Source organism: Solanum verrucosum, unplaced genomic scaffold (assembly GCF_900185275.1).
Source record: "Solanum verrucosum unplaced genomic scaffold, falcon-dt-bn FXZP01000039.1, whole genome shotgun sequence".
NCBI lineage: Eukaryota > Viridiplantae > Streptophyta > Magnoliopsida > Solanales > Solanaceae > Solanum > Solanum verrucosum.
In genome coordinates, this window is record NW_026020242.1 from 1187621 (window position 1) to 1331799 (window position 144179).

The 144179-nt window shown below is 35.6% G+C and overlaps 4 protein-coding genes across 10 annotated transcripts in view; 1 reads left to right on the forward strand and 3 right to left on the reverse strand.

Annotated features, from left to right (window-relative positions):
* Nucleotides 1–47715: 47715 nt before the first annotated feature.
* LOC125832893 (uncharacterized) lies at nt 47716–49747 on the reverse strand. Its single transcript, XM_049512075.1, has 3 exons — nt 48437–49747; nt 48314–48360; nt 47716–48244 (listed from the first exon to the last, which is right to left on the reverse strand). Exons 1-3 carry the CDS (start codon nt 49745–49747, stop codon nt 47716–47718), a joined length of 1887 nt encoding a protein of 628 aa, XP_049368032.1.
* Nucleotides 49748–50704: 957 nt separating this feature from the next.
* On the forward strand, nt 50705–94402 carry LOC125832883 (uncharacterized). Its single transcript, XM_049512069.1, has 11 exons — nt 50705–51101; nt 68939–69222; nt 69319–69516; nt 69986–70332; nt 71100–71391; nt 85982–86140; nt 86815–87180; nt 87520–87585; nt 87717–87765; nt 89291–89414; nt 94114–94402. The coding sequence occupies exons 1-11, from the start codon at nt 50789–50791 to the stop codon at nt 94193–94195; spliced, it is 2280 nt and encodes a 759-aa protein (XP_049368026.1). The 5' UTR covers nt 50705–50788; the 3' UTR covers nt 94196–94402.
* Nucleotides 94403–110492: 16090 nt separating this feature from the next.
* LOC125832894 (protein BREAST CANCER SUSCEPTIBILITY 2 homolog B-like) lies at nt 110493–119669 on the reverse strand. Its single transcript, XM_049512076.1, has 19 exons — nt 119534–119669; nt 119317–119469; nt 117956–119047; nt 117753–117877; nt 117511–117665; nt 116656–116778; nt 116377–116574; nt 116219–116300; nt 116077–116127; nt 115904–115979; nt 115681–115792; nt 115545–115616; nt 112412–112610; nt 112163–112345; nt 111881–112023; nt 111753–111815; nt 111455–111659; nt 110888–111055; nt 110493–110811 (listed from the first exon to the last, which is right to left on the reverse strand). The coding sequence occupies exons 1-19, from the start codon at nt 119667–119669 to the stop codon at nt 110767–110769; spliced, it is 3381 nt and encodes a 1126-aa protein (XP_049368033.1). The 3' UTR covers nt 110493–110766.
* Nucleotides 119670–130138: 10469 nt separating this feature from the next.
* LOC125832879 (uncharacterized) overlaps nt 130139–144179 on the reverse strand; it is a 44330-nt gene continuing 30289 nt past the window's right edge. For all 7 annotated transcript variants that reach the window (XM_049512062.1, XM_049512063.1, XM_049512061.1 and 4 more), the window contains 5 exons: nt 137360–137534; nt 136693–137287; nt 135986–136098; nt 131374–131617; nt 130139–130457 (listed from right to left, as the gene is read on the reverse strand). In XM_049512062.1, coding sequence (XP_049368019.1) covers nt 130188–130457; nt 131374–131617; nt 135986–136098; nt 136693–137287; nt 137360–137534 — 1397 coding nt within the window. In that variant the 3' untranslated portion in view covers nt 130139–130187. The remainder of the gene's footprint in view (nt 130458–131373; nt 131618–135985; nt 136099–136692; nt 137288–137359; nt 137535–144179) is intronic.

The following is a 144179-nucleotide window of genomic DNA, read 5'->3' on the forward strand; positions in this document are numbered from 1 at the left end:
AAAAATTGACTTTGGTCAACCTTCTTGGAAGACGTGCTCAGATGAAAATTCTGACATCTAGGTTAGCTTCGGAATATCGATTTTGGTCTAGAACGACCGTTTGTTCACTTCCCGAGGCTTTAGATGGCAGTTGTGGAATCTGGCTCAAAACGATACTGGGTGTGGGACCCACTTTTCATCGAAGCGATCTCCAAATGGAAATTCCGCCTTCACCGTTGAGTCCGAAATATCATTTTCAATCAGATTTCATATATGGTTTGTGTTTTTCCGACTCCGAACGAGTCCGAAATATCAAAATTTAAGTTTGAAGGGTTGTAGAATTCTAACGCGGCGGTGACGTGGCAGAGCCACGCGACGTCAAGTGGCAGCGGATGGAAATCTGGAAATTTCCAGATTTTACGACGAATTTCGTCCTAAATTTCTTTCACATCTTCAACATAAGATTTCTCCTCCATTTTAAGCCCGAATTAAGTGATTCAAAAGTCTAACTTCAAGAGAATTTCGTGGGGAATCTAGAGGTGATCTCAGGAACGCGAGGGGAGGCTTCGTTTGAGGTAAGAAATCGAATTTAGCTACTGCTAGGGTGATTTTCGGAATGAATTGTTGTTGAATTTTGAAATGTGAGATCTTTATCATCTTAGGTCCGTTTTGAGTCATTCTTGAGGCTAACTTGTAGAGTTTTTCGCAAGGATCGTCGTGGTGGTGATCAAGGGGCTGCTAGTGTTAATTGTTGTGGCTGATTTGCGATGTTTTAGGCATCTGTTTGTGCTAAATTTTGGGGTATTAGTTTAGTAAGGTATTTGGGACGTTTTCACGGATTCATTTTCGGGATTCCAATTGTGGGTCCCACAATCCCGTTTTAGACCCGATTTTGGGTTCGTCTCCGAAAAATATAATTTTAGTGTCAATATATTCGTAATGGCGAGGTGATTAACCTTTTGTTAGTGGGGAAGCATTTGGAGATCGTTCGGAGGGGAAAAGTTCTGGTACCGTACGTTGGAGCACGCGTGGTCGGCTTTCAGGTAGGCTATGGCTTTCCCTCGTGAGATTGAGCATGTTTAGGCATTTGTTATTGATTCTCTTGAGTATGGAGGGGTTCGGGTGTCGAGCATGCTAAATTTCTATAATCCCTGCCTTAGACCTTATTTCGGGAAAGTGTTGGATTATGACAGCATGTCTCTTGATATTATTGAACATCCATACCTTGTGGTGTATATGATAATATTGATTTGAAGTATGTTTGGCCTTAGTCTAGGCTTAGACTAGTGTTGCCATAGACTTGCGAGATTTCGGATGTCGTTGGACAGTAGAACTTTTTCCGACGTCGTTTCGGACGGTCAGCTCCTTGTAGAATGATGTAGCAGACTTGAGTCTGATAGTCGGTAACTCAGCTTATGACCTTGTATCCATAATGCCCTGCTTTTCTATTAGCTACAGTACCCGGTTAGAGTCCGTGGTCCAGCTTACTTATGTCCAGGCTTAGCTACAGTACCCGGTTAGAGTCCGTGGTCCAGCTTACCTGTGATCTGGTTTTGGCTACAATACCCGGTTAGAGTCTGTGGTCCAGCCCACCCGTGCCCGACCTTTGGCTACAGCACCCGGTTCGAGTCCGTGGTCCAGCCTATATAGGTTGACTCATTAGCTATAGTACTCGGTTCGAGTCCGTGGTCCAGCTTGCACGTGGTGTATTCCCAATTCCTCACTAAAGCTTCAGTTTAGTCTTGATTACTCTCATCTGTAGGTTGAGGTTTTGGAGGTTGGAGAGATTCCGATTAAAGTCCGGGACGTAATGAGATCCTGGAATATGATTGGGAATGGTTCAGTTAAAAGTCCGGAAATTGGTAATATTGTGATAGACCTTCTAGCTCCATTATTTTACTTCAACTGCCGGTGCATCTGCCGGGCTTATGGGGGTCCGTGCAGGAGGTTTCTTTTATTGTGCACGAGCGTACCCGTCGGGTTTATGGGAGCCCGGCGGAGTTAGTTAGATTACTTGTCTTTGTTGCCTGTACGCTCGTGTACATACCCCCATTTACTTCTCTTTGCACTTGATGTGACCCTTTATTTGCATTTCAGTTCACTTTTTCTTATCTTGCGCAGTCGGCCTATGATGCCTACTGGGTACCTGTTGTTTTGGTACTCATGCTACGCTCTGCATCTATTTCGTGATGCAGGTCCGAGCACTAGTAGCCAGCGTTGATCGAGCTTGGAGTAAACTTATCCGGAGACGGGGGTGAGCACACGGCGTTTTGTACTATTTCAGTCTCCATCTGTATATATAGACTTGTCTTTTTCCTTTCGAGACAGTCCAGTCTCTGTTGTCCAGTTTTGGGACTGGTACTCATTTTGTAGTAGCTCTGTACTGGTGACTTCCAGGTTCTGGGAGGGATCTTTATTTGTATATATGTTTTGGGTTGCTTCCGCCTGTTTATGTTGTTATTTTCCTACTCTTGTTTAATTTCTACCATCAGACCCATTACTTGTTGTTCCGGGTTACGAGTTGGCTTACCTGCTGGTGGGTTATAGTAGGTGCCATCATGACTTGATAAATCGGGTCGTGACAACCAAGTTCCTAGCTACTGCCTCCAGACCACAAATGGGACCATGGCTCGTGGAGCCCATCGTGGTCCGTGGAAGCCCACTTAAAATGAGGGGCATTTTAGGGACTTCACTTTTTAAGTCCTATCAAAGTGGGGTCGTTTTGTATTATTTTTATACAACTATATAAGTCATTTTAAGTAAAAATACTAATCTAAGTTTGAATCGATATTTGGATCTTAATATTTGCCTACTATTAATCTATCTAATCATGTTCTTATTATTTCAATTGAATAAAATCAAATTATTAAAGTTAATTTTTTCAAATAAAAAAGATCAACATAAACTAATTAATTGAAAACTTTTAAAGGTTTCACATTAAAAGAAATGCAAAGAAAGTTGTAGATTTGATTTCTTTTTATTTTAATTCTTCTTTTAAAAAAAAATAATAAATGCAATTTTATTAAATATACAAAGTGGGAAAGTAACTTAACTTATTAGAACTATATTTCATCTAAATATTATTAACTACATAGCGTAGAATATTAATTTTCGTATTTTAATCAAGAACAATATAAAAATAAGACTTTACGGCATGCAAGAATAATTACATGTTATATAAATTTTACTATAAATTTAATGATATAAAATTCTTAGTAGGCGTTTGGTCATGCGATATCATATCACGATATGGTGTCGTGAGATGAAATCAGCGTTTGGACATGCGATTTTACGCTGATTTCATCTCATGATTCCATATCATGAGAGGTGATATCATATTCTCCAAAAACCATGATATGGAATCACCATGTGATTTCATATCATGATTTGAGATATTTTAATACAATAATTGAACCATGAGTTTATATTTTGTTAAAACAACCCCACATTTATATCTACTAACCATTTGTTTCATATGTAAATAAAATTTATAATCACATCATCACTTTTTAAAATTTATTATTCTCACCAATATAAAATTTATTATCACTTTAAATTTGGTGAATATAAATGATAAAGTAGAAATTCATTTGGTGAATATAAATGAGAACAAAGGGAGTAATACTTTTTTGATTTTTCATAATAAAAAAAAACGTCTTAATCTTATGACTAAGCATAATATTGATAAAAAACAATTTTCATTAGCGGTGCCGCACTTTATTAATCTTAGTATTTGCAAAATGTTCGTTCACATGACTGAAGGATATCAAGTCCAATTGATTGAGGACTTAGGAAAATTTGATCAATTAGTTATTAATATTTAGTCAAGTGGACTAGTTATAATTTTTTTGATTAAATTTTATTAGAAGTGTTTTTGACTCAAACTTGTGGTAACTTTTTAAAATTTCGTTATTCAATAATATTTAACTATTGATTTTTCTTGTAAATAGTTAGAAGTTAGTGATGTTTGTTAATTTTTATCTTAGTGCATTTAACTTCTAAGTTAATATTTACTCACTAATGTATGTTTTTTTTCTATTTTATAGGTTATTTGTAAGAGTAGTTGAGAGATATGAACATATCAAGTACAATTTATGTTCAATTTTTTAAATTAAATTAAAGTTGGATGAAACAATTATTTAACTGAAGAACAAATAACTTTGTAATAATTTATTATGCGATTTTATAATTTTTGTTTATTTGATAAGATTTAATAAACAATTGGGGCTATTTTAATAGTTTTACAACTTATGGGATTTTTATGTTTATGAGAAAATATACAACACAAAAATTCCATATCGCATGTCCAAACAAACCTTCAATTTCATCTCATGATTTCATATCATGATACCATATCGCATGGCCAAACGGGCCCTTAATCTATTTCATATCATAATGCAAAAAATAAACATATATAAATTTGAGCAATTTCATAACATTGGAATCACATCTTGCATAATTATGAAATCAAATAATATAATGAAGATCAAGTGTTACCTCTTGTGAAAATTAATTCACTAAGAAAAGACCACAACAGGAACCACGAAAGAAAACCTTGAACTCAACCTTTGCCGTGTTGTTTTCATCTTTTCGCGAATGTATTGTATGAATGAGTTTTGTATGTGGGGATGGGTTTAGTATTGCTTTTTCTTTTTTTTTTTCTTTCTCCTTTTTGGCAGATTGTTTTCTTCTTTTTTTTCTTTTTTTTCCTTTTTTCCGTGTGTTCTTCTTCCATTTTTTTTCTCTGTTGTTGTAGTTCTCCCTCTCTTTTTTTATGTGTTGTTGGTAGTATGTATAGGGTGTGTGCAAGTGAGGGAGTTGAGGTGGAGTGTGATGGGATCATGGGGTAAAGGTGGGGTGAGTGGGTGTAATGGGTGTGAGATTAGTATTTTATTTTTAATAATATAATATAATATAGTAATATTATTTAACATTTTTTTAAAAAAATTAAGTAGCTAATAATAAATCATAATTAATAAATACTAGATTATTTGTTAAATAAAAATTAAAAGAAACATATATTTTTATAAACTTTCTTTTCTTTAAAACAAAAATTACACAAATGAAGAAACTCTATTTTTTTTAGTTTTCAATATTTAAAATAAACTTATAAAAATAAGATAAAAATAAAAATTTCTAATTTAGATCCAAAATAAATATTTAAATATTAAAAGGTGTAAAATTTTAGATTTGATCAAAAATTAGGTGTTCAAAAGATGCCCCTGTTTGCTTGGTAACATGAAGAGTTTTCAAGCAAAGAAGTGAACAATCTGCCTGATTTTTTGCCAACCAGTTATTTAAAAATAGAAAATAAATAAAGAAAGTGAATGTGACAGAGCCCTAGCTTTGAGCAGCCTACATATCTCGGATTATAAGAGAATTAGGTCACGTGTAGTTTAAGAACTGTTTTAACAAACTTTTTTTTATCTTTATTTTTTTTATCAAGGAAATAATAATTATTTAAAAAAAAATTCTTCGCTTTTTTTTATTTGAATTTTATTTAATAAGAACCACCGAACCCTAGGAGAGTGACCTACGTATCTCAACGATGTGAGAATCAGGTGCACGTAGTTCATGAAGCTTGAAACATTGAGTAAGAATATTTTATTTTTTTTGAAGAATGATACAAACTTTTTTATTTGTGAACAAACTTTTCATTTTTTTCTTTTGAAGTTTGAAAGAGGATTAAAAACTTCTTTTTTAATCTATATCACCGAACCTGTGGAGGGATGCCTACGTATCTCAACGATGTGAGAATTAGGTGTGCGTAGTTCTCAAATTTTTTTAACAAACTTTTGTTTTGTTATTGAATATTAATGCAAACTTCATCTTCTTTTTTATCTTTTTTTTTCAAACAAGGAAGTAAGAATTTATTATTTTAAAAAAAATATTTTGTTTTTTTTTTCATTTTATTGAATAAGGATCACCAAACCCTAGGAGGGTTACCTATGTATCTCAACGATGTGAGAATCAGGTGTGCGTAGTTCGCAAAGCTTTTTGTAAATATGTTTTAACTTAATGAAAAATATTCTTTTATTTCAAATATCTTGTTGCAAATATGCAAGGACTAGACTATTTGAGATTGACCAAATAATAATAGATATTTAATGAAGATACTAAAATAAAGTCTTCTAAATAATGTAACAAGTAGAACAGAGTTAAGAATATGAGGGTGTCAAGAAAAGGTTTTTGTCCTAGATGGATTTGACCCATGTGTCGAGCTCCATTAATTCAAACAAAATGTGCATGATGCAGATAAAGCGGATCCTATAAGGATAATCAATGTTGAGGCTTGTCTTACTAAGTTTAATAATCTAGTGGAATATGTGTCTAGACTGACTATAAAACGAGCAGACCACTCGAGTCGGGAAGGGACATGTAACACCCCGTAATTTAGTGAGTTGAACTAGTGAGTTCTAGAGCCTTTCGTAGGAGTTTTGGAGTGTCGTATGAGGATAAAAATCAAATGAAATGGTTCACGTACTTTGAATGGGGGTTTTAGGGGTTAAACGTCCGGGTACGACCACCCAAGGTACACCCAAGGGGTCCTTGAGAGGGGACCCCAAAAACAATCCCCAAAACTATCAAATTTGTGACCTACGGATGGCCAACTACAGCCAGTAGATCAAACCACGCCCCGTAGGTCATGGGCGTAGGTCAAGGCCTATTGAGGCCTGCCAAGGGATGCCTCAGGTACAAACCACGAGGGTGCAGAACGGGCAGTAGACCCATCCACGGTCCGTGGATGGGTGGGCGTAGGTGCTGCCATATTTTTAGATTTTTAGTTTTAGTTAGGTGTTTAGGAATTAAGTTAGTTATTAATTAGGGGTTAAGGGAGGTCGGTTAGTTAGTTAAATTACCTCCTATATAAGCTTAATAGGCCCCTAAACTAACTCATTAATTCATTCATCTTAGAACTCTCTAGAATCAAAGAAGAAGAGTCAAAGAAGAAGAAGAAGAATCAAAAAAGAAGAATCAAAGAAGAAGAAGAAGACGAAGAAGAAGAAGAGGAAGAAGAAGAAGAAGAGGAAGAATAAGAAGAAGAGGAAGAAGAAGAAGAAGAAGAAGAAGAAAAAGAAAAAGAAGAGGAAGAGGAAGAGGAAGAGGAAGAGGAAGAGGGAGAGGAAGAGGAGAGGAAGAGGAAGAGGAGAGGAAGAGGAAGAGGAAGAGGAAGAGGAGAGGAAGACGAAGACGAAGACGAAGACGAAGACGAAGACGAAGACGAAGACGAAGACGAAGACGAAGACGAAGACGAAGACGAAGACGAAGACGAAGACGAAGACGAAGAGGAAGACGAAGAGGGGGAAGAAGAGGAGGAAGAAGAAGAGGAAGAGGAAGAGGAAGAAGAGGAAGAGGAAGACAAAGAGGAAGAAGAAGAAGAGGAAGAAGAAGGGGAGGAAGAAGGGGAGGAAGAAGAGGAAGAAGAAGAAGAAGAAGAAGAAGAAGAAGAGGAAGAAGAGGAAGAAGAAGAAGAATAAGAAGAAGAGGAAGAAGAGGAAGAAGAAGAAGAAGAAGAAGAAGAGGAAGAAGAAGAAGAAGAAGAAGAAGAAGAGGAAGACGAAGAAGAGGAAGACGAAGAAGAGGAAGAAGAGGAAGAAGAGGAAGAAGAAGAAGAAGAGGAGGAAGAGGAGGAAGAGGAGGAGGAGGAGGAATAAGAGGAAGAAGAGGAAGACGAAAAAGAAGAAGAAGAAGACGGGCAGCAGCTAGGTCGAATTCACCATTGATTCAACCTTTGTTTAAGGCTTTGGTTAAAAGTATGTGAATCTTAATCATCTATGGGTTCTTCCACCCATATAGCCCCCACAGTTTCCCCACTTGTGAAATCAAAATCCCAATTCTAGCTAGGGTTGTGCTTGCATTATGGGTAGGGTTTGGGTGTGATTCCAGTCTAGTGGACATCACCCAACTATGATTGATTTAGTTTTGTTTAATGATATTATGATATTTTCATGTGATTTCTATGGTAAACCCTAATCTAAATTGATGAATGTGAGCTTTGTGGGTTTATGCCATTAGAGGCAAAGTTGAAGGTTCATAGGTGATCTTCCTAATTCAATGTTATGTGTAGTAATTGATCAAAGTTAGGATCATATAATCATCAATTGAACTAGACTCTATTGTGTAGGATTGATCTTGACTTTTAAAGTTAGAATTGAACCTTAATGATCAATTAAGACTAGAATCACCTAGTAATGAAAGATGTGATCAAATTATCTTGAAATCTAGGTATAAAAAAGAGATCAAGAAAGAAACCCTGAGAGTATGGTTGTGATCATGATAGCTAGGGCTTTAGGGTGAAGCTAATATGATTACCTTTAGATCCTAAGGCTTTGGAGAGTAAAATCTACATATGAATCCAAGGCAAATGAGTAAGAATTGTGTTGAGAGACCTTTACCTACCTAGTTCACCTTATGGATCATAGATGGTAGGAAGTGATAGAATCACTTAGGTCATAAAGAGATCCTTGTCTAATGAAGAATTCTAGACATGATACTAAGTATGACTATGAACTTAACATGAAAGACTTCTCACATATTAATGGTTCTAGGGTTGAAGGACTTCTCCTAACTAATTTAACCTAAGGCTAGTGGATTGTGATAGTTAATCACAGATGATCTAAAAGAGGTATTAGCATGGATTGGTTGTCAAGAACATCTTTCCATAAAATTGAGTCAAAGTAGAGACTTAATGATTATCTTGTGGGATTTATGCCTAGCACCGAGTGGATATTGAAATGAGATGGAGGTTCCCACCTAGTTGAGTTTGGGATCTCATGGAGGTTCCCACCTAGTTTAGTTTGGGCTTCCCACATGGGATCTCTCACCTAGAAGAGTATGGATTTCCCCAAGTGTGTCTCATGAGATGGAAGCCTCACCTAGTAGAGTTTGGGTTTCTAGTAGCAATCTCTGTATCCCATAACTACATCCCCGTAGGAAAGTTAGATAGTGGATCCGACTAAGCTAACAAACCGATCCTACCTTAGGCAAGTGGACCAACCCTTGATGGCATGGGTAACACTATCAAAAGATCATGTGATAGCTCATATGTTCTCATGTCAGTTAAGGCTATATCCCAATTAAACAAGATTTGGTAATGAACTAAGATTGTGCTCAATGTAGCATCTCCTAGGGTTCAAACCTCATGGGCTAAGATTATGCATAAGGTAGCATCTCTTAGAGTCCAATGCAAGTAATGGTCTAAGATTATGCATGAATGAGCATCTCCTAGAGATCAAACTAAATGAACTAAGAGTATGCATTAAATAGTATCTCCTAGGGTTCAACCTTAATGAACTAAGATGTACTTAATATAGTATATCATAGGGTTCTAACTAATGAGGGACTAAGACACTAGTGAAGGACCTCATAATGTTCAAGAGTATAAATGGACTTAGATATGCTTGAGTAGTGCCTCCTAGAGTCCATGATGATAATGAACTTAGACATACTAAAAGACGTATCTCATAGGGTCCAACTTTATAATGAACTTAGGTTATGCTTTAAGTAGCTTATCCTAGAGTTCTAACATGATGAACTAAGATGTACTTAGTATAGTATCTCTTAGGGTTCAAAACAAGAAGGGACTAAGATAGACTTAGTAAAGTGTCTCCTAGAGTCCCCATACTTTAAAAAGAGGGCTAGTCCCTAATTAAGGAACATGAGTATGATGAGCTAAAGAAGTACTTAGTATGAGTAGTAGTAAGGGATGCTACTCATGCCTTGCACAAGTATGAATTAAGGTTACCTTATGAGTGTTGTCTTACATAAGTTATGCTTGATGGATTGTTGCCATAGATGCCTTCCAAGATATGTTTGACTAAAGGTGATAGTGCCCTTGTCTACATGAAGTAAGCTGCTAGTGATACCAAAGGAGGGTGAATATGACTAGGATGACTTCAAGGTTATGCTTAGTGTAAAGGGTAGTATAGGATGCATTTCATACATTGCAAAAGTGTGCCTAAAGGTATGGTATTCTTGTGGTAGAAAGGCTTAGAGACTTGACCATGTATATAGACTATGATTAAGATGACTAAAAAGGGACACTTGGCTTGGGTGGTATTATGGGATGCTATTCATGTTTTGCACTTGTATGCTTTTGAGGTTATTTGAGAATGGTTCTATTATGGTATTGATGACTAATAGTCAATTATGCTTATATGATTATTTCTTATCTCCTATGCTCATTAACTAGGTCTTATGTTGACTTATGTTTGTATGATGCTTATGTTGGAAATCATGCTATGACTATAATGATTATGCTATGACTATGATGATTATGTTATGACTATGTGATTATCTCTTATGCTTATGTCTTATGTTGACAAACCATTTTGAGATGCTCTTATGATGTTGTGCTAGCTTTCATACTTGGTACATTTTGTACTAACGCATATTGGCTACATTTTAATCAAATGTAGGGTCTTGGAGATTGAGTTCTTTTGGAGGCTATGTTTGTAAGGTGCAAGAAGAGTTGAAGATTTTGGTGAGTCATCATAGCTTCGAGGATAAAACCCACCTTACCTTTATGTCTTTTATTTTCTTGTTAAGACTATTGTATGGGCTGTGTCTCAAGAGTTTATTCTAAAAAGTTGTATTATATGGTTTGAGAGAAAGTGTAGACTTCCGCTTGCTTCATGAAAAATGACTTCGATTGGAAAAATTTTAAATTTTCTCGTATATTTTATTATCTTATGTTCAGGATATGCTAAGGGCTTGTATGCGACCCCTTCGAGGTCAAGTACGCCATGCTATGTCTAGGGGGTACCCCTGGGTCGTGACAAACTTGGTATCAGAGCATATAAGGTTTTGGGATAAATTTAGGATATCTCAAACCACATCTGGTAGATTCTTGTTCATAAATGTGAAGCGCGCCACGTTTTATGAATAGGAGGCTATTGGATGTTTAGGAAATCTCACTTCTTCATTCTTTAAGTCGTGCCATAGAGTTTTATTTTAGTAGGCCCTTTTTCTAATTCGTGCTCTATGGTTTTTCAGGGTATGGCTAATACAAGGGCTAATGCTAGGAGAAATGAGGAAAGTGATGAGGACCATGAAGTTCCTCTCCAAGTTCCACCACAAGCTCCTCCTCAAGTTCCTAATGATGAAGCAGCTATGACTAATGTGGAAATAAGGGCGGCTCTCCAAACATTGACTCAACTCATGACGGTTCAAACTCAAGTCGTGACCACTCAAGCCCAAGCTATAACGTCCCAAGTCAATCGAGATGTTGGGCCCCGGGCAAACCCTAATGAGAGCACCATGGCTTCTAGGTTGAGAGATCTCACAAGAATGAACCCTCATATGTTCTTTGGTTCCAAAGTGAATGAAGATCCTCAAGAATTTGTGGAAGAGATCTACAAGATAGTTGATGCTATGGGGGTGACTTCTAGTGAGAAAGTCGAACTAGTCGCCTATCAATTGAAGGATGTGACCCAAGTATGGTATACTCAATGGAAGGATAATAGGCCTATAAGAGCGGGTCCCATAGGTTGGGAAGTATTCAAGAATTCATTCCTTGATAGGTTCTTTCCACGAGAAAAGAGGGAAGCAAAGGTGGAGGAATTTATCAACCTTCGTCAAGGAGGTATGAGTTCTCAAGAATATTATTTGAAATTCACTAAGTTGTCCAAATATGCTCCATCTTTGGTGGCAAATTCGAGAGATGAGATGAGTCGATTAGTGACCGAAGTGTCAGAGTTGATTGAGGAAGAGTGTCGTGAAGCAATGCTACATGATAATATGGACATCTCACGTCTAATGGTTTATGCTCAACAAGTTGAGGAGACAAATCTTAGGAAGAAAAATAGGGAAGTTAAGAGACCTAGAACCGATGATGGGGATTTCTCCAATGCTAGCTCCGATGGATATAGTCAACCTAGGACCCAACAAAAACTCTCCAACCAAGAGAGGGTGTCTAAACCTAAGCCTCTAAGAGGGAGTAATAGTGAATCTGTGTTGCTTAAGCCTACTTGCTCCAAGTGTGGGAGAAAGCATTATGGTGAGGTCTAGCCAGAAAGGAAGGGTGCTATGGTTGTGGTAATGAGGGTCACAAGATGAGAGATTGTCCAATCCTTAGGGCTAAAGGGATGGAAGCCAAGTCCAATGCTCCTAAGTAATCATAGGTTTTATGCTCTCCAATCTAGAGAAGATCAAGAGTGATCTCCTCATGTCCCTTCCGGTATGTGTTTTATGGTTTAGTAAAAATTTCCGGATTTCTTGTCTTTGGTGACTTGTTATGTTGGACTTTGAAGTTGTTTTTAGTATGCATGATGTTTAGAAAAGGTTGTGTAGGCTTACTCCCAAGTGGGGGATGGTGTGCCTATCTAGTAGGGTTATTGTGTGCTTTATGTGTCGCCATGATTTCCTTATATGCATGTTCATGAAAATGCTTAGGTCTTGTTATAAATGACTTATATGCATTGTTTCTCTCATGGTGTAGTACTTTGTATAGATTGTCATATAGTCTTCATGAGTTGATAATGAGCATGCCCTAGTTGTGGAGTTGAAAGGTTCCTCCTTGGATGAATGTTTTATGAGGTGAACTTTGCATTTAGGCTCCATGTGTATGAGTTTAGCATGTTTTAGTTAGGAGATGTAAGCTCCTCCTTTAAAAAGAGTAGATATAGATTTTGATGCATTTTTGAGTTGGTAGAAATAGATCCCACTCCCTTGAGTTGCATTGAATGAGTTTGGCTTTGAATTGAAGTTCTCTTGGTTGGTTGTGTGCATTTAGATGTAGTGCATGCATAATGAGCTGCTAAGTTAGATTTTTTACTTTAAGAAGTGTTTAAAGATTCATTCAAGGACGAATGTTCCCAAGTGGGGGATAATGTAACACCCCGTAATTTAGTGAGTTGAACTAGTGAGTTATAGAGCCTTTCGTAGGAGTTTTGGAGTATCGTATGAGGATCAAAATCAAAAGAAATGGTTCACGTACTTCAAATAGGGGCTTTAGGGTTTAAACGTTCGGGTACGACCCCCCAAGGACCATCCAAGAGGTCCTTGAGGGGGGACCCCAAAAACAGTCCCCAAAACTGTCAAATTTGTGAGCTACGGTTGGCCATCTACGGCCAGTAGATCAAACCATGCCCCGTAGGTCATGGGATTAGGTCAAGGTCTGTTGAGGCCTGCCAAAGGAAGCCTCAGGTGCAAACCACGAGGGTGCAGCACGGGCAGTAGACCCATCCACGGTCCGTGGATGGGTGGGCGTAGGTGCTGCCATATTTTTAGATTTTTAGTTTTAGTTAGGTGTTTAGGAATTAAGTTAGTTACTAATTAGGGGTTAAGGGAGGTAGGTTAGTTAGTTAAATTACCTCCTATATAAGCTTAATAGGACCCTAAACTAACTCATTAATTCATTCATCTTAGAACTCCCAAATCACTCTCCAAATATTCTCTCTCTAGAAGCAAAGAAGAAAAAGAAGAAGAAGAAGAAGAGGGGCAGCATCTAGGTCGAATTCACCATTGATTCAACCTTTGTTTAAGGCTTTGGTTAAAAGTATGTGAATCTTAATCATCTATGGGTTCTTCCACCCATAGAGCCCCCATAGTTTCCCCACTTGTGAAATCAAAAACTCAATTCGAGCTAGGGTTGTGCTTGCATTGTAGGTAGGGTTTGAGTGTGATTCCAATCTAGTGGATATCACCCAATTATGATTGATTTAGCTTTTTTTAATGATATTATGATATTTTCATGTGATTTCTATGGTAAACCCTAATCTAAATTGATGAATGTGATCTTTGTGGGTTTATGCCACTAGAGGCAAAGCTGAAGGTTCATAGGTGATCTTCCTAATTCAATGTTATGTGTAGTAATTGATCAAAGTTAAGATCATATAATCATCAATTGAACTAGACTCTATTGTGTAGGATTGAACTAGACTCTATTGTGTAGGATTGATCTTGACTTGTAAAGTTAGAATTGAACCTTTATGATCAACTAAGACTAGAATCACCTAGTAATGAAAGATGTGATCAAATTATCTTTAAATCTAGGTATAAAGAAGAGATCAAGAAAGAAACCCTGAGAGTAAGGTTGTGATCATGATAGATAGGGCTTTAGGGTGAAGCTAATATGATTAACTTTAGATCCTAAGGCTTTGAGAGTAAAATCTACATATGAATCCAAGGCAAATGAGTAAGAATTATATTGAGAGACCTTTACCTACCTAGTTCACCATATGGATCATAGATGGTAGGAAGTGATAGAATCACTTAGGTCATAAAGAGATCCTTGTCTAATGAAGAATTCTAGACATGATACTAAGCATGAATATGAACTTAACATGAAAGACTTCTCCCATAGTAATGGTTCTAGGGTTGAGGGACTTGTCCTAACTAATTGAACCTAAGGCTAGAGGGTCTTTATACCCAGGTCATGGATGGTGATAGTTGATCACACATGATCTAAAAGAGGTATTAACATGGATTGGTTGTCAATAAAATCTTTCCATAAAATTGAGTCAAAGTAGAGACTTAATGATTATCTTGTGGGATTTATGCCTAGCACCGAGTGGATATTGAAATGAGATGAAGGTTCCCACCTAGTTGAGTTTGGGATTTCATGGAGGTTCCCACTTAGTTTAGTTTGGGCTTCCCACATGGGATCTCTCACCTAGAAGAGTATGGATTTCCCCAAGTGTGTCTCATGAGATTGAAACCTCACCTAGTGGAGTTTGGGTTTCTAGTAGCAATCTCCATATTCCATAACTACATCCCCCGTAGGAAAGTTAGATAGTGGATCCGACTAACCTAACAAACTGGTCCTACCTTAGGCAAGTGGACCAACCCTTGAGGGTGTGCTTCGGTTAAGCCTATATCCCAATTAAACAAGGTTTGGTAATGAACTAAGATTGTGCTCAATGTAGCATCTCCTAGGGTTCAAACCTCATGGGCTAAGATTATGCATAAGGTAGCATCTCCTAAAGTCCAATACAAGTAATGGTCTAAGATTATGCTTGAAGGAGCATCTCCTAGAGATCAAACTAAATGAACTAAGAGTATGCATTAAATAATATCTCATAGGGTTCAACCCTAATGAACTAAGATGTACTTAATATAGTATATCATAGGGTTCTAAGTAGTGAGGGACTAAGACAAGTTAGTGAAGGACCTCATAATGTTCAAGTGTATAAATGGACTTAGTTATGCTTGAGTAGTGCCTCCTAGAGTCCATAATGATCATGAACTTAGACATACTAAAAGACGTATCTCATAGGGTCCAAATTTTTAACTTAGGTTATGTTTTAAGTAGCATTTCCTAGAGTTCTAACATGATGAACTAAGATGTACCTAGTATAGTATCTCTTAGGGTTCAAAACAAGAAGGGACTAAGATAGACTTAGTAAAGTGTCTCCTAGAGTCCCCATACTTTAAAAAGAAGGCTAGTCCCTAATTAAGGAACATGAGTATGATGGCCTAAAGAAGTACTTAGTATGAGTAGTAGTAAGGGATGTTGCTCATGCCTTGTACAAGTATGACTTAAGGTTACCTTATGAGTGTTGTCTTGCATGAGTTATGCTTGATGGATTTTTTGCCATAGATGCCTTCCAAGATATGTTTGACTAAAGGTGATAGTGCTCTTTTCTACATGAAGTAAGCTACTAGTGATACCAAAGGAGGGTGAATATGACTAGGATGACTTCAAGGTTATGCTTAGTGTGAAGGGTAGTATGGGATGCCTTTCATGCATTGCACAAGTGTGCCTTGAGGTTACTTAGAAGTATGGTACTCTTGTGGTAGAAAAGCTTAGAGACTTGACCGTGTATATAGTCTATGATTAAGATGACTAAAAAGGGATACTTGGCTTGGGTGGTATTATGGGATGCTATTCATGCTTTGCACTTGTATGCTTTTGAGGTTATTTGAGAATAGTTCTATTATGGTATTGATGACCAAGAGTCAATTATGCTTATATGATTATGTCTTATCTCTTATGCTCATTAACTATGTCTTATGTTGACTTATGTTTGTATGATGCTTATGTTGGAGATCATGCTATGACTATAATGATTATACTATGACTATGATGATTATGTTATGACTATGTGACTATCTCTTATGCCTATGTCTTATGTTGACTAATCATTTTGAGATGCTCTTATGATGTTTTTTGCTAGCTTTCATAGTTGGTACATTTTGTACTAACGCATAATGCCTACATTCTAATCAAATGTAGGGTCTTGGAGATTGAGTTCTTTTGGAGGCTAGGTTTGTAAGGTGCAAGAAGAGTTGAAGATTTTGGTGAGTCCTCATAGCTTCGAGGATAAAACCCATCTTACCTTTATGTCTTTCATTTTCTTGTTAAGACTATTGTATGGGCTGTGTCTCAAGAGTTTATTCTAAAAAGTTGTATTAGATGTTTTGAGACAAAGTGAAGAAGGTCTTTCGCTTGCTTCATGAAAATGACTTCGATTGTAAAAGTTTTAAATTTTCCTATATTTTCTATTACCTTATGTTCAGGATATGTTAAGTGGTTGTATGCGACCCCTTCGAGGTCAAGTACATCATGTTACGTCTAGGGGGTACCCCTGGGTCGTGATAGGACAACTTACTGGTAGTAGGGCTTTCCGGCCTCACTGTTAGTCCTTCTCATCCTTAAACATGTACTACTACAGAATCCTTTCCAGGAGCAATGTCGCATCTCTGGTATCTCAATGCTCGGGAGCGTAATCGCATCTCCGAATAAAGTATCTCAGAAGACTCAGATTGGTGCATAGTAAAGACAATTTATATTGCAATTCAAACAATATCAAAGCGGTAAATAAGCGGATAAATACCACATTAAGATAACAAACACAATAAAAATTAATAACATCCATATACAAGTCAATATTTACAAGCTCGAATTCTGGTTATCCCCAGTGGAGTCGTCATCTATCACACCCATATATATATATATATATATATATATATATATATATATATATATATATATATATATATATTACCTTAAAAGCATGAACTCCTAACTTGAATGGTAAATTACTATAATATCCCTAACTTAGGTTGTGACTTTTTCGATGAGTTGTGACCTTTCCGATAAGTTGTGATTTTTCGATGAGTTTTGACTTTTCCAAAGAGTTGTGACTTTTTCAATAAGTTGTAACTTTTCCAAAGGGTTGTGACTTCTTGGAAATGACACTTTTTCGATGAGTTGTGACTTCTTTCAAAGGGTTGTGATTTTTCAGTGAGTTGTGACTTTTCCAAAGAGTTGTGACTTTTTCAATAGTTGTGATTTTTCCAAAGGGTTGTGACTTCTCGGAAAGGTCATAAATTTTCAGATAAGACACAAAAAAATACTTGTTTATACTACTCTTTGTTGACTATAAATTGAGGGGCTTCCTCTCCTTTCACAATTTTTTAATCTCCTACTCTATTTCTTGCATCTTAAAAAAATTCGTGTGATTTATTGTCATTGAGTGAGTTCGAAGTTCTATCCTAAGAGGGTACATTCCATAACCTCGAGTACTTGAGAAAAATAATTTTGATGATATAATAATTATTGTTTTGCTTAATATATATATTAGTATGTCATGTTCCAATATATGAAGATAACATGATGTAGTCTAAATTCATTTGTTTTTGTTAACGATTTCTCTTGTAATGTAAATATATGCTTTTGAGCATCTTTTTCTAAAATTATTAAACTTCTCAAGAGTGAAAAATATGTGAATATATATGAATCATTTAAAAATTTATCAATTACAAAATAAATTTTATATTCAGTAATATGGAATAAACATTTTCATTTTGTCCCTACACTAAATTAAAATCTAATAACTATAAGAAAAAAATAGCAACTTTAATTAAAAGTCCTATTTATTTATGCAAGTATAAAATTTATTAGAAATACATCCATTACACATTAATCCTTTAGTTATAACATTATAAATTCTCTTAGTTATTATTATTGCAAACGTTATTTACACTCTTTAACATTCTTTAGTTATAATATTATAAATTCTCATAGTTATTACATTAATTATTTATATCTTTCATCTTTTCTTGTATGAACTTTTGACCAATAATTTTTCATATTATTACACTGTCCCTATATATGTGATAACACGTTGTTGTTATTTCTCTTGGGATGAATCATGCTTGATTGAATAAATTGAAAATCGTTTACAAGTATATGAACTACATATTTGTTGGGTGTAAGATAAACATGTGATTATATATATGACGGATATAATATATTCTTTAATTTTAGTTTTTAGTTTTTTGGGTAAAAAAAGGAAACCTTTTTCAGTTAACTATGGACAGTCAAATAACTATCTTTGATTTATGTATACAGTCAATCGAGAAGTCAAATATGAGAGCTAACAACAAGAACGTCATTTATTATGCTATAACTTATAAAATAAAAATTAATACACAAAGATTATTTCTAAAAAAAATAAAATGTAGTTATTCTCTTCACATGTTCATATGGCATCTAAACAGTTTAACATGGAATACACGTGCAAAGTACATCTGGTTAGATGATAAAAAAAATACACAACAAATATCATTTATAAGGTAATATTACTGAGATACAACTAATTACATGATTGAACCTCATCAAATTGAAATAAATATATGCATTATTTCATTAACTAATAAAAATTTTCATTGACCATCGTCATAGATTCGCGTGAATAAGATATATATGTATGACGATCCACACTGAACATTCACAAAAGAATTTGTAATACTATTTTGTGCAAAGTTTATTATTCGAATCTTCACTTAAATAAGCAATATTATTTACTATAACATATATTTTTTGAGTTGGTAATCGCGTGCAACGCACGTGCCAAAAAGCTAGTATATATATATATATATATATATATGAAATTCTTTAGCTCGGTCGGCCTATGATGTATATTGAGTATCTCGTGTTTTGGTATTGATACGGCGTTTCTGCATCTCTTTCTGATGTTGCTCCTAGTATGAGCCACCCCAAGTGAGTGTTAGATCTCCAGTAGTCGTCGCAAACTCAGATTGTGGTGAACTCCTGGCATTCAGAGACTTGTTGCCTTTTCTTCTTTTGTATTTGTCTATGTATTTTGTATTTTGGTTGGACAAACTTTTCTATCTATCCCTCATGTACTTAGATGCTCTTATATCATTGATTCCAGGTAATTCTAAGATTGATTCTTGTGTATAGTTGATCTTTCTCAATCACTTTCGAGCCCATTTTGTATATTATGTATCGTATTTATATTTCTATAGTATGGTCCCTTTATGTATCTTCATTCCTACTTCCGTCTTTTAACTTATTTATTGTCTTCTATTATCTTCTTTTTCTTCTTTTTTTGGCTTGCCTATTGGTGGTGGGGGCTTATAGTAGGCGCCGTCATGGTTCAATTTCACATCGTAAAAATTAGTTTTGTATACGAGAACTAGTTCAAACAAAAATCTTCCAAGAAAGTTGCTACGTAAATTAGTTACTCTTCTAATATTTGTAAATTGTAACACAAATTCCTACAATTAAATTTTATTTGAATAAATTTAAAGACTTTATTCAAGTCTTTTTATATACAACCATTGTCTTACATTATATTTAATTATATATATATAGGGTCCATCCATTTGTTATGTAGCATGCATGTTTGTTAATTTGATCTAATCTGCACTACTGAATGCGGTTATTTAACCTTTTCTTTTTAGAATAAAAATAAAAATTTGTTTGACTACTATCTTTAACAACATTCATTCTCAAAAATGCAAGTGGATCCCAACAAGCATCCATCATTTTACAAATTTTTATTTAGGCAATGTTTTACGGATGAAATTGTAAGTTTTTTACTTTTATTCTTTACTTTTTCATTTTGTCGAATAAACTTGAGGGATTTGATTTGTTAACTATAATTTATAGCAAATGCCGCCTTTTTTCATCAAAGAAAACAAGAACATGTTGGCTAAGACTGAAATCCTGGGAAGCAAATATAGTGAGAAAAATGTCAAATTACTTCATATGTGAAGGAGAGTGGACACAATTTGTGGTGCATCACCAACTGGAGCTAGGTGACGTTTTGCTATTTTTTCTTATTGATAAATCGACATTTCAAGTCCTTGCATATAATCAAAAAAGTGATAGCAACATTCAATTTGAGGGACTCAACAGCAGTTCCTCTATTGGAAGAAAATCTAAGAGAGTTAAAACAAAACCAATAGGTAATGTCGTCGTCTTCTTTTTATGAATTTGATTTATTTAAGTACATGTTTTCAGCTTATGTATTGATGTATGATAATGGATACAAACCACAATGATTCATATAGATTTGATATGTTTTCATAATGAAATAATTATCTGTCTTCCATCCATTTGATCATTTCAATTTAACAAAACACAAAAAGAAGTTAATAGAAAAAAGCTTCGACAAATTAAAAAATAGTAATCGTGAATAATCTGTACAGAGGCATTATTACTACTTCGTTTTAAACATCCATTCAAATCTTTATAGAGGCAAAATTCGATAATAGAGTCTACTCGTTGTTTGGTATCCGGAAAATTTCACCGCATTTAATTTCATGTTAATAAGTTAAGCTGGGGTGAGGCCCTTATCACAATAGTAGAGAATGATATGATCATGCATATACCTAATGAAGGTTCATTTCCGAGATTTATAAGAACATTCTTGTGAGAGAAAAAAATAGATCCAACACGTGCTTCATTCACCCATAAATTAATCATCATGCAATAATCAAAATATTTAGCATCAGTTTTTGCCCAACTTAAAAAGATGAAGATTGTTTAAAATCTTCTTTGCTTTTCTTTAGTGGTTTTATCTCCCTAGGTTAGATATCATGTTCTAAAAGGGGGTACTCTCTGATGCCTCTTGTTTGTCCCTGTATAGCAATAAATACACAAAACAAACAAAGCAACATACATATAAAGAGTCAGCCAAGAGTTAATTATTATCCGAATATTGCTATAAAAATGGCATTAATAGTTTTGTCGATTTGAAATTATTTAATTGAAAGTTTGAAACGGTTGACAAAACGTGTCTATCCATTACTTTCAAATTCTACATAACTGTTTGGAAGTTCCAAAATATTATCTGAATGTGATGAAACCAAAAAATTGTTCTGCTTTTGTTATTTTTTATTTATCTTTTTATCTTGCAACTTTATCACTCTGTAACTCCAATTATAAAAAAATTTATTTACCTTTTAAAACGTTTAAAAACAGTTTTCAATTTTGAAAGGAAAAAAGAGAGTAAATAATGGTCATTTCTAATTATTTTTTTAAAAGAGTCCAAAACGTAAAAATATATAAACAATTATCTTTCTATTAGTTTTAATTTTCAATTTCAATTTTTATTTTCAAGATAAGTTAAATCATTAGTTTTTGAATAATGTATAAGCTAAATTATAAAAAGAAATACAAAATAGAAATGATAAATATAAAATGTTTAAGAAAATGAAGAACTGAATAAGTAATTCAAATTAATTTTAAATAAATATTTTTAATTAATTCTTTTAAATGTTTTTTTTTGTGCTGACACGTGTCACTTTTTCCTCTCCTATTATATTACTCTTATTTAGAAGTGACACTTCTAAAGGACGAACACAGCAACAAATACTTGTACAAAAGTAATATTTATTGTACCATAATTTGATGTCAAGTCATTGTCTTATTGGTAAATAGTACCACTTTTCCTGTAATGTTAACACATATTAAGCCTTTGTTGTTTTCCTTTCTAGGCTGACACATATTTACCTCTTTGTGCTTTGACTACTGTTTTCGAATTCTCCTTTTTCAATCTTCAGTTTTTATTTGTCTCTCTCCTCTCACTTCTATGGATCTTTGTTACTCCATCCGTCTCATTTTATACATCAATCCTTTCTAAAAATAGGTGGACCACAATATATGTCATTTTATAAAATTTATGCATAAATTATCACATTTTATCCATTATACCCTTGATAGATTAATTAATTAGTCTTGAAAATATATTTACTTTGACTAACCTAGGAAATCTACAAATAGTTAATTTCATTGGGAGAGTACTTCATTCATTAATTAACTAGTTTCTTTATTCACTACTTATTCTACAAAATTTGATTTTGAAAAAAAATATCAACAAACAAATTAAAAATAAAAGATGAAAAAAATTCAAAAATAATCTTGAAAGTTGAAGCTTCAACAAATTTTAACATTTCAAAAAGTTCAAAGGAATTTTGTGATGTTGTCATGTTTGCTTTAAGAATTTATATATAAAAAAAAAAAAACATTTTACACAAAATATATAGGAAAATTGAGGTGGGAAAAACTTGATTTTTAAAATTTTTGGATCAATTGGTGAAAAAATTTGGCTCAAAAAATAAACTCTAAAATTTAAATAGTCATCCAAATGCATTTATATTTTTGAAATCTAACATATTCATCATTTATTTTATAAAGTTGTCTTAAGAAAACATTAAATAAGGGCATAAGGGTAAAATTATCTCATTTCTTAATGCAAGTGTAATTAAAAAGGTGACATATAAAATGGGACGGAGGGAATAGTATTAATTTTCTCTCTCTCTATTTTGATTTTCTTCTCAGAAAATTTCAATTTGATATCTCACTATTTGCTTTTTAAAAAACAAATTTTCAGTTTTGGCTTGACTGGCTTCCAAATCTCCTACTCTGATTATTCACACATGCACTAATTTTATTTACTTTCAAACATCTGTATTTTAGTTTGTGAACTCAATTAAAAATAAGTTTTTGAGCTTAAAATATTTTTCCCCAAATTGAAGCTTCATGTTGGATTAAATATAATAGACTTACGTAAACTTTCGGAATTTGAAGTTTGCCGTTTTGGATATATCAAAAGAAAACTTTATTGAACTGAATTGTGATGGCTTGTTAATGATTTGGAGACCATTTGAGCTTTACAATGTGGCTTCTTTTGTCTGATCTTGACGAAGAAAGTCTTTAGCTTCAAAATTTGACTTTTAAATTGGGTTTCCCCAAATTGTGTATTATTTAGATTATGTGTTGTTGGATTTTATTAGAGATCTTTTAGTGAGATTAAATATCAAATTTGAGAATGTTTGGTGAAGTTAGTGTGCTTTTGACTAAGGTTTCACCAGCAACTTTGAAATAGAAAATTGAACATTGATGGTTTTGTCGGTTTTAAGTGGCAAAGAGAATATATGATGAAAAGCATATGGTGTTTACAGGGCACATATCACGGCTATTTTGACAGTTCTTTGGTGTTTGAAATATTGCTGCACAGAACCAAAGGAAAATTATGAGAATAAACAAGATCAGGATATGTACATTTGAAAAAATGACTAATGTGATGCTTTAGCAGAAAAATATTTCACTTCTTTTTCATTTGAAATGGTTGATTGCATAACATTTTTTACATGTTAATAGATTTAAGTATGTACTCAGTCTGAAAGTCACTGATTTGTTTGCTCTGATTTTGCTTTCTTGAAGACTTGGGAGTGTTTTTTCATGATTGAAGAACAAGAAGTTACCTTTTCGAAAGTTGATGGAGAATAGGGCTCCCTCAAATTTCTTCTTAAAAAATATTTTGCTTGAGAGGCTTATATCATTTTATCATATTTAGCACTTTATACCAAGATTATCTTCCCCACACAGCTTTTTTTTATTTGGCCAAAACGTCAAAGCTAGACAATGAATCAGATACCTTATACAGAACAAGACCTTGACAACAACTCTTATGGCCAACTATTTGTGGACAGTATATGCATCTTTGATGTATAAAAAGAAATGGAAAAGTTTGAGTTAAGAATGATAAAGAAGCAGCAAAGCAAAAAAAGGAAGCAAAAAGGGAAACCGGAACAATCACCATTTTCCTCCTTGGGAATCGTTAGTGGGAACTGGGAAGAGGGAAAAAAGACGTGTGATAATAATTGACAATTTAAATCCACACCTAGACATGTTAATAGCTCATATTAGAATCAAATGACGGAACTATCATTGATGGTAAGTCTATGACAAGCGTAACAACTAGAAATATGTAACACCCCAACTTTTCAAAACGTCTAAATTAACTCGTATCTTCGTGGAAAGACAAGGAGGGTGAGTAATAAATTAAGAATCATGTGGTATGTCCTATTTTAAGTGTTCAAGTGTTGCATCTCAAGTTTTGAATTTAGGTAAGTGGCAAAATAAAAGTTGGCGGAAGTTATCGTAAGTTCCTTTTTAAAGATTTCTCTGAAATTTGGGTCAAATGTCTTGGAGGTTTTCTCCCAATCTATAAAAATTTATGGGGCCCACAAACTATTGAATCGAAGGTCTACGAGTCTAGTTTCCAACGCATCAAACCGTTCATTCATACGACTTCAGAATAGAGAGATATTCGCATTTTCGTGGGACTGCGCAAGCAGGCACGTGAGGTGGGACCCTAGGTCGGTGGAAAGTTGTATATATCTTCTTCTTCGAGTTTTTTCTTCATTTTAAGCTAAATATACAGAGAAAACATAGAAACCCATTTTTAGGATCAAGTGAAATATAGATTTTCTTGACGTAAGTCCTTGACGAAAGTTGTTCTACGCGTTGGGCTCAACATCGTGGTATAATTTGTTTTATCGATTGCGTAGCATATCACATTTTAGTGTTGGGACAGCAGGGGTTTGAGTATATTTGAAGGTTTTGAGGTGAATTACGAACCTAAGATCGAGGTAAGACCCTTCTTTCATCGACTCTAGCTTTTATAAGCAGCAAATAGCAATTTGCGACGGAAATACATATCTTTTATTGTATTGTCATGGTATCTTTTATTTTGTGTGTTGATTATGGTCCTACCTTGTTGTAGTATCGAGGGAGTTATGAGTTAAAGTCTTTAGGCCACGTGAATTTAGCGAAAAAGGTATGTTAAAGCTATTCTCTTCCTATGGCATGTTTCCTTAAAGCTCAGGAGCAATGTAATTGAGTTGTTATCGTTGTTATACTTATAGCTATTATTGTTGATTGTTGGCTGCTCGAGTGCGTATAATCCTCTCTTATCGAGATTCTTATTCAGTAGTAACATTCGTATGTTGGACACGACTTAGAGGCTATTTGTATAGGTTGTCTATAACTAAATTGCTCACTTTTAGCTGTTGGATTGTTATTGTTACCTTTGGGCTATTGTTGTTAGCTGCAGGAATGTGATCTATGCCTAGCAGGGTTATGTTCTGCCTACAGGGCTATATGGATGCCTAAAAGGGCTATGAGTTGCCTACGGGGCTATATTGATGCCTAGAAGGGCTATGAGTTGCCTACGGGGCTATATTGATGCCTAAAAGGGCTATGAGTTGCCTACAGGGATATTTATTGATGCCTAAGAAAGTTATGTGCTTCCTACAGGGCCATGTTGTTGCCTAAGAGGGCTATGAGTTGTCTATAAGATATGTTGATGTCTAAGAGGGCTATGTGACTGCCTGCGGGGCTAGGGGTATACAGGTTGATTGGCACCTTCCGGGCTTATGGGGGCCTGAGTAGGTGGTTTTGTGTGCTGTTTGTACCTACCGAGCTTATGGGGGCTTGGTTAGGTTGTTGTTTTATTATTTTTGATAAATTTAGATTTAGAAGCAGGTCTTATCCTTAATTTATTTATCAGATTATTCCAGTATATCAGGATACCTCATCATAGTCTATTGCCTTTCATACTTTGTACATTATTTTGTACTGACGCCCCATTGCCTTGGGGGCACTGCATTCATGCATGCAGGTCCTGACAGATGACCGAGTAGACCTCCATATCAGCAGGATTGACTTTTATCCGATTGGTCAGCCTCTTTCCTCCGGAGCTGCCAGAGTTGGGAGGTTTGTTACCTTTTGTTGTATATATTCTCATGGGTAGGCTGGGGCCCTGTCCCACCAATCTTTACTACTCATAAAGGCTTGCAGACTAGTGTGTGGGGTTTATAGCTACGTTATGGCCATGCTGGCCTATGTTGTTGGTTTGCTGAAGCTTGTGAGCTGCTTGATGTATTGTACTGATATTTACCTGTTTTTTTTGTTTTGGTGTAGATATCATGGTGGCCTCGACGGCCCAATCAGGACTTCTGTGCTAGTTGGATATTTCTTTATATGAACTCTTGGGAGTAGCTGGTTCTTTTGTAGATCTGTTGACAGGGGCCTTGCCGGCCGAGGGCTTAGTTTTAAGCCGAGATATACTTGTTTGTTTTCTTAATTGCATGTGACTGCCATGCGCTAGTAGCAAATGGTTCAGTAGAGTCGGCTCGGGCCTGAGTTTTGGCTTTAGGAGTCAGTTGCGCCCCTTGAGTTTGGGGCGTGACAAAATATTTCAAAAATAAAATATTTTTTTGATTGAATCTCGAAATTTTATTAGTACCACATAAATTGAGAAAGAAGAAATAACCTCTATTATTTTAAAATTGCGTAAAAATATTACAAATCATATGATAATAATTGACAATTTAAAATTTTAAAAGACTTTAATGCTTTATACTTATTCTATTTCCACTTTGGACAAAAATATCCTCCCAATATGCATATTTTTTAAACAAAATGTGGGACCCATTATTGATGTATTGAAGGATGCTTTGGTAATTTTCCTATGATGAATTCGTTTTGTTTTTTTTTTAAAAGTTTTTTAAATAAAATTTATAAACTATTATAAATCACGATAATAATTTACTTAAATATTTAAAAGATATAAAAATATATAAAAGATTTGATTGGACACATAAATTGGGAGAAATTAAATAATACATATTATTTGAAAATTACTTAAAAAGTACTATAAATTACAGTAATTAACAACTAGAAATATTTCAAAAACAAAAAAATTGATTGAATCTTAAAATTTTATTAGTACCACATAAATTGAGAATGAACAAATAACATTTATTATTTGAAAATTGTGTAAAAGATATTACAAATCATACAATAATAATTAGCAATTTATAATGTTAAAAGACATAAAAAAAATTACCATAGTTAGCAATAATTAAAAATTTGAACTATTTAAAATTAATATTAATGTTTGATTAACTCTTTAGTTTTATCTGTGTCATATAAATTGAAACAAAAAATAATATTTATTGGGTCCGTGCTAGCACGGGCTCTGGTGTCTAGTATAGATAGATATGTAATTCAATTGTGGAGTGAACATTTTTAGAGAAATCAAAATATAAATAAACATAATAATTAGTCAAATAAATTCAATGTATAATATATTCATAAATAAAAATTATATTTATATAGTGTAATTTTTTAATGGAAAAATATATGATCAATGATAGGCGAAATGGCCTGATAGGCTCTTATACTTGGGTCGGATTGTAAACTGGACCCTTCAACTTATAATTTTGTCAACTAAAAACTTAAACTCAATAAACCACAATATTAAAACTCTTTTCTCATTTGATCAGGGTGCGTGTAATACAGCCAAATACACGTGAAATCCATGTCATTCTTAACGACACATAAGAAATTAATTATTAATAAATAAATAATATTTAAAACAATGCTTTTTTTCCTCTCTCGTTGTACCATCTTTCCCATTTCCATTCATTCTCTTCTGGTCACCCCCACCCTCCCCCAAATCCAAACCCACCACCGATGCCCACTCTTTTCTATCTTCCTTACCTCAGAAAATGAAACTTCCTTAAGCACGGAATGCACCAGCTGCCATAGTTTGAAAATTGGGTGTTTCCGTTTGGCAAATTTCTAAAAAAAAATGAAATTCCTCCTCTTGACCCAATGAGCATTCTAATAGTATGATTCAACGCTTGGAAAGCTATTCATGAATTTTCCCTCCCAAGAAAACTCCCAGATTCAAGAATCTTTAAAAGATTGTTGAAAATACACAAACCTTCAACGATCAATACATGCTTGCTTGAATCAACCGTAGAGATTTCAGCAATGATGGTGACAATTTTCTCCTTGATCTCTCACGAAGAGTTGGAATAGAGTAAACAGACTAGCGTCAGAACGATTCATTCAGCTACTACAATCAACACATTCTTGTCATCTTCTTAAAACAACTCAAGCAACAAGTCCAATACCGAATTCTTTAACTCAATCGTCCTGACCTGAAGTCGAGTTATCATAATTCCTTATTCAGCCGACATAGTCTTGTGATTTGAGCTTTCGATTTTAGAGAGAAGTTTTCAATTTGAATCTTCAAAGTAGAATCTCAAGTCATGTAATTCATTTTTTATTCGAACACAAATAAATCAGCCTAGAGAACCATTCAAACAAAAAGAAGGATTCGAACATCGATTTTTTTATTTCATATAACTCATTTCTAATTTGAGCTTTCAATGTGAGAAATTTTCTTCTTCTTCTTCTTTCTAATTTGTATGTTTGTTTTGGGATATTTAAAGGATATCAATGGGTAATTTCTTTTAGGAAAATACATAATTTCCCTTTGAACTTGTTCGACAAAGTCAGTTACACATTTAAACTAGAGAAAATACATAATTACCCTATTAAACTTGGACCATTTTTTGAAGTAGACACCTAAAGTTTGCGGGAGTCCTATTACCCCACGAAACCATTTTCAACAGCTCTAAATACACCATTTTAACCCATTTTCAGAGAAGGTGTAATCTCAAGTGTTGAGGGGCGCGTGAATGAATAAAAATCCACCCCTAAACCAATGTAAACATGTCACGTAGCAAGATTGCAAGTCACCACTTCCCCTAAAAGGTTCAAGAACAAAGGACTTCTTGGCCAAAGCTTTTCAGGGTGATTATTGACGAATACTGTATATATGTTTTTTTGTATTCTAATTGCTGCTACATTCTCACATTTACTTAAGAATTAAAAAGAGTTTGTATGATTTCTGAGTCGAAATTATCCCAATTTCATAAAGAATATCTAAATAATTCAATAAAGGGAGCTTGAAAACAAAGAAAGTAACAAAATTGCAGATTAAAAATTCACCATTCTTATTGTTATGGGAACAGAGGAGTCCACCATAAGCAACAAGTAGGAAATTTGAACCATTTTGTTGCTTTTCTTTAAGAAAATTAGATGGGTAACTAAGGAATTTTCAAATTTTCACCTCTTTCAAATAGAGCTTAATATAAGAAATATAAAAGTTAATGGTCATGAAAGAACCCTCTCAAGAAGATCTTGGTTAAGTTCACTCCAGTGAGTAAACAATACCTTCATCTTCAGATTCTTCTTCACATCCCACTAAATATCATATAGAGAAAAGAAAAAGGAATCGGAAAAAATGAACACGAATTTTCTAGAAGGGCTTATGGGTTAAAATGTGAGTGGGTTAGAGTTTTTCCCGATCCACAATTAAACGGGTAAGAAAAATAAAAAAAAATATTTTATTTGGGGGTGAGACACACGCACCGGTTATGAGATTGCAATTATTGTAAAAATAGTGTATTTAGAATTGTTGGAAATAGTTGGATGGGGTAATAGGACCCCCGCAAACTTTAGGTGTCTACTTCAAATGGTACAAGTTTAATGGGGTAATTATGTATTTTCCCTTTAAACTATCATAGTGACTTATTACACACATATACTACTCAAAAATGAATTTTCTTACCTTCTAAAACTGATGTGACAAAAAAATAAAACAAAAATAAAAAATAGGCGCGTCAGTTGATACCCCCACCCCCACACTTCTTCTTCACACCCCACTTATTCTCCTCTTCTTCTTCATTCTTTATTTTCATCACACTTCTTTAAAAAAAATTTATCACAATCGTAAATCACAATTTTTTTATTCGCAATTAGGTTAATTCTCATAGATTTGTTAGTGAATAATTGTATTTTATCTAGAAAAGTTTCGGTTGATGTTTCTATCTTTTTCATTTTTTGACTTTGTTAAAGAATTTTTGGTTGTTAACCAATTTTTGGGTTTGGTGGTAATAGTAGTTTTATGGGTTTGGTGGTAATGGACGGTGGATGACAAAAATTAAAAGAGGTAATTAAAGATTGTGAAGAAGAAAAAATTGATATTAATAATGGCAGTGGTGATATTTGGTGTTGGGTGACAAAGAAGAAGAAAAATTGAAGGTGGTATAGTAGTGGTGAAGAACAAAATCGATAGTGAAGGTGGTCGGATATGATTTTTCCAATGAAATGAGAATTGAAATGGGTGGGTTTAGTGATGAAGAAGATATAATTATTAGAGAATTAAAATAATTAATTAGAGTAAACTATAGCTAACAAAAGAAAAGTTAATTGATAAAGAAAAGAAAACAAAAATTATAACTTATGATATGGCGCTGATGTAGTGTTGATGTGACAACGAGTATAATACACCACATAATGTGAAAGTGGTGTTACACGTCCAAGGGTAGTAATAAATTCACTTTTGAGTAGTAAAGGTGTGTAATAAGCCATTGAGATAGTTATACGTGTAAGTGACTTTTTGGGACAAGTACGGGGGAAATCTATGCATTTTTCCTTTCTTTTAAAATGAAGTGAGATAACAAAAAGAATGGTGGAAATCTATGAGTGACGACTGACCTATTATTATTATTATTATTATTATTATTATTATTATTATTATTATTATTATTATTATTATTATTATTATTATTATTATTAATAGAAAATGGGATGAAGAAGGGGGTATTTTTATTTTTCTCTTTTTAATACTTCTTTCCTGATTATATGTGTATTTTTAATGAAATGTATCAATTCACGCTCTTAATCAGCGTGTACATCACACATTTTTCCAAGTCAGCATTTTTACTGTCACATAAGTTTGGTCAATGGTCAGAGGTGTTTAAAATAGAATTTTTTTATATAAATAATATTTTTATTTAATTAATTATGCTTTTAGGTGTTACTTTATTTTTATTACCATACATGACATAATTTTAGCTTTAATAACCATTTGATATAAATGTCTATTTAAATTGTATATTAGGGGAAGTTAGAAAAATTGTATTAAAATTGTATCAAAACTATATTAAATATAAACAATCGGTGGTCTGGTGGTGGTGATTTACAAAAAAAAAAAAGATGTGAATCTCTAAAAAATCTGTAATAAAGTTGCATTAACATTGTATAAATATAAACAATAGTTATATACAATTCTAATTCGATCCAAAACAAATATAATACATTTCTAACAATGTAAACTAATTAAAATAGTATCGGAATGTTTGAAATTCACATATGATACTAATAATATAGTTGTATTAAAAATGTTTTAGTTATATATTTACCACATGCATTGAAACATGCCTAATAATATATTGAATTCAAAATGTATTATAACTGTTGTTTACTTTTTCTCTTATTAACGATATTAAAATATGTTATTGCATTAAAAATGTTTTAGTTATATATTCAACACGTACTTTGAAATATGCCTATAATATATATTATATATTGAATTCAAATGTATTACAATTGTTATTATTTTCTCTTATTAGCGGTGTTAAAATATATTATTGTATTATAAATATTTTAGTTATATATTCATAATGTACATTGAAAAATGCATATAATATGTATAATGTATTGAATTCAAAATGTAGAACAAGTATAATTTATATTTATTTATTTTATTAATGATGTCCATATTTTTTTAAAAATAAAATGCTAATCTTCAAAACATCCTTAAACATTAAAATAATTGAAATTAAAAAAAAAAGTGAGAAAAAATGATTGAAGAAAAGACAAGAATAAAAGAGAGAGAAAAATGTGGAAGAAAATGACGTAAAAAAAAAAGAGAAAAAATGACCGAAGAAAAGACAAGAATGAAAGAGAGAGAAAATGATGGAAGAAAAGAGAAAAAGAAGAAGAAAATGTATTAATGGAAAAGGAATATAACGAGCAAAAGTGTTTTGCTATTTCTGGTAACAAAACTAATGCCATTTTCAGTAAAAGTACATATTATACCATAATTCGTAATTAATGCATTATATTATACTAGTATGCGTACCCGCACGTTGCGCGGATATAATAAAATTTTAAAAAAAACATATATTGAGTTATAGTTTAGATGGAATATAAATATCCAAAGAAAGTAAATAAACTATAAATTAAATGAAAAAAATATATATAATATTTTGAAATTATTTTAATCAGAATATAAAGTTGTTTTGTGGTCCCAATAGTAATGTTTTTATAATTTTCATAATAAACATAAGCCACTTATAGTAATATATAATATAATATATAATAAAGTATTGTGTATGTGAAATACTCCCACGTCTCATATTAGTTGATCAATATTATTTTTTTACAGTGCTAAAAAACATAAATAAGAAGATTATTTTTCTAGTTCACACCTTAAAATACTTTTTGTGAGTTATACAAACAAATATGAATACTTTCAAAAATAAAATTAATTGCAAGAGTAGTAAAAAAAGTTATTAAAGTTTTATTAATTTAGTAAGGTGATCAACTAATATAAATTAATTATATTTAGTATAATGATAAATTAATATGCGACAATTATATTTAATATAATAATAAACTAATATTCCATCAGTTCACTTTTAATTGTCATGTTTCTTTTAGAGTAAAACATAAGAACTTTGACTAACAATTTATGATATATTTTTTCATCATATTAATATGCAAATAATGGCTATTTGTAGTACTTTTCGTATAGTTTTGAAATATAAAAATATTTTTCTTAAAATATCTAATTAATATAATCATATTTTATTTTGAAAATTGGTCAAATAAACTTTTGAAAAATTAAATATGACAATTAAAAGTTGAGGAAGGAGGTATAAAATAAAGGAAGTAATATAAAAGAATACAACTTTTTAGGTATATTGATTAATGTGCCTTGATTGTATAGTAGACTTCAATGTATGCACACATTTCAATATTTCCATCTTTCTTTCTATATTTTTAATTAAACAAAATGGCAATGTGTCCAATTTATTGAATAACAAAAAAATGTAAAAAAAAAAAGTTGGAGGAAAACGTCAGGTAGTAGAAAATAAGAAAAAACAAAATGAAAACTTAAAAAAATTGGATCTATCTAGATTGTGGAAGGAGACCAAACTTGCACCGATGGAATCTGATTTTTGAGATTAAGAAAGTGTGTTTCCTCTTTAGATCGTCACTAGTCAGTGTTATTCCTTTGTTTTCTTTATATTCTTCTCTTATCCTTTATCAATTAGGTTCTTTCTAATTGTTAATTTTTTCAGATGTTTCCTTGTAAAAAATTTCTTGGAAGAACTAAATCTCTAATTTGAATCTCATCACCATAACTTTGGTAAAAAAATATTCTCATTTCAACATTAGAACATTCCAATTAGAGCAAAGCCTAAGAAAAACTTTATTCAAGCAGGTATCACACTGGAAATAATATTTTGATCAGAATTGTATTTAGATCTAGAGTCGTTCCGTCAATAATCATATCTTTTGTGAAATGGTGAGTTCATTTTTTTCTTTATTTTTTTGAATTGACCTTGTTTAATAAGAACTTCGATTGAAGAGTATTAGCATGCATCAGTTTCTTGTCGTGGAGTTAATTTTGCAAAATTTATCAAATGATGTCTTCTTTAGCTCTATTTTTTCTCGATGTTACTCAATTTGGGATGGTCAACTAAGGTATTATATTTTTAATTTAATTTAATTAGTACATGCATGCTATAACATAGTTGTAATAACCTTATGTTGATACAGATTTTGTTATTTTGCTTGGTGATTGAGAATTTATTATGTGGTCGTATCAGTTTTTATGTTCTTTGCAATGTCAGGTTAGAATTTTATCTTTGTTTTTATTTTTATGCTTAACAATGCTGTTAGAGTAGATTGTGATGAATTATTGCTTCTTGAAGGAGCATGGAACTGATTATTTGTTTTTTAAAATTTGAAAAGATGTCTTACATCTAAAATTATGTAGTTAAGCTATTTTCTTTTCCTCTCAATTTGGTTCTTTTTACACCAGTCTCTATATTTTAATCTGATTTATATTGATATTTTCTGTAGTTTCAATGTGCTTATACCTATATTATGATTCATGGTTCAGATGAAGAGCTTAATGATCTAATTCATATGCTTGATAGATTATAATTCAGTTTACTAAAATTAACATAACGTAAATAATTGTGTGTTTACTTGTTTAAACTTATTGGAGTCTATTTTTAATGTGCTACTTCTTTGAAATATCTGAAAGCATATATGAACTCCTTTAAATACTTGTTGCAGGATAGCAAGATTAAATCTAAAGTTTAAAAAGTATCTAGAACCAAGCCCTCCATTGCATATATATAGTTTAGTTTATAAAAAATAATGTCAACATGCGGTTTCATTTGATATAATGAAAGAGTCTGATACTATCTTCAAAGCACACTGAATTACTTAAGTGTGAAATTGTTCACTATATGCATAAGTGTATTATGTGTGTACACATAATACACTTATGTGTGTTGATAGGTGTCTGAAATGCTATTCTTGATAGGTGTCTGTAAATAATTTAAATACATACATAATCAAAAAAATTATGTCTATTGCATAGTAAAACACATAATGTAAAATAACATACTATGTTTTTAAATCTGAAAAGTTAAAAATACGAATTATAGGTTGAATTAAATCATATACCTCAATTAGTTTATCTTCATCAATGCTCAGTTCACAATCAAGGGATGCCTCCTGTTTCAAAAATTATAGTTAATTGATTTATATGAAAATTAGAGTTAAATTTTAATGATTTTGACACTTACAGCCAAACTATGTATAAGAGAAGGATAATATTCCTTTAGTAATGCTTCATCATCAATGAACTTAACTACTTTGTAGACATTATCATTCTTGTTAATGTTTGAATCCTTAATTTGGACTTTAAACATGAGCTTTTTCTCAATCAAAGTATCAAGTTTTATGGGATAACCAATGTTGGCATCTCCTATTAACCCTTCCTTCAATTCCTTGGTAGTCTTTCCAATTAGTTATAGAACTTCTTTATTCCACAACAATAACGATATAAATCCAGTTTCATCGGTAACATGAATTTGAATTCGATACCTAAAATGTATAAAATAAAGTGTTATATAATGTTAATTAAATTTTAAATATTTATATTGTTTGCTCCAACCTGTGAATAACTGATATAACTGCAGCATTGCATTTTAAGCAATAATATTTGTCTCCCAATGGATCAACCTTTGTGATACACTTCTTGCAAGTCAAGTATGATCATTTGTGACCAAGTTCCAAACAATCAATCTTTACAGCAATCCAATAGCTAGACTCCTGTGAGTTAACATAGATGGTTAGACGGTTATATGTACTATAAAAAAATAATATTATAATTAATATTAATAATATAACATACAACTCACTTCAGTGAGTTGAAGGAAATCTTTAATAAATTTAAAAGACATCATTCCTGTAGATAACTCCTCAGAAATTGAAATATGTTGTTGTGAACTTGTTTGTGAAACCTTCTCATATTCGCCTGATGCTTGTTTTTAAAATCAGAAGATTGTGGTAGATCTGTATTAACCCATAGTTTGATTTGGTACTAGCAACTACGAATAGAATAGGTATCTGTAAAATAATTTATAAGATTTATAAAGTTAGATAAATATATTTGGAATAATGATAAACAACTATGTAACAAAATAATAATTTTAAACTTCATACCTCTAAATTTGTGTGTCTTCATTAATTGAAGAACAACAATTAATGGTTCATCTGTTGATCCAGATAAATGTGATTGCATTTGAAAGGCGAGATCACCCCATAAAGTGGTAGGAAGATTATTTTTCCTACGTGAACAATGTTATGAAAATATAAAATAATGGTCTATACCCTATTAAATGAAAATCTTAATATAATATAAAGGAGAAACATAGACAAGGTGATGTGACACCTCTCTATGATCTCCATATGTATTTATCTTTTTTCTCATTTTTTTGGCCTTTCTTTTTATTTAAATTAATTATTTTATTGTAAAAGTCAATTATTTAATTTATTACAATAAATATTATATTAATGGAAAAACATTTACAACAAAGACTCTTCACATGCCAACTTACAAGGAGTAATTATTCATAATTCATACCTCTCTTATTTCTATTATTAATAAAAAAAAATTGTCCTTCTTCTAATTACAATTACGAAAAAAAATATTTTTTTAATAATTTATCTTTATTATTTAATTTATATAAAAGGTTGTATTACTTAATTAATTACAAAAATCTATATATATAATAAAGGTCTCTATAAACAAGATGATGTGGCACCTCTCAATGGCCTAGAAAGCTATTTATCTTTTTTCTTCCTTTTTTGAGTTTTTCCATTCATTTTTTTTTTCATTAATCAATTCATTAAAAAATTAAAAAATCAATCATATTCATTACATATAATTATATCACATGAAAGCTACAAAAAAACCTCTACCTATTTGAATTCTCTAATTAAATAATATGTCTCCTCAACTTTCTTCTACTTAATTCTCATCTATAAATAACAATCATCTATGGTGTTGTTGCATGTCCATTTCTATTTTCTCCAACTTCATATTGTTAATATTATTTTTTTTGTTTTTCAGCTTTTATGAAGATTATAGATATATTTTTTAGAATTTCTTCTTGTGTTAGAATTGCCAAGCAAAAGTTTATCAAGATGAAGAAGAAAGTTTGAAGGCGGTATAAGATTCGTCAAAAGAGATTCAAAAATTAATTCGCTACAAGTCATCAAAATGAAGAAGAAAGTTTAATGACGATGGGAGATTCATCAAGAGTTGGAAAGAGTAAAATTTGAAAAAGTAGAAGTTTCAATAATTTACAAATATATAGATGCACTTATTGTTGCTTATATAATTTTTCAATTAATTATTTATCCATCAAGATATGTACCCTTCAAAAACACGATTATATTACAAAGCACACTTTTTGTATCAAGGGCAACGTGATCTTCCACGGATTATTTTGTTGCTTAAAGAAAACCTTTGATATTTTCATTATATAAACTTTTGTCTTTTGCATATACAATTCATATTTTATATCGATATATATTATGTATATAACATGTTAATATGACATAATTTCTCAATCAAGATTCTATCATCTTTTGTTTAGCTTTATCCGCTTCTTTTCATTCTAATTTAGATGATATAACACATTTTTTTCTTTTGTGGATTTTGAATTGACTAAAAAGGAGATGAGTTCCCCCTCCATTAAATTTTTGTTTCTTATTTGTTAACACTTGTGTAAAATTAGTCGATATATATTATTGTTGGATTCAAATTTCACAAAACATTTAGTTCTTCTAATTTAATGAAATTTTTCAGAATGAACCAAGTTTGTTCTGCCAATATCTAATTACAATGAACATATTTTCTTAAGTTTTAGAGAAAATTGATATTTGTTTAAGTTGATTATGAAACTCAAAAAATGAGTTTACTCTCTTCATTAATTAATTTGTTTGATAACTAAAAAATATATATAATATTTATTACAGCTAACTACATCTCATAAATTACAAAAACCTCTGTTTATTCACTTTTTCTACTTAAATAATGACATATCTCCTCAACTCCTTTCTACGATTCTTTTCATTACCTCTACATTTAGTTTTCCCAACATATAATAGATTTAGATTTTAGTCTATCATTTTCACATCAGCTATTCAAGATTTACACGTAGAACATTTTCATGGGAGCATATTTTTTTCTTTATTTGTGGTTGTAAGCTTTTGGTAACAAGACATACTCTAATTTTGTTTAAAATTAATAGGGAAATACTACTATGTTGCGTTGTTCTTTTTATTAAAGGGTTGATCCATCTCATGACTTATAATTTTTTTATATATATTTATATTTTTTGATAAAATAACATGTCTCCTCAATTTCCTTTTACTTAATTCTTTCTCTCTTTTTTTAAGACTTCTTTCCATTTTTCTTTCATTTACATCATATATTAAAATTACTCAAAATTAGGTCATTTATCTATTTCATAAATGAGTGCTCTAAATAACTTTAAAATAAATAATTTATTTTCCTGATGACGTTATGTACACATTCTGTATTTAAAAAGTCATTTCTTTTATAATTATTTAACATTGTAAATGAGGGCAAAAATGGAAGAATTTTTCAACATCTCTCTTAAACTTGGAACAATTCACTTATTTTGAACTATGAAAAAGGGCTCAACAATTCACTTATTTTGAAATAGAGGGAGTAAGTATTATTTATTAAAACTCAAGATTTTAAAGTTTGTACTAAAATAATGAAATGTATTTTTATATTTTCTAACTTTTTAGTAATTAAATAAATGACCTCAACAAAACATACAAAATACACACTAAAATGAATTGAAGTATTATTTTAGTGAAATATATTGAGTAAATAAAGATAAACTTTTTTTATTATTTGTGTGAAGACGAAAAAAATTATAAATAATTTCGATATGATATAAAAACAAATGATAGCAGAAACTCTTATATACTAAAAGTCCTACTTATTCTTTTTCTCCCATTCTTTGTTTTTTTTTGTCATTATTTAAATTGTGACTTTCTCTAAATAATTATATATTTAGTGAGTTTTGTAACTCCTCAAAAGTTAAAATATTCACTATTTATTATTTGTATAATTATTCTTTGATAATTAAAACAAATAAAAATGACGATATATTTTGTATCGAGTTGTTTGTTGAAGTATTAATATTGATTGCTTTTCAATTTTATTATTACGATTTTTTATATTTATATTTTATTTGATTAGAAAATAGTTAGTCGGTCTTCCCTTTGTATTACTATTGACATGCTTTTTGTTATTTTTCATATTTTAACTTGCACAGTTTTTTTTAAAAAAATAAAGAATTTTATAAAAGATTACGTACCTAACAAGTATATTTTTTGTTAAATAAATCATATTGAAGAATTATATTTAAAAGGGTCTAAGTTTAGTAGTTCCTTATATAAAATAAGCATTCCTACTCTTAAAAAACGAGGAGGAAAGATTATTTACGTTTCATTTGATGATCCATGACAAATAAACAATTAAGCAGAAAATTAAGTTAGCATTTTTTTTTTCAAAATATTAAACATATTCTTTTTACCCCAACAAAATAAGACGAAAATAGTATCTTATAAATTGAAACAATTATCATAAACATTTTAAAGCTTTTACCAAAGTATTGATCATATTTCTTCTTTTTTAGTATGTGCTAATTTATAAAAGAAATTGTCTTAAAAATATTTGTTATGATCGCGCGAAGCGCAAACATGTTAACTAGTTGTTTAATAATACTTACTTTTCATCTTCTACAACAATATTCATGAAAGACTTATTGTTGTCTCCTTGCTTTGACAATTGAATTGGTTCATATGAGACAACATGTCCAACAACATCTTGAAAAATAATTAAATTTTTAGTTATAATATTTTCAATAAAATGAAATGAAGTATATAATATAGATTATTATTTATCAATTAGTTGATTTTCGTCGGTGTTGTGCTGAATTTCCACTTCTTCGAAAGTGCATAACTTAAAAACATCCATATGAAAAGAGGAATCTTCAAGTTTAATCACAATAGTATTTTGAGTAAATATAAGCTTGTGTTTATGAGAATTAGATTTAAATTTAGAGTGATAAGATGCTATGACAAAATATTTCATCCGATATATATCATGATCATAAATCTTGTCTCTGAAATACTTTTTTGTGTACTTGTCAATAGATGCATGTATCTGATCACCCTATATGCAAACAAAATTTTGTTAAGCATTAATAATTATCATTAATGTATAATAATAAAATTAAATTCAGAAAGTTGATTTAAATCATACCTTTTTCATCTTGCAAAATCAATTCCATAGAATATGGAATATCTGGCTTGTATTTATCGGGCGTTGTCTAGAAACAAACAACGCGAACTTTTAAATTCCAGTTCATTGAGTTATTGATAATTTCAGATATTGTGTTATATTGAAAAGCCATATTTTATATTGTGAAACTCGGCATAAACATGTTTAGTTTGACACACATGGTATCTTTATATATGTACATTATAAGTGAGTTGAGAAATAGTCTATCCGGAAGTTTATGAATTATGAATAAGATAATTGGGAGTTATGGAACCTCTTTACTAAAAACTGCTCTTAATTAAAATTGCTTTTGATTTATTTTTATTACATAATTACAGGTTAATGGTGACATATATTGCTATTTGGTACTTGAGGCACGTAATTCTATAGTACGCAACTGAACGGCAGTAAATTGTAATATTAATGTCGGCTATAGGATTGTGGTAATATTACTATATATTAGAAGAGTCTAGGATTTACTACCATTGTTCCAATTAAATCATTACAAATGTCCAATACTTACTATATAAAATATATAAGTGGGCCCCACCTCCTTCCACTTAAATAATATTTTTCAACCTTATCATGGTAAAAGTTGAATTTATTATCCTTTTCATTTAATTTTATATGATATTATTTTTTTCTATAAAATCATTATATATGTTTTAATAATTTAAATTTCAAAAACATTATAATTTAACTTTAAAGATTTTATTTTATCAAAATCTTGTACATTGAAATATATAGTTATGAATTTAATTTTTTTTTAAAATCATATAAAAATTTCAATAACTTCTCAAATTCCATAATATAACACTTAAATACTACATATTATATATTAATTACTCTACTATAAATGACTTAAATACTCCATATTATCTATTACAATAATTAACAATTATTTGACACTTTAAATTCTATCAATGCCATATAAATTAGGATAAAAAACCTAACATATAATATTTAAATATATTTAAAAATAATATAAGTAATACTATACATTACAATAATTAACAGCTTAATTATTTAAAACTTATATAAAAAATTTAATTGAGTCTCTAAATTCTATTGGAACCACATAAAATAGATTATATAAACAACATATATTGTTTGAAATTGACGAAAAAGAAACAATAAATTACAATAATTAATAAAAAAAATAGTCCACTCCAAAAAATCTATCAATTAACAACATATATTGTTTGAAATTGACGAAAAAGAAACTATAAATTACAATAATTAACAAAATAAATCTCTCGACTCCAACAAATCTATCAATTAATGCCACATAAATTGGGACATGGCAAATAGCATATAGTATTAAAAAATTAGGTTCAAAATGTACTAAAAAATACAATAATTAACAACTTAATATATTAAAGAGACATAAAAAAAGGTTAATATTTAAAATTCTGCATGTGCCACATAAATTAGAACAAATAGAGTAATAAATATTACTTTCAAAATTATGTTAAAAAAAAGTACTACAAATCACAATAGCTAACAATTTAAAATATTTTTAAAATCATATAAAAATTTCAATAACTTCTCAAATTCCATAATATGACATAAATTTTAAAAAAAAGTGTTATAAATCATAATAAATAGTACAATATTTAAACTACTTTAAAAGCATTATAAATTGTAATAAAAAATACAACAATTTAAATTACTTAAAATTTAACGACTTAAAAATATTTTTTTAAATGTATTAAAATTTTGGTTAATTGTCAAAACTTTACATGTGCCACATAAATTGGGACATGGAGAGTCACACATATTTTTATTTAAAAATTACATTAAAAGTATTTTATCAATTAACAACATATATTGTTTGAAATTGACGGAAAAAAAAAACTATAAATTACAATAATTAACAAAATAAATCTCTCGACTCCAACAAATCTATCAATTAATGTCACATAAATTGGGACATGGCAAATAACATATATTATTAAAAAATTAGGTTCAAAATGTACAATAAAATACAATAATTAACAACTTAATATATTAAAGAGACATATAAAAATGCTTAATATTTAAAATTCTGCGTGTGCCACATAAATTAGAACAAACAGAGTAATAAATATTTTTTTCAAAATTATGTTAAAAAAAGTACTACAAATCACAATAGCTAAAAATTTAAAATATTTTTAAAATCATATAAAAATTTCAATAACTTCTCAAATTCCATAATATGACATAAATTAAAATAAAAATATATATATATATAGTTAACGTTAAATTTAACTTGAATTCTTTTTACGGATTGATATATATATATATATATAATTAATTTTAAAATTGACACGTGTATAATTTATTTTTAATATTGACACGTGTATATGTAAAACTGCCTTGAATTTATTTTATTGATTGCTGTATATATGTAAGATATTTAAAAAATTAAGAAGTTGACACGTACATATTTCCAAATGCTGACAAATGTTAATATTTTTTTAATTAATTATTATTTTAAATGTAAAAATAGTGATTAACTAAGAAGATGACACGTGTATAATTAAAACTGATTTCAAATTTTTTTTCACGGATTGTTGTATATATAATTAATTGTTAATTGATTTTTAAAAGCAAAAAATGTGAGATTAATTGTGGCGTTGACACCTAAGCACTATCACCTCTCCTATTTTTTATTTATATATATATATTAGACATCGGGGCCCGTGCAATATGTATCATATTTTGTTTCAATTTATGTGACAAAGACAAAATTAAAGAGTTAATCAAACTTTAATATTAATTTAAAATAGTTTAAATTTTTAATTATTGTTAACTATGGTAAAAAATTTTTTATGGCTTTTAACATTCTAAATTGCTAATTATTGTTGTATGATTTGTAATATCTTTTATGCAATTTTGAAATAATAAATGTTATTTCTTCTTTCTCAATTTATGTGGTACTAATAAATTTTGAGATTCAATTAATTTTTTTGTCTTTAAAATATTCTATTGTTAATTACTGTAAATTATTGTACTTTCTATGTAATTTTCAAATAATATATATTATTTCATTTGTCCAATTTATGTGTCACCGATAAAATTTGAAGAGTTAATCAGATCTTTTACATATTTTTATATCTTTTGAGTATTTAAGTAAATAATTATTGTGATTTATAATATTTTATACAATTATTTAAAAAAAATTAAACAACAAACAAAATGAATTCATCATAGGAAAATTACCAAAGCATCCTTGAATACATCAATAATGGGTCCCACTTTTTGTTTAAAAAAATATGCATATTGAGAGGATATTTTTGTCCAAAGTGGAAATAGAATAAGTATAAAGTATTAAAGTCTTTTAAAATTTTAAATTGTTAATTCTTATGGTATGATTTGTAATATTTTTACGCCATTTTCAAATAATAGAGGTCATTTCTTCTTTCTCAATTTATGTAATACTAAAAAAAATTGAGATTCAATCAATTTTTTTTGTCTTTGAAATATTTCTAGCTGTTAATTACTGTAATTTATAGTACTTTCTAAGAAATTTTCAAATAATATATACTATTTCATTTGTTCCAATTTATGTGTCACCGGTAAAATTTGAAGAGTCAGTAAGATCTTTTATATATTTTTATATCTTTTAAATATTTAAGTAATTAATTATCGTGATTCATAATATTTTATACAATTATTTAGTATAGTAAAATAAATTTAAAAGAAACAAACAAAACGAATTCATCATAGGGAATTACCAAAGCATCCTTCAATACATCAATAATGGGTCCGACTTTTTGTTTTTAAGAAATTGCACATTCGAAGGATATTTTTGTCCAAAGTGGAAATATTGTGTAAAAAATGTGTATTTATTGTGATTTTGAATGTTTTGTGGGGTAATAGGATGCACGCAAAATTAATATGTCTTTTTGAAAATCTGGGACAACTTCAAGTATCACTTAATGTTTTTTCTCAAAATCTAATTTATTTTCTAATTTACTTTCGTAAATTATGTGTCAGATCAAAATCAGATTAACAAATTCAAAAGGAATGAGTAATAAATAGCTCATACAATGACATATTTATTATTTAACCAAAGAATAAATATGTAACTAAAAATCTTGTTAGCTTTTGGTTGAAAGCTAACAAGATAGTTACAATGTAACTAAATACTTTATATATATTTGCATTGTGGCTTATTATATATATATAATATATATATATATTATTATTATTATTATTATTATTATTTTAAATGTAAAAATAGTGATTAACTAAGAAGATGACACGTGTATAATTAAAACTGATTTCAATTTTTTCCACGGATTGTTGTATATAGAATTAATTGTTAATTGATTTTTAAAAGCAAAAAATGTGAGATTAATGTGGCACTGACACCTAAGCACTATCACCTCTCCTATTATATATATATATATATATATATATATATAGATTATTGATGTAAAATGACCTTTAAAATATTGTGTTTCATCAAGTTTATGTGTTCAGTAGACAAAGTCGTAAGTATAAAAATCTAGTTTACAATACGACCAAAGTATTAGGGTCTGTTAGACCATTTCACCTATTATACATTAAATATATATGTATGAAAGGTAATGTATAAAAGAGGGTTTAAAAATGTACTTTTGTTATTTTATATTTCATCGTGAATAAGTTATCATAAGATTAATATTACACCCATAAATAAAAATACTTATCTCAATTATAATTATTAATCATGAAATTAGTTATCCCACATTTTATAACCAACTAAAAGTAGTAAAAACTTATCTAATTAAAAATACGGAAAAGGGTCAAAATTGCCCCTGAACTATGAGATATAGACCACTTATACCCTCTGTTACATTTTAGGATAAAAAATGCCCCTACCGTTATTCTAAGAGACCACAATTACCCTTAGGACTTAACAGAAGTGATTTGGCAAGCCACATGGCACTAAATCCGCCACCTAGGCTTGCTAACTAGGATACCCACTAAATTTTTTGACCCAATTAATAATTCAGTCCTAACCCATTTTTGTTGGATTAACCCACAAAAATATAAAAATCTTTTGCTTTCCCTACTTATTTACAACTTCATCAATTAGCTATTACTTTGATTTATTCCCTTCTTTTTTATAACTTCATCAATGTACATATATGTTTGCCTTCATAAACTTTGGGACGTTTACAACTCCTTAAAGAAGCAACATATTAGTGTACCTTCTCCTTGTCAATTTTGGCGCAACATATAATATTGGGTTTGAAACAGAACATGTAGACTGCAGATGGAACGGTCAGTTCAACCTCATAGCTACAACCCAAGCTTGAGGTATAAAGACGACCATGAAATTTCGCTTTAGCTTTGAAATCAATCCCGATGATCTTGAGAAAGCAACGAAATTTTGCTTTGATTAGGACTAACGTAATCGATCAACTGAAACGAGAGGTAAGCTATTTCACCTTCATAAACTTGAATCAAGACACCCTACTGATTGTCAGAGTAGGTCAAAAACACTTGCTCTTTCTTAGTTGAAATCGTGGTGTATCAAGTTATCATAGTAGTGTCCATTCTGCTATATTTAAGATCGTCTAAGTCCAATTTTAGATGAACAATATAAAGAGTAGTACTGCATCAATTGAGTAATAGAATATTGAAGGCCAAAAGATCATCAAAAGCAAAGAGCGCAAAAAAACTCTAAGGTTCAGTAGCTACAATATCTTCATCACTAACAACTCCAACTGTTAACTCGCCTCCTAAGGTGTTAAACCTTTCTTGGAGCAGGCAAATCTTGAAAACTTTACAAGAGACTCAAGTATAATACTGCATTAACGATTAAAGGGTGTAGCAAAAATTGAATCTTTTTTCTTCTTGGCTGTCAAGATTTTACAAATAAAAAGGGAGGGATTTTTTGGGAGATACATACAGGTGACGATTCAATTTTCAATTGTCTTGACAGAACTTTTAGGGGAAAATTATAAAAGAAATCAAATAAGGAAAGAAGTTAAATTAATGAGATAATGAAAGAGAGCTCAGGTGCTTTTGTGACGAAATTAGAAATTTTATTAAAAGTATAGTTTGATTTAGGATATTTCCATTAGAGGTGGATCGAGTTAAAATTACATGGAACTTCACGATAGACGTCTCTGTCTGTCTGTTTCAATAAAGAGACAGAATCATTTATATGTATAACAAGAAAACTATAGAATCTTTGCAGCATGATGACTTTCGCAGTCACTTTCACTGCATTTCCTAGTTATACACTTGATGCAATCTTCCTACCCTACTTAATACATCTATCAAGCAAGCGTAGTGATGATCACTCATACGAGAAAAGTATATATATGTGCTTCATCAACTAGTCCAGCGTGACTACAAGCTTTCAAAAGCCTAAAAAAAGTAATTCCATCAAGCCTGACATTAGCCTTCTCCATTTGCTCAAAAAACCACAAGTGCCTGCCCGTATGCGTAACGCTAATATCATACTACTCCAAGCAACCACATTAGTGAGAAACATAAGATGAGCTTTCACCCGGAACACCCGCAAGCCTTGATTAATCCACCCCTGAATTGTGATCTGGATCAATATCATTCCTTGTCGAATATCCATGAATCTGTTCGATCAAATACGCATCCGCCATAGCAAAACAAACAGGAACAAAGTTACCAGATGCTTTCGTTGTCCATAAGATCAGATCAATTTCAGTCACTGACTTCGGCGGCTAAAGAATTCTCCAGGAGAGCAACACAAAAAAAAAATATAAAGGTATTCATACCATAACAACAACTTAACTGCAGCAAGCAACAATATAATTGCTAATCACCTGTCAAATTTCAAAAATTGGCCAAACAACAATACTGTAATTCAAACCATAACAGTTAACACCTTAACTAACCCAAAACAGACCAAGAACCTGAAACAAAAACTGGCCAAACAAATATTCATTCAAAACAAAGCTTCGATTCAAAATAAAACATAAGCAGTTGTGTATTGTTTACATCCATAACATAACAACAAAATAAAATAGTAATGCCATTGTTTGCACTTGCCAGATCATACAAAAACCAACATTTCGGTATCTCAATTTTTTTTTTTAACAGAAGCTGACATATACTTAATACTTCCAACTACCAAGAGTCTAAATTTGGGATCTTCCATTTGCTTTCTTGGTCTTCAACTTCCCCACCTTCTTCTCTCTTGCCCTTTCCAACTGATTACTAGTCATAGCTTCTTTTCCTTTCCATGTGACTTTAGTGGGTGAGTAAGGCAAATATGTAGGCTCACTCACTCCTCTATGATCACCTCTGAAAGTGATCACTCTATTGGCAGATCTTGTTTGTTGGTTCTGCCTCATCTTAAGCCTTGTTAACTCTTCAAAAATTATACGAGGCCTTAAAATAGGATCACTTTCAAGTTCTCTAGTAGGACCAAAAGGTTCATATTGTCTCTGTCTTGGTGCATATATGTCACTTTCAAATCCTTCTTGAGTTAGTTGAGGGGCTGAACTATTGACATCAAAAACTTCTTCATCTTGTTCTGCCTCTTCAGTCCTGCCCCTCTTCCTCTTAAGACTTGAAATGCTGCCTTCCTCACTAGCCTAAAATATTTTTAAATAAGTCATTAAATTAGTTCATATGAACATTATATAGCTAACTTTTAAATTAAAAAATTGTTACCTTGCAAGACCTTGCATTGTGAGCTTGTGAACCACACTTGCTAAGTGTCATCTTAGTTCCTTTTCTTGAGTGAGACCACTCTCCAAATCTTTTGATTGCTGCATTTTTTTCTCTATCTCTTTTAAATTTTGGCCTTCCAACAGTTTTTACAAGATCAGGTGGGTCCATGGCATGTTCTGGCAATACTTGCCAGAATTGTTCACCTCTCATAGGCAACAACTTGGCCCCGTATGTTTTAAGATAGGCTTCTTTAGTGTACCACCAACTTATTTCATCTCGAGGCTCAATATTTTTGTAGCGCAATGCTTTGATGGCATGAGGGCATGGGATGCCAGTCAACTACCAAGACCTAAAATGAAAAGCAATAATTAGTTCGTGTGAATATTACATAATCACAGTTACATAATAGTCTTAATTAATCTATTTACCTGCAACTGCACTTCTTCTCCACAATATTCACTATGTGCCTATCTTCACCCTCAGACACTTCAAACCCAAGGTCCCCATTAAACTCAAGCTTGCATAAGTTGGCAATCTTACTGTAGGCAATGAACAATTCCATACACTTAGGACTGTGTTTGTAATGAATGTTCCATGTTTCTGCCTCTTTTTCCTTCTTTCTCAACCTGTTCATTATTTTGTCTCTAATCTCTTCAAGCATCTTCAAGATAGGCTTGCCTCTAGGTACCAAGATCCAAGAGTTGAAGGATTCAGTGAAATTATTATCTACCAACTGATTTTTGCACAAAGTATCAAAATATGTTCTGCACCATTTTTGTGGTGGAAACTTGACCAAATCTTTAGCAGCTTCCTCTGATAATGCACCAAGAGCATTCAATTGGTCCTTAAAATCTTCTTCATAAGTACACCAAGCAGCCCACCACATAAGTTTCTTCATCTTTCCGGTCCTAAATCTCTTCATCCAATTGGCCTCAACATGTCTTACACAATATCTATAAATAATTAGAAGTTCATGTTAGTTAGCAAAACCAAGATAGCACTTAAAAACATCTTAATAGTACCTATGGTTTGATAATGGAAGGACATTTTCCACTGCATTCAGTAATCCCTGTACATGTCAAACCAATTAGTACTTATAAAAAACTGTATATTATTAGGTTACATAAACACAAATTAGTACTTACCTTCTGCATGTCAGACATAAATGTGATGCTATCACCATTCTTCAGATTCAATGACTTCTCCAACAACTGTAAGAACCATGTCCATGTCGTAGTGGTCTCCTTATCCACTATAGCCCACACCAATGGATAGAAAGAGTTATCGCAGTCTTGTGCCATAGCCACCAGTAATTGCCCCTTGCATTGGCCCTTTAAAAATGTCCCATCAAGTCCTATGAGTGGTCTTAATCCTTCTTTCCATCCAACCTTCATTGCATTAAAACATATGTACATTCTGAGAAATTTTCTTTTTCCTTGTACCATTGCATCTTTTGATAAGTTAATCACCACATCACTACTGGGATTAGTCATTCTAATCTCATTTGCATACGCCTCCAATCTGTTGTATTCATCCAAAAAACTGCCTTGCATTTTTTGAAGGGCCATTCTCTTGGCCCTTTTCAACTTTGAATCATTAGTATTTAAGTTGAAATTATCCATCAAGTCTTGTTTCATATCCTTCAGCGCATACTTGGGATTATTCTGAACTTTGCTTTTGAAATAATGGGATAAAGTGTTTGTGGTAGCTCTAGGATTGTGTAATGCCTCTTCACAGTTGTGTTCTTGCTTAAAAGTCTTAAGTTTATATCCTGGACCTTTACCATCAAGTGAAACAAGAATTGCAAATGGACAACCCTCTATGCATCTGTATCTTAATCTTTTTCGGTCACTTTTTGCAACTTTCAAAGGTTTTTTAGTCGCCAGGGCATATAAATTACAAGTTTTCCTAGCATCATCTAAGTTCTTAAAGGTCACATTAAGAAAAAGGTCTTTGTAATGACTTAGATTAGCATTGACTTCCTTGTTTTTTTGCATCTTAATGATCTCTAATTCATCAAAGTCATACTCACCATCTGAAGTAGGATCAACCAAACCATCATCACTTTCTGACTCGGCGTCAGTCCCATACTCACACTGAACATGATATGTTTCACTATGATTGATAATGTTAGGGGCAAAAACAATTTCTTCATTATCATCAATAGTAAATACATGAACTACCCTAAACGCTTCAGTTAGTAACTCCTGAAGTATCCTAATTCCATCAGAATCTTGAACCAAAAACAAATTTCCAGAAGGTCCTTTTACAAGTACTTGTTTAACTAATACAAAACTCAAGTTATTTTCAAACACCTCTTTTATGTCAATCAAATTTAGGTGATTGGAATTAAAGGCCCTCAAAGAATGAACATACCTCTCATCATATAGTAGGTGAGGTTTTAAAGTCCATTTACCTCCATGGTGAAATAAAAGATCAACATTCATATCTTCCATATTGAATTTTCTGCAAAAAAAATAGCAAAACATAAATATATAGGACCCCACATTAATAAACTAAGCACATATAAATAAGAAAAAAGCTTCTAACAAGAATAAAGTGACTTTTATAACATATAAAAACAAAGCAAGTGACTTAGCAGTAAAAAAACACCAAAAAGAGGGATTAAACAATACTTAGATTGGGACCACACATTCAGATTCGAGAATAAAAATCTTAAATTATTTGAATGTAGCCTAAATATCTGTCAATACCAACATAGAAACAGCAAGAAGGGACCTCAAAACAAGATAAAAGACATACAAGACTTTAACTCCTCCTGACAGATCAAATCCCAACACATGTAAAATTGAAGGAAAAGTAGTATTTTATCTCAAATATGAAGAATCATCAGAATATACATCAATATATACTAAAATATTGGCAAACCAATTTTGCATATAAACCCTAACTTCAAAATACAACTATGAAAAATGTTTAAAATCCTACTGTAAGTAAACAAAAAATCAGTTACATACTGAAATAGAAGAGAATTTACCTTCTAGATCGAGATTCCAGAAGAAAAGATTCTTCAAGTGAAATATGTTCTTCAAAAATTTCTCCTTGGTGAATTGAATAATGAAAATGGAATGAGGTGAAAAATATGACGTTTCCCTCCTAAATTTAGTGGGTGGGTCTAATAAAAATGGGTTAGGGTTGAATTATTAATTGGGTAAAAAATTTTAGTGGGTATCCTAGTTGGCAAGCCTATGTGGCGGAATTAGTGCCATGTGGCTTGCCAAATCACTTCTGTTAAGTCCTAAGAGTAATTGTGGTCTCTTAGAATAAGGGTAGGGGCATTTTTGATCCTAAAATGTAACAGAAGGTATAAGTGGTCTATATCTCATAGTTCAGGGACAATTTTGACCCTTTTCCGTTAAAAATATAGCACAAAAAGACCCCTTAAGTCGACTAGGGTCAAAAACTTTTTGAAAGGAGCTTTTAGTAAGACCCGTTCTATACCAACAAAAAGAATTGCCACGCCAACGCCGCTTTGAATGGTTGAGTCGTGCGTCGGGCGACCATTGTTTTTAGTGTTGGGTTCTGCTTGTGTTGCTGCTACCAGGGCTAAGCTGTCAATTCGGTTCCGCTCTAAAGTTTCTTCCGTTTTCTCCCTGCGAGCTATGGCAAAAACCACACCGTCGCAGTCGCCTTCGCCGCCGACGCCAAAGAAACTGAGGCACGATATGGAGTTGTTCGGGGACGTTAGAGTAGACAACTACTACTGGCTCCGTGATGACTCTCGTTCTAACCCAGAGCTCCTCTCTTACCTCCACGAAGAAAATGCTTACACAGATTCTGTAATGTCTGGTGCGTATTACTTTCTCAAATTCCGAATAATTATACTCCTATGAGAAATCTGTCTCAGCCTTTAAATTTAATTATAGACAGAAGATAAATAAATAAATAGCATCAAGCAGCTGCAGGTTGCCCAAAAAAAATTGAGAGGAGACTGAGTAATATTTCAAACTTAGGTTTTTGAGTTTGTTCCAACATTGTTTCAAATTTTTATTCTCTGTATGACTTAGGAATTGATCTAGCTCAGTTGGATTTGTTGTTCCTGATTTGGTTGGTAGGAGGTCAACTGTTCAAAGATTTCCAATATCTAATATTTTAAGTGACAGGCTCAAAATTCAAATTGCTTATTATGTTAACCCTTGTGTTTCAAATGATGTTGTATATAATTTTTAAAGTTTGTCCACGAATAAAAGTCCCATGACACCGTTTGAAGCAAGGTAAATTTGCCCCTGCATTATTACTTTATAAAATAAAAATAAAAACTGCCCCTGCATTTGTTACTTTTGTTCATGAAATATGTATATTATAATACTCTTGCATGTTTTAGCTCTTGGTATTGAAATGTTTATGAAACATAAATTCTATAGATTTGAAAATCAGCTTGGATTAATTTTAAAGTTGATAATTTCTTATAGGTAAATTTTCTAACTTAATAACTGCTAGAATGGTAGCTAACACCATTCTTTGACTTATTCTTTGATTGATTATTCATGATATTTTTTTATTTTTTTGATATTGGAGTTAAGTCCCACGTCCATATAATAAAGATGTCTTTGGATGGATGGATTTAGTCCTGGTATTTCAAATTCGTAAGATTAAATCCCTTGCACCTCTTTGGATATTAGTGTCAAGCCCCAAATATATAAGACGTGCTGTGCTACCAACACATGACCATCTAAACCTTGCCGAGCGAACCAAAATTGAATACACCTTCATTAACTAACACACAAAGGAATTCATTTTGAAGGTTGTAAGGAACAACACTAAGTTTGAGATAAAATGCCCCCCTAGCACTTTTCCCGAGGATATTTCGTTTAACCTTTCTTCAATAATATTTGCCTTCCAAAGGGATTTTCCTACCGCCTAGGCCGAACAAGCATCAACCCCAACAAAAATTTCTTAGCATATGTGGTGATGGACGGCCACACAATTTTACTTTGTAATAGGTTTTGAATCATATGATATTACTAGAATGCATCAAGAACAGAGGTATGATATGACTGGACAAAACGAGGCAAAACATGATTAGAAGAACTTATTTTAACCAGAAGACAATGGAGTGGATATGCTATGCTTTGAGGGATGCCTCGAGTGTGAAAGGGAACTCAGTGTGCCTGTTACCATTCTCAAAAAAAAAAAACTCAGTGAGAAGATTAGAAGTTTCAGGATCATTTCTCATAGTTCTTTTGTGGAAGAAACTACAACAAACAGGCTATATATAAACATCATAAGCAACGAAGGGAAAAAGAGATCAGTAATCATCATCCCTGAATTGACATTCAATACAAGATGGACATTACTGTTGAAGTAGAAAACATTTATTACTTTGAGAAATAGAGGAGAAAAATATTATCGAATTGTATTTACATTATTACACTGAGCCCTATTTATAGACATTACATTACAATATTTTCCATGTAGATTACTATATACAATCCTATTCCTATTTCTATTCTAACAATTACAAAGCCTAGAGGACAATTACACATACTCCAAAAACTACTGAGTAAGATCTTCCATATCCAGAAACTGTCAGAAGAAATAAATAGACATAAGGAAAATAAATGAAGCTTCAGTCCAGGAAAAGAAGGGGACCGTTCAAATCTTTCGAGGACCCAGTTCAACTCAGTTCAAACTTTAGCAGGAATGTTGTTGGTAGTCTTCCTATAAAATCACCAATATCCCCACTTTATCAGAGATTCGTTCGGTGGGCTAGTTACTCTTAGAAGCAACAACGTGGACTCAATATCTACGGAATGGGTCACAATAGATTCCTCTTTGAGTTTGGTTCAAAGACAATGTCAAGAAGAGAATGGTTTTGGAAGCTTCATAAGTTCAAGTTACGTGGACTTGATAGTACTTTTGGAAATTTTTTCTCTCTCCTGGGAAATGGGCCTATCTTTTCATCTCTCCTATTTATGCTGTCAGTGATTATTACATCAACATTATGGTTGAGAAAATCCTTTTTGATAGCCCTCTGGTACAGGGTAATCAAGAGCAAGTATGAGGAACTGAACACATGGGTAACTAAAGAGGTCAATACCCCCTATGATATTAGCCTTTGGAAATCCATTAGAATATTTTGGCAAATTCTAAGTAATCAATTAACGGTCAAGGTTCGAAATGGCAAAAAAACAAGTTTTTGGGTTGATAAATGGATGGGTACTGCGAGCCTTAAAGATCTCTTTCCTAACATCTTTGTTTTGGCTCAACACCAACAGAAAACTATTGCTGAAATGTGGTCACCACAAGGATGGAATATGATCCTTAGAAGAAACTTGAATGACTGGGAAATTCCCCGAATGATTAAACTTCTCAAGCTACCGGAGAGTTCCCGAGGAATCCAAATAGGTGAGGATTATTTGTGGTGGCATGGGGATACATGGTGAAGGAAGGATATAAACTAACAAGTCTTAGGGAGAATCAAGTCTTTAAATGGCCTTGGAAGCAAATCTGGAGAATCAAAGTGCCACAAAAAGTGGCATGCTTCACCTGGCTGCTAGCCAATGAAGCAGTTCTGACATTGGACAATGTGGCCAAGAGAGGTATATCTCTATGCAACAGATGCTCCTTATAGTAAGACACCTCTTTCTACACTACAATTTCACTGACCAACTGTGGCAAATTTCCTTAATCTCAAAGGCATTTCCTGGAGTATGCTTAGTAAGATTGATGAGACTCCTTTCGGTTGGGAGGAGGCTGGAGTTGGGGCTACAAACAGTGAAAGATGGAGGATGATCCCTGCTTGTATATGATGGACTATATGAACAGAGAGAAATGATAGATGTTTTGAAAATAGGAACAACAACCTGCAAGAAGTCAAGCTTAAATGTATTTTGTTGTCTGTTTTTGGTGTACAAATGTCTACTCCAATGAGATTGAGTTAATCATAGATGTTTTAGGATCCATCTAAATCTTGGTTTAGCTTTGGAAAGACTATAACCTTCTTCTTCTTTTTTGTAAATATGGTTTTTCAGTACTAAGGTAGTACTGACTGAAATACAATTGTTACTAGTGTCAAAAAAAGAATCCTTTTTGTTTGAGGAGATAAATAGTTCGAGTTTGTTGATAAGCGAGGATTTTGACAGATGGTTCATACTTATTGAACGTAATAAGAGATTCATTAGCAGGTTAAAAATCAACCAAAGGAATTTGCGTTGGGTTTGTGAAGCACTTAAGCAAGTTTCACTTGTTACAGGGGATAGCTGCAGGAGATGGGCAAGAAGCATACATTCATTCACAGAGTTTTTTAGAATTTCAATATTTACAGTCTTTTCGTAATGGTGGAAGCTCGGCTCAGAGAAGATCTTTTGTCTTCTGGGGGAAGGAAATGATTAAAGATTTCATTTAGCTGAGGTCGAGCCAAGTCATATATGGAGACTGCAAAAATTCTTAAATAGACAGAAATTCAGTAGTTGCTACAAGGAGTTTTAAAACAAAGAAAACATCTCCTGTGGAGCTTGATAACACCCAATTCCTCTGTAAATATCTCATTGGTTGTTTTAGTGGCCCCTTCAACATGCGTCCGAATCCATAGGTGGTACAAAAATGGTTCTTAAATAGGTGGAAAATAACTGCTGGTCTTAGGGGATCGACCACAATCAGTTTCCATTCGATCTTCCATCAGGCAGGAAGTTATCAGAGCAAAGGCTTGGACTAGTTCTGGAATGGAAGAACACTATTGCTGGAGTGGTGGTCTCCCTAACGGGATTTGAAGTGACGAATCATAGAAATGAGAAAAGATGGATTAAAGCTTTTGGTATTTCTCTACGCGGTTGGAGTTTGGACACATCTATCCGTTGGTGATCTATGTGGTGGCTATGTCAGAATAGACGATACAAAAAACAAAGCACAAATGTTTTGGGCTCGTATCTATGTTGAGAAACTAAAGATTGAGATACCAGGGACCTTGGATTTGGTCGTGGGAATAAGAATTAACAATGCACAGATTCGAGTATCTAAAGATAAAAATATGCTAAGTTGAGGGTCTTGTGTCGTAGGTCACAAGTTCGAGCCTTATGGCTAGCAAACTATGTTCAATATTCAAGTGGAGAAGGATAGAGGGGCGGCGGACCCATCATCCCCCAAGTTTCGAAAGCTGCGCTTGACCCAAACGGTTTTCTCTAGACCGATTTCTCAGAAGATGCCCCTTAAATAGGCAACCTTACCAGTGCCTTTATTATTACTTACCACATAACAATTCTTACATTTATAGTTTATAAATACTCCTCGCATAACAATCGCTACATTATTCTTCGTGGATCAATAAGTTGCTCATTATCCGATGCAAAAACAATGAATTGGTCATTTTTTTTACAATCATTGGATAGAAGGGAAAGACAAATAGTGAAGATGCATAAAAAATTGCTAGTTTATTACACTATAATTCATGCATTACTAGTCCTTGAGCTGAACAACACCTATGTTTTTTTTATTTTTGAAGAGATCATTAATAGGCATTAACGTAGATGCAAAATATTACAAAAGTACAGGTAGTAATGGTAGTTCCAATACAGAAGATTGGCTAAGCTGGCTAAAAATACCACAAATTTAGCTGGGCAATTTACAGGGTTAAGGAAGTTCTAGCGGAGAGATTAACTAGACATCTAGCCTTCTGAGGTATGTGTTGGAGTTGAGATTCCATTAAAACACCTGTGATTCGTCTCATTCTATATGCACCAAAAAATAGTCGCTGGTATAATCCTTCATATTTTTTAATGGCTTTATCAACTCTACAAAACTTCCAACATTCATAAGATTCTTTTGGTGACTGAGGCTGTACCCAACATAGTCGAAAAGTAGACGAAAAAGTTCCAGTCCTACTGCAACTGTGCAATGAAGAAATAGGTGACTGGTAGATTCCAGTTTTTGCTGACTCATGTAGCATCTATAAACCAGCTGAATGTTTCTTTTGTTGAGATTGTTTCGGGCCATTTAGAACTGTACTGGCAAAGAAAATCACCTTTTGAAAGTTGATCAAGGAAGTGGAAGAAGAATTTTTCTTTGATTTGTTTTCGAGGGCCAACTTTCATTTTAATTATGGGGTAGGCTAGTTTTTAGTTTCTATTGCTTTTGTACGCATTACCAGTTAACAGTAGAAGGATCAGTTTCTGGGCAGATGGAATATTAATTAAAGCACTCACTTTAGCTTTCTTTGTGCAAGAGATGCTAGAACAGTAGAAGGCTAGAATGCACCAAACTTGATCTTTTGAGTTTTTTCTGCAATGCTCGTATAGAAGTGTTGTAGAGCCCTTGCACCAAACTCACTTTAGTAATAAGCTTTCTGTAGTGTCCAGCTTTTTAGGTCAAGATTCAACTTCAAGTTCCATTACACGTCAACTGTATCATCCACCATACTTTTTGCTACTATGCCTTTGAAGAACTAGTGGTGATGATCTGAAGTCTATGAATTATTTTAGAGTTTGAGCTATGGGTGTTTTGTCAGAGCACATCCAAAGTGTGTGTGAAGGAGATAGAGAGGCGAGTAATTTCCTTGAAATGTTGAAACTGATAATATTTCCCTTACTGTGCTACTGATTGATTATAAAAGTGTTCTGCTCACTATAGTCTCTAGAAATTGTGAATTGCCTAGCTTCTTATGAATGTCATTGTAATGCTTACATGTTTTGAAACAAGCAAGAGGTTGAAGCTTGAGAAAACTCTACTGCCTTTACTCCGTTATTTTATGTTCTTCAACTGCATGCATTTTGGGAAGTTCTTTGAAAGAAAAATTTGCATCTTGCAAAAACCAAAAACTTCTAAAATGCTCTCAGGCACATTTCCCAAAAACTCTCTCTCCTACTTCCTAGGAGAGAGAGAACCCTCTTTCCGGTAGCTCGCCTGAGAACTACCATCTCTCTTCTTCTTTCACAGCTATCCCCGTCTGCTATAGTTTACTTCATTTTCTTTTCTGTTCCTGCTCTCCAACAGACATGGGGGAAAACAGAATATATTTCAATGCGGGATTCAAATCGTTTGATATTACAAGATGGAGTTCAGATGGATCTGTTTGGTATGAATGGGTGGAGAGGAGTCAAAGGATGATGAGAAGATCAACTGTTAGCAGCAAGGTGATGGAATGGATATGTTTCTTGCTAAGAGAAGCATCAACTGATCAAAAGAAGAGCGTAAGGAGGTGGACGTTTGCTGACAGAAAAGAAGAGTACTTTTGTACAAGGAAACATAATGAATATGGGAGATATATAACCATTATCTTCTTAAATGCTGGGGGAAGATCAGTAATTATCATTCCGGAACCAGTCTTGAATGCTGGATGGTACGACTTAGCTTTTAAGATAGAGAATTTCATTAAATGCTCCAAAACACAGGTACTAGCCAATACCTCAAGACTAGCAGAATCCAACTATCCATATTCGAAGGCTGTGTGTGATAGTAAATGGATTTCAAAGGGCCATCGAGAAACAAAGGTGGCAAACACAGCCGATAGGCAAAAGGATGGACTGTTGAAGAGGTGCCTCGTTGGGTATCTGGCCAAGGCAATTAAAGAAAAACCTTCTCTATCTGAGATCAGAAGATGGTCATCATCTGAGTGGAAGAAGACCTTTGGGGTCTAACATATATGAGCTATATGGAGATATGTTTCTTTTTGAATTTCCCAACAGGTTCATGGCAGAACAGACACTGCAAGGCCAATGGAAGTGGAAAAACCTAGGTTTTAACCTAGAATGGTGGAGTCCGGTGCTTGGTTGCCTTCCAAACACCACGATAATCAAAGAAACTTGGATCAAAGTCGTGGGTGTTCCTCTACACCTTTGGACGCACCAAGTTTTCAAAGAAATTGGACAACTTTGTGGTGACTGGACAGCTACTGAAGAGGAGACAGAGTTGGGGAACCACATGAAATGGGCGAGGATTTTGGTTGCAAATGATGGCAGAAGCATACCACAAGAGGTGTCAATAGCGCGAGAGGGAATCAGATACCATTTCCCTATATGGGCTGAAAGCAAAGTGAGGTGTGAAATGTCGCTGGAAAAGGCTTGTTGTACCACTGGAGAAGACAGTCCACTGGAAAATCTAGGTTAAACTTTGGACCAGAGGGTAATACAAAGTAATGTCAATCTCTGTGATTCAGTAAAAAAATCCCTTAAGGGATTTTTGTACAGAAGAACAGGTGGGGAAGGTACATATGACAGCTGGAAAGGGGGAGTTAAATAAGTCATGTGAGAGTCACATGCCTTCTTTAATGAAGAACTCAGAATTGGGCCTACAGAGGCCCAAGGAAGGGTATTTAATTGAAGTGGAAGTGGAAAATGGGCCTGATCAGGCAAGTTTTGTTATTTTTAATAAAATAACAAATTCAGCTCAGCCTATACTCAATAGAGACGGACTTCTTGACGACATGGAATCCCACATCTCTCTTCCAGTCATGCAAGACATAGAACAGAAATCGGAGACTCCATTTTTCCTTCTAAAAAACTTCTACAAATGTCTTCCATTTTTTCCAGAAATGGATAACCAACTTTTTTTCAGAATGGGGGTGAAGTCTTTTGATATCACAGCCTCTTTCTCAGGCACAGATACCTGGTTTGACTGGGTAGAGAGATCACGACTAACTGTGAGGAGGATGTCAATTAGCAGGGGAGTTCTTTTATGGCTGTGCAAAAGGTTGCAAGAAGCCTCGGGCAATGAGGGGAAAATCTTTAAATCATGGAGATGCAGAGACATGGCAACCTACATTTACTGCACTCAGAAGTTCAATAAATATGGTCGTTACATCTCAATAATAGCTGTTACGGGCCAGAACAGAACAATCATCATTCTTCCAGAGAATCAATTTAATGAGGGGTGGGGGAGACTGGTCCACAATATTGAAGATTTTATTAATAAAGTGTCAAATACACATGGCACTTTTATTACAGAAGGGGATACAAGGTGGAACACTATAGTGGGGGGAGCTAATTACAAAAAAGCTATTACAAAACTTAAATGGGAGCAGCGAATGCTTGAAGCTAGAAAAGAACCCATGAACGTGGCAAAATTTGTCGGTCAGGAGGATAATGCTCAGCTACGAAGATGTTTGGTTGGGAGATTCATTGGAGGAGAAGATGCCCCAACACGCAACGATGTTAGAAAATGGGCAGTTCAAACCTGGAAAGGAGTACCAAACATCCAGGTGTATGACATGAGTGGGCTCAATTTCCTTTTTGAGTTTCAGTCAAGAAGAGCAGCAGAACATATTCTGATGGGAGAATGGAAGAGACAAGACCAAATTCTCAAACTGGACTGGTGGCATCCAACAAAGGGAGTTTTTCCTGATACAACAAAATTCGATTGGTACTGGATCAGGGTCTTGGGACTTCCTCTGCATTTATGGAACTCTGAAACAATGAGAAAGATAGGAGACAAATGTGGAGGCTGGCTGGAGAATGAAGAAGAAACAGAGCTCAAAAACCACTTACGGTGGGCCAGAATCAGAGTTAAAGGGCCTAGAGAAAAAATCCCACCATCCATAGAAGTCGAGGACGAAAACCTAGTTTTCTCAATGCCGGTATGGTGTGAAGAACCAGCAACCTACTGGAAAAAAATACTGGAGAAGATGACTGTTGAAACCAGTGGCCAAGGAGAGAGGTCAAATCCTAGTATATCTAGAGCTACAGAGGATATTCACCAAAAAGGGAGAGAGGATGCAGAGAGATACATTTCAGATATCGATGTATACAAAAAAGGAGTGTCCTTTGCTGACACAAGGCATGTGACCACAGTTGGGACCTTTTCAAGAGAGAGATTGAAGTGGGTTGGGGGTCCCAGTAGCAGTAGAGGACAGCTGGAAAAAGGAGTAAGGGAAGAAAGAGAAAAGACCCCTTCAGTTTATTTAAGTGGTGGGCCAGATGGTGGAAAGTCCATTCCTTCTAAATCAAATAAACAGAAGGATAAAATAGATCCAAAAGAAATGGGCCCAGAACAAAAACAAAAGCTCTTCACAGAGCCTTTTGTTGAGCTCATTAGTATGTCAAATTCAGAAACATGCCGCTGTGCTAACTTCGTCGAATTCGAAGGTGAGGGAGAACTGGATGGGACAGGAGTAACAAGAATGGAAAAAAGGGAGAAAGCGCAGGACAATCAATTACAATCACATGCAAGAATTCAGGAGGAAGGGGGATCAATAAGGCAGAACAACCCAACTCAAATTAATGGAGAAGGAGAGATGGATTTTTCAAACTCTCTCTTGGTTATGTACACAGAGCCAGAACCTTTACAGGTTGACAATAGCACACATGAGGAAGACCTAGCTGCAAATGCCACGGAATGGGTCCAAGCGAACATGATAAAATTAGGTCAACAATTTGGTGTCGATTTTAAAGGATGCAAAAAGGAAGCGTATACCATGTTAGCTAAGCTAGACCAAAGGAGGGAAAAGGAGACTGGAAAAGGGGAGAAGATGAAGACAATAAAATCTAACAATGATGTCCCAAAAGAGGTGAGAAATCTGTTCTTTGATATGAATTTAAAAAACGGGGAACCAAGATCTAGTGGGAGGGTTTTAGCTCTAACCAATCAATGAGAGTGAAAATAATCTCATGGAATGTGAGGGGGCTGAATGGGAGTGATAAAAGGGACACTGTTAGGAAACTAATACATCAGTGGGAGGCAGATATTTATGTATTAGTTGAGACAAAGCTAGAGGGTAATATTGATGGATTAATACCGAACATATGGGAAAATAGATGGATGGGAGAAGTTCATAAGGAGGCAATGGGGAGCAGTGGGGGGATTGCAATTTTGTGGGATAAAAGGGTATGGAAGGGGGAACTGGTGGAGATTGGCAGGCAAAGCTTAACTGGGAAATTCACAGGGGTAAGTGAAGACTTCAGTTGGAACATAACTGCAGTATATGCTGATTGTAGTAGAGATCAGAAAGGTGCTGTGGGAGGAATTGACAGCCATCAGAGGAAGGTTTGTAGGACCATGGATAGTTTGTGGAGATTTTAATGTTACTAGATACCCATCAGAGAGAACAAACTGCCGCAGACTTAGTGGTGCTATGACAGATTTTTCCTCTTGTATTGAGGAGCTGGAGTTGATTGATCCTCCTTTATTTGGAGGATCTTATACTTGGAGAAGAGGGGACAATCAAACGAGTGCTTCAAGAATTGATAGATTTCTTCACTGTGCACAATGGGGGGAAAGCTTCATTCACATCAAACAAAATGTCCTACCAAAAATAACATCTGATCATAATCCTATTATGCTAACATGTGGTGGTTGGGAATGGAAAAAATCTTATTTTAAATTTGAATCTTGGTGGTTGGAGGTAGAAGGATTCAAAGACAAGGTAAAGGAATGGTGGGATTCTTTCAACATTGAGGGGAGAGCAGGATATATATTAGCTGAGAAAATGAAATTGTTAAAGGTAAAGATGAAAGAATGGAGCAAAGAAAACAAAGGTAACTGGAGGCAGAGAAAAGAAGACATTTTAAGTCAGATAGCAAACTGGGAGATAATACAGGAACACAAAATGCTTACTGATGATGAAATTTTACAGAAGGCAAATTTGGCCATGGAGTTTGAAGAGATAGCCAAGAAAGAGGAGATAGCATGGAAACAAAGATCCAGGGTACAATGGTTGAAACATGGAGACAAGAATACAAAGTTTTTCCACAGAATCGCCACCTCTCATAAGAGGTTCAATACTATGGAACAACTTGATATAGAAGGTACCATTGTGAAAGATCCAGCTATGATCAAGGAGGCTGTCCAAAATTTCTACATAAATTTATACAAGGAAGCTGAACACTGGAGGCCCGATCTGAACATTCAAGATGTTAATATGATAACTGGAGAGGAACAATTATGGTTGCAAAGACCTTTTGAGGAAGAAGAAATCCTAGAAAGTATTAGGATGTGTGCTAAGGAGAAGGCTCCTAGACCGGATGGCTTTCCAATGATTTTCTTCGAGACTTTTTGGGAGGTTTTGAAGGACATAATTAACACCCTATCACATTTCCACTCCAATCAGAATTTTGAGAAAAGTTTTAATGCAACATTCATTGCTCTAATCCCTAAAAAGGCTGGAGCTTCAGAATTAAAAGATTATAGGCCAATCAGTCTGATAGGAGGGGTCTACAAAATCATAGCTAAGTTACTGGCAGAAAGACTTAAGAGGGTGGTGAGCAAACTGGTCAATAAAAATCAGATGGCTTTCATAAAAGGGAGACAGATCATGGATGCTGCATTGATAGCAAGCGAGTGCATAGATTCAAGGATGAAAGGTGGAGTTGCGGGTGTATTATGCAAGTTAGACATCCAGAAAGCATATGACCATGTAAATTGGGCATTTTTATTGAATGTTTTGAGACAAATGGGCTTTGGCAGTAAGTGGTTAAAATGGATAGAAGTGTGCATTAAAACAGTCAAGTTCTCAATACTAGTAAATGGTGAACCTGTTGGCTTCTTTGCATCAGAAAGGGGGCTGCGACAAGGTGATCCACTGTCACCTTTTCTCTTTATTCTAGCAATGGAAGGTTTTGACAGTATGATGAGAATAGCTACACAGAACAGGTGGATTAAGGGTTTCCAAATAGGAGACAGAATAGGGAATGGAAAGGAGATCAGCCATTTGCTATATGCAGATGATACTATCATCCTTTGTGAGCCAGAAGCCGAACAGCTGAACTACATCAAATTGATTCTGATCTTATTTGAAGCAGTATCAGGGCTAAAGGTCAATTAGGGGAAAAGCAGCTTGATTGCAGTCAAGGAGTTGCCTCATATTCAAGGATTGGCAAGCATTCTAGGGTGTAAAGTAGAGAAATTGCCGACAACCTACTTGGGAATGCCACTAGGGAGCAAACATAATGCTTTGGGGATATGGGATGGAATTTTGGAAAAAGCAGAAAAAAAATTATCAAGATGGAAGGCTCAATATCTATCCTTGGGGGGTAGAGTGATCTTGATAAACTCTGTTTTAGATTCACTGCCAACTTATGTTATGTCGTTATTTCCAATTCCTCCAATAGTTATCAAAAAGCTGGACAGACTGAGAAGAAACTTCCTCTGGAAAAAAGGCAAAGAGGGAGAGGGCAAGGGTTACTATTTAGTGAAATGGAATACTGTGATGCTAAGCAAAGAAAGAGGGGGACTGGGTATTAGAAATTTGAGAATCCAAAACAAGAGCCTTTTGATGAAGTGGTTGTGGAGATATACTAGTGAGGAAGGAACCCTATGGAAGGAGGTGATAGTGGCACAGTATGGGGAATTGAACCCATGGTGTACAGAGATAGTGTCAGAACCCTATGGATGGGGAGTATGGAGGTCAATCAGAGCTTTATGGAACTCTATGGAAGAAAATGTGTTTCTCAAAATTGGAAATGGCAACAAGATCAAGTTTTGGAGAGATGGATGGATTGATCAAATTCCTCTAAGTGAGTCATTCCCAGATCTTTTCTCAATTTGCAACAATCCTGAAGCCAAAGTATGTGAATGCTGGACAACTCAAGGCTGGGACCTATCTTTCAGAAGGCTATTGAATGACTGGGAAGTAGATAGAGTGGCTTCTTTCCTGGGAAAATTGGGGGGGAATCAATCACTAACAAATGCACCAGATAGAGTTATTTGGAAGCACAACAAGGATGGCAGATTCACAGTAAACAGTGCTTACAAGAAAGGCATACAAGTTGGGGTTAGAGGCTACCATCATCACTGGAAGAGTATTTGGAGAGGATTGATCCCCACCAAAGTGATATGCTTCACTTGGTTAGTCATCAAAAGAGCCTGCTTAACTCAAGAAGTGCTGCAGAAGAAAGGAAAGCAACTAGTCCCCAGGTGTTTCCTGTGCAATTTGACTGGGGAAACAAACAATCACCTATTTTTACATTGTAAATTCACTGCACAGATCTGGGAGTTGTTTCTCAACATCACATGCTGTAGCTGGTCTATGCCAGAACACACCTCTGATCTTTTTAAATGTTGGATCAGAAGAGGGGGTAGCAAGACTCAAAAGAAGTGGTGGAAGCTAATACCATCATGCATATGGTGGTCAGTGTGGAAGGAAAGAAATGGGAGATGTTTTGAAGATAGATCTAATTCCATTCACAAAGTAAAATGGAATTGTTTGGTATCTTTACTTTTTTGGTGTAAACAACTTTGCATAGAAGATGTAGATCAAATTATAGAATTAATAGGGAGCTTGTAATTTCGCTTAGGGCTGTAAATTTTGAAGGTGGCCAGCATGTCCTTAATGCTGAAGAATACAACTTTACCAATGTTAAAAAAAAAAAGACATAGAACAGAACACTTTGCACGAGATGATAGTGGCGAATCAAAGTGAGAAATTGGTGGAAAAGCCTCTGCAAATTGCAGAAGAAACAACTACACAAAGAAGTTTTGAGAGGGGATATGAGAAGGGGGGGGGGGGGGGGGGAGGAAAGCCCATGCACAATTGCTGGTCAAAGATCATTGACTTCTATCAAAGAATGGGAGATCGAAGAGGCAGAGCCTTTGCGCACACAACAACAATTAATTACAGAAAAAGAGAAGGAAGTGTTCTGCGTGGGTGAAGCAAAACATGCTGAAACTAGGGAAATTATTAGGGGCGGATTTTCGAGGACATGAGGAAGAGGCTATGGAACAACTACTATGTAAGAAGAACAGATTTAAAGGCTCTAAAGAATTAAAAAATTTAGTAGCCTTTGATGTGAAATTCAAGAGTGGGGGGTGTAGAGATAAGGGGAGGAACATCGTGGCCATTACATGATGCAATTCAAACTAGTATCATGGAATGTAAGGGGCTTAAATAGCAGGGATAAAAGGAGGGTAGTCAAGAACATTATGGGGGATTGGAAAGCTGATATAGTTTGTCTACTAGAAACTAAATTAGAGGGGGATATTACAGGATTGATAATGCAACTATGGGGGTAGATGGATTAAAATGGCATGTTTGGAGGCAAGTGGAACTAGAGGAGGGATAATGATGCTATGGGATAGTAGAATTTGGAAAGGTGAAATACTAGAGATAGGTGCATACACTCTTACTTGTAAATTTGAAGCACAATTGCAAGATTTCACTTGCCATATAACAGGGGTGTATGCTCCTAACTGTTATGTGGAAAGAAGATAAGTATGGGAGGAGATTGGCTCAATCAGAGGATTAATAGAAGGTCCCTGGGCAGTTTGTGGAGACTTCAATGTGTCCAGATATGTCTCGGAGAAAAGGAACGGTGTTAGAAGAACAAAGGGCATGAGGGAGTTCTCTGATCTGATTGAAGACATGAATTTAATTGATCTCCATCTTGAGAATGCTAATCTCACCTGGTTCAAAGGGGATACTGGGAAAATAGCCTCAAGAATTGACAGGATATTGGTGTCTCAAGAATGGGATGACTCTTTCAATAATATGAAACAAATTGCACTCCAAAGAATAATGTCGGATCATTCTCCGATTGCAATTCTAGGAGGTTCCTGGAAGAAGAACAAGAGTTATTTCAAGTTTGAGAATTGGTGGCTTGGCACTGAAGGTTTTATTGATAGAGTGAAGGTGTGGTGGAGTTCTTTTGATTACCAGGGGAGACCTGACTATGTCCTAGCTTCCAAATTAAAAGCCTTGAAACATAAACTGAAAGAATGGAGTAGAAGTGAGCAAGGAAACTTAGGTCAACAAAGGAAGAATGTGCTAGAGAAGTTGGCTACTCTGTACAACATTGCTATAGCCAGAGGCTTAACAGTAGAGGAATCAATGGAGAAGGCATCCTTAATCATGAACTTTGAGCAGCTAATCAAGAATGAAGAGATCTTGTGGAGACAAAGATCCAGATCCCTATGGTTGAAAGAAGGAGATAAGAATACCAAATTCTTCAACAAGATGGCTAATGCACACGAGAGATATAACAACATTGACCAACTTCTTGTTCAAGGGAATCTGATCAATGATCAAGAAAGGATTCAAGGGGAAATGGTGGAATTTTACCAAAACTTGTACTCAGAGAATGTCCGGTGGAGACCTGCCAGCAACTTCACAAATTGCCCAAGGCTGACAGTGGAGGTAATGGAAGATTTAGAAAGGGGATTTGAAGAGGAGGAGGTACTGGAATGCCTAAAACAATGTGCAATTGATAAAGCACCTGGTCCAAATGGGTTTACAATGGGGTTCTACATCAAGTGTTGGGAAGTGGTAAAAAATGATATCATGAAGACCTTCCAGAATTTCTACGAGCAAGGAAGGTTTGAAAGAAGTTTCAATGCTACTACCTTCATAGCTCTTATTCCAAAGAAGAAAGGTGCTAAAGAATTAAGAGACTTCAGACCCATCAGTCTGATAGGTAGTATTTACAAGCTATTCTCCAAAGTGCTTACTGAAAGGTTGAAAAGAGTGATGGCAAAGCTTGTGGACTTACAACAATTGGCATTCATCAAAGGGAAACAGATTATGGATGCTGCCCTCATAGCAAATGAAGTAATAGACTCCAGGGTGAACTTGAAGAAACCTGGAATCCTATGCAAATTAGACATTGAGAAAGCATATGATCATGTCAATTGGGGCTTTCTTATGGATCTGTTAGAGAAGATGGGATATGGATTTAAATGGAATCAGTGGATTAAATTTTGTATCTCAACAGTGAACTTCTCTGTACTTATTAATGGTTCACCAACAGGTTATTTTAATTCACAGAGGGGCCTAAGACAAGGTGATCCTCTATCACCCTTTTTGTTCCTCTTAGTCATGGAGGGACTGAACAACATGATTAAGACAGCAAACAGGGAAGGTTGGTTAAGAGGATTTGAGGTTGCTAGAGCTGGAAGGGATAGCTTGAAGATAACTCATCTTTAGTATGCAGATGACACACTTATATTCTGTGATGCTGAAGAAGAGCATCTGAAAATACTGAGACTGATCTTGGTAATATTTGAAGGAATGTCAGGTTTACATGTTAACGGGAGGAAAAGCTTCTTATACCCGGTTAATGAAGTGCCAAACATGGAAATCTTAAAGACAATCTTAGGGTGTGAAGTGGGTGCTCTACCGACTATCTACCTTGGATTGCCTTTGGGGGCCAAGTCTATGTCTATGGAAATCTGGAATGGGGTGATTGAGAAATGTGAGAAGAAGTTAGCAAGGTGGAAGTCCCAATATCTCTCCATGGGTGGAAGATTGACCTTGATAAACTCTGTGCTTGATGCACTTCCAACGTATATGAAGTCATTATTTCCTATCCCACCAGGAATCATCAATAGGTTGGATAGCATCAGGAGGAAATTTCTATGGCAAGGGAACAAAGACAAGAAGGGTTACCACCTAGTCAAATGGAAGGCAGAGATCAATGAGAAAAGATTTGGGGGATTGGGGATCAAAAATCTGCTTTAAGAATGAGATGGCTATGGAAATATTCAAATGAAAATCGAAGTCTATGGGTTAGAGTCATTAAAGCTAAATATGAGGAGAACGATAATTGGATGACAAAGGAGGTCACTACTCCTTATGGTGTTAGCTTATGGAAATCTATCAGAATTTTGTGGAATGAATTCAAAGTTAATACCATAGTCAAAGTGGCAGATGGAGTTAAAACTGTCTTCTGGAAGGATGATTGGCATGAAGCAGGCAACATGGAGACATTATTCCTAGATATTTATAACTTAGTTTTACATCAACAGAGCACAATAGCAGAATTGTGGACACCTCAAAGGTGGAATTTTGTGTTCAGGAGACACCTGAATGATTGGGAAATACCAAGAGTAGCAAAATTCTTCAGCACCATTGACCAATTCAGTGGTTTGAAGGCTGGACAAGACATCCTACAGAGGCAGGGAAATAGTAACGGGACTTTTAAAGTAAATGCAGCCTACAGGAAGATGAACCAACCAAACCAGCTGCTACTTCGATGGCCTTGGAAACACATATGAAAAGCCAAAATCCCACACAAAGTAGCTTGGTTTGTCTGGTTATTGGCTAAGGAAGTAGTGCTGACACAAGATAACTTGATGAAAAAGGGGATCCCTTTATGTTCGAGATGTTTTTTTTTGTGGGGAAACTGCAGAAACAGTGGTTCATCTATTTATACATTGCAAGGTCACAAGTCAACTATGGAGATTATTCCTATGTCTCAAAAACATATCTTGGTCCATGCCAGGGAAAATCACAGAAGCATTACACAGTTGGGAAGAAGCAGGAGTTCACGCTAAAAACAGAAACAACTGGAGAATTGTACCTGCAGCTATATGGTGGACAATATGGAAGGAGAGGAACCTTAAGAGTCTTTGAGAATATGGAGAATACTATAGAACAAGTCAAAATGAATTGTATTTTGACTTTATGTTTTTGGTGTAACCAGATATACTCTAATGATATTGTCTCTATCATTGATGTCTTAGACTCATTATAAGGATAGGATAGTAGATTTTCAGTTCTTTTGTAAATATGGTTTCAGTACAACCCATGTACTGTGTTACAGAAATAGAAACAGTTACCTATGTCAAAAAAAATAATTTGCATCTTGCTGATGTGCAATATATATATGTAAAACAGTAGCAGAACATAATTCCTTTTGTAGCATACTTGCCTCCATCTGAAAGCATTTGTTCGTTAATTTGTTCTCAATGTGTCTTTACACTATCATGTTCATCAATTCATTCAAAATTGCTTGGAGAAGGGATTATAAACTGTCTGACCACTTTACTAGGGACCAAACAATTAGAGGATCATATTTATACCGAGATAAGAGGAAGAATTAAAGAAGATGACATATCTGCACCCATGCGGAGAGGATCATACTTTTACTACACGAGGAACTTGGAGGGTAAGGAATATGTCCAACATTGTAGATGCTATGTGCCTACAAGTGGAGCTCCAACATCTGTTTATGATACGATGCCAACTGGACCTGATGCTCCTTCTGAGCATATTATCTTGGATGAGAATGTGAAAGCTCTAGAACATGCATATTACAGTATTGGTGCTTTCAAAGTAAGAACATGTCTTCTGTGCAGATTCTTATTGCTATTCCATGTCTCTTGTAGCTTTATAGCTTATCTTATTTCATCATGATTCTCCTGTCTTCAGGTCAGCCCAAATAACAAGTTAGTTGCATATGCAGAGGACACAAAAGGGGATGAAATATACACTGTTTATGTTATTGATGCAGAGTCTGGAATGCTGGTTGGGAAACCTCTGGTTGGTGCCATTACATCATATCTCGAATGGGCAGGTGATGACGCATTGGTTTACGTCACAATGGATGAGATCCTTCGACCAGACAAGGTTTGGATTTCATTGGAGCCATTGGATATAAGTGATTTAGTTTCCTCCAGTAGCATCCAGTTTCCAACTTTGTCTGGTTTTTTATTATGATATATTCTTTATGCTCCATAGTTGTAATTCAGTTTGGTAGAATGTCTTATGCTAATAATAATGTCCAGTGCTGTCCAAATAGAAGCTAATCCTCCATCCAAAGACGGATTCTTAATAGAAAAAGTTGATTGAAGAGATTTAATAGAGTTGTTGAAATCATTGAGGGTATTGTTTGTCTTTGGCATGCTTATCGTGGTGAGCCTTAGAACTTATGTTTTCTCTGTTTGTCAAAATAAGTACCTCTACCTACATATATGTTCTACTTGCTAAATCATTTCTGTTGGCTTTATAGCTAGTTTTATGGATTCGTCTGGTTGAAATTTATCTTACTTTTGCTTATCCAGGTTTTCTTTCTTTTGATTAATATTAGTTTTGACAGGTCTGGTTGCATGAATTGGGAACTAACCAGTTAGATAACTCTTGCCTTTATCATGAAAATGACGAAACATTTTCTTTGGATCTTCAAGCATCTGAGAGCAAGAAATATTTATTTATTGCATCTGAGAGTAAAATTACCAGATTTGTCTTTTATCTAGACACTTCAAAACCTGAAAATGGATTGGTGGTATTAACATCACGTGTGACTGGCATTGACACATCAGCTAGTCATCGTGGAAATCATTTCTTCATCAAGAGGAGAAGTGATGAATGTTTCAATTCAGAATTACTTGCATGCCCTGTGGAAAACATATCTGCTACCACTGTTCTCCTTCCTCACCGTCCAAGGTAATTATTAAAGAGATGACCAATTTATTGACAGTTCAAACAACTTTGCAGGAATTATTTTGTCTTCTAATTGTCAATTTGTATGTCTATCATTGATGTTTTAGATTCATTATAGATAGAGGTGGTAAAATTCTAGAGTTCTCTTGTAAATATAGTTTCAGTGTAGCACTGTTTTGGTTCTTTGAGATCATGCTCTGTTACCAATTTCAAAAAGAAGAAAAGGTAAGCAACTAGAAGCTTCTTTAAAGATTTTCACAGGTTAATATCATTGCTGAATGTGCAATGAACTCGAGAAGTCTATCACGACCTCGATATCATTTGCAATCACCATGTTACACCTACAAATCAGTAAAGAGATGCATCTGTACTTAATAGTAATTACAAATTCAAACTGGAGATTTGCAACATTCATGCAATAGAGCCGTAATGCACCGAATCCATGTGTGCTAACCTAACATCATCGTACATACCTATTTGAACCTTCAAATCATGAATCTAATCTTGTTTACTCAAATTGTTGACTTTGGTCAACTCTAAGTACTTCAAGTTTGTAGTTCAAGTGATCCAAAAGTCTTTTGATATCTCTTGAGCGTAGATTTTCTGCTAACTTACCTATACCTGGGTAAAGTCCTGTAAATTTTTGGAAAAAACATAAGAAATGGGCAAAGGGGTTGAGAAAGCTATTCCTCTTCTAGTCTATTTTGTGAGTACGAAATATTATGGAGCTATTTCATGATTATGGCTCATTAAATTTGGTTGTCATGCAGCATTAAGCTCCAGGACATACAACTTTTTACCGACCATCTTGCTGTTCATGAACGTGAAAATGGTCTACCCAGAATTACTGTATATCGCCTTCCTGCTGTTGGAGAGCCACTAGAAAGACTTCAAGGTGGTCGTGCTGTTGATTTTGTTGATCCTGTATACTCTGTTGATCCATTAGAATCAGAATTTGAATCCGGTGTACTCAGGTTTTCCTATAGCTCAATGAGAACCCCACCTTCTGTATATGATTATGATATGGACACAGGGGTTTCGGTGCTGAAGAAGATTGAAACGGTGAGTCACATGAGATGTTACTTATGATGATAATTTGAGTTGGTTTGTTTTGAGTCAGTGTATTGACTCATTGAAAAGTAGCCTTTTCTGCCTTTGCTTTTGTTTATGAGTACACTTTTTACATCAAACAATGCTCTACTTTTCTTAACATTAAACAAGCTTTACTATCTCTTAGCTTGTAGCTTTTTTCCTTTTACTCTGATCATGTATTTTAACCATTTCCTTAATGTCTGTTTATTTTTATTAAGTGAACTTAAAATAAACTTCTAGCATCTAAATCATATTATAGAAGCAAGTGCTATTTCATTTTACTCATTTTGGCATGAATTCCATCTGATATGGTGTGCTTATGTAGCTTATGGTTTAACTTTAGCTAACACCTTTGTAAAGAAGGATCACACATGGTAGGCCACATTTAAAAGCTGTGGTAACATAGTAAAGTATAATTCGTCATAATTAGAAGAAATGATTGGGTCACATACTACAACTCCAAAAGAGTGGAGGCAAAAGGAGAAAAGTTGTACGCAGTTGAGATTCAAGAATTCTGTGGTGGAACCTATGCTGCTTGGACCTTCAATATTTTCCGTTACACCCATGTTGATCTGACACGATTTGGTTGTGGTTGTGGGATCCACACTAGATATGGTCAACTTACTTGGGGCGCTTTGACTACATCTATGATCAAGAATTATAAAACAATTGGGTATTTGGCTTTGGGCTTTAATATATATAAATATTTTTTAGATTAAGTATGAGAGCACTTCCTTATTACACAAGATGTCTTGTGAATAGAATATTAGGTGTTTATAAAGAATTAAAATTATATTAGTTTTAGTTCAATAACTTTATGTAATTGAATTATATACATATAGATGTCTCAGTAATTGGGTGTATACGAGCACCTTATCTGCACTTATCCATAGCCCTGAATCCTAAAATTAATGTGATGTTAGTTGTTACCTTCTCAAAAAAAATAATTTATGTGATGAAGAATCCAACCTCTAGATCTGCACTGAATTCGAGCAAACATAGATGCAAGCTTTTTTTTGGTAAGGTCCAATTTTATTAACGAAGAACCAAGTTGGTACAGATAAGTACATGAAACAAAAATATTCCTAGACTATCAAATATATCGCTGTTACACCAAAAATATAAATTATGCAAACAAGTATTTTTTAATTCTTGAAATATGCATCCGTTTTCCTTCAAAGCAACCCTTGTTATTTCCAGCCATATAGTCCAGAAAATGCATATGGGAATTGTTCTCCAAATTTGCTCAATTTTTTAGACATCCTCGACTTTGTTAGCATTCCAATGAACTCTTGATATCTTTAGAGGCATTGACCATGAAACACCAGTCACATTAAGAAGCAACTCTCAACATTCCTTGGACACTGCAATTCAAGAACAAATCTTCTTCACACAGGTAGCATGTAATACTTGGTGCAAAACTTCTCTTCCATGGATTATTCTGAGTTAAACAAAGCCTCCCAAGTGATAGTCTATCCAAAACAAGCAGCTTCGACATGAGCTTTAGTTTTCCAGTTAGTCTTCCAAGGCCATTAGGTACCCTAACCCTAAGTTGCACAGACTCTTTACTTTCGATGCCACATCTGTGTCGGATTATCCAAAAATACACTACTTTTGGAGAATCCGACACACATCCGTTGACATTTTTGATGAGTTTGAGCAACATAGCTCTGATCCTAAGTTTTATAGCAGCAAATTATGGCAGTTCTTAACAGAGAACATTTTATCATTGCTATTCACTCAAATCAAGCCATCCATTTCAGTTTGAACAATTGAGATAGACTCCACCTGTTGAATAAGTTTGACCAAATTCTTTTGGCTGCCAATTGAGATTAAACATATGAGCTAATCTCAATACTCCTTAATACTATACATATATATCTCAAAGTTGATTGGTTATTGAACATGAGTTATCTGATGAAACTTTTGGAAATATGATAGCGCTTAGACTCACACACATTACAAAAGTGTCAATAAACTAGCTTAGAGTCACGCCTGGTAGATCTACTATAGAGGTAACGAGAACCAGAAGAAGTGGTGGAGAATAATTTCACACTGCATTTGGTGGATTGTCTAGAGAGAGGAATGATTGATGTTTTGAAGATGATACAAACCAACTTGTAGATTTATTAGGATCACTATAAGTATTTTTGTGTAGTACTAGTTGCTCCTTTTTGAAGGTCTCTAGCATGTCCTTAATGCTAAGGATTACAACACTACCCGTTGCATTTTTTTTTTTTTAAAAAGAACGTGCGCACAACTAGTTTAATCCTTATTCAAAGAATGAAAACTAAAGTAAGGCCAGACGAAATGTAATGTCAATAACTTTGACATCATTGCTTAGTTTTCTTGGAGAATAGCCTGGCAGATGATCATGCCACACATAGATTAAAATAGGATAACTGTGATGGAGGAGTGTACGAGAGAGAATGTTGGGTGTCTAGGGCTTAACACATGCAAAATAAGCGTTGTGGACATGCAGATGTGAAGATATATATATATATATATGATAATGTAAGTGTTAGAATAGGAATAAGAACTAGAATACTATATTGAATCGTACTTGAAATAAGAATATTATTTATATATATATATATATATATGATAATGTAAGTGTTAGAATAGGAATAAGAACTAGAATACTATATTGAATCGTACTTGAAATAAGAATATTATATAAAATCCTACTTGGAATATGAATAGTATATATAATCCTCCTTGGCAAAGGATTGTAATATAGTGTTTGTAAATAGAGTACCAATGTAATATAAAAGATACACAATTCGATAATATTTTTCTCTTATACTTCTCACATGGTATCAGAGCTTCTATGATTTTGATAGAGAATCAAACAAGCTTCCAAAGCGCGAGTGGTTATTACTCTTATAGTCGCCCGTCTCGCCAATGATTATGTTAGCAAAAGTTGAGGCAATTCTTAGTATATGCTTGAAAAATAAGCATGTTGAGAAAGACTGATTTGAGAAGCATTCACCATGCTTCTTTGATGATGGTTGATAACACTTATAACCTTTTTGAGTAGGAGAATATCCTATGAGAACACGCTTAGGAGAATGTGGGTCTAATTTGCCTCTATTTTGAGAATGGGTATGAACATAGGCAACACTTCCGAAGATTCTAGGAACTAATTTATTGGAAATTTCAAAATTTGAAAAGAAATTTCGATTAATATCAAGCGGACTTTTAGGGGTTGTTTGGTAGGGAGTATTAGGAGAAATATTCCATGTATGATGTATGATATTATTTAGTACTATGTTTGGTTGGATTTGGGCCTATGTCTTATTAATCTATACACCCTACATGGTATTATAGGATGTATAACTAATCCCTTTCATTTGGTGGTATTAGTAATACATAGGATTTAATACCATGAGATTAATCTACTTAAAGAAAAAAATACCCATCAAATTCTTTTAATCATTTTATTTGTTTCTTGATTTTATGTTTTGTATTTGTACTAGTAAATTTATTTAAATTAATTAGCTTATAAATTTTATTATTTAGAGAGAGTTGTCTGTTGTTAAATAAATCCAATACAAATCAATAAAATATTTGAAATGTGAGTTGTTTAACATTAACTAATTGAAAAGGCAAATATGTCACCATGTGATCTTAATTGAATATATTATTTGTTGATATATATATATATATGTGTGTGTGTGTGTGTGTGTGTGTGTGTGGGTGGGTGGGGTTTTGTAATTATTTATATTTTGAACATTTTATAAAATTGCATACACATAATTACAACTTGCAATTTTTATGTGTAAATGTAGATGGTTTATTCAATTTTACTATTGTTTACCATCTTTTCGATTTTTAAAATAGATGGTCTATCTTTTTTTAATTGAAAATTGATGTTTTGAGTCATCAATTTATTAAGATGACAATGATTTACCCTCAAATAATTCAAGTGAGAAAATAGCAAACATGTGACAAGATTGTTCTTCTCCTAGCTAGTTAGAAGGTCATAAAAAATAGTATTGTCGGGTAGTTATCTACCTTGACCCAATTCCATAAAATAGAAAATTGCATAATAATTCAAGAGTATAGTTGAAAAGAAGTTTTTTATAGAGTTTTAATCCAAACACAAGAATAATAAGTGAGAAGCAATGAACCAAACACTTCATAAAAATAAATCATGCATTACTAATCCCTGCGTTATTAATCTTTGTAACAAACGATCCCTTAAAGTTCAGAATTCTTGATGACATTCTGTTACTAAGATGTGCAACAATTAGACAACTTCCTCCAATACTGTTTTGATACCTTTTTGTGAAACAAATCTAGTAATGTCAAGTAATAGATCGTTTCTTCTCTCTGCTATCCCATTTTGTTAAGGAGTATTGACACATGAAGATTCATGAATCTTTTAATTGGCACATCATATTGAGTTTTGATCAGATTAAAAAAGGTAGGGAGAATTTGACTCACATCTGATATTTGCTTTAGCAAACCACGTTACTCTTGTACAATCATCAATGAATGACACAAACCATCTAGCATTAGGTGTTAGGAATGGGAGAGGCCCCCCAAATATCACTATGAATAAAGAGAAAATGGAGTTTGACATCTTTTGTGGCTAATTCGAAAGAAAACACGTTTGTGTTTTGCAATTTTACAATCATCACAATGGAAAGACTCAACAATCAAATCTTTTAACAAAGATAGAAACATCATTTTGATTACATTAAAGGAGGGCTGACTTGACCTAACTGACGATGATAAACCATACTTTCTCTTTATTAGACATAATAGATTCAGACAAGAATGAACTAGATAAGGAATTCTTAGTTGTATCTTCACCATTGTGGAAATTCGGACAATAAAGACCACCTTTCTCACTAGCACGCTCAATCATCTCCTTCGTGTTCTGTTCCTGAAATAAGTAATATGAAGGAAAGGCAGTTACTTGGCATTTGGAATCTTTGGTGAGTTTCTGGACTGAAATGAGATTTGCAGAAAATTTTGGGACATGAAGGACATCTTTTAAGTATCATTAATTTCCCTAGTGGTATGTCTCCTTGTCCTCGAGGAGATTGATTCAGTCCATAGAGTGACCTACGCAATCGACATACAACGCTACTAGACTCCCCCTAGCATCAAAACCAGGTGATTGCTGCATATAGATTTCTTCCTCAAGATCACCATGCAGAAAATCATTCTTAATGTCCAACTGATGAAGGGGCCAATGACGAACAACAACCATAGATATAAAAAGACGGACATATGCTATTTTAACCACGGGAGCAGAAGCGTCACTATAATCTAACCTAAATATCTTAGTATACCCTTTAGCAACAAGGTGAGCCTTAAGCCGATCAACTTGACCATCTGAACCAATTTTGAGGGGCGTATGGACAAGTAGTCTGGTGAATAATGCCTTGGTGAGTCATGAACTCCTAGAATTGAGAGGATATGCATTCTAAGGCATTATCACTATGAAAAGTACGAATAGAAACACGAAACTGATTTTGTATTACAACAAAGAAACTTTTGAATATAGAAAATAACTTGGAACGATCTTCCATTAAGAAAACCCAAGTTCATCTTGAATAATCATCAAGTGAAACTAACAAAATCCTTAGGTTGAATAGACTCTACTAGCACCCCAAGTATCAGATTGAATTAATATAAAATAGACTTTGAATGACCCTCAATACTACGTGAAAATGTAGCACGAGTGTGTTTCCCAAGTTGACACGACTCACAATCTAATGTGGATAAACTAGACAAACTAGGCACCATCTTTTGTAGCTTGGATAAACTCGGATGACGTTTGTGGATTAGGTCTAAAGGATCTATAATGGAGCATGCTGGGAAGGAATTTGAAGAGGTAAGATAGTAGAGGCCTTGTGATTCATGTCCTATGCCAATCATCTGTTTCGTACTATGGTCCTGCATGAGAAAAAACTCATCAAAAATGTTATACCACAATGTAGGGCACGTGTCAAACGACTAACAGATGCCAGATTAAAAGGAGAACCAAGGACATAAAGAACAGAGTCTAGAGTGATAGAAGATAGGGGTTTGGCTTTTCCGACCCCTTTTGGTTTTGTTTGGATCCCATTAGCTAAATTAATAGGAGGAAGAGATTGTGAATAAACAATATCAGGCAAAAGTGATTTGTTACTTGTAATTAGGGGTGTGCAAAAACCGATTTAACCAATAAACTGAACCGAAAAAAACATTATTGGTTTATTGATATTGGGTTATTGGGCTAATAGTTTTTAAACGGTTTTGCAAATTTTTTTATTGGGTTATTGGTTCGGTTTTCAATTTTATAATTTTTGTTAATGGTTAAACCGATAACCCAATAAGACTATACTAAATTTACTAGTCTTATTGTTAATGGTTAAACGATTGTTACTTTCACACTTTTTGTTAATGGTTAAACGATTGTCACTTTCACACTTTTTCCTTTGAATGTGTCTAGTGTCTAAACTTGCAAGAAAAATGATTGTTACTTTTATGATTATTACTTTCATGCTTATGCTGGAAAAATCATATGATTTATTTGAAAATTTTCTTATCGTGTATATAATATATATGAGTATTTTCTTATTGGTTAAACCGAAAACCGAACCGTTAAGTACCATAAACCGATTAACCAAAAACCGATAAGAAATATGTTATTGGTTTGGTTATCGGTTTGAAGTATTTACAAACCGAAAACCGATAAATCGAACCAATAACACCTAAAACCGAACCGAACCGACCGATGCGCACCCCTACTTGTAATATGATCAGAAGCACCTGAGTCCATTACCCATGATCCAAGAGTACTAGATTATGAAACACAAGCAAAAGAAATACCCGCAACAAAAACATTAGGTGAGCAACCGAAGCTTCTTGCGGAGGTGTTTGCTTACTTGCTCGATACGGAAGGAACTCATCATATTATGTATGAGCAATATGAGCATCATTGGATGGTCGATAAGGCTGAGCAATAGATGGTACTTGTGGAGATGTCTGCTTACTTCCGTGATTCCGAAGGAACTCATAATATTCCTTTAGAAAAACTTATTAAGCCTATCTCAAAAGTCAAAAAAGCTCTCAGGCACTTATCCCAAGACAATCTCTTAAGGACCCTTCCGGTCCTTAGGAAGCCATAATCCGGTGAACTTCCTTTGCCGGAAAACCCAATCCCTTTTTTTCTTCTTCCTTATCTTTCTTTCCCATGGATAACAGAATATATTTCAGACTTGGGGTCAAATCATACGATATTACTGTGTCTAGAAACACGAAAGGAAACTGGTTTGAGTGGGTGGAGAGTGCGAAACTACACGTGAGGAGAATGAAGCTGAGCAGAGATGCTTTATTATGGATATGCAAAAGGCTAGGGGAGGCTTCTGGCATTAAAGGCAAGTCATTTAAGACTTGGAGATGCAAGGACTTTTCTACCTACATTTATTGCTCTTTGAAGTTCAATAAATACGGTAGGTTCATCTCAATCATTGCGGTTAATGGCCATGAACGTTCGGTGATTATTCTGCCAGAAAACATCTTTAATGAGGGCTGGGGTGGCCTATCAAAAAAAATTGAAAGCTTCATCATTAAGGAGGCAGGACATGTTACTGAGAAACAGGGGAATTCTGCGGTTATGAGGCTCAGGGGAGAGGAAAGTTATAAGGAGGTCATTCAAAAGAGCAAATGGGGGGCCATATCTGATAGGAGAGCAGAAAATCAGAAGGAGACACTTTGTGAAGAAGAAGGGGTCCTTAGCAGATGTCTGGTGGGAAGCTTCCCAGTGGATGACGAAATTCCCTCACGGAACGAAGTCAGAAGGTGGGCTATTCAAACGTGGAAAGGCATCCATAATGTCAACATTTATGACATGAATGGTATTCAGTTTCTTTTCGAGTTCCAGTCAAGAAAGGAAGCAGAGCATATTGTTATGGGGAAGTGGAGAAGAAAGAATCACCATTTACAGATGGAATGGTGGTCTCCCAAAGCAGGAACGACGCAAGCTGACTTCAAGTTTGATTGGTTTTGGGTTCGGATTCTAGGTCTTCCTCTACATCTCTGGACAGACAAGGTGATGAAACATATTGGTGACCAATGTGGGGGGTGGTTGGAGACGGAGGAGGAAACCACCCTAAAAAAAACCATCTCCGATGGGCTCGAATTAGGGTTTCCTAAGGAGAAAATTCCAATGGAAATCGAGATTGAAGATGGAGATGGCATTTTTCTGCTACCAGTATGGTGTGAAGCTCCGGCAAGATTCAAAAAAAAGAAGGGGGAGAAGCACTCTGATCGATTTGTCAGAGGTTTGACATATGGGGAAAGTTCTCTGCAGAGGGGGACTCTTACGACAGAGATGGAAGAGAGATTAAGGAAAGGCAAAGAGAGCTTTTGTCCAGAATTCAATCACGATCGGGGTCTTGTACCGCTGGATAAAAGTGGGCACGTGACCTGTGAAAATTCATCTGGAAAAAGGCATGTGGAGGCCCAAGCAGGGAGTCCAGGTCGATTTTTATCTTGTTCAAAGTGTAGTGGGGTTGGGCCCATTAACTTAGGTCCAAAAGCTACAATGACCTATTTTACAGAACCTTTTATCGGGGATATTTTCAACAACAGAAATTATACGAAGAATTTCATGACATCTTCTACAGAGCTTGAAGAACTCATGCATAATCCATCGAACAACATCACAATTGAAATCATTGACATGCAACGTGCAATTGTCCCTTCAGAGTATGCGGAGAAGACAATACTTCCCTTAGTTTGCGAGAAAAGGGTGAACATAGGGGATGATCAAGAAGTTTACACAGGAGAACCCTCCAAGAACCAATTGGTAATTCTGGACGAGCCTCGTCCTATTGCCAGTGATGAGACACTCTCTCTCAGAGGAAGCCATTGATGACATTGATGACAAAGCTTCTTTATGGGTGCAAGCGAATGTCCTTAAACTTAGCAGATTATTTGGTGCTGCCTTCAAAGGATGCGATAAGATTGCTTTTGAATTATTTCTGAAAATTGATCAAAAGAGGGAATTCCTCAAGCAAAATACGGAGAAACACATAAATGGCAATAACTCCAATAACATCCCAAAGGATACTAGGAATTTGGCTTTTAATGTGAATTTTAAAGATGGCGAACCGAGAAGTAGGGGGAGAAAAACAACTTCAAGTGATCAATGTTTAAAGTTGTAACATGGAATGTTAGGGGGGCAAACAATGAGAATAAAAGAAGATTAATTCGGAGTCTACTTCAACAGTGGGGTGCAGATATATACGTGCTAGTGGAAACAAAATTGACAGGAGCAGATACACAATTGATCAAACAATTGTGGTTCAACCGATGGCTGGGAGAACTACACTTAGAGGCTGTGGGGAGAAGTGGGGGTATAGCAGTGTTATGGGACAGGAGAATGTGGAAAGGTGAATTGGTGGAGGCTTCTGGGCAAGTAATCACATGTAGATTTGAAGGCATTAATACGAACTTGACTTGGTTCCTTAGTTCAATTTATGCTGATTGTAACGAAGTCATCAGAAGGGAGTTATGGAGGGATCTAATCAATCTAAAGAACACATGCACATGTCCTTGGTTGTTTTGTGGGGATTTCAATGTGACAAGATATCCCACGGAAAGATCAACTGGACAGAGATTAACAGGGGCTATGTCTGACTTCACAGATTGGATAAATGAAATGGAGCTAATTGACCCTCCTTTATTTGGAGGATTGTACACCTGGAGAAGGGGTGAAAACCATTCGACTGCTTCTAGATTGGATATATTTCTTTACTCTCATCATTGCGACGACTCTTTCTCACAAGTTAGGCAAAGTCTTCTACCAAGACTAGACGATCACAATTCAGTGATGCTAACTTGCGGGGAGCTAACTTGAAGAAATCTTATTTCAAGTTTGAACAATGGTGGATGCAAGTAGAAGGTTTCAGGGAGAAGGTAAAAGATTGGTGGTGCTCCTTCTCAGTAAATGGGACCCCCTCTTTTATCTTAGCTTCCAAACTGAAGTTACTGAAATGGAAGTTGAAACAATGGGGCTATGAGAACAGAGTCAACTGGAAACAAAAGAAGGAAGAGATAATCAAATTGCTGGTCTGGAAAAGGTACAAGAGCAGAGAATATTGACTGATGATGAACTCCTTCAAAAAGTTCATCTATCTAGGGAATTTGATGAAGCTTCCAGGAATGAGGAGAAAGCTTGGAGACAAAGATCAAGAATTCAATGGCTCAAACATGGAGACAAGAACACCAAGTACTTCCATAGGATGGCCACAGCACACAAAAGAATAAATTCAATTGAAAAATTGGAAGTAAATGGCAGGGAGTTGACTGATACTGATGAGATCAAAACAGAGATTACTAATTTCTATCAGAAACTATATAGAGAAACTGAGAATTGGAGGCTTGGCCTAAACTTACAAGGCATTGAAAGCATCAGTTTGGAGGAAAATGATTGGTTACAAAGACAGTTCGAGGAAGAAGAAGTGGCAGAAGGAATCAAATTGTGTGCAAGCGACAAATATGGGTTTCCTATGAGCTTTTATCAGAACTTTTGGGAGATGCTCAAGGTAGATATCATGAATACCATCAGACAATTTCATGATCAGCAGGTCTTTGAGAAGAGCTTGAATGCCACCTTTGTGGCTCTTATCCCGAAGAAGACAGAGGCAGTTGATCTTAGGGACTTCAGACCCATAAGTTTGATAGGCGGGGTATACAAAATTATAGCTAAGCTGCTAGCTGAGAGGTTGAAGAAAGTAATCGACAAACTGGTAAACAAACATCAGATGACATTCATAAAAGGCAGACAGATCATGGATGCTGCCCTTATTGCTAGCGAATGTGTAGATACTAGACTCAGAGGGGCTGACTCTAGAGTTATGTGCAAGCTAGACATTGAGAAGGCATATGATCATGTCAACTGGGAGTTTTTGCTCAATATGTTAAAACAAATGGGGTTTGGTGAGAGATGGTTGAGATGGATTGAGGTCTGTATAAAAATTGTTAGGTTCTCCATTCTGATAAATGGAGAACCTACTGGTTTTTTTACCTCAGAAAGAGGTCTCAGACAGGGAGACCCTTTGTCCCCTTTCTTTTTCATCATAGACATGGAAGGATTCGATAGTGTGATGAGGGTGGCTACTCAAAACTCATTGTTGCAAGGATTCAAAGTAGGCAATTTCTCAGGGGTGGATATGCAGATTTGTCACTTGCTTTATGCTGACGACACTGTCATATTTTGTGAAGCTAAGGAGGAACAAATTAGAATTGTCAGAATGATATTGGTAGTCTTTGAGGCGGTCTCAGGCTTGGCAGTCAATTGGAGGAAGAGTTGTATATATCCCATCAAAGAGGTGACACAGATCCAGGCCATAGCAAACATTTTGGGGTGCAGAATTGAAAAACTCCCAACTGTTTACCTAGGTATGCCACTTGGAAACAACCATAAAGAGCTAGTGATATGGGATGGTATAATTGAAAATACTGAGAAGAAGCTGGCAAACTGGAAATCTCAATATCTATCCTTCGGTGGGAGAACCATTCTGATAAACTCTGTACTAGACTCTTTACCTACTTATGTGATGTCCCTATTCCCTATGCCGGCCAAAATGGAAGAAAGACTTGATAAATTAAGGAGGGATTTTCTTTGGTCGGGAATCAACGAAGGTAAAAGAATACATCTTGTCAAATGGCAAACTGCTTTGCCGAGTAGAAGCTCGGGGGGGGGGGGGGTTAGGGATCAGAAACTTGGGGTTACAAAACAAATGCTTGTTGGCAAAATGGTTGTGGAGGTTCGGAAGAGAGGATCAAGCACTTTGGAAGGAAGTTATCAGTAACAAGTACGGCCAGAATAGCCCATGGGTTTCCGATATGGTGAATATCCCGTATGGTGTCTCAGTGTGGAGAACTATCAGAAATTTATGGGGTCAACTACAACACAATATTAGATACAAAGTGGAGAATGGGACCAGGGTTCTTTTCTTGAAAGATCACTGGATTGGTCAGGACTCCTTGATGTCTGAACAAGGGTGGAATTTCAGCTTCAGAAGGTTACTAAATGACTGGGAGATAGGGAGAGTAGCCGAGATGCTACAAACACTAGATGATTTCAAGGGCACAAATCTGGAAGTTGATGTAATGATTTGGAAACACAATCATGATGGTATGTTGTCAGTCAGCAGATTGTACAATAGGAAAGTAAAGGAACTTCCAGGGGAAATCTCTGGACCATGGAGTAAGGTATGGAAAAATAAAGTGCCAACTAAAGTGAGGTGTTTCTCATGGCTAGTGGCTAGAAGGGCATGCCTAACTCATGAGAAGCTGCAAAGAAGAGGCTTTGAAATAGCTTCCTGGTGTTCATTGTGTAATGAGACAAATGAGACTAATAGCCATCTATTCCTCCATTGCAAAGTCACTGCTCAATTATGGACCATTTTTCTAAGCAGAACACACACAAAATGGACAATGCCAGAACACACTGCAGACCTTCTTAGTTGCTGGGTGAGAAGAGGGGGGGAGTAAGAGCCAGAAGAAATGGTGGATATGGTGGACTATTTAGAGTGAAAGAAACAAGAGGTGTATGGAAAATACTGCAGAATCAGTACAAAAGATCAAATGGTGTTGTATGAAGACCTTCTGTTTTTGCTGTAATGAGGAGGGTATAGAGGATGCTGGACAGATTTTAAATTTTTTTCTCTTCTTTATAAGTTTAGTAGCAATTTCTTGCGTTGGTCTTTTTTGGGTCACTGATGTAAATCTTTTTGATGGTTGCCAGCATACCCTCATTGCTGAGGAATACAACTTTACTTTATAAAAATAAAATAAAATAGGATCATAGCTAGGTGGTGGACCGTGCAAAGTATAACATATGTCACGAGTGTGTCCAATTTTATGACAATGACTACACTTGGATCGAGGTTTCCCAAAAGGTCCTCCTCCTTGCTGATTGTCCATAGACGGATATGTTCATTTTTATATGGTTTGAGATGCGAGAATAGAGGAGTTAACAGTGGGTGATGAAACTACTTTGTGACTAGGAGGCGCAGCAAGATGAAGTAGACGAGAGAATAATTCATCAATTGTAGGAACCATTGGACTGGCTAGAATCTGGTCACACACAGATTAGGGTCAGTAGGAAGTCTAGCAAGTGTAAGAACTAGAAATAATGTTTGCCTGTGCTGTTGTTGCTTTTCCACGTTTGTAGTGACTGGCATCAAAGTTTCAAATTCCTCCATGACTTCCTGTACCTGTCCCAAGTAAGTAGACATATCGGATTCTTGTTTCTTTAAGTTGTCATCCGAGATATCACATCATAGAACCGAGATATGTCATTAGTGTATAAAGCTCATGCTTTTTCCCAAACTGAATAGCATGTCTGGAATGGGCGAAACAAGGGCATCAACTTTGAATCAAAGAGCGCCAAAGGAGACTACATAATTGAGCATCCACTTTCTCCCATTGTGCTTTGACTTTTGCAACCTCATCACTGGACTGTCTTTTCATCTAACACACAAGCATTGTTTGTTAAGTGATCTTGAACACCTTGACCCTTGCACCACAACTCAACTGAGGAAGCCCAAGCTAAATAGTTTGTACTTTCCATTAATGGTTCTGAAGTGATTATAGAGCTTGTACTTCCAATCCCCGTATTTTTGGAGCCAAAAACATCACAACCAAAAGATATTTTTCAAAATTTGACGTGAAAATAGTAAGAAACTTGCTGGAATCAGCCTACAGTGCCTGGAAACTGCTTGGAAATTCTGATTTCACCGGGAACTTGCCGGAAACTGCCTGGAAATCGCCGGAACCCTAATTCCAGCGATCGGTTCTGGAGAAAACTGGATGGGTTTGATCAGAAATACTGGACGACCCCAACAGAAAAAAACAGCTCAAAAAACAAGACCATAGCGGCCCTTATGTGCCGGTGCGTGATCCAGATCTCGCATGAAAACTTCCACCTTCGAACGGCGCGTGAGAGCGCGTGAGGGGTTTTTTTCCGGTAGTACTGGCTGGGGTTTGGTCTCCTGAGCTTCCTGAGCCTCGTGATGGTGTTGGTTTTCGCACAACACCTTCAGAATGAAAGATAACACAAATCAGCCCTAACCGTCGCCAGAATTTGACACGGTGACTTGACGTTTCCCACCAATGAGTATCATGTGTGAAATATAGAAGATAATATTATTGAATTGTGTATCAAATTGTTACCTAAAGACCCTATTTATAGACACTACATTAGACTCTTTTTCCAACTAGGATTCCTATTCCTATTCGAAGAATTTTACTGATGAGATAAGCAGTCAGTGCATACTGATTACATGCTTCTGGTGTTCAGAATTTTTCGCTCATCTCAAAGAAAGAACATTTTGGCCATCCCTTTATAGTATCGTACTAGAAATATGAATATAGCATTGGCCATCCCTTTGAAGTATCATACTAGAAATATGAATATAGCAGTCTTGTATAACTCTTTTGGTTCTTTGTGTTTTTGGAACATTTTCACGTTCTTTGATCAGCAATTAATGGTTATTGAACTTTGGTTATTAGTTGTAATGGTTTGTTTCATTATCTTATTTAGGTACTGGGAGGCTTTGATGCATCAAATTATGTAACTGAGAGGCAATGGGCTACTGCTTCAGATGGCACACAGATACCTATATCAATAATCTATCAAAAAAATCTTGTAAAACTTGATAGTTCAGATCCGTTGCTTCTTTATGGTTATGGATCCTACGAGGTGATTTTCTTGCTAATTATTGAGTAACTAAATGTGGAGTACTACTCTGTATTTGTCCTTCCTTTTCTTGTTGATCTGAAGGAAGAAGGTCAATATCTCTGTTGTGGTTAAGCTAAGTGCAGTGTGGTCATATCTGTATCTGTGTTTTACAGAATCTCACAGATCTTAGATGGAGAAGTTGCGACATGTCCTTTTTTTGTACTGATGACCATTTGTGTAAATGGAACAAGAGTTTGTGAAGTTTACTCTTTGTAGAAAAATACTGCAGGTAAAAAATGCAAAGTTACATGAAATGATCTGATAATACAATGTATGTCATCTGAGTTCAGGAGTTAAAATGTCAATTTTTTAAAGAATGAATTGATTGTGTTGCCAATGGGTATTCACGTATGGTTTTAATTTGATAGTCTTTGATATACACTATTAGACGAATCCTTTTGTTTTTTTCTTTTTAAAGGAGGGTACAAGAAAAGCGTACACGTTGTCCTCGGTATAAATGAAAATTCACCAACAATTGATGGCTTTCTAATTGTATTTATGTGAATTCTTCAGTCTATCAATTGTGGAATTCCTGAGATTTATATTTTGTGCAAGGTCACAGCCATTAATATGTTCTCTAATACTTTTAGCTTGATCATTCTTTGCTGACACTGCAAATGTCATATTCCTAACAGATATGTATTGATCCCACTTTCAAGGCGTCACGCTTTTCTCTGTTAGACAGGGGTTTCATTTACACTATTGCTCACATTCGTGGAGGTGGTGAAATGGGGAGGCAGTGGTATGAAAATGGGAAACTGTTGAAAAAGAAAAATACTTTCACAGATTTCATTGCTTGTGCAGAATATTTAATAGACAAGAAGTACTGTTCCAAGGAAAAGCTTTGTATCAATGGAAGAAGTGCAGGTGGATTGCTGATCGGTGCTGTTGTTAACATGCGTCCTAATTTGTTCAAAGCCGCTGTTGCTGGGGTTCCTTTTGTAGATGTTGTAACTACAATGCTTGATCCAACTATTCCTTTAACAACTTCAGAGTGGGAGGTTAGATCTCTTTAATTGAAATCCGCATATGTCTTACTTTAATGAGAAATATTAAGTGGCATGACATTCATTGGTGTGGATTCTCCATTTGAAATCACTTAGATGATCAATGCGCGGATATCATTACAACAGTATCTGAGAGTGAACTTTTGTGGTAATGGCATTGATTATGCCTCAGATTTCCAGTGGATAAACTGTAACTGTAGTAGTAAATTTTTGTAACGTGGATCTAAATGTGCATAAGGTGTATTTGAGGAGGTGTGAGAACTAGATTGTGAGACTTGGAAGATGGATATTTTGAAGTTTGTGATTGATGTTTAATCTATTCATTTGCTACAGGAATGGGGTGATCCACGTCAGGAAGAATTCTATTCCTACATGAAGTCATATTCCCCTGTTGATAATGTAAGTAATATATCCGTCTCCCAAAAAAACTACTTAAGGTTTGTGCATTGAGCAACACAATCAGGAAAGTACACTTATGTTAACAACTCAACATGCCTTTGCCTTTTTCTTTTTTCCTTTTTCTCTTACAGGTCAAAGCACAGAATTATCCAGACATTCTTGTTACAGCTGGCTTGAATGGTAAGTGAAATGGAAGCTGGTGCAGCAATTTCCAGTTTTGAAGATATATGATAGGAAAGGAAAAAGTGTTTGGGGAGGGTGGTAAAGGGCCTTGGTAATGTTCATTTCCTCAAACTTGCTTTTGAATTCTGGAGGGAGTTGGCTCCATTAACAGTTGTGAAACTAGTAATGTTACATGGAATTGACTGTCTTGGGACTCTAAGGCCCAACATATCTATCAAATATGAGTAGTATAGAATTTAGAGGCTCAACATATCCACACGGAAGGTACAGTACATTCCGGGTATAAAATTATAGAAGGTTGAGTGAGATGGTTTTTTATGTCCTATGTAGACATCTAAACGCATCAGTCTGTTCTTCCATGTGGGACACTGGTGAGTAAAAGTATTTAAATGCAATGAATGCGCGTAAGATGGCATGGACTGAAGTTGTTTACAGTTTCTTGGTTAGAATCCATGAGGAACTCAACGAAGAATGGAATACGCAAAAGCAAAGTATCCATATAGGTAAAAGCCCAACTAATTGGGATCAAGGTTGGTTCGTTGTTGGTACACTTACATAGATTTAATATCATTAGGAGTCTTTGTTTGGAGACTAGTATGTCAGTCCAGGGATAAAAAATGAGATGTGAAGAATTCCTAGTTCTAAAGAACCATAATTTGTCTTATAGGACAAGTTACCAAGTTTTGAAAAAAACCTTCCAAATGAAGCTTATTGGATATAGTTAGATCATAAGCCGAAGCCAATTTTCTTGCAATGATGCACAGCAGTAACTTTTTTATGCTTCAGAAATTGATCGCCTTTAAAGCTGGCAGTTTAAACTGTCTGACTTCTGGAGTTAATTACTTGAACAAATGATGGCTTATTAGTTTGACTCCTCATCTCTCTGGTGATGAACTATGGACACTTCTAACTAAATTAGAAAACCAGTAATTTATTCAGAGATACATCTTGGGATGACTTCTTTTCAGTTTCTTCTCATTTAATGCTACTATACTTTAATATGCTTTGCTAGTACTGTCAATCCACAGGAGAAAAAGATTAAGAGTTTCTCAGCAAATGTCAACTTCCGATAAAATCATATACTTAGAACACTGTCAACATTTCAGGTCATCAAAGCGTTAATTCTGATACTTAGCTAATTTGTATTATTTATTTTTTATAATCTAGTAGCAAATGATTGCTTTTCCTGTAGAGTTTTTAGATTCAGAACAGGATAAATGCAAAATAAGATATTTGTATCTTATCAAAAGACAGTCATAAGATTCGAGTTCATTTAATTAATATGATCTCATCTTTGTGATCCAGCGTAATTTTCTGCAGTCCATAAGTATGTACTTATCTTTTGTAGCAACTAAGGATAATTGCTTATAAATATGGACAAAATTAGTAAAAACTGATATAATGGTTTATATCTGTCATAACATAAACTTGGTGATACAACCATGAAATAAAGGAGTAATCTCCAGTCACTTGTTTAGATATTTCTACTTTTGATTTAATATGAGGTCTTAAATTGTGACAGATCCACGTGTTATGTACTCTGAGCCAGCAAAGTTTGTGGCCAAGTTGAGAGATATGAAGACGAATGATAATTTACTCTTGTTCAAATGTGAAATGGGTGCAGGACATTTTTCAAAATCTGGAAGGTATGATTTTATAACTAGCTTTATGACCTGAATCATTTGGATAAGAAATGACAGGATTTTCCTTCCAGTGAACTTGCATCTTTTTCGTTTTTTTTTTTTTGGTAACTGTAACATTTGTATTTATATCAGTACTTAGTAGTACTGGAAAAACGATATTTACATTTAAAGGAAGTAAAACTCTTCCCAGGAGTTAGACCTAGCTCTAGATGGACCCTAAAACATCCAGAATTGCCGCAGTCTCAAGTAAATATTTGTACACCAAAAGCAGAACAACAAAATACATTTAAGTTTAATCTCCTGCATATTGCTACTCCTGTTCTTAAAACATCTGTCATCCTTTCTCTCCTCATAGTCCACCAGATGCAGGCAAGGATAATCCTCCATCTGTCTTTGTTTTCTTGCTCCAAAACCAGCTTCCTCCCAACTGAAAAGAGTCTCATCAATCTGACAAGGTATTATCCAAGAGATGCCTCTGAGATTGAAGAAAATCTGCCACAGTTGGTCAGTGATTTTACAGTGTAGGAATAGATGCCTCACTGTCTCTGTATCTTTTCCACATCAAGAACATCTATTGCATAAAGAGATTCTCCTCTTTGCACATTGTCAAGAGTCAAAGCAGCCTCATTAGCTTAAAAGCCAAGTGAAACATGCCACTTTGTGAGGCACTTTGGCTTTCTAGATGTGCTTACAAGGCCATTTAGTATTCTGAGTACCAGTTTGGTTTGTCAGCTTGTATCCCTCCTACACCTTATATATAGCTTTGATGTGCCCATGCCACCATAAATAGTTCTCTCCTCTCCTTCAGGAGTTTTGGTTACTTCGTTTAGAGTTTCCGATGCCTATATGATAACAGAACATCAGAAAACCAAGAGATCACTTTAGGTCTCAAGCAAAAATCTCTTGTTTAGAAAATCTTACCAATCCTATGAAAGCTCTAACCGAATTCTGAGATGTTTTTTGGATCTGAAGTATAATTTCTGCTTTCTGGAGTAAAGATCATCCAATGCTATTAAAAGCCATTTATTCGCCCATTAAGCAATGACATATAGGGTGAGGGTTCCTTGCTTCACACTGGTAGAGCGAAGCAACTTCAAGGAAATGTGCTCTTCATACAGTAGGACGGAAGGGGATTTTTTTTTTCTTCATTTGACTTTAAAAGGTTAAAGAAAATAAGAAAGACAAAATAGGGCCTTTTGCTATCTAAGAACTTGGATTCCTCCTTAGATAATGCTTTCGTGTTCTATTTATAATTATAATGAAGTAATGAAATTTTGTGGATATGCATCCTGTAGATCTCATCAGAGTACAATTCAGGCAATAAATTGGTGTTCTTTACATGTTCTTTGCCATCCCTAACCATAATACTGTGAGCCTACCAAATCCAAAAAGTGTTCTGCATTGTCCACAATTTTCTGTATATACCAACAAAAAAGCTTCACTAGACATCTAGACTTTAGGACAGATGAAGACGTTGAGATTCCTCCAAAGCATATCAGGTTTTCTCTCCTTCCATAGACACCAAAAGTTGGTCAGAGAAATCATCTATCAAATCTTTCTGGAGTCTTTGACTTCCCATCTACCCCAATCGCATAAATGCTTCCATTTGTTTGCTATAACCCATGGCAGACCAAACTGATTCAAAAACATGCTCCAAATGTTCTTGCAATTGTGCAGTGGAGAAATAAGTGCAAATGCCTTCTGTTTCTTCATTTCACTGTAACACCTGCTGCACGGAACTATTCCTCTTCTTCTGATGTTATCTTGTGTGAGACAGACATTTAACGAGGCTATTCGTGTAAAACATGCCAGTTTTACTGGAAAGATTAGTTTTCCAGGGCCAATTTTCCATATATCTGCTGGTAAAATGCTGTAATTTATTGCATAGTTTTACTGATAAGGTACCTTTCGCATTGCTGCCCCATTTCATTTTGCCTCTCCTTCGCAACTCCATCAGCTGTTGAGCTCCCAATATTGTCAATTCCTTCTGAAAACAATAATCCGTGTTCTCTGAATTACTTCATTGTTTGTTGATATATTTCTAGTGAGCAGTGCCATTTGGAGTACTTGATATTCTTGGGTGCCAATGGCTTTCTTCCCTATCCTTGGCAATTATAACTTGTTTCCATTGGGTCCCATTGTCATTGTTGCATCTCCACAACCATTTCATAAGTAGACGTTCTTGTGTGCTGCCAATTTTACTCCTGTTCCTTCATTCTATTTTGGTAGTCTACTTTGTCCCATTTCACCAGACTGAACTTGTATTGACTGTTGTTGCCATCCCGTAAGAACCTCTTCCTGATTTGGTCCACTTTCGTCAATACTCAGTACCTTGCTGAGAATAGGGAATAATAACATTAGGTATGTGAGTTTGCTGTCCAATGTGATGTTGATTAGAGTCAATGTTCCATCCATTGAGAGGTATTGCCTTTTCTAGCTTGCAAGTCTTTCAAGCTTTTCCATGATATTTGGCTTAGCATCCCCATGGATGACTTGTAACCAGTTGGAGTATCATCGACAAACCCTTTTCACAAATCTGAGTCTTTCTGGCTGCGAGTCATGGTGGTTTCCATCCAGATATAAATTTTGAACATGAAATCTCCTGCATCTACTACAACAGAGGTTAGAATCTTGTCTAGGTGCCCTTTAACGCGAACCCTAGCCCACCACAAATGGTTTTTAGACTGGTCTTCTCCTGTCTTTAGCCTGCTCTGCATTTTCTCCCTAACTTCTCTGAAAGCGTTCCGCGACCACAGGTGGAGCAGCAAACCCAGTAATCTAAACCCAAACACGATCTGGTTGACCTCTTTCAGAAATGCACCCTGCTGCCGCTGACACCAGTCAATTTTTAGCTCCATGTTCTTCCATCGTAATTGCCTATTTTGATTCTTAGGGCCACTTCTCTTAAGGGAAGTTCAAAGAGGAACCTAAATCATTCGTTTAATACATAGTAACCCCTCAGGAAAATTTTCATTTATTGTGAACCCATCTATGCAAATCTGAACCCGTTGGTATTTCTTGATGAACGCCTTTGAATATTTGGACCAAACAGTTTTGGAGAGACTCCATTCTCTGAAGAAGTAGTTTGTTTTCTACATGAATCTTGTTGACCATGGGAGGATCAGCCTTTGCTCCTGATCCTTCTTCTGACCATCTTGGATACGAAGGAAAAGTTGTACAATCCTCCCTATCTAGTCATACCAATTTTCCTTGGATGAAGCCGACTCATTGATATCCAAAGACTTAGTTCCCGCTATGAAGAATAATCTCCTTGACATTTTGGATGAGTTTCAAGACAATTAAGTTAATGAATGATTGGTAATAAAATGTAATCAAGGATCAAGAAAATAATCTAATCTCCACCTTACTGGAAAAGATATAGAAACTTACCAGATTTCTAGAGTTCTTGGACCAGAAATTAATGTGTGCATCAGAATAGCTGGTGGTGAGACTGATATATGTGAGTGGTTGGCCTGAGAGTGAAAAAGTTGGTTTTCCAAGTACTCGCCTGCTGCTGGAAGAACATAGAAGAAATAAGGAAATGGGAAGAGAGGATCTGACACTTTATAGTGCGAGAGAACTATTAGTTTGAATAATAACATAATTGTTGTTTCCTCATTATCTCAGAAAAACCTTAGAAGGTGTTTGTGTCAATTTTTCTAACAAAAGCGGAGTCTTTTGATGCAGAAAAAATCATGATGTATGACTAGTTTGTTCTGTTGGGATTTTTTTTTTTGGACAATAGAGTCGGAACTTAATAGATATGACCTTTACTTTCTACTCATTGTATCATATAGGAGAAAGATGCACAGAGATAAATAGAGGGACAGATTCTTGTTTTGTTCAACCAAGCACTGCTACCATGATAAGAAATTGGTACCATTAAGTTCTTATCTTGGTATGAATGCTGAGGTTCATACCAATTTCATGGTTTACACCAATCTTGGTATGAATGCTGAGGTACACACCACAGATGTTCAGTCCTGAGCATGCACGGTATGGGTGTTAGATCTCACAGCGGTTGAGAATTTGAAATTGGGTTTCCTTATTGGTCTTGGACAATCCTCAGTTCCTTACCTTATGAGCTACCTTTTGAGAGCTACGCCAAAGTTCATTTTTTTAATCACGGTATCTATTAGAATAGGAATAGGAACAAAAATAATATATACAATGCTACTTAGAATAGGAATAGGAACAAGAATAATATATACAATTCCTACATAGGATAGGAATTGGAACAAGAATAGTATATACAATCCTACTTAGAATAGGAATAAAAATAGGAATAGTATATAGAATCCTACTTGAAAAAGGATTGTTTTTGCAGTAGGACTTAGTGAATGGTCTGATGGAAAATAGAGAAGATAGAAAGTGAACGAATAGCTTTTTCATGTCGTTCATATATCCATTTGCTCAAGTTTTCGATCAAGCTCACTGTGTTTAAGGTACGTAGAGAACTACAGGAATTTCCAACTTTTGGATTTTATTGTGAGATCCATGGTACAAATAGTTCAGGGTCATCGGATGTGTTTCTTCATGTAATCAATTCCACTTTCAAAATAAAATCTGTAGAGTTCCTTTCCCCTGTTGCGATTTTTGATGAAAGAATTTTTTTTGAAAAAAAATAAAATAGAAAAAAGGAATGAAGAGAAAATTGCATATCTAATCTTCTCATAGTTTTAACCTTCCGTGTCTGATGCAGATTTGAGAAGCTCCAGGAGGATGCCTTCACCTACACTTTCATACTCAAAGCTCTCAATATGCTAGGCTCTGATCAACAATGATGAAATAATGTTGATATATTCCTATTTTTTCAACAATTCTTAACATTTAGTAATGTCTTATTTTTGGTTCAAAATCTGATCTTTGTACTCATTTTATTGACTTTGATTGGCTTCTACTATTTTGTCGACGATCCTTAACACTCTTTTATTGATTAGTTTTGGTTCCAAATCTGATGGTTGTCCACATTAGTTTGTGTTTTTTTTTCCTCTTAATTTTGTGGAGAAGTAGTTATTGTTGCCAATGCCTTGTTTTGTTTGTTGGATGTGATTGATCTCCAGAATGGGTTTAGAAATTAAATGCATTTAATGTCATCTTGCTCTACTTCAAACTGTCTTATTCGAAATTGAGAAAGGTAGTTTTCCGTAATGTAGGTGTTATTTGTTAAGAAAGGTGGGAGACCTGTGAAAGAAACATGACAGTGTAACATATCTTAAACGGAGATGTTATGAATTCATTAGTTGAAGTGGATGTGTCCTCTAGATATACATACATGTATGATGTTATACATATCTTATCAATACCCTCCTAAAGAGATGTAACATTTGATGATTTCATATCATACCATATAAAGGGATGTTCCTCATACTTTAATAAACACGCAAGAAAGAAATAACTAAGGCATTCTCTTCCATTTTTTTCCCATTATTTTTCTCATTTTATACCCATGTAAAAAGAAATAAAAATATTGGATTAAAGAAAGTCTTGTAGTTATTAAATACTTTGTCTAAACTTGTAACTAATGGAGTCTCAACACACTTTTTGTTGGTTAAAAATTTGCCTAGGTCAAGATTATTTTTATCCTCTCAATTAGTGCCATTTGATCTTATCAAAATTTGTCACTTTGGCATGATAATTTTTTTTGGTAAAACAGCCTTCATTCATTTCATACCAAGTTAGAAATACAAGAATCAAATAGATGTTGATCACATATTTCTCAACCATTTTAACCTGCAAGCTGTGAGCTAAGTATTTCATATCCTCCACTAGATAAACAAGCTATTGTACTAAACTTATAATGAAAGAAAGTAGTCATTATTACTGCTTAACTTTACAGAGAGTTGAAGCTAGAGTATGCGATTCATCGCACTCCAATCAAGTTTTGCAAAGGAAGCTTTCATTTAGCTACTTCTCTACCTTTGAAATGAAAGCAAGCTATTTATCGGCATATATTATCATCTTGAAACTTGTCTGATTGAAACCTTAGTTGATTTCTTTCCCTCCAAATAACGGGCACCAACATGCCAAAACCATATTAAGCTATAACTGCATTGCCTCGCTTGCTTTTAGCCATAACATTTGCTCACGGTTGTTCTGCATTTCAGTTTGTGTATTCCTAGCCAAGTAAGAAATCGACCCCACAATCTCCTTGTAAAGGACAACCAAAAAACAGGTGCACAAAGGTTTCAAGAGGAGCATGGCAGAAAACACACTTCAAAGGGACTTGGACACCAAAATTTTGTAATCTCTTCACTGTTGCTAATCTTTTCCAGGCTGCTAACTATCAAAAGAATTTGTAGCTAGGATGTATAGTTGGGTGCATGATAATGTTCTTCCAAGGCATCTTTTGAAAACATGGTATCAAACAAAGGTACATTTACATCTTTTGAAACCCTAGCCTTCTTCTTCAACTTCTAGAGAGAAATATTTGAGAGGAGAAGCTTGATCAACTTTTGAGAATTTAAGAGAATGAATTGAGTTTGGATGATTTGGGGGGTTTAAAATCATTATATAGGGTTTGGGTAGAAGGAAAAACGACATAGTATTGAGTTAAAACAGTTAGGAAAAGACCCTACAACCTCTGACTTAAAACTATCGAATTGGGTCACTAGAAGCCAAAAACGGGTCGTCATCAACACCACGGCCCGTCAAACGGGTTGTGAAGAAATCTTGCCTGGCAGGGCTTCCCTATTTTGGGCATAACTTTTTACTTCGAGCTTGGAACTAGGAAAACTCAATGGCGTTGGATAGAGGACTCAGAGATTTTTAATTTGATAGGTCATGGGCAACCTAATTCATTTTGTGCTAAAAGTTATGATCGTTTGAAGTTGATCCTCAACTCTAAGTCTGATAAAAACCCTTCACAAACGACTTCATGGTCCGTGTGGGGCTTCATCGACTGTTGTGACGCCTGTGGCCCTTGACCAGTGGCTAGGGGAGAATCCCTACTGACTTGACCCCTTCACGACCACTTGTACAACCCGTCATCCTCACGGGCCGTCTAAAGGTCCGTGGGAGGGGGAACCTTTTTGGGCATGTTCTGCCTTCTTGTCACGAGTACCATAACGGGTCATGGTTCCCTTCATGGCCCATCTAGGGCTCCGTGGAGGGTCAGTTTTGGGCTTGTGACTTGCTCGCTTTAATTTCTAGCCTTTCTCGAATCCGAAAGGGGGATCATTTTTGGCATGGTCTAGTTTTGCAGTGAATGAATTGTTCTTGTCTCAAGAGGATGTAATGTAGATGAGCTCTTCCATTAAATCCAAATCCTTCCATTTGAAGCCATAAGGTAGTTACAACAATTTGATCGCTCGACACCTAACTTCTTCAAGATATTGTGTGCCTTATTCTCTTTTACTCTTGTCTCTAAAACTCCTAAGACATCTACTTTTTGCTTTGCCATAGAGAGCTTCAACTCCTTCTACTTAGAGGATTAGTTAAGTCCTCTAACATTCCAAATTGTTGCAGACCCTGAGGGTTGCCTATTTGAGTGTTAACAGATGTAATTAAGACACTAAACTTGTTAGCTAATGGAACATTTACTATAAGACTCTCCGGTTGAGTTGTTACCCTAGCTAAGACTGAAAAACCATCTAAAGAGGAGCCATTTTCTTGACCTTCCATTACTATTTGGACTTCTGTGCGTGATCGCCAACTTGTATTGGTATACCTTTTGCCTTTCAATCCTATATAGGGAGTTGGCCTTGCTTCTTTTTCATCATCTTCTCTTCCTTCTTCCTTACCTCCTGATAAGCTCCGCAAACCTCGGTAGCCTTACCTTGTTCCAACAGTTCTCAGTTGTGTGACCAAACCTTATACATTCAACGCAATGTCTTGGCCTCCACTTGATAACAGCAAGGTTAAGGAGATCACAAATAGAGAATTGAATATTAGAATGCGGAAGCACAAAGAAAAGAAACAAAAAAAAACTAACTAAAGATATGGGAAATTTGAAGGAAAGATCCACGAATTTCCAAGGATTAGATGTTCTAAGGTCTTGAAAAGATCCAAGTAACAACGTATAGATTTATGGAAGAAATCTAACGCCTATACTTGAGAAAACGAATCAAAACGATAGATTCGGATCTTGACCTCTTTATGAGTAACTAAAGACAATAATTAGTATGTAGAAACTAATCACCTTCTAAAGAATACCAAAAAGAAACCAAAGATATCACAAGAAGAAGTTACTTTATACCTTAAACTATGAAACTAGTGTAAAGGTTTAAAGATAAATTCTCAAAGAACAAGTCACAAAGGTTCAAAGAACTCTCTCAAATATTATTAATATCAATCTAAATTGTCTTTAATGAATGAAAAGGACTCCTATATATAGGAGAAGGGGGAAAAACGTCCAAGACCCCTTATAAGAAGCTAAAAGGTCAGCCAAACCCTAGAAAGACAATTACAAGGAATCCTACTCTAGAAAGGAAATAAAGTAACCTAACTAGGAACAAATTTAGTACTTCTAGGAAAGCATTAAATGGTACTTAGGAGACCATAAATAGACTAAGGAAAATATTAATAACCTATTTATAAATAAATAAATAAATAAGGTAAATCCCAACTAGGAAAAGAATCTTGACAATCTTGGAAAGTTTGACTAGTCTTCTCTCAAAACTTAGGCAGAAAGCAACTCTTGTTGTGGCTGATTCTTGGACTCTTCTTGACCTTATTTGCACGAAATTGGACCTTAAAATTCCTCATCTTGGGCTTGAATTTGGGCCACCAAATAATTGTAGCATTTGGACATTTCCTCTCCCTTGGGCTTGAGCTCTTCTTCCCCAATAAGACACCTTTGGATCAGCGATTGAAGCCCGTTGAGCTTATCATTGAACTCCTTGGTTTGATATCTTGTTATGGGCCTTCTTGGTGTTTCTAAAGCTTCATCCTTGTCCTTCAATGGAGTAGAGCTTCCTTGGATGCTATCACCACTCATACTCAACATCTTGTTGGAACTCACCATAAATACCTGAGATCACTCATGTGTATGAGAGGTTGAGCCACATCCATTTTTCACACGAACTCGAGCATATGAAATCCTAGTCATAGAAGTTGTACAGACATCTGTGTGGAGAGGTTTCCCAATGGCACTAGCTACTTTACTAAGTGCTTCACTCGACCAATTTCCAATAGGAATACCAGGAAAAGTAACTCATAGTTGAATTGTAATGATGCAGTCAAGGTTGAATTCAAAGTTAAGTTCCTATTATTGAAGCATAAGAGGTTTATTATGAAAATAGTAAGGTCCAACTTGCAGAATTTCTTCAGAATAAGCTATAGAGTTGAATCAGAAGACAAAATATCCATCATCATGTAACAAAATCTGGGGAGGGGTTACTATTTTCCAAACGCTTTGAACAAAATTCTCCATAGATTTCAAAAATAGGGTATCGCCAATTACAAATCCAATGAGTGCAATTTTCCAATATTCCTTCCGCTCCTTTAAATCCAACATTTTCCACACATTTACTACCTTCTTTGATGCTGGGAGGAATATAAGCCAGTGATTTACCCTTTTGACCAGTTCAATTGTCCTGAAGGTTCTTAGGCTCCACCGGCGTAGAGCTTCAAGTATCCTAATTTTATGTTATTTCATATGAAAGTGTACAAGCTTGAAAATATATATAAATTACCTAAAAATGACATGATAAATTTTATTGTGAGGGTAGATTTGGATAAACCTTTCCATGATCATTAGGTGCATATTAGAATCAATGACATCAACATGCAATAATTCGGGGTATCGACGTTCTCTTGATAATATTCTAAAAGAGAAGAAAAGTTTTGGTGGTAAAGAAAAAATTACAGATTAAGATGAAATCAATCATGGTAAAGATAATTGCTTATATATTTCTACCATATGTGGTTGAAGTATCCTTTTTCTTGTTCATGTTAGGCGGAATGACCTGAGAGACCCTTGTACTGGACTTCATTTTTTAGTTAGACCCTCCTACACTTTGATAACTTGGTATCTTTTACTAACTTATCATATATTAAGCTTATGTTTATGGCTTGTTTAAGTGAGAATTGGTACATTTTATGTGGTTTTCTTCATGTTTGTAGGAAAATGAAGTGAAAAATGGATATAGAAGATACTTGAAGAAACCAAGTGATATTGAGGCAAAAAGAGAACAAAAACTACAAATTTGGACCGACAGGACTTTATGCATGGCAATCGCGTGGTAAACACATTTAAACTGCGGACAGGACTTTATGCATGGCGATCGCAACCGTGAGCCACAAAATCATGACCCAATGCAATTGCATTGTAAACTGTTTTGAACACGAAGAACAAAAATTGTTATCAATCTGTGTTTAAAAATCAGAATTACTGATTTCAATAAACTTTGCAGAAACACGAAGTAACCAAAGTTTAATAAACCAATAAGAATAGATGAACATAAATTAATTGACAAAACTAAAATCTGTAAAAAACGTACCACAATCTGGAAAAACAGAATCAGGAAAAAGATCAAGCCCACTGAATGCACAGTGTCCCCTTAAGGAAATTATTCCCCTCTAGTATCCGAGGTTTGATTTGGAATATGTCCTCCCATGATAGAATGATCTCAATCACCAATGTATTGATACCCAAAACTCTGGTGTCAGCGAACCATTCAACAACAGTAAAGTACACGAAGAAATTTTGTGCAGAAGAAGAAGAAGAAATCAGAAAAATTCATAAGGAATAAGTATGAGGAATCAATGTATTTATAGGTAAGAGGAACTGGTTCCGAAAGATTGCAATCCTTTCAGAATCCACACGACCATTCATGAAAGTTTGCAACCTTTCAAACGGTCATGGTTGTTTCTGAAAGTTGTAACCCTTTCAGAACAGTCACTTCCAATGGCGGGAAATTCAAATAAAATGGGAAAGATTTAAATAAAATAGGTCGCGCGTGGATCCGAGTCGGGTCGGGCCAATTAACTAATTAATTGAATCGGTTAATTAACTAATTAAAACGTTGGCCATTTAATTAATTAACTAAAATAATTAAAACAAACTTTGTCCAAAAAATAATCTCTCGATCGATCCAAATCCGAGCCGAGCGAGCGACGACGACGGCGCGAGGGGGGTCCTCTTTTCAATCCTTTTAACAATTAATAGAAGTGTTTCTATATTTAAACTCTCCTATTTTTCTTTCCACCACCGATGAGGGACAAATGTCTTTTCAATGTCTTTTCAATAAAGCATAAGAGGACTTTTCAAGTTCTCAACTTTTCAAGTTCCCAACTTTTTCAAGTTCCTCTTTCATCTTCCCTCCATTTCCCATTAACTCTTGCTACATACCCAACAAAAACTACCATGTGTTGGAAAGAAATTGAAATTCACTATTTTTATCCCAAAATCTCATTTTCACCCAAGCACAACCATTGTGAAGATTATTGATTTCATCCAAATTCTTAGAGTTCTTAGATTGGGGTTTTAGGTTTGGATAAAAGGCTTCCCACAATTCATCATTCAGATTGAAAATTGAATACTCCATTGTAATAATTTTCACTCTTTCTTCATTTCCTTGTTTTGAATTGCTTGAATTGGGTGTAATTTATCATACCACGAATTTGGGTTTTGTTTATGTTTATTAACATCTTTAGATTTCGTAATTGATTGAATGTTTCTCATTTATGAAATGAGTATTTTATTATCTAATCAATTCATGCATTACATTCTTTCCTAATGGGCTTGATCACTCCCTGGACTTGTCCATGTACTTTGATTGAGCTTGAAATGGTCAATTGAGGTTGAGAAAGGTTGATTGATGCATAATTTTAGCTGTAACAACTCATACATCCGATTATAGATAGAAATAGTAAATCCATGCAATGCATATAATTAGATTGATTGTGTTGCTACTTAGATAGGTTCGATAGACCTAGTTGAGAAATATTTACCTAGGTTCGGTGACTCATTGAGGTTATAATGCACATATGATCTTACCGATGAATGAGTTTGCACGAGATTAATGTGCAATGGTTCTTGTGAATTTTACTTAGCTTGCCATTCCCCAATTTCCTTTGCTTCCTTGCTTGAAAAGACCTTTTACCCTATACGTGATTGTTAGTAAGATCATCTTCATATTATAATTATGTATTTTTCATTTGGATTCAAACTCACATCTTGTGATTCTTTATTTTTTCAATCGCTAACACATTATTCCTTGTGGGATTTGACCTAGACCTTATACGTCGGGTTATTATATTGCTAGCGAGTTCTTACTCATTGATTCATATGATGGGTAATTGAGTGTCACTGCCGGGAACAATAAGGCATATTGAATTGGTTTAGAATTTAGAGTGTACTTGTTGCTATCCAAATTATGAATATTTATTTTTACTTTCTTTTTGTTTTGGTTCTATGGCCTCTTGTGATGAAACAATGCTTGGAATCCCTATGTTGATGACCCATGGCCTTGTTGTGGAGGACTTTATGTTGGGGAAAATTATGTGGATGCCTCTCTAGATGAAGAGATGTGGGAAGAAATAGGTGCGGTGAGTCAAATTTGGCTCATGTGCTTGGCCCAAAAGCTTTGAACGTGGTGAGAGATTACAATGTCTAATGTTCTAAATGAGGGATGATTTTTTCAACTTGCACCTAACTAGGTGCCATGAAATGATCCAACTTGAGTTTGAAATTACAACTTCGAAGACCCATGTGAGAATAAGAATTTGAGTATGTAATGCTCCTGTCAAGTGGTAAAAAATAGCAAGTTGGAGTCTCAAGAAAAAGGGGTTGTGATAAACATGGTTAAAATCTTGGGTATTTGCAAGCAAACCAAGCCAATAAAAATCCTAGATGCCAATATCAAAGAAATGATACTAAAGTTGTAAAGAAAAAAATCAAAAAAATCATTTATGGCAACCAATTATAAAAGTGCAGATTGAAGAATCAAATTGAATTGCAATGTGGCAGCAATTAAAGGCAAAACGACACAAATTCTTGAGGCGGCACAATTCAAGTTGGTTTAGGTTTCTCAAATTGTTTTGAACTCAGTTATTTTATTTAGGGTTTTCTACCTCTATAAATAGCCCATGAGAATAATTATTAAGAAAGCATCATACTTTGTAAGGAAAATCGTCAATACTTTTTAGGATTCTTTTCTTCCTCTTCTCCCCCTCTCCCCCTCTCCCCCCCCCCAGCCCTCCTCTTCTTCCTTTGGTTATCGCTTAAATTACTTTTATATTCTTGTTTTAGTATTTCATGCTTGATCACCATAGAAGTAAATACATTGTCTATTCTTGGACTCGGAAGACGAAGAGATAGATAGACCAACGAATACAAAAAAGCTTGATCTTTCTTGCATATCGCTTGATTAGATTTGTGTTTAGGATTGACACCCTGATGAACACCAAGCTTATATACAAAACATGATGAAAATTAAATGCTCGCCAATAGGGCTTGTCTATCTCCGCTCAACGATGTAGTTCGAAAGCCAATTGGAGTAGGCGATTAGAGTTCAGGAAACCATGATCATAAAATTAACCCTGTAAATCAGTAATTTGATAATCGTAGTTAATTCATACATGAGATGTGATATATGAAACCTATGTATACTGCATCCCTAGAATTTTCCAAAGATGGTAAGCAATTTTATTATTTCATTCTTGCATACTGAAAAAATAATTAGACTGGTATAATTTAGTAAAAATTAGTTAATCGACAAGTCCTTTGGGTTCGATAATCCAACTCTCTCAGAGCCACTATATTACTTGCGCGACCACATACACATGTGTGTGCCATTGGGAGCAACAACCACAATGGATCGAGAAAAACCTTTGGATTGAGTCATACGAGTTCAGCACTGCGGCCAAGAATTTACTCTCAATCATATTTATGCAACCGAGTTATCCCTTCGAAGAATGAGACCAATATGTCTCCGGATAATGCGTTGTTGATTTGAGCTATTATGGACGTACTTCCGATTGATATCGACAATATTATTGTGCAACGCATACAAGAGGTAGTCATTGGAGATATTAAAAGTCTTTACTTTCCTTCTTCGATTACTTACGTATGTCAGAATGATGGGGTGGACAAAAAGTAGATGGACAATTAAAGTCCCTGAAAAGCCTATTCATCTATCGAAGAAGAAAAAGGTTTGGGACATGTCATGAAGAAGAGGAGGATTGATACCCTTGATCCAGAGTTTGGAACTTGCGTCGAGAGTGCTGCTCCACCTTCCATAGACTCCACCTAGATCCGTTGGGCAACTACGGATTGGACCTTCAGCATTGGTTCACATATCTGGACAAATGCATGGTATGTACTCTCAGATTCAAGAGATTGTGTGTAACCTCCCCACTAGACCTAGATAGAGCTCATCCTCTGCCCCAGGTAATATTTCATAGACTTTGTCCACCATAGTGCATGAGCAGCAAACTATCAAAGACAAGTTGGCTAAAGTTGAGAGGCAGCAGCAGAAGAAGGAGCACAAGAAGAAAAGCAATTTTTTTTATGAAGATGATGGACACACTCAGGAGGTTCTGTGGTACAGATGATGAGGATGATTCCCTCTCGGGCCCTGATAGCTCCAATTCTAATTGAGACATCTTAGAAAGTCCCTCGTGTTCTCTTTTTGATGTTTGTACTGTGAGGACATAGGTGTCACGGACTTAGAGTGATGGCTAAGATTCCGTGCGGCCCTTGACGGTTTACTCACTAATCTTTCAAGATCTTGTAAACTCAAGGAAGCCTTTTAGGGCTTGGGTTGCTAAGAGAATGCTTAAGGAAAGTTTTGGAAAGAACAAAGAGAGCTTTTTGAAGAAGGCTTTATATTGAGCTTTGGAAGATTGCTTACAACTTGCTTGGTGCCTTTGCAAATGGTGGCACCTCTATTTATACTACTCTCCAAGGACTAAAGTGCAATTAATATTTACATGAGAGGTCCCTCAAATATTTACACTTTGACCCCTATTTAGAGAATTCTACATTTCTCTAAGGTTTTCTTGAAATATCTAAGGGTTTCTAGCCTATTCTAGAAACCTCCATGCCTTCTTCGCTGCAAGAGTTGCCTATGTTGGTGGCGGGACATGACACGCTCCCCCACCCGATGATGCGACGACCGCGGCGCATTACTGCAGAAAATCCCGGACTTGGTCTTTGAATTGCCACAAGTCTTCATATCTCTCCCATGTGGCCTCCTCCGGGGATTGTCCCTTCCAATGCACAAGGAACATGGCGCTGGCTTGTTGACCTCGCTTTCGTTTGGCTTGATAGTCTATGATAGCTTCTATCTCCCGGTCGTGCGATGCAGTGACAGTAATGGGGGCCCGGCGGGGTTGGTTCCGGCTAGTGTCTTCCTTGTCCTCATGGTAAGGCTTGAGGACGCTTGCATGAAACACCGGATGGATTTTGAAGTGTGGAGGCAACTCCACCTTATATGAGATCTTGCCTACCTTGGCAACGATCTTGAACGGCCCCTCATATTTTCGCACTAAGTTTTGATGGACGCCCCTTAGTGCCTTGAACTGTCTTGGATTGAATTTCACCAAGACCATGTCGCCTTCCTTATAGTCCGTGGGACGTCGTCTGCGGTCGGCAAACTTCTTCATCTTGTTTGCTGCCTTGTCCAAGTAGGACTTGGCAGTGTCAAGCTGCTCTCCCATCCTTTGGCAAGATGGTAAGCTCCCAAACTCTTCCCTTCAAAAGCGGCTGGTAAAGAATGTGGAGTTTGGGGCTGTTGGCCCGTCGCCAACTCAAACGGCGTGCGCCCGGTGGACTCACTCCTTTGCAAATTGTATGAAAACTGCGCCATGTCTAGGAGTCTGGCCCAATCCTTCTGATGCGCACTGACATAGTGCCTTAAGTAGCACTCTAGCAGGGCGTTAACACGTTCTGTCTGGCCGTCTGTCTGCGGGTGGAAACTTGTGGAGAAGTGAAGTTTAGTGCCAAGTATCTCGAACAGCTCCTTCCAAAAGTTCCCAGTAAAGCGGGGGTCTCTGTCGCTAATGATGTGTCTTGGTAACCCCCAATATTTCACTACGTTCTTGAAGAACAATCGAGCAGCCTCCTTAGCGGTGCATCCGGCTGTGGCGGGTATAAAGGTGGCATACTTGAGAACCTGTCCACCACGACCATGATAGTTCCATACCCGTCGGACTTAGGTAGTGAAGTGATGAAGTCCATAGTTACACTCTCCCATGGACGTTCTGCTACGGGTAGTGGCTCCAATAATCCTCCCGGATGCTTTTGTTCTACTTTGTCTTGCTGGCACACAAGACAAGTCTGCACATAGCACTCGATATCGTCCCGCATGCGTGGCCAGAAGTAGATGGCTTCGATCAGCGCCCTAGTCCTTCGCTGCCCTGGATGCCCGGCCCACGGTGTGTCGTGGCTTTCCTTGATTATTCGCCGCCTGATGTTCCCGAACTTCGGCACGTAGACTCTACGACCGGTTGTGAGCAAGAGGCCTTCTTCTACCCAAAAGCGCCTAGTCTTGCCTTGGGCGGCTAACTCCACAGCTTCTTGGCTTCGGGGTCATGTTGCATGCCATCCCTGATTGCGTCTTGAATATCACAATGGGCTGTAGTGATGGCAGCTAGCTCGGCTTCCTGCTTAGTGCATCGGCCACAACATTGCCTCTTCCTGGTTTATACTCCAAGACGTAGTCGAACTCGGCTAGAAAGTCCTGCCATCTAGCTTGTTTTGGGGTGATCTTTTTCTGTGATTGAAAGTAGCTAGTGGCTACGTTGTCTGTCTGGACCACGAACTTGGAGCCTAACAAATAATGCCTCCATGTGCGCAGGCAATGCACTATGGCCGTCATTTCTTTTTCCTGTACCGTGTAGCGTCGCTCGGTCTCGTTCAGCTTGCGGCTCTCGAAAGCTATGGGGTGTCTCTCTTGCATTAAGACTCCCCCAATGGCGAAGTCTGAGGCATCCGTGTGTACTTCGAAGGTCTTTGGAGAAGTTGGGCAGCGTCAAGACCGGCTCTTCTGTTATCTCGGTCTTGAGACCTTCGAACGCCTGCTTGCACTCCGCGCTCCACACCCACGGTTATTTTTCTTTAATAGCTCAGTTAGCGGAGCGGCCTTTGCAGAGTAGCCTCTTATGAACCTGCGATAATAATTCACAAGTCCTAGAAATGATCGCAGCTCGGTCACGTTGGTAGGGCACTTCCCATTCTTGGATTGCCCGTACTTTGGGTCGTCCATCCTTAGTTCGCCCTGACTGATGATTGCCCCAAGAATGTACTTCATGCTGGGCGAACTCGCATTTCTCCCGCTTAACATAAAGTGGTTTTCTCTTAAGACTTGGAAGACTTTCCTTAAATGCTCTACGTGCTCCTCCAAAGTGTTGCTGTAGATGACTATGTCGTCCAAGTACACTACCACGAACTGATCCAGATAGGGCTGAAAGATCCTGTTCATCAGCGTGCAGAATGTGGCGGGTGCGTTGGTTAGGCCAAAAGGCATCACCAACCACTCGAATGCTCCGTATCTGGTTACGCACGCTGTCTTTGGTCGTCCCTTCGCGATGCGTACTTGGTAGTACCCTTTTCGGAGGTCCATCTTTGTGAAGTACTTGGCCTGTCCAAGTCTATCAAATAAATCTGCATAAGCGGGATAGGATATTTGTTCTTAATTGTTACCTTATTAAGCGCCCGATAGTCGATGCATAAGCGCAAGGATCCGTCCTTCTTCTTCTGGAATAATACCGGGCGCCATAAGGTGCCTTAGACGGACGAATGTGACCGGCTTCGAGGAGCTCTTTCAGCTGTTTCCTTAGCTCCTCTAACTCGGGTGGAGCCATGCGGTAAGGGGCTTGTGCAGGTGGCTTAGCTCCAACCTCCAGTTCTATCTTGTGGTCTACCCCGCGTCTCGGAGGTAGGGTCTTTGGCAGCTCGGCCGGCATCACGTCCTTGTTTTCTTCAAGGACATTCTCCACGATCGGTGGCAAGGATTTCTTATCACCATTGTCTTCTTTCGAACTTGCAATGGTGGCTAAGAACGTCGGCTCCCCTTTCTTCAGGCCTTTCATAATCTGCATGGCCGATAGGAGGGCGTGTCCTTCCTTCTTTGGTACCTTGACTAGAGGTACCATGCATGACCCTTCCCGCTCCAGGACCATGAGTCGTTGGAGTTGGGGGTCAATCATCGTGTGGCACCGCTGGAAGAACTCTTGCCCAAGAATAATGTCAAGATATCCAAAGGAGCGACGGTAAAGTTTGTCTTACCTTGCAACTTCCCACGTGAGGCTCACTCCTTGGGCTATTCCGCACACGGGGGTCGGTGGTGCATTGACCGTCTTGAGGCGGGTGTTGCTTGGACATAGTTCAGCCCTAACCTCTCTGCCGCCGCTTGGTCATGATGTTTGCTTCCGCCCCGGTGTCCACCATGGCACGAGCTGTACGTCCATTGATGGAGATGTCTACATACTGCGTGCTGAAGTCTCCTGACTTCTCCGTCTGCTTGGCTATTGCCCCACATAGTCCAACCATGCCCAACTGCGTCGTGCCCGCGTCTTGCCCTTGCTCCTGTGCGTCCTTTTCCTTCCGTTCGCGTAGGATGGCACCAAGGTTCTTCATCTCCGGGCACCTGGCATAGCCGTGTGGTCCACCGTATATGTAGCAACCATCTCCCTTGGTAGTCTGCACCTTCTTCTCCGTGTAGTTCTGGCGCGCGAACCGTCTGCTGTCTGGTTTGTGGGGGTCGTGTTGCTTGGGGTGTGCCTGCTGCTCCTTGCCTCGGCCGCGGTCTCCCCCACCTTTGGCATGACTGTTCCTTGCATCCTTGCCCTTCGCCTTGTCATGCCGATCATGCTTAAAGTATGTTAAAGACTCTGCCTGGGTGATGGCCTCATCTATGGTTTTGACCTGACGCCGTTCCAACTCGGTCTTGGCCCAATTCTGTAGTCCGTCCATGAAGTGGAACAGCATGTCCTCGTCTGTGAGGTTGGGAATCTGAAGCGTTAGAGTTGTGAACTCTTTAACGTACGCCCGAATGCTTCCTGTTTGCTTCAGCTCCCTGAACCTGCGCTTAACCTCGTATATGACATTGGTAGGGAAGAAGGATTTCTTGAATTCTTCGCGGAATTGCTCCCACGTGTTGATGGTGCACGTCCCCTTCCCTATTTCAGCTTCCTTTCGTCTCCACCATAGCATGGCCATCTCGGAGAGATACAACACGGCAGTGTTGATCTTATTTTCATCACTTTTCACCCGACTACACTTGAAGTAGTTCTCCAAGTGCCACAAGAAATTCTCCACCTCTTGCGCGTCACGGACGCCTTTGAACATAGGTGGCTTGGGAGCCTCGACCCTGGCCTCCCTATCATAGTCGGATGACGCCGATCCTCCAGCTTCTTTGCCTTCCTTAAGTGCCTTCATTTCGGCTTTCATGGTTTCAATTGTGTTCAACGCCTCCATGAACCGGCACTCCAAGGAAGTGATGGCCTCCTTCATCTCAAATTCAGCCCACTGGCGTGCCTCCAATTCCTTCCGGATGTTTTCTGTCTCTTCAAGGGTGAAGTCTTCAAGAGTTTTGAATTTGCCGTCGGCCACATTCATGCGCCGGCCTAATATCTCCACGGCCTGTCTTGCCACTTCAACCCTTGCGACCCAGTCTTCGCCAGCGGTGACGTCAATGGCCTCCTCGCCAAGTTCGTCGTCACTTGCCTCGGTGGTTGAGGGTGGATGAGATGTTAGCGCCTCGCTAGGTGTGGGATCCGGCAGCATTTCTTCAGGACTCTTTTGGTGCTTCTTACCCTTTCGGGACTTCTTTCCACCATCCGGACGGATGTTGGTGGTGCTAGCAGCGTTTATGTCCCCTTCGGTTGCCATTCCCTTAGTATCGAACCTTGCTTTGATACCACAATGTCACGGACTTAGAGTGATGGCTAAGAATCCGTGCGGCCCTTGACGGTTTACTCACTAATCTTTCAAGATCTTGTAAACTCAAGGAAGCCTTTTAGGGCTTGGGTTGCTAAGAGAATGCTTAAGGAAAGTTTTGGAAAGAACAAAGAGAGCTTTTTGAAGAAGGCTTTATATTGAGCTTTGGAAGATTGCTTACAACTTGCTTGGTGCCTTTGCAAATGGTGGCACCTCTATTTATACTACTCTCCAAGGACTAAAGTGCAATTAATATTTACATGAGAGGTCCCTCAAATATTTACACTTTGACCCCTATCTAGAGAATTCTACATTTCTCTAAGGTTTTCTTGAAATATCTAAGGGTTTCTAGCCTATTCTAGAAACCTCCATGCCTTCTTCGCTGCAAGAGTTGCCTATGTTGGTGGCGGGACATGACATAGGGTACTTTATTTTATATGACTGATGTTGGGATTTCTACTCTACTTTGTTGTTGATTTTTCTGACTATGTCCTTGTTGGGCTTGTTTTGGATTTGTGTGGCCTTGTCGGGCCTTGATTTTATGTATGTGATATGCTTTTGTTGAGAATGTGTGAAATTAGTCATTTTGTTTTGTTTCTTGTTATTTATTTTGATTTAGGACTTTTTTGTTTTTACTTGATATGGAGATGTTGAGTTCATGCCCAATGATAGATAGAGTGATGACTTTCTTAGGGGCAATTCATCATTTGGTTGTGAGTATATTGATGATATGTTTGTGTGGTGAAGTCTGACTAGTCATACATGGTGAAATCTAAGTAGCCATATGAAGTCTGGTGATAGATTGATTGACATATTTCTTAAGGGTAAAACATCATCTTTTTGGGAGGATGTGACTTGGCTGGTACTTGCAATATAGTCGTGCACTGTGAAAAAATTGACCATACCCTTCGATTGAAGACAATAGTTCCCAAGGTGAGGATGCAACACCACATAAACTTGTAACATCTAAAATAACGTGTACATTGGATGAGCCATTTGAAGTGTTTCACATCAACAATCATTCAGATTATTTATTAACATATTTAATTACTAATAGACTAATCAAAGTTAAACCAATACATGTGTCCTTGACCGCATGACAATTCTACCTTTTTGCCGGCGAAGAACATGACCTGCACCATTGGACCCAGTTTATTACGTATAGTGATTAAACCTTGATTATTAATAGGGTTTATGTTGCTAGTGTAAAAAAAAAAAAAAAAACTTCATGATTGCGACTATAAGATAATTTGCATTTTAAGTAAATGTAGCTAGGTCCTCAAAACCATCAAATTGGATCTAAACACATAAAATTTAGGGACGGATTGATGCTGGGATGATGACGAAAACCAAAACCAAAACCAACATAACATGTTAATCGTTGAATACAACTTCATTAAAACACAACACGGTTTGATTTAGTGATAGGAACCCATGGACTACCATTTTATGTGTGCAGCACTAAAATGTGCCTTCTTTAGTTGGAGTGACAAATTGTTACCAGCCTTTCCCTGCTTAAGTTCCACATCAGCTAATTATAGATAGAACTCTTCCCCTAAGCTTTTCAAGTCTCTGCATAAAAGAAAAATACTAGTTTGAAAAAATGCAGCTGATATGTAATACCCTGACCTGATGCCAGCATACGTACCAAGCCAGATATCTTTGCCCATCTTTCAGCAGAAGCACCCGCGTCTTTTAGATGAGAACAATCTGAATGATCATATTTTAAATAGTACGTTGAATTTTCGGTTGCTTCAGCTACCCAGAGGTTATTAACATTATCTCTTGCTCTCTTGATGACATTGCAAAAACAAACCTGCAAAAACTTCATTATTTCAGCTGGGTGCAAATAAGAGAAACACCAGACTTCATCGACATTTGGTTTTACTTTACAGTACAACCCTTTAAATTCATTAATCAGGAATACCGTGGGAGCCTCAATGACATAATTTTCAGGATGGAATACATGCAAAGACCATAAGAGAAAAATTGACAGCTTATAAAATTTGCAGTACTAAGACCCCAGCCCCAGATGCCTTTCAGCAACACACCTATTTGTTAGAGTTGAAGTTAATGGCATATCAACATATCCTGTATGGCTGAATAGAAGAGGATTTTTCTGAAGGAACAATAAGTAGCTTCCAGAAAATCAGAGGTTCGGTAATGGTGGCTATGAGGAAAATCACATACTGCTAGTAGTTTAATCCGTACTCACCGTAGATTCTACAAGGTTGGAGTTTATTGGAGCAAATGAATCTATGCATGGTGAGGTGAAACTGATGGCCATCAAGGTTTCTAATTCGTCATCAGAATCCAACATAGCTTTGGATCCATCAGCCACAAATACCCACTGCTTTGTTTGATGAGCTTCTGTATACAGCTGCCCCACAAAAACAACCACTGCAGCAATATCAAACTCCCTGAGTGAAACCAAGCAACAAAATAAGTAAAAAAGAAGTTTCTCGCTTCGGGAGCACAAGTATTGACTTTAAGATATTCCCACCAAGACCGACCTGGAAATAGGAACTTCACCCAATTTACTCAATGAAATTGATTGGCGAGGACAGAAAGAGCTCCTGCAGGATCAGGTATCAGATGTATAAATTTGTGCAGTAAAAGAATGAAAATAGCAGATACTTACTCAAAATGTTCAACTGCCAGAGGAGACAAAGGCAGCCATTTGGATGTGGACCCTTTTGTTTGCAAGTAAAGGGTGCTAGAGTCTGAGCTTATCGGTGTAAGCCCTGTAACAGAAAAAGCTTGACCCTCTGCAAGCCCACAGTGCTATACAACAAATCAGTTAGAGATGATATAAGTACAAATTTGAGAAACATATTGGCATAATGAAAGGATACAAGGTTAAAGAAAAATATCTCAGTGCAAAATCAGATAACCAAAAGGACATTAAACCCCAATTTCATACCTGTTTCTCAGTAGGATTCCATATTGTAATTAAGCCTTCCTTTGGACAGCACTTCAATGGTGTACGTTTGCTAGTCAATCCAACAACTCTAACTCGCATAAACGGAGTGACGTCTCTTTCAGCAAGTCCAGCAGTTTCCAAAGCTTTTTCAAGAGATTTTTGCAGGTCAGACTGCCTGAATGCCTGAAAATGACAAAAAGGGGATCATGACTAGCCTCCTACGGCTAAAGCGGGTGGAAATGAACGTACCTCCAACTTCGCTTGATAGGATGAAAATAAATTCAACTGCTCTGAAGTCATCTCTGCCATCAGAAGTTCTGGTTCTGCAGCTCTCTCAAGTATCCTTAAAATCCTTGCCCCTTCTTTACTTTCATAGTCGCTTCCGATGTATGCATCTCTCTTTTCTCTTTGAGATTCTGAGACTACTCCCTCCAAAATGCTACTACGTCTACATTGACACAACTCACAAATATAGGTTATATCAGTACATATCCAGATATTCATAGATAAAATGTATCAACTAGTATTGAAACGGCACTGCATGAAAGTTGAAGTTGTATTAGAAAATACGTCAAATCCCCATACTAAGGTCTGAACCGTTCAAAGTGTATAGTTCGACCCCAACCCGGGTGATTTTGGCCGTGCCTAGGTGTATAGGTCAAGGTTTGACTGTGGGGAATATGTTGGATGTGAATTAAGGTCACAGGGGAACTCTAGCACAAAGTTAAGTTGGGGGCTTATTGACAAGCTAAGTTTCTGCATTAGCTTGGCCAAGGTCCATCTTCAAACAACTATATCTCCCTATATTAGCTTTCCAGACCCGGTATAGCCACTTTGAGTTTTTGGTAATGTCATTTGGCTTGACCAACACTCCAGCAGATTTTATGAACCTTATGAATAGGGTCTTCAAGCCTTTCCTCGACATGTTCGTAATTATGTTTCATAGATGACATCTTGGAGTATTTGCAATGCGAAGGGGAGCATGCAGATCATCTCTGAGTAGTGATGCAGACACTAAGGCACCAGCAGTTGTATGTGAAGTTCTCTAAATGTGAGTTTTTGTTGAACACTGGTGTTTCTGGGCCGTGTAATTCTGACCAGTGTATCGTAGTCAATTTTCAAAAGATTGAGACCGTGAAAAACTGGTCAAGGCCCACAACCCCTATGGAGATTCGGAGTTTCTTGGGCTTGGCAAGTTACTATCAGAGGTTTGTTGAAGGTTATCTTCTATTTCTCCACCGTCGACTAAATTGACTCAAAAGACGACTAAGTTCCAATGATCACAGGCTTGGCAGAAGAGCTTTTAGGAGTTGAAAAACAAATTGACTTCAACAAACCATAGATCGTCGGTTGAGGGATAGGCCAGAACATTAGCCTTATGAACTTTTAGGAAGTCTGTTTTTTTATTTTGAAGCTACTGCTAACTGACTGCATTACTGCAATCTGCCTACATTTTAAAAAAAAGAAAATCAATCCTTCTATATTTATTCTGCCCTGCTTAATTTAGTTTTGTACTAATTAATATAGTATTTGCTAATATATGTTATTGCTATTGAGATTTTGGATATTTATATATGCAAAATAAATATTTTAAGTATTTGGTATTAATTGACGCCTCAATCCAAAAAGGCGAGCGGCAACGCCACGAGGCGAGGCAGACCCTTGTTGCCTTTCGCCGTCCAAAAACACTGTGCCTAACTAAGACATTGATGTTATAGAGAACTTATCCTATGAATGACCCCAGTTAAGGTGTTATGGAGGAATTATAATGTTGAAGAGGCTGCATGGGAGGCTGAACAAGCCACGAATTCAAAATATTTGCATCTAGTTTAAGGTCTTGAAGAAAGAGCTTAAGGTAGAATTCCTTTTCCAATACTCTATACTCATACTTAAATGTTTTATCACTGATGCTTACATATTCGAAGTCATATTTATGTTCTAAGTCTTTATACCTTCCATGATTCATGCTTATGAATTCTTTTCCGTGGCATATCCCGTCACTGATGGCAATGATAGAGTGAGTATTTGGTAAGGAAGGTAAGTTATGCGAAATAAAATCCTTTTCATGTTTTCTAAGGCTAAGAAAATCCCATCACTTTTCCTTTTTATGTTGGATCCTCTCATATTTTCCCTCTTCCTTGCATTCATTTAACAACTATTTTCCTCTGACTGCTCTGTTCTTTTTCCTAATAAACATGAAAAAAAATTAGTGACTTGTTTGATGTTGTTCTCTAAGCTCAGTGCGAGTTATTTTCTTTTTGTCCTTTGCCTGACGAAAAAGGAGATACTATCCCAATGTCTTAACTTTATTTTCATGCCTCATAACAGATCCAGTATTCAATATGCTCAGAAGGATTGAATCACTATCTTAAAGCAAAGGTCAAATATTTTGATTAGTAAAATATATTCAAGTGATGGTTTCTAGGCCTTCTCATGCAATTTGTGTCTGTTACAGTTACCAAAATAATGGTAATAATACTAGTTGATGTAGAGCATGACTCAAACCAATTTGTGTTTTCCATTTTAAAAACTAATCTGCTATCCTATTCTAGATAGCTATTCTAATTAATAGATCGATACAGATGTCTGACCCACTGGAAATTTGATAGAAAATCACACATAATAGCAGGAAGTAAGGATCACTTTACAGAAAAAACCAGTGTGCCACTTTTACTTATGTTGGAGCAAAGAAATCATATTTATTGAATAAATCAAACGTGGACTTAAGAGTGATCCATAAGATTATTGCCATAATGTTACTAAACTAGTATCAGATGCACTGTGGTCTATGATGGGGTTGGGGCACATTTCTTGACGTATCACAGGATTCAAATGAGGAAAAAGCAAGAAGCTGGTAAAGCAAATTGCAAGAAGCTGGCAGGAGGACACAAAGGTGAGAGTGAGTTTATTACCAAAAGATATTCAAGGATGCATGTAATAGCATCAAACAGTGACCGAGGACAAATACACATTTTGGGTGGATATACTGGATGATTATAAAATGATACAACTCAAATGGACCACCTGAAGTAAGGGGTATAAGGGATAAAGGTTTTGTGGGAAGCACTGAGCTATTAAATTGTTCAAAAGCTAACTAGCATTTGCTTGATGCAAAAAGGCACAGTGAGCAAAACTCATGATAGCTTTTTTCATCCAGAGTGAGGCAAAGATTGACTGCATCACTTAAGTTACTTCTTTTTGCATCTAGGTGATAGTTTCTACCAATTGAAGAAAATGTGACAGATATTTTCAAATTAAAAGAGAAGAAGTTAAAGCAATTCTAAAAATGAACCCATAATGCAGATACCAAAAGAAAGACAGAGAGAAATCTTTTTGCAAGTTTGCAGTCAAAAAAAACAAATAGTTATTTCTTTGGTATCACCTTTCAGTAAAATACTGCATCTCTTTATCTTCCATCCGTTCAGATCTTACAACGAACCCCCGATTACTTAACCTGGATGTCATAGATTGTCATCAGAATCAAAACTATTTTTTCTTCCCCAACAACTTTCAATTACCTTTCCCTGAAGAGAACAGGATATATCCTTGAAATTACAACCAATGTTAGTGGAACAGCACCTCCACCATCCTTGATTGACATAAATGATAATGGAATACCACCACCTTTACCTAACAATGTTTACATGAAGCAAGACAGGACAAACGGAAACAGAAAAAATTATAATGGCATAGCCAGGATATTACTGCAAGTAATCAGTTTTTGGTATTACTAATACTTACAGAAGCCCAAACGAGATGCCCAATGAGCTCTATATGTCCCATTTATATGCAGCAGTAAACTAGTCGTCCCTGACACCTGAAATTAATGCAGACCTTTAAAAATGCCAATAGAAACTGGAAAAGCCCTTGAAAGCAACAATATTTATTATCTAGAAGCTGCTAAAGGCAACAACCTCAAGAGGTGAAACAGGACCTGTCCAGCCACACAATCCAGCTCCCCAGATCTATAAATGACAAGATAAGCTGTGAGAAATATGAAATTCTGAAAACCCCCAACTCAAAGAATAGACTATAACTATTAATTTAATGTGGTACCCTAAGCTTTTGACCAACAAACAGCTTTCCAGCAGCCAACTTCTTGGATAGTTGTATATCTAAGACAGCAATTATTGAATACCTATAAAACAAACAAATTCTGCATGATCAGGAAATCCAATTTATAACACAGTGATAAACATTAATATTTTTCTTACCACCCATCGGTCAGTTCAACTTTTGCACAAGTTCCATTCTCGGTCGTGCTAGATAGTGAAGATTGAGGTCCAACTGGCGAGACACAAATTGAATAGATATTGGAAACACAGAGTACCATCATAGAAGAAGGTGGGACGTCTCCTTCTAAAATTCTCTTAACTGCAGATCGATGACCATGATTTACTTCTCTTTCATATCTGTCCAAAGGATGAATTGATGTTTTTATTGTACCTGCAAGATCCAAGAGGAAATGCACAAACTGGCTGAATTACAGATACCTGTATTTTAATTCTTCAAGTACATTGCATATTGTCAGAAGTTTCCCAGAAAATTTGCCACTGTAACACCTCTCATAAGATGCAAGTTTCCAAACAATCCACTTATAGTGATTTGTAATCCACCTATTGGAATGATGAAGAATATTTGTAAGCATGTCGCATCAAAGAACAATTTAAAAGGAAGATAAACTTTTATTAGACATCAACCATATTAAACGATAGAATTGTCTTGATCTGCTCAGCAGACAAGTACACCCATGATTATAAGTTTATAACTATATAGATCAATAAGTGGATCTAAGAGAAAGTAGCATATAAAAGTGCCAGGATATCTCAACAATGTCAGAACTGTACGCAAAAGTTATCAGCAAATCGTTTTGTAGTCTTCAACACAAGCTGCCAGACACACCCAGATGCATAATTCAATGGGTACTATTACCAACAACTATGCATACTGCTACAAGCAACAATTCTTTAGTGCAGCACTTGGAACTAATTGGTTCCATCTGATAATTCATACCGTACACCCATGATTATAGCTTTATAGATCAATCCGTGGATCTAAGGGAATGTAGAAAATACAAGTTCCTGTAACTCTCAACAATGTCAGAACAGAATGTGAAATCTATAGCCAAATAATTTCGTAGCTTCAACAAAAGCTCCCAGACACACATGCATGATTCAATGGGTACTATTACCAATATCTATTCATATTGCTACAAGAGGTCAACAATCATTTAATGCAACACTTGAACCAAATTGGTTGCTTCTAGTAATGTAGCTACTCCAACAGCAGCTATTCTGACAGCCAACAAATTTTTCTTAACGTTCTTGCAGAGAGGTATAAAAAATTACTTTTTAGAAACATATTGCATGGAAGCTCCTGAATGAGACAGCATCTCCAAAAAAGACTCTACTCCAATGCAACCTGAGCAAGATTTATCATTGAGCACATAAGTCTCAGCAGTAACTGGATTCATCCTTCTCACGTCATCTGGCAAACTCTCTAGCTGAATCTCCACAGAATATAAGAAGTATCAGCTATCAAAAGCAAAGTCATCAATCAAAGGAAATAAATTATTCTGGTCCATTCACACCTTGCTCAGGATTGATGGGGGCTTTCCAAGATACTCCTTCATATACAATCGTGCCACATGGAATGGATATCGAACTGAAACCTTTCCTTTTTGAGAGGGTGATTTTGGTGCTAAATCTGAGAACCCTAGTTAAATGATATCAAACCTATCAAAAATGATTTAAGACAAGCCATAAGGAGTCTATTTACAAACTTCAAATATACCATTAGCAGCACCGGAATCGTTTCTTTTGAGAGAGTTGACGATGCTAGTGCTTCGAGGCTTCTTGAATGGAGAAACAAAACTTCCCCCGGGTTTCCTCTTCCGACCAACGTTCTGGTTTCTATCTGCAAATCCTCCTCCAATACTATTTGAGATATCCACCAAAGGGCCCCTGGAAGGCCGTTCTAGCAATTTAGGTTTTGAAGCGATGTCATTTTCTCTAAGGTTCGTAGCTGCTGAGTTCTTATTGAAAGGCTCTCCATTCTGTGGAATACTATGGTCCAGCCTACTAGTGCGTTCTTTTGCCACAGCATCAAATTCCTTTATCAAGTTACTTGCTGGAACGAGATTCTCTGTTTTAATCGAAGACTTCTTATGATACAAAGTTGATCTCAGTGGCGATGTAAAAATGCTTGAGGACCCACAACCTTTCGCTGCCGATAAGAGGGAAACAGGAGTATCAGAGTTCAATTCTTTGGTGGAGACCTGATCAACAGATTTTTGGTCTTTTGAAAAAGAAAGCAATGGATCAGCCACATCCTTTTCATCAACAAGACAACCCAGCTCTAGATCTCCAAGCAGACTCTTTGCGCGTTTCAATGCCTCACAGGAAACTGTTATTGATCTACCACCAGCAGTATGAAACTTTATTGGAGGAGGTTTATCTGCACAATGCATAAAATCTGCTACTAACTCCTCTGCTGGACAAACTGAGGAGTTAAATTTAACATCAAACGGAGACAATGAAGCTGCTGAAACATTAGTAGACCCTGTGCTAGCAACGCCCTCTACTTCCAGAATAGGAAATGAATTCCGAAAACCAAAGAGCTCATCTGAAGTTGTATTTTTCTTTCCAGAACCTGGAAATGTTTCATGGTCACCATTTTCTTCCAAGCCCAACAACGCTTTGGCCCTATTAAGACCTGTAGAAGATATATTGACTGGTTTACCGGAGGCTGTCTGGAACAACGAGTTGGACATGCTAAATTGTTTGTTCAAGCTAGAAAGGGAAAAGGATTGTGGAGCATTAAGGGCTTTTCCTGAGCCTTTCTGGAACACGGCTTCCTGAACATCTTGTCTTCCAGTTCCTATGCCTGCACAATAATTTGGTAATGCATATCCATAAAGTCAAGAAACTTGGATATGGACTCACATACTCCACTGTATCTCTAAAATTGACAAATCTAAAGGAAACAGTGTTACACAGAATAATGCAAGATTGAATTTTCAATTAATTTTAGGTCAAATACTGATTCTAAGTTCTGGGTCTTATTTTAAAAAAAAACAAGTCCCCAGAAAATGAGAAGAAGATTAAAATTTTGACATAATAGATTATATTATTATGGAGGATAAAATGTGACACCTGTGTCCAAAATCGGCTTGTCTTCATCACCAAGGATGGAAAGAGCTGCTGATATGGAAGAATGTTTCACTGACACAGGTTTCCCTGATCCAGTTCGAAAAATTGGAAATTGTGTAGAAGTTGAATCAGTGTTCCCTGCTAATCTCGAACTTCCTGCATTTCAAAGCCATTAATTTAATGCTATGGCATGCAAATATTGAAGAAAACAAACAAGTACCGTGACGCAAGAGATCGGGCATGGATTGGAGCTGCTGGGGAGCTAGGGTTAAGCTCGGTTCAGTAAGAGACTCTCCATCCGAGACTTTCCATCGGAAATCATTCACCGAGACAGAGTACAACTGCCACGTCGACATCTTCCGGCAATTTGTGTGGGAAATGTTCTCAATTTTTTTTATTAAAGCGGGAAAATTTGGTTTCTCTTATAAGATATACCCGCGCCAACTAAATTAAGGATCATGGGCTGGGCTGGGCTGAGTAACAAGCTACAAACTCCAAAAAAAAAAAAAAAAAAAGCCATTTCAGCATTCGAATGAACTAGAAGACAATCCGTTTACAATTTTTTGTATTCAAATATTTGATGGAGATTGAAAATATTAATTTCTGAGAAATTTGAATGATCAAAACTATTAAATACATATTTAAGAGACAATTTTGGACCTACACTCAAATATAAGATATTACTCGGAACTTTTAAATGAGTATGTAATCATTTAAAATTTATTAAATATAAATTTATAAAATGATTTAAATTATATTAAATTCATGATATATTTGTTCAAATAAATATTGTGTATTAATATAAGGAAAAACTATCCATCTAGACATAATTTACTACCCTATATACATATTTTATCTCTACTTTAAAAATATTACATAGAATACTACTTTTTAATAAATGTATCATATATTTTAAAAAGTTAAATAAGATACACAATCTCTTTAAAAAATAGTACTGAATAATTATCTTAAATATATGGTATCCTTAATTAGTGGACATTAATAATTCAATTTAATTTTATCTCTTTTCAACGTTTGTATCTCATTCCCACTATCCCACGTATCCCACCATTACCCCTGCTTCCTTAACCCGTTTCCCCCAATTCACAAAACAAGTTTGTATCTCATTCCCACTCCCACACGTATCCCACCATTACCCCTTCTTCATTAACAGTTCAATATACTTTTTGCATGTACAAGATTCATATCCACTGCATAATCAACATTAGTTGAAGTGGCAAAGTAAGATTTTATATAGTTATTCATATTGTATATTTGTTTTCAACCCTATCATGTATCTTAAGCAATATTTTGAACTTTTTTAGCCGATTGATTTTGGGATTTTTACATTGTTTGAGTTTGTTATTTCTCCATTCCATTCCAAAAATATGTATCTCGAATACGTATTGATAAGGAAATACATCTAATTATGTGTAGCTAAATATGAAATGTATCTGAAACGCATGAATTTAGGAACAATTTAGAGTATCTGTCGTATCATTAATCCAAAAAAATAATAATTCAAAATTAATACCCAAGAAAAAATAGATGCATGCATACTTAATAAGATACATTGATAAAAACTAGATACATATAAACTAGATACATATAATCACATCTCAATTATGTGTTAGATACATCAATAATGTGTCAAAAACATAAGTCTCCACTTATTGAAACTCTAATACTAATCAAAGCTCATATTACAGAGAAAAAAAAAATAGAACATTATTAAGTAGCTGAAATAAGTGCAAAAGGATCCAAAAACAAATTGGACCAAATGGAAACCAAAAAGAAAATAAGCTAAAACAAAAACAAAAGAAAGAAGAAAGTAAAAAGTTTAGATACACATCAAGATAAATCTGCAGAAATGAAAAAAATGATCCCATCTTCGTCCACCGGACTTTTCTCTCCTTGTTGGTTCCTTTCAATCACATAAATTCGAAAATGAATATCATCAGCACTGAGCCTAACTCTGAGATTCAAGAATGTCTCTTCTAGCATTTGAGATTAAGAAAAGATCAAGATTGATCCCATGGTAGTCCACGATTTTCAAACTTGTTGCCAGGGAGATGAAGTTTTCAATTAGAAAACTCTTGTGGTTTTAGAATTTCGTTACTTTAGGAAGATTTGTTAAAATTGATATGTTAATGAATGTGCAAATCAGTTAGAATTATTAATTAAGCCTAAATTACTCCTTTATTTAAGGAAGTAGGTTACGCACATTTAATTCAAAATTATTAAAATATGTATCTCTTTAATTCAAACTGTCGGATACATGTATCTCGCGAGTAATGATATATGTATCCAACAGAAAAAAATATGGTATAGGATGTAGTTACCGAAACTATCTTGAATTCTAGTAATTAGGCCCTAAACTAGTGAAATTTATGTAGTTTACCCATAATATAAATGGATTAATTGTTTAAGTCCAATAAATATGAATTTAATTAAAATCTAAATTCATTTATTAGGGCTAAAAATGATGAGCCCACTTTGTTAAGCCCAAAACCATTTCATTGTAGAGCCTCATTCTGGTGTCAAGTGTCAAATGACATGGGATGTCAAGTAAATGAAAGAGGTCAATATGATAAGTCATGTCACCTAAATCTAATTAGCTAGAGAAAGCCTGCTCTTATCTCTACTCCTCTGTCATGTCACTTAAATCTTATTGGTCGGGAGAAAGTTTATTCTCATCATCACTCCTCTATTCTACCTATAAATTAAATAGGGGTCCTCATAATTGAGGAGCACAAACACATTATAATTTTAGCGCTTCACTAGTCAAAAATAGTATAGTATAAAGATCTTTTCCACAAGGATTTACACAAATAATAATTCAATCAAATCTCCATGAGGACTAAATTATTTCGAATGATTAGATCATTGAAAGGAATAGTCCCATGAAGTTGCTTCATCATCTAAGGACTTACCAAAAACACTTGTCAAGCTTTTCTCATTTCATCTTTTGAGGAAAAGGCAATGCGGACATGAATTTAGAATCAACTTCTAGTTCTGACTTCTCATTTCCTTTATGAATTTCACTGGACTCCCCTACTACTTTTTGACTTCCTTGTGTCTCATCTTGTCTCTTTGTAGCTTCACAAGCTTTGCTTTTGCAAATATCATTGAACATTTTTCCACTTTGCAAAGTCACAGCCTTCAGCTCCTTAGAGTTCTTCACTGTGTCACTTGGAAGAGTTCTAGGTGGTCTCTGGGATATCTGATTAGCAATCTTTCCAACCTACTTTTCTAAATTTTGGATAGAAACACTTTGAATTTCAAACATCTTATCAATTTTTATGATGAATGTCTTCATTAGATCTTCCAAACTTGATTGATTGCCTTGTTATCTTTGTTGATTTTGGTACCCCTGAGGTGCTTGACCTTGACCTCTAGAATTATTTTGCTGTCATGCATTCAAACTACCATTTGATGAACTCCATCAAAATCCAGGATGTTTCTGACCCATAAAATTAAAGTTGGTGCATCTATAATAGTTTACACTATTATAATTACCAATTGCATTCACCTCTTCTTCTATAGCTTTCCCTAGCTAACATTCATGAGTCGTATGTCCATTCCCACAAAAATCACATATAGTCGGTGGTGTCATTTGAGCTCGAGCAATAGTCCACTGTTTCACATCTTTATCAATAGTTATGATCTGGACCTGCAATGTAGTGTAAGTTGATAACGCTCAACTATACTTCTTCCGATTAAAAGTGTAGGCGGTTGCTAATCAAGTACAAATCCAACAATGGGTTGGGGTCGATCCCACATGAAGTGATACGATAAAGAATTCAAGTACGAAGTAAAGAAGTGCTCTAATCTTTTGTTGAAGTAAAAGACTACGCAACATAAACTAAATCAATGAGTTTTGATGATGAATATCAAATGGGTGATTTAGTAACCAATTTTCAACAAAGGTAATTAACACGGGAATTGAACAATTAGAAAGAGGACCTTAGGAGTGTGAGCAATCAAATACTAGTTTCGCTTAATAGGTAGTTATTAATTGATTTAAGTTGTTGAATCTCAATGGGTAGGATATGTTTTGAATATAATAGTTATCTCTCGATCAACTATCATGTTTCGAGTGAATTCTCTCGAACCTCAACAAGCTTAACAATACAAGCAACCCAATTTCTTAATTAAACCCACTTTCTCAAGCTGGGTTGTAAAGATGAAAATCAATTCAACTATCAATCATTCATTCTACTCTAAGCATCTTTCTCAAGCAAGTATAGAGAGCTAAGCTAGAACCGAATTTGCAACTTCAGTTCATCAATGAAAACATGAATAAATAATTGAACCCATTTCAAAATAACATTAAATTTAGCAATTAACAATAACCATAAGCTAATTTATGTATCCGATTATATGATCACACCCCTAAGGGAAGGGGTTTTAGCCAAACATAGCAAAAAGTAAGAAATCATTACCAAAAAGATTATCCATCCAAATTGTTAACCATCTGCAATGCTCAATGCCAAAATTAAGACTAGAATCCTAGAACCTCAAATTCAAGATCCAAATCCTCTCCAAGAGTGTTCAATAATGTAAAAATATGTAAAAACCTCTCAAAACTAGGCAATACACTATGTGGGACCTCCTTTTCTCTTCTTTTTTTTAAAAAAGAATTTATATCTTTCCAAAAACTTCCCAAAATCTCAGCATGGAGTCCAATCGGCGATATTAGATAGGATTGCCGAACAACTCGGCGATCCGCCAAAGTGCAGGTCTTCTCACCTTGAAGCTTGACTCTTGTGTGCAATTGTTTTGGAAGATTTGATGAGCTGGATCGTTGTCGCCATTCCATTCAACGCATCGCTGAAGTGTATTTTCATTCGCCGAGTTGACTTGATCCATGGGCTACTGCTGAAAGATTTGACGAGCTGAAGGCTCACTCGGCGAGTCGCCAAATGGCTTTTTTTAGCTCCAGCTTCTCTTTTCTTCACCTTTCCCAACTTTTTCGCTCATTTTCGCATCGTAATGTCCTTGTCTTGTTCTTAAGCCTTCATTGCTACATATAAACACATTAATATTAGTTATGAGCACAAAATAAGCATTGAGGACACTAATTCATTGAATAATGAGCCCTAAATGAGTCTCATAAGTGTAACACCTAAAAAAATTGGAAAGGAAAAGTATAGAATTTTTTCACTAAAGCAGGTTCTACGAGTCTTATCTACGGACTGTAGGAAGTCATACGGACCGTAGGAAGGAAGTCGTGGTCCTTGGGTTGAGTTTTGAAAATGCCAAGTCTCTAATGGTTTATCTACGAGTGATATGATGAGACGTAGGGCATTCTACGAGCTGTAGAAAGTGCCCGTAAAGTTGATTCAATAATGGATTTGAGACCTCAAGTCTACGAGAACATTTGATTAATCATAGTCTGGTCTATGGGTCGTAGAAATGTACTCTTAGAAAGTGTTTATCTTTGAGAGTGTGGGAGTTGATTTTGATTCCTTAATTCTGAAAATTTGATGAGCTTTGTGTGAGCATGAAATCATTCTTGATGTGAGGGCATTTGAATACTTTTGTTGAGCTTGAATTTGCATCTGAAGCAAGCATTGTGAACTTGAGTTCTATTCGATGATGGTTAGTCATAGTTTGAAAATTGTAGTGCACAATTAAACATTGCAGGAGTAGATTGAACCTCTTGTGTGCACTCATGTTGAGTCTTGAGTAGCAATATTTATAGACATCTCTGTTGAACTATTTGATCTTGTGTTTTACTTGAGGACAAACAAAAGTTTAAGTTGGGGATGTTGATGAGTCGGGAATTTCGACTCATTTAGGGTTGAATATCTAAAGTTTTAGTGTCCTAAATACCTATTTTATGCTCTAAATTGATGTTTAAATGCTAATTTACAACAATGAAGGCAAAAGAGCAAGGCAAGGACATTATCGGGAAAACATGAGTGAAAAAGCTAAAAAAAACTTAAGAAAAGCAAGGCTGATTCTCGCCAAAGCCACTCGTCGAGTGACTCTTAAGCTCACCAAAAGTTCCAGCAGGCCAACACTTGGACAAAGACAACTCGGCGATTGAAAGGGTGAATCGGCGAACGACCGACTCAATCGACGAAGGAAGTTCTGATCGCCTAAAGTCAGAGAAGGAAAGTGTGAAAAAGCCAATTCAAGAAGGCAATGGAACGTAGCACTCGACGAGTCGTCGACTGGGTCGGTGAAGCTCGACTTACTCCGCTGAGTGGCTCCAAAACTGAAAATCTGGAAGCATATAAATACGATTTTAAAAAGAGAGTTTCGAAGTTTTTGGCGAGAGTTCTGAGTTTTAGAGAGTTTATACATTAGGTTTTTGATCCCTAACACTATTCTGTAAGTTTTTGACTAGAGATTTAGGTTTTGTTTGTTTTTTAACTCAATTCAAGCATTTTGGAGACTTGTGGATTGTTACCCAAGCTGATGGAAAACATAGTTGGGAACCATTTCTTGCTCTTTATTATGTGTGGCTAAAACCCCCATTCTTGGGGGTGTGATTATGTGATTAAATGTTTCAATTAGCTTATGGGTGTTAGTATTTACTGATTTTAGTATTGATTTGAAGTGAGTTTAATTAGTAGTTGAGTTTTAATTGATGAATTGTAGTTGCAAATGTAATTCTAGCCTAGTATTTTGAGCTTGCTTGAGAAAGAGTTTTTAGAGTTAAAACTATTAATTGATGATTGTAATGATCGGGTTATTGTCGACTTAGCTTGAGAAAGTGGTTCTGAATTCAATCTTACCAATCTAGCTCGAAATAGTAGATTAATTGAGGTATTGGGCTGTTTAACTTTGTTATGCTTGTCGAGGTTTGAGAGAACTCGTTTGATTCATGATAGTTGATTGAGAAATGACTATTGCACCTAAAGTCTAGCCTACCCACTAAGATTCAACAACTTTTAGTAAATATTAATCACCCATATAGCGAAATTGGCGTTCAATCGATCACATTCCCAAGGATCCTTCTTTACTTGATAATCGTAGTTGTTAACTATTCAATCTAATCCCCCCAATTGACATAAATTGTCAAACCCCTGCCATTTACTTTAATTGTTTCTAAAATGTATACTTCTACAATCAATTAGAACACTCCTTCACTTCGTAATTGAAATCTTTACCGTATCACTCCCTGTGGGATCTGTAACACCCCAGAAAATTTTTCAAACTAAGATTCGAACCGTCCTTCGTAGTGAGTGAGATTTTATCAAGGAATTAAAAATTTATTAAGTGTTAAGGTCACTAGATGTAACACCTTGAGTTCCAAAAAGAACTAAATTGGAAATAGTAAAATCTGAAATTTTAAAAATTATGCTTAAGTAATGAGTTTTGGGTTGACTTCAAACAACCATAACTCCTAGTTCATGATGATTTAGGTGTGCTACCAGATACCGTAGGAAAGACCTGTGAATTATCTTTCCAACGCCGCCGAGTTTGCTAAGTTTCGAGGTCGGATGAGTGAGATATGGCCTTTTGAAGTTAGGCTGTCCATTTAATGAAAGTTAACCGGAAATAGTAAGGGGTATCTTGGTCTTTTCCTTATCCAGACAGATTTAATTCATTTTTAGTAATATTTTAGAGGTCTAATCTGATTAGGTTCACTTTTATAATTCTAAAATACACCAAGAAGAGAAAAGAAGAGAAAAGAGGAGAGGATCAAGCGTTCGTCAAGATTCTTGCGTGTTGTAGCGAATTTTCGCCATGGGTTTGATCCCTAAGAGGTATGTAAGCTTCCATAGTGTTGGGTTTGTTCACCCACACGCCAATCATATTATTTTCAGTGAAATTTCATTCTTGAAGTTGAAAGATTAGAGTTCTTGATAAGTGTTGTTGAAGTTCTTTCTAAATCTTGTTGTGTTGGATTTTTAATGATTTCTTGAGATCAAAGTGAGTGTTTGAAGGGATGTATTGAGTAGATTAGAGTGTACTTATGTTAAGTAATCAATTCTAAGTGATTGGGGAAGAAACCGTTCAATTCTAGGCGAAATAGGGTGAGAAAACGAGCAAAGAGTTTCGTTGAGTTTTCTGAGTTGGGGCCTGGCGTGATGCGCCAGCCAGAGCTCCCCAAACCCTCCTCAGAAGTTTAGGGGCTGGCACCCCGCGCTACCCATAGCGCCAGGGTCGCCTGCCCCATCCAGTTTGTTGTCGGTTGCCCCGTTTGAGTTCGTTTAAAGTACACCTTCACTCTTTTTCGATTCTAACTACTCTAAACTAATTCTAAACACCTAGAAATCATTCATAACATGATAATAACCTTGAATTCATAATTCAAATTCAAGGTAGAGCTAAGAGTTAAGTTTTGAGAATTCTTTCGATCATTCTAAGAAAGTCCCTTTGAGTCCTTTTGAGGAGTCTTCTACAACTTCTAGTAACTTGTTTCAAGACTCGAGCAAGTGAGTATGAGGATGAAGAGAATGTATTCATGAGATCCTCCATGTCATGAACCAAAACTCTTGAATTCATAATTCACATTCAAGAGAGAGTTAAGAGTAGAGTTCAAGAAAGTCTTTGAGTTAAATTGTGAATCCTTTGAGATCCATCATTGATTTGAGGAAGTAAGTAAGAGAATGAGAAGAGTTGTATACCTGAGTTCCATGTTATTGTGTAGACCCTTGAGTCAAGTCGTTCATGCCTATAACTTCCACATGAACTCCATTATTGAGTACCTTTGGGAGGAGTAGTATCTTCAAGTTCTAAGTCTTGAGTATGGAGTTCCTAATCCCCTTTGAGATTATATTTCTAATCATGGGACTATTACATGTTACCCATGAAGTCCTTGAGTTGAATTGTTCATGCCCATAATTCCGCATGAATATTATAAGTCGAACAATCTTGAGATGAGAAGTATATTTGAGTCCTTGAGTTGAGTAGTTCATGCTCATAATTCCACGTTTCACCCTCTGAGTTGAGCATTCTTGAAATTAGTAGTATCATTGAAGTTCTTGAGTTCCAAGTATTGAGTTCTATCTATGGTTATTGAAAACCTTGCATTGAGTCGTTCAAGTCCATAATTCAACGTAAATCATATTTTAAGAAGTCTTTTACAAATGTTTAAACTTTGTGTTAAGACTTAAGCTTTGAAGTTGAGTAAATAGTAAGAGTAAAGTTCATTTTCTTTAAAATGATATATGGGAACTACGTATTCCCAAGAGTAAATGTTTTAACATTTAAGATGAGAGGAAACTGAGATTTCCAAAAGAGTTTTGAGCAAGAAAGGGAACATCAATTCCAAGAGAACTTTTAAGCTAAGTTTTGAGTAATTATCTCAAATCAAAGAAAGAAGTTTGTTTTTAAAACATATGAGCTAAGTATATTTTTGGGAGTAGTATTGAGCACCAATATGGGGATGCGAGTTCATATTAACTCAAGTCTCCATAAACCATGTAGCCATCATGGGTATTAATGGGTCATACTTTTTAGATGATCACATAAGTTAAGCTAGTGGATCCACTAAGTTAAGCGTTCTATATGACGACAAAGTATAAGACAGTTCTGGCAGCGTGGGCAAGACACTGTATCACCACTTAGGCTCATAGTGGTGGTTGTCGGTTAGAGAATCTCCCACAAAAACTATATTACTTTATTATATAAGTAAAGTTGAGTTTGTTATTGCATTTTCTTTAACGAACTAAGTTGTTTTTACTGTTTTATAAAGCTTTCCATATATTGCATGTGTATTGTTGCTTTATATTGAGTTGAGTACCCAGAGTCGAATATTATATCTCTGAGTTGAGTATCTTATCCTTGAATACTTCTGAGTTGAGTAAGTTTGAGTAGTTTTGAGTATTCCTTGAGTTGACTAAGTTTGAAAAGAGGTAATTATGTCTCATTTTTATCAAGTTTCAAGCTTATGTTATGTTTTAGAATTCCTCTTACATGCTCGTACATTCCACGTACTGAGCCATTTGGCCTGCATCTTCTCATGATGCAGACACATGTATTCAGGATCATCAACTGGAGTTTCGTTGATACATCTAGAAGTTCGAGTTAGCTGTGGTGAGCCTCCTTGTTTTCGGAGGATTTCATTTACCTTTCAGTTTAGTCAGGATGTCGTGAGTCTTGTCCCGACTTCCATCTTTATCAGTTAGAGGCTTCATAGATAACCAGTATAGTTGAGAAGTCTGTATTATTCATTTATTTTATTAAATGTTTTAAAGACTTAAGTTGCCTATTTTATGGCGAGTTGAATATTATTTTTATATTCAGAGTATTTCATTTGAGCTAAAGTTTTATATTTAAATTTCATGGATTTTTATTCAGTTTTTAAGCTTTGGTATGCTTGAGTTAGGCTTCCGCTTGTAGTCAGCCAGGATGAGGGTTCGCTTGGGGACCAGCAATGGTTCTCGAGTGCCGGCCATGTCCAGGGTGTAGACTCGGGTCGCGACAAGATCGACCCCAATTCTTTGTTGAGTTTATACTTGATTGCGACCGTCTACACTTAGAATCGGATGAAGTGTAGTTGAGCGTTATCGTTCCTCCTGTAAGGGAAATATACTTTGATATTGACCTTCTCTCAGATACACAACCTATCTCTCTTCCTCCTTATCGTATGGCTCCGGCAGAACATAAGGAATTAAAAAAGAAATTGAAAGATTTGTTGGATAACCCCAATCAAAAGTCGGGTCTTGAATTGAAAGTCAAGGTTGGGTTCTATGTCAGAGTAGAGTTGTCAGTGGTTGATAAAAAATCCAATTCTGTCCACTTAAGTTTTTCATTAACATTCAAGAATATTATACAATCACTAATGTGGTTACATAACACAATAACTGAAACCAGGAACTCTTTTACCAAGTCAAATTGTTTTTCTTTGAATTTGTGCCATCTATCTTCATTCAAATATGGCAATAAAGGACCAGTATTTACATTAACTCCTACTCTTCATGCTTCTTCTCCTTTTTGAATATAGGTTTTTTACTCGTCTTGTCTTTGTTGTCGTCAGGTTTGATAAGTTGCACGGGGGCTGCTGGTATCCTGATCCACCACTCCCTAACCCGTCGAAGATCTCTTTCACTGCTAATTTTCCTCAGAGGCATATTGCTTGTGAAAGACTCCAAGAACGTAAAAAGAATCAAATATTTGTGTGGCACAAAAGCAAAAGACAAGGCAACGATCACCAGTAAAAGAGCTGTCCTGTCAGTTGCCTAAAGATGAAGAAAATAAAACCAAGAGTGAATACTTCGAGCTAAGTGTAACTAGAAAGTTGTAACTTAAATGATCTTTACACATTCCTTTAGTAGCGAGTTCAATAATTCAGCTTAGGGAGAACTTGTAAATATGTAGATAACTTCTAAACTAACCTTAAAGTTGTCAAGACCATCATTTCAATTATTACAGTAAGAAAACAGGACCCGTAATCAATCTCTAGAGGTTCTTCAAGTCCAGCTATTGGTAGGTTGGGAGAATATTGTGTCCTATCTACCAGTAAGGAGTGCTAGTAAGTCATTAGACCATTAGTTAGACTTCCACTTTAACTGATTGCCTATAAATACACCATTATGGTGTAGGGAAACAAATGTTTCCTAAAGTTTCTGATGGGAAACAAATAACAACTCGAGTTACTACTTCCTTTCGTCACAATAGGATATCTAGGTTGTGGACAAAGGGAAATCATCTATATCGTGAAGATTACGACCATGAGTGACGACTCAAATCGTGGTTGTTATTGATCTGCCACTTCAAAAAAAAACCTGTAAATCTCCTAAACTAGTATTTATAAAGGAAATGCATCAACTGGGCTTTCCATTGCTTCCATGTATGCATTAAATATTGCAAACCATCAAGTACAATACACCGACGTATATCGACACTTCAACATTATCAATGGCAAGAAACAATTTTGTATCAAATGTCTAGAGCTTCTTTGAGGTCCAATTATTCCTTGGCTTTCACAATCACTTTATATATGCATTAAACATCTCGAACAATTAAATTGTAATCCCCTCCCACGTATTGAGTTTCAAGTTGCAGCTATGCTAAGAATAAAGAAATGGCAATATCAAACCCAAATATTAGATAGGGTAATAGCAGTTTTAGGATTAAGAAAACAGATGATAATACCTGTGGAAGAACAGCAAAAATGAGAGCTCGTACTTTCAGCAGAATAATGTTGCCACTTTGGATTAATGCCTCAAGTTGACTAATAGCTTCCTGCAATATCAAGAGCTGCTCAACGGCATTTTTTGGAGGAGGAGCTATGACTTTTAGTGGTTCTAATGGTGTCCCTTTCCTCACATTCCTACGCCAAAACATGATAACTGCAAGCACAACCAACAACGAAGGCAATGCATATTTTATCCACTCCCTGCATATAAAAAATGTAACATTTTAGAACAGCTAGGGACCAAAAGAGAAGGACCGAGTCAGTATATTTTAGACAGATAGAAACAATGCCAAAAGTCAGAATTGTCAGGTAAAAGCACAACCAATTTTCGGTCATCTCAAACCTAAGGAATCTGATCAATTTCCATCCCAACTTATGCAGAAAGGATTATAGTGGAACTGAATTTTAGTCCAACATTATGACGCTAGGAAATCACTTTTGTATGCTAAACTTGATGTAGCAACAAAAATAAGAAAAGCGAGAAAGGGGTGATAGAGAATAGAAGTTAAGATGAGAAGCCAAGAATAAGAGAGGAAGAGGGAGAGATTTTTCATCAGGTACTTCTCATAAAATCTTCCAAACAAAGTTTATGATAACTTGATTAAACTCCTAAAAGTCTCAAACTATTAGAACTCTTCATATGATTATGTAAAACCTTATCTATAACTAATGAATAAAGCCTTATTCCTAACTAAAGACAAGGTAGCTATTCTATTTTTAACTAAAAAGAACCATGGCTACGCTTTAATTCCAAGCAAGTTGGGTCGGCTATATGAGTCTTAACAAACCATGTCGCTCCAATTAAACCAATCCTAATTAAATAATAAACATAAATAAAAATTAAAGAAAATGACGCAAAAGCTCAATTCCAATGAGTGGGATTGTTTGTCTAACTTCAAAAGATACAGATCTCAAGTGGAACTCATCCTTGTTGATAGCATCAAGCAATGATCCTTCCATTGAACAAGATTTTGTAGCAACCACTAACTTAGAGAAGATTGTTTTTACATTTGTCATGTTTAGCAAAACCATAATACAGTTTCACACTAAGTTGCTCGGACTATTCACTTTTGGTGCCGCACCCGTGTCGACAGACATGGGTGTGGGTGTGCGATCCATACCTGATCTGGTCAACAGTTTTTGGGTACTTTGACCAAATTCGAGAGGGAAATTTTGGACAAATGCGCAAAACAAAAACTAAGGTGAAATTGAAGAAAATGGAATACCTTGTATATATAAATTTATTTTGTCACTCCCTTTTCTTTTATCTCCTTCCAAGATTCTCCTCTTGATCAAGATTTTATTGTCAATTTTTCCACATAATATCTTATAATTTAGGTTTTATAACTCTTTTTATTTCAATTACTTTTTACTCTTTTTATTTCCACACTAGTGTTATCCGGATGAGTATCTTATGAATGTTGAAGTGTGTGACTACCTCATCTAAAAGTTTTGTTGTAAGACATAATGCTTTTATTTTCAAAATTATGCCTTCAACATGTCCCCTCACGGGCAGGACTATTTATTTTTCATGGGCCAGGCACGTGAAAAATCTTCTAATAATGGGTGGCGGTCATACTCAGATTCATGTTGAAGTCTCATCTAAAAGGTTAAGTTGTTTGAGAGAGCACACTTTTATTGTCTTAACTGTGTCTTCAACAATAACTAGGGGATGCTAAAAGTGTAGCAGCTAATGAATCTGAAATTAAGCTCTAACACATTGATGTAGCAAAAAATGAGAAATAGGGAAGGAGGAACAACAGAAAAATATTTAGGAAAGATAAAATAGAACAATAACAAAGAAAAATTTCATCAAATGCTACACAAGTCCCCCTGACCAAGTATATGATGGCCCCATTTATAGGAAAAGTGTTGAACAAGTTAAACTCTCAAACTACTACTCTTTAACTAGAAAATAAGATTAGAAAAAACATTATCTTAAATTAATATAGGGAAAAGGTTTGATATACCCCTCTACTTTCATTTATTGTTTAATCCTATCCCAATTATACTTTTTGGTTATCTATACCCCTGTCGTTGGGCAAAGTTCTAAATTTACCCCTCATTCGACAGAACCAACACATGGCACACTCTAAATGAAAAACCCAACCCATCACATAAGAACCCATACCCGACCCAAAACCCATCGAACCCAATTACACCCATCCAACCCAAATTGAATATGAGAAAGTAGTCAAAATGACACGGTCTACACAAATTAGATATGAGAAAGTAGTCACCGGAAGGATGTCACGATGCTACACAATTAGCTACGAGAAACTAGTCACCGAAGGATAGCATAGTGCTACACAAACTAGATATGAGAAAGTAGTCAACGGAAGGATGGCACGGTGCTACACAATTAAGATATGATAAAGTAATCACCGGAAGGATGACACGGTGCTACACAAATTAGATATAGAAAGTAGTCACCGGTAAGATGGCATGATGCTACACAAACACTGATAGAAATGGGCTTGACACAAAACAGACCTAGAAAATCACCGAAAATTGACACACGGTGGACAGAGTTTTCTTCCCCTGAATATGGGGTTAATGCATGTATCAATGACCCTACTTTTGTTAACATAACCATTGACCATATGGGCGGTATATATGGGTAATAGCCGCCCGCCAGTAGCGGAAGCTCTTTGATTCTCTACCAAGATCGTAAAGGCTCTGATACCATGTGAAAATCACTGTAGAAGAATATTATTGAACTGTGTATCTACATTATTACATTGAAACCCAATTTATAGACACTATATTAGATTACTTTTCCAACTAGGACAGTACAATACAATCTTTTTCTAAGTAGGATTCTATATACTATTCCTATTTCTATACCTATTTTAAGTAGGATTGTATATATTATTCGTGTTCCTATTCCTATTCTAACAAAAGTGTAGTGAGCTCATTCATTAACCCGTCGCTACTAGCCAATCGAGAGGGATAGTTAATCTAGACCATCCCATTTTGGCCAACACAACCCTTGGTGCTCTATATACTCGAAAAAATGTATTTTCTCCTACTTCAGGTATTCACAAGCTAACTACTTGTTTTACTAGTCACAAGCCAATTGAATATTATCTTCATATTCTCTTTCGTATATAGATGTAGGTTAATTGGTTGATTCATATAATGAGATATTATTAGTCTTTATGAAAAGATGAGAAAGGAAGAGACTTTATGGGATTGTAAGAGGAATCTGGCTTCCTAAAAAGAAGAGAGAGCAATGTGGCTTCTCATAATAGAAAAACTCATGTTGCCAAACTCAATTTACAGGCTTTTTTTAACCTAAGTAGCTCGGACTCGACAATTTTTGTGCCGCACCCGTGTCGACACAACACTGACAGGTAAGGGTGTTGGATCTATGTCAGATACGGTCAGACGAGATCGGGTGTGTTGACCAATACTTTGGAGAGAAAATTGTAACTTTGACAACTCAAAAGTAAAGATCTGAGTAGACCTGAAACAAAATACCTTCAATTCTGCTCTTATAAAGTAATTTATACATCCTTTTGTCTCCTTTGAAGCTTTTTTCTTGGTAAATCTTCTTGTTCATGTGGATGTTGCAGGTCTACGATTTCTATTTTGGAACAGAGAAACTGAGAATCGGTGATGCCGTGGAGGACTACTAGACTTTGCATGTCGTGACTTGTGAGTACTAAGCTGTATATTACTGGGAAAAACAAAGATATAGAGAACTTGTTTGGGAGAAGATGGAGGAGAGAAGACGAAGCAGAGCTGCAGAGGAACAAAGATGAAGAAGAATAGAATTGAATTTTAGTCCTTTACTAGCTGCCATGTTTAATTATTATATATATATATATATACATACATATATATCTTGTTTTGGTTAAATGAGATAAATATTACATATTGATTCGAGTTTATAAATGAGGATAAGCATTATATTATAAATTAAAGTTAATTAGAGTTCATAATTGAGGATAAACATTATAATTATTTAATTGTAAATTAAAGATTAATATATATGCTTTGAAGGCACATATTTTTTATGGAAACTAATTTTAGCATAGGTATACTCAACATATTAATAATTTTAGATTTTTTTTTTTGCCGAGTCCCCTCACCCGTATCCGTATCTAGATCCATAGCTTTGAATCTTAAAAAATAGATCATGACGGATCCGACATGCAGATCCGCACCCGTGTCGGACACCCGCACCTGAGTCCGAGCAACTTATTTTCAACTGTTGTTAAAATTTGAAACAATACAAGAACTAGGTAAAAATCACAGCATTGCCTTCTCCCTTACTCAAGCCATATTGTGATTTATTTGGAAACCTATGAAGAGTCCCAACAGATTTCTATTACAAGGTAATGAGGAATAGGTAGGGATGACAATACACATCCTAAAAGGAGAATTTCAGTTAACAATTTTCTTAATAAAAAAGTCATCTAAAATCTAAATCTATAGAACTAGAATTTCAAGAGACAGAGAGTTATTAAAATATTGCCAAGAAAATATTTGTATAATCCTACGACATCTTGGATTTGAGTTCTGTCTAACAAAAAAGCAAGGGAAGAATTAAGTATTAGATACCTGATTATAGCATAGCTTACGAACACCATAAATAAAATCGACTTCCATGGATCTTTCCATGAAGCTAATAGTTGAAGTTGGTTCATTGATTTGATGAGAGGGAAAAGCAGCTCCTGTGAAAAAATAAATAAATTTAAAGTGTCATCTTGAGGAATGAAGCGACTAAATAAGTTTCTAAGCAGTAAGCGGCAATAATATATCACAACTCAAACATTATGTCATCCTGAGGAATGAAGAAAGATCATGTAGTATTACTCATCTCAAAATTCAAATTTGACAGTAAGAAGCAAAGATAACAAAGTATCCCCATTTATGATGTGATACTTTCAAAGGTAGGGTGCAGGAACTCCTTAGTTCTAATTTAACAATAATAACCAAATGCAACAAAGGGAGCCACAAATAAGTGGAGCAGCTAACTACTTACTACTCTAAAATAAAAGATGTACAGAAGACATACAAACGGCTGAAGAACAATCATGCTACCTTCTTAGTTCCCTAGGAAAAAAGAGTGCAGTATTTCAACTTTGCACAGCTTTTAAATATAGGATGAACTGAAGTAACTCACTATATAAAGCAGTTTTCCTGTATGCAGAAGTGTACTTAGCAGGGATCAACTATCAATAAGAGAACAAGCAGCAGCAATCTCCTGAACACAGGAATGATACATTAAGCAAAAAAAAGAAAAAGGCAAAGGGGTTCATTTCTACCTTCATTACCACTAAATTAGTATCAATTCCTTCAACTTTGACTTGGTCAACTGTCGCCTGTGCAGCTTCAGCTCTTCCAATGTTCTTCATTGACTGCTTGACCGCATTTTCCAGAGGATTTACCTCACCAACAAAGACATCTCCTACTAAAGTTGTTGCTTCTCCAATTATGTCGACCTCCTTGCATGAGATAATTCCAAGTCTACAAAGTGACACCCGTGATACTGGGTGTATCACCTGTCTCCTTGCAATAGGAGAACCCAATAATCCACATCGCTTGCCGGCAGAGTTCATGAGTTTCAAGCGGCTTGACAAAGTTTCCAAGATCGCATCTCCTCTAGGTAGACTTTCTGCTAAGTTAAAACACAGTAGGGTTTTGTAATTGGAAGACGATACCTTAAAAGCCTCTCTGACTGCCTTGTATCTGTAAATTCCAAGAACAGCCCTAGCAAGTGCTTCGGACTGCTGACCCTCTTTGAGTTTATACTTCCGAGCAAAATTGTGCGCATGGAAAATCTCAAGACAAATATCTAACCAATAGTCCCGTCTTGAACATCCTTTAAATTCTGGAAATTCAAAATATGCAGGATCCATCCTGTATTAACTTAAAGTTAGAAGTTCCTGGTGAATTAAGGTATATAGCTTCAACTGAAAACATTAAGCTTACATAGATGAGGACTTGTACATAACAGCTTTATCAAAAAGGCGAGCACCTAAAGGTCCAGTAAGCTCAGGCTTAATGATCTGTTTCAAGTCGGATGCTAGATCATACCGCACTGCCTTGTCATATAAGCCCATCCCAGACTCGAAGTAGAGAGCATGGTTAGTTAATGTCAACCTTCCTGGATGAAAATGAAAATGGAAGAATAAAGCATCTTAGCAACTAATACAAAATAAGTTTTTAGATGAGATGGTTACACACTTTAATATGTTATCAGAGCACGCAAAGGTCCAGCTTTCCAGCTTCACCGCTGCCTATTATCAAAAACGAATTTTCACATGATTGCTCTATGAAAAAGAATCAAACCCGCATGTGAATGGATATGTTGAAGAAAAAACTAAGTAAATAATAAGGATCTAATAGCTTAAGCCAGTGTTGTGAAACGATCAGTTTAGGCGATGAAGCGAAGCAAGGTGAGGGTTGAGCAATGCAAAGTGAATGAAGCGGTAGCTTCTATCCTTGATATAACCACGTCGCTTTTCTTATTTTGAAAAAACAACTTTTCGGAACAAACGTGGAAGTGAGGCATGCCACACAGACTATTCCAAAAAGAGAAAGTTTTAAGTATCTTGAGTCCGTAATCTAGGATAGTGGGGACATCGTCAATGATGTCACGCATCGCATATAGGCAGCAGGGATGAAATGGAGGCTTGCCACGAGCGTCTTGTGTGTTTTTTTGTGATAGGAAGGTACCACCTTAACATAAAAGTAAGTTCTATAGAATGGTGATTAGACCGTCCTCGTTGTATAGGGTGGAGTAGTAGCCAGTCAAGAACTCACATGTCCTAAAGATGCATGTTGCGTAGATGAGGATGCTGAGATGGATTCGTGGCATACTTGGAGCGACAAAATAAGGAATGAGGTATTCGGGAGAAGGTGGGAGTGGCCGTTGTGGTGGTCAAGATGAGGGAAGCGAAGTTGAGATGGTTTGGTCATGTGAAGAGGAGGTGCGTGAACACTCCTGTAAGAAGGTGTGAGAGAATGGATGTTGGGCTTATGCGGAGGGGTAGAAGTAGGCCAAAAAAGTATTGGGAAGAGGCGATTAGACAGGAAGTGATGCAACTTCTTATTACCAAGGACATGACTCTAGAAAGGAGTGGAGGTCGCGTATTAGGGTAAAAGGCTAGGAGGGTAGATTATTGTCTTGCTTTGCAAAGGTTTAGGCTTGTAAGTGCCAGTCATAGTACTAGTCACAGTGTTTTGGAAGGCGAAAGGTGACAAAAGGCGACAAGGGTCTTCCATGCAACAAGGTGAGCGAGCGGCGAGGCACTCGCCTTTTTGAAGTGCGGCTCCAATTAATACCAAAAAATTAAAATATTTTAATTGCATATATAAATAAGCAAAATCTCAATAGCAATAACATATTAGCAAATATTCAATACAAAAACTGAAAAATATATAGTACATATTAAAAGTCTAGAACTTGAATGAGAAAAAAACATAACATAAGTCAAAACAGTGAGATAAACATAGAGGTAGAACTCTGAAGTATGAAGAAGAAGAAGGAATAAGAAATTTGACGAAGAAAAGAAGAAATGTGTATTGGTTGGACTTTGGAGTTGCCAGAAAAGTCTGGCTGGTCCTGGAGAAGTCTAGTCGGGTCGAGTGGTTAGAGTAGAAATTGCAGTCTAAGAGTGCAACTGTGCAAATTTGAAAAGAAAACCTAAAATTACCTTTTAACTTTTAAAACTCTAAATTGGTCACCTTTTTTAAGAAAATACTAAAGGAGTCGCCTTTCTCGCCTCTCACCTTTGTCGCCATTATCGCCATGGCGTCGCCTTTTGAAGAATGCCTCGCCAGAAAGCTAAAAGGTGATGAAGGGTTGCCTTGCCTTTCACCATTAGCGATGAGGCGATCACCTTTCACAATATTGGCTAGTCGTACCCTTATATGTGTGGTCATATATATCACACTATTTTGTTGTAGACTTTACACTACTTTCTCTGCTATGTTTACTTCATTGTTTTCTCCTTCCATTACTTGGGTTTGATGCACTTGAGCTGAGGGTCTTTCAAAATAGTCTCTCTACCTCCACGAGGTAGCAATAAGGTTTGCATACACTCTGCCTTTCCCGAACCCCACCTAGTGGGATTTCACTAGGTATGATGTTTTGTTGTTGTCCACGTTCGACATCAAGCTTAGAAAGTTCATGTCTTGCACCAGATGCAACACCTTCTGCGGACTTATTCCTCTTAATCAACCTATTGCACTTCAAAAAGGTATATAGTTCACTCATAATACTAATCTTCGTTGTACCCTTTTGTAACATCTTGGAAGTTGGAAAGTTGAGAAAGGAAAAGAAAAGTGCATAAATTTGTTTGATGCAGTGGTCTACGAGTCCTATCTACATTCTGTAGGAAGCTAGTCGTAGACCCCATGTGAGTTTTTGGAATTTAAAGTTCCTAATGTTGGACCTACCGCTTGACGGGACGAGTCGTATAAAGTTTGATGGGTCGTAGGACTGATCTGCATGAGGATTCAAAGAAATTAATTTGAGACTTCACTGTACGAGAAGGATTGACGGATCATTGAGTGTTTTACGGGTTGTAGGAAGCACCCATAGAAGTGATTCAAACTTGGTGAATTTTTGGGTTAAAAGTTGAGGTCTACGGACCATAGGTTATTTAGATGGTCCGTAGAATGGTGTCGTAGGAAGTTGGCCAATTTTAGGCCGCAGTAACTCATCCTACAGTTGAACAGTACGGTTCGTGTCGCAATCGTAGGGCAACCTGGCAGTTATTTCTTAAGGGTATTTGGGACTTTTCCTATGCATCTAATATCTATACTACGTCGTTTTAATATATAAATAGACCTTATAACTGATTTTACTCCTAGAAAACTATCCATTCCCTTTCAATCCCCCAAAATCCCCAAAATTTGCAAGGTTTTCTCTCCAAGCTCTCAAGGGATTTCTAGGGGTTTTCAAGTCTTCAAGGTTTTCTTGATCCTTTGCTTTTGGGCTTTGATCCTCAAGGTATGTAGGGTTTTATCAATGGGTTCCATTTACCCATTGAGCCCCAAGATTTCCTAAATTCTCCAAGTTCAATTACCCAAAATTGATTAGATTTTCAATCAATTCCTCATGGGTTCTAATTGTATTGATTCCATTGTTTGATTTTGATCTTATTATGATTAATTTGACTCAGTTACATGCTTTTCAATTGATTTCATACGAATCCATGCATTGATCATGATTTTGACTATGAACCCTAAATGACATGAATTGATGAAGAATTATGAATCTATGTATGATGTTTTCATGAAGTTATGCATGATTTATAAAAAAAGAATGACATGATTTATGTTGTTTTAAGATAAGCATCAATTAAATTGTGAAAGATTTTTTCACATTAAGAAATCATGCATGGTGAAAGGTTTTTTCATACACGATTTAAGGAGCTACTTTATGATGTTTTAAGCTTGGATTAGTAACTTAATTATGCTTTTCCATGTATGATGATAAGTTTATGCTTATGACTATTTCGTTGGAATTTTATTTAGCACCGAGAGTATATTAATATGAAGGCTCTTCCGTTAGTAGAGGTTGGGTCTCTATTAGCAAAATGCCTTGTCCCTAACTACATTCCCCCATAGATTTGTCTCTTAAGTGACATAGCTAGTGGATCCACCTAAGCTAGAAGTTAAGGTCTTTGCCTTGGCAAGAAAGGACATATCTTTTCAGTGTTCCACACGACACTGGATTCCACGTTATAGCTTACGTGGTCTATGCCAGTTAGTATATATCCCACAAAATGAACTAAGATGTTCTTAAAGGTTTTATGGAGCTTTACTCATGATTTTAAGATGCATTGACCATGTTCATGATTTATGATGTCTCTTCAAAAGGTTTCACTATGTTTAGCTTGGTCATGTATATCATGTTTTTGATTATGTCCTCTTATGATTACATTTCATGTTTTTATGCATATCCTTAATACTAAGTACATTCCATGAACTAATGCATACTTGTGCCTACATTGTTTCAATTAGGGGTGGGCATAAATACCAAAAAACCAAAAAATCGAACCGAACTAATTCAGTTCTTTGGTTTCGATTCTTTGGTTTTTCGGTTCGATGTCTGTGTTATTTTTTCAAAAGTTCAGTTCTTTGGTTCGATGTTCGGTGTAAAGGTCTCAGAACTTCAGTGCACCGAAGAACCAAACTTTTATTTAAAAAAATAAATAAAATACATATATATGCATTCTCTTAACTAAAAATAAATAGTCAACTAACAATTTAATCATTCATGAACAAATCAAAGTAGCAACAAATGTATAATTCAATAGTTAACTTCAAATATTAGTTCCCAAGAGGAACCAAAACATATTTTTATCAATGCACAATACGTAAAGGAACCCGTCTTCGTCCTTGTTTTTCTGGAGAAGTAGTTCAAGACACAATGTTCTTGACAAAGATAAATATAGTCTTTTAGTTGGCACAATAAGTGTTCCATGGCGAAATACATCATTCCTTAACATACTTTTAAATTTTACAAGTATTTTGTACTTTGATTTTGTCCTCATTTATATTTCATTTGCACCGAAAAACCGATCTAAAAATACCAAACCGAAGTAGAAAAAACCGAACCGAATTAGTTTGGTTCAGTATACAGTGCACACTTTTCTAAAACCGAAAACCAAAGAACCAAACCAAAGTTTGATAAAATCGAACCAAAGAACCGACGTCCACCCCTAGTTTCAATAATGTAGGGCGTGATGTTTTCTCTCCTTCCGCTCGTGGCTAGTTGGTGATCATTTGATTGTTCGAGGTTGAAGACTTGGTGAGCCCTCATGTTCCGAGGACCATGGCATCTTCATTACATTTTCCTTATAGTCTTCAAATTCCTTAACAACATGCTCCGTTACAGATTCCCCAGATCTAATTCACAAAAGTTTGGGACATTCGGGTCTATCCAAACTGCAAAAGATTGTGCCTAGCTTGTCTAGTTTATCCAAATTAGATTGCTAGTCGTGTCAACTTAGGAAACACGCTCGTGCTACATTTTCACGTAGTACTGAGGGTTGTTCAGAGTCTATTTTTTCATTAGTTCATTATGATATTTGGGGTCCTAGTAGAGTCAATTCAACCTTAGGATTTCGTTATTTTGTTAGTTTCATTGATGATTATTCACGATGTACTTGGGTTTTCTAAATGAAAGATTGTTCTGAGTTATTTTCTATATTCAAAAGTTTCTTTGTTGAAATACAAAATCAGTTTGGTGTTTCTATTCGTACATTTTGTAGTGATAATGCCTTAGAATACTTATCCTCCCAATTTCAAGAGTTTATGACTCACCAAGGCATTATTCACCATACTACTTGTCCATACACCCCTCAACAGAACGGTGTAGCAGAAAGAAAAAATAGGCATCTTATTGAGACCGCTTGTACTCTTCTCCTTGAATCCCATGTTGCGCTGCGCTTTTAGGGAGATGCAGTTCTTACGTCTTGTTATTTAATAAATAAAATTCGCTCATCTTCAATTTGGAATCAGGTTCCACATTCCATATTGTTTCCTCAGTCACATCTCTATTCTATCCCCCCTGGTGTCTTTGGGAGCACATGCTTTGTTCATAACTTAGCCCCAGGGAAAGATAAATTTTCCCCTCGTGCCTTTAAATGTGTCTTTCTAGGTTACTCTCAAGTTCAAAAAGGGTATCGTTGTTATTCACACGATCTTTATCGATACCTTATGTCCGGTGATGTTATATTCTTTGAGTCTCGGCCTTACTATACATCTTCTGATCATCCTGATGTATCTATGGCCTTACCCATACCTCAGGTTTTACCTGTACCAAATTTTGAGGAATCTACGGTTACTTCTACATCTCCCGTTGTAGTGCCACCACTCCTAACTTATCAATGTCGTTCGCGTCCAGCCCTAGTCCTAGATAATTCATGTCATGCGGCGGACCCTGCTCCTACTATGGACTTGCTTCCTCCTAGCCAACCACTTGCACTTCAAAAAGGTATACGATCCACTCGAAATACTAACCCACATTATACCTTCTTGAGTTATCATCGTCTATCATCACCCCATTATGCCTTTGTGTCGTCTTTGTCCTTTATTTCCATTCCTAAGATTACAGGTGAATCACTTTCTCATTCTAAATGGAGGTAGACTATGGTTGATGATATGTCTGCTTTGCATAAGAGTGGTACTTGGAAGCTTGCCTCCCTCCCTGCGGGTAAATCTACCGTTGGTTGTCGTTGAATTGATGAAATCAAAATTGGTCCAAACGGTTAGGTTGATCGGCTTAAGGCTCGCCTGGTTGCCAAAGGGTATACTCAGATATTTGGGCTAGATTATAGTGACACTTCCGCTCATGTGGCTAAAATAGCATTTGCCTGGCCTCTTCATGAGTTGGACATTAAGAATGTTTTTCTGCATGGTGATCTTGAGGAAAAAGTCTATATGGAGCAACCACCTGGTTTTGCTGCTCAAGGGGACTCTAGTAGCCTTGTATGTCAATTGTGTAGGTCACTCTATGGTCTAAAACAGTCTCCTCGAGCTTGGTTTGGGAAGTTCAGCACAATAATTCAGCTGTTTGATATGACTTGTAGTGGAGCTGATTGCTCTGAGTTTTATCTGCATTCTGCACCAAATCGGTGTATCTATTTGGTTGTTTACGTTGATGATATCGTTAGCACTGGTATTGATCAAGATGGTATCACCAATTTGAAGCAACATCTCTTTAAGCAATTCCAGACTAAAGACCTTGGCAGATTGAAATATTTTCTAGGTATTGAGGTTGCTCTGTCTAGAT

What these genes read in the sequence shown, in the direction of transcription:
- LOC125832894 (XM_049512076.1), bottom strand. Translation starts at nt 119,669, where the DNA reads ATGTCGACGTGGCAGTTGTACTCTGTCTCGGTGAATGATTTCCGATGG. An exon ending in CGATTCCGGTGCTGCTAATG is followed by an intron (nt 117,878 to 117,955) that starts GTATATTTGAAG and finishes TCATTTAACTAG; the next exon opens with GGTTCTCAGATTTAGCACCA. An exon ending in GGAATCCTACTGAGAAACAG is followed by an intron (nt 112,024 to 112,162) that starts GTATGAAATTGG and finishes TTTGTTGTATAG; the next exon opens with CACTGTGGGCTTGCAGAGGG.
- LOC125832883 (XM_049512069.1), top strand. Translation starts at nt 50,789, where the DNA reads ATGGTTGAGTCGTGCGTCGGGCGACCATTGTTTTTAGTGTTGGGTTCT. An exon ending in AGATCCTTCGACCAGACAAG is followed by an intron (nt 69,517 to 69,985) that starts GTTTGGATTTCA and finishes TAGTTTTGACAG; the next exon opens with GTCTGGTTGCATGAATTGGG. An exon ending in CTCCTTCCTCACCGTCCAAG is followed by an intron (nt 70,333 to 71,099) that starts GTAATTATTAAA and finishes GTTGTCATGCAG; the next exon opens with CATTAAGCTCCAGGACATAC.
- LOC125832893 (XM_049512075.1), bottom strand. Translation starts at nt 49,747, where the DNA reads ATGGAAGATATGAATGTTGATCTTTTATTTCACCATGGAGGTAAATGG. An exon ending in TTATGTCTGACATGCAGAAG is followed by an intron (nt 48,361 to 48,436) that starts GTAAGTACTAAT and finishes TGACATGTACAG; the next exon opens with GGATTACTGAATGCAGTGGA. An exon ending in CTTCCATTATCAAACCATAG is followed by an intron (nt 48,245 to 48,313) that starts GTACTATTAAGA and finishes AATTATTTATAG; the next exon opens with ATATTGTGTAAGACATGTTG.